The sequence below is a fragment of the Dipodomys spectabilis genome, unplaced genomic scaffold (genome assembly GCF_019054845.1).
Source record: "Dipodomys spectabilis isolate Male_0828 unplaced genomic scaffold, ASM1905484v1 ptg000365l, whole genome shotgun sequence".
NCBI classification, from domain to species: domain Eukaryota; kingdom Metazoa; phylum Chordata; class Mammalia; order Rodentia; family Heteromyidae; genus Dipodomys; species Dipodomys spectabilis.
In genome coordinates, this window is record NW_024871042.1 from 13,515,916 (window position 1) to 13,622,500 (window position 106,585).

The following is a 106,585-nucleotide window of genomic DNA, read 5'->3' on the forward strand; positions in this document are numbered from 1 at the left end:
GTCTGCTGGCCATCCAGGAGTGGACCTTACAATCCTAAACCAGGTAGGCAGCCGATGCCTGTACATGATTTGATGGTATGGCAGATGGCCTACCTTTATATACTCTTCAGCTTATAATAATACATGTTATCATCTTCTTTGATAACTTACTGTTTCACAGTGTTCTCTTTACAATGCACCATTGGCAGGTTGAGGGCTATTATTATTATTATTATTTTGGTGCTGGTACTGGGCCTTGAACTCAGGGCTTGGTGTTCTTGCTTGCTTGCTTGCTTGGCTTTTGGCTCAAGGCTAGTGATGTTCTATGTGAGCCACACTCTCCTTCTGGCTTTTTGCTGGTTAATTGGAGATAAGAGTCTCAGGGACTTTCCTGACCAGGTTGGCTTTGAATGATAATCCTCAGATTTCAGCCTCCTGCCAGCAAGGACATTTATTTAAGGCTAAGCCAGCTCCCTCCAGGGGGCATGTGTGTGTAAGCATACATGCTTACATTGTAGCAGTATACAATCTTTGACAATCCATCTTTTCCATTAAATTTCAATAACCCCATGTCTTCTATGAAAATCCATCTTGTTAATTAAAACGATAATTGTCTAGGGAACAAAAACACAGATTTTAAGTTGATTTTTCTACCTAGAGGTGCATTCAGTTAGCATTTCCAAGTCTCTAAGCTCTACCCAAATCGTTTAGTTGTAAAATCTTTTATATGTTAACACCCTGAAGGGATTTTCCCATGAAGGGAGCAATTTACAAATCTGAAAATAAATGATTGATATTGAATGTTCAGGTCTCTACATTTTCTTATAGTTTTCAAACATTGGCTATGCATTTATCTTTTGGGGGTATGAGCTTAAAATAGCAATGGAAAGTGATTAGTTACCTAAAATATTTTATTGATTTCTCAGGAGTGGGTAAATATATCAAACTAATACCACCTCCCTCCCCTCCCCCCAGCTACATCTAAAAGGCCATGAGAGGCTTAGAGGTGAACACAGATGTTCAGATGTTGATATATTGTAAGTATTCCAGTACTAAAACTTTTCAATCCCCCAGAAACCTTTTCTTAATGTTGGCTGTATTTTGTGAGGTTTTTGTTTTCTTTTTTCCTTCCTTGCTCTTTTTCTTTCTTTCCTCTCCCTCCCCCCTCCCTCCCTCTCTTCTTTTTTTTTTTTGGTCCATTATAGGGCTTGAATTCAGGGCCTGGGTGCTATCCCTGAGGTTTTTTCACTCAGGGATAGTGATCTATCATTTTGAACTCAGTGTCACTTCTAGTTTCCTGGTGACTAATTGGAGATGAGTCTCAGGAAGGGCTGGGAGTGCGTGCTTGGCATGAAATGAAGCCCTAGGTTTGATCAGTACCACATAAATAGAAAAAGCTGGAAGTGGTGCTGTGGCTCAAGTGGTAGAGTGCTACCCTTGAGCAAAAGAAGCTCAGGAACAGTGCCCAGGCCCTGAGTTCAAGCCCCAAGACTAGAAAAAGAGTCTTAGGAACTTTCCTACCTGGGGCTGGATTTGAACTGTGATCCTCAGATCTCAGCCTCCTGAGTAGCTAGGATTACAGGTATGAGCTGGTGGTGCCTGGCCTGCCTTACCTTCCTTCTCTTTTTTCTTCTTCCTTCCTTCCTTCCCTTCTTCCTTCCTTCCTTCCTTTCTCTCTCTCTCTCTTCTTTCTTTCTTCCTTCTTTCAACTCAGGGCTTCCCATTTGTTAGACAGGTGCATTACTACCTGAGCCACAACCCCAGCTCTTCTGTTTATTTTTCAGTTAGGGTCTCATGTTTTTCCCTGGGGGCAGCCTTGGACCATGATCCTCCTACCTATGCCTCCTAGTAGCTGGAATGACAGGTGTATGCCACCAAACCTAACTTGTTGTTTGAGATGGGGTCTTTCTGCCTGGGCTGGTCTCAGATCTCAATCCTCTCAATACATGTTTTCTGAGTAGTTGGGATTACAAATGTGAGCCACTGTGTTGGGAATCCATTTTCTTGAGGAAAAAAAAAAAATCAATAAAACCAGTTCAAAACATACAGCTTCATCTCTAACAATAGAGAAACACTTTGTTGTCTTAAAACCCCAAACATAGAAACTCAAGACCAAAAGAGGAACTAACAATTGTTTTCTGGTCAAAAACAGATGCTTATTGTTGTTTTGGTGAAATCTCAGGGTAGCTTGAAGAGTCATGCTCCTGAAAAACCGCAAATAAACACAACACAGCAAGTGCCTCTGGTTGAATGTACTTTATCCTGGGCTTTAGAAATCAGTCTCTTCAGTGCTATGTGTTCAAGAAAGGTATAAAATTATAGTGAACTTAGAGGTCACACACGCATGTGCCTGCCCTGGGATTGAACTCTGGGCCTGGGCGCTGCCCCTCAGCCTTTCAGCTCAAGGCTAGCGCTCTACCACTTGAGCCATGGCGTCACTTCCGGTTTTCTGGTGGTTACTTGGGAGATTAGTCTCATGGACTTTTCTGCCTGGGCTGACTTTGAACTTTGATCTCAGATCTCAGCCTCCTGAGGAGCTAGAATGACAGGCGTGAGGCGGCAGTACCCAGCTTTTCTCTGGTGTTGAATCCAGCCACAGCTCCCCACTGCTGTGTCTCCAGCTTGGACACCTGCCCTGGAGGCTTCTGCTCAGGCTGTGGCTGAGACCACAGGAATGCCAGCCCCACCCATCCTTCAGGCACTTGATCTTCTAGAAATTCTATTCTGAGCTGGGCAGAGCAGCACACACCTGCAGTTCCAGAACTCAGAAGTCAGAAGATCTCAAGTCCCAGGCCAACCTGGGCTAATATGAGACTGTGGCTCAAACAAACAAACAAAAAATATCAAAGTCTGCTATGGAAAAACTTTTAAACATGCACACAAGCAGCCGAGGTATTGAGAAATTCATCCAGCCTAGCTCCCACCCACTTGAGAAAAAATAGCACTCTATCTCTTGAGCCATAGCTCCATATCTGGCTTTCTGGTGATAAGAGTCTCAAGGACTTTTCCTGTCCAGGTTGGCTTTGAATCTTGACCCTCAGATCTCAGCTTCCTGAGTAACTAGGATTATAGGTGTGAGCCCTGGCACCCAGCATTGGGGGACACTTTCTACTCCCCGTTACCTTGTATACATCTGGCCATGTTTACAGAGGTGACATTCTCCCACGGCACATAGAAAAGGTCATTTTTTTAACCATTTCAAAAATCGTCCACGGGTTACTGCCTGGGTGCTGTCCCGTGCTCCTTTTGCTCAAGGCTAATGCTCTATGACTTTCTAGCCACAGTGTCACTTCTGGTTTTCTGACGGTTAATTGGAGCTGTCTCATGGACTTTCCAGCCAGGGCTGGTTTCAAACTGCAATCTTCAGATCTCAGCCTCCTGAGTAGCTAGGATTATAGAGAGCCCGGCTTCATGTTGGTTTTTGTGCAAAGTCAGCAGGCGCCGCTGCTCCTGGGATGACAGAGTCAGCTCCACAGACTGCATGGAGCTGCAGGTTGCCATGAGAAACTGACCTTGCTAACTGCTGGCTCAGCTTTTCCCTGTGTGACACTTCCCTCACCCCATACTCTACATCCACTTCTCATTTTTGGAGTGCTCTCCCCACAACCTAAAAGCATCCTTCACTGGCACTTTTGAAGGTCTTGGGGTGCTCTTCCAATTATCTTACAAAGGGGTAACTAGAGCTTGGAGAAGAAGCTAGAACCAGATAAAGAGGAGGATCCATCCAAACAGCCCCCAACAGGAAGAACTGGCACTACTCTGCGCATGTGTGCGCAGGTGCACACACATACATATGTGCATGCTGGTCCTGGGGTGTAAACTCAAGGCTTTTTTTGCTCAAAGCTAGTGTTCTACCACTTGAGCCACATTTCCATTTCTGGATTTTTGATAGTCAAGTGGAATTGAGTATCAACTGGGCTGGCTTTGAACTGTGATCCTCAGATGTCAACTTCTCGAGTAGTTAGGATTACAGATGTGAGTCACCAACATCCAGGTAAAATAGCACTACTAAAAGTGAGAGCCCAAGAGAAATCTGAGAGAGCACAGGGCATGGTTTCAACTCTCTTTATTCCATCAATGGAAACTTTTTTTTTTTTGTCGGTGGTGGGGCTTGAACTCTGGGACTTTCCTGCTCGGGCTGGTTTTGAACCGTGATCCTCAGATCTTAGCCTCTTGAGTAGTTAGGATTACAGGTATGAGCCACCAGCATCTGGCTTCTGTTTTGTTTTTTTTAAAGTTTATGTTGAAGTCAGGTGCTGGTGGCTCATACCTGTAATCCTAGCTGTGTAGGAGGCTAAGCTCTGAGGACCGTGGTTCAAAGCCAGTCAGGCAGGAAAGTCCATAAGATGCTTATCTCCAATTAACCATAAATACTGGAAGTGGAGTTGTGACTCAAGTGATGGAGTGCCAGCCTTAAGCAAAAGAGCTCAGGGACAGTGCCCAGGCCCTGAGTTCAAGCCCTAGGACCAGCACACATACACCCACACCCACACTCACGCCCCCCCCCACCCCACACACACAAAAGGTTCATGTTGAAAATCACCCAAGATACCTGCTATGCCAGCAAGAACCTTCGGCCTAAAATCACCTCCTATAAGTGCACACCTGCCTGCCTGTTTTGCCTTCTCCCCACTATTCAGTAACAACCTTACAATATATTTATGCAAAAGATTTGAGATGTTGGAACTTTTTGGTCCAGAAGTTTCCACAAAATATGGTACATATGTATCATCTCTAGGGTCAGCAAGATAATTTCAAGGTAGATGAACACATTTAACCTTTTTATGGCTGTATACTCATTTTAACTTGTATTAGAACCCCATTAAGCAGAAGCTCATTAGCTGAAGGCAAAGTCTCATTGCATGCTTTCTGGATCACTTGCAGGGATGGTGAGTCATGGGCACTGAGATCCCCAGAGCTGAGGAGATCAGTCTCTCCTGCCACCCTGCCCTGGTGACTGTGGACAAGTGTCCCTGGACAATAGCGCCCCTGGGCATGCTGTGAGAGTTGGAGTTTTCCCATGGCACCTGGCCTCAGCTCCTGTTTCTGTCTCCTTTTTCAAGTAGACAACCTTGGTTGAGGTTTCCCCACATTTAATCATGAAAGAATCTGTAATTTTAAAAGTCAGGTTTATAAATTTGATACCTTTTTTGGGGGTGTGTGGGTGGGTATACCAGTAGTGGGGTTTGAACTCCAGACTTCATGCCCTTATTTAATTGGTGGCTCTACTACTTGAGCCACAGCTCTCATAAACTTGTCTGTCTGGGCTGGCTTTGAACCTTGATCCTCAGATCTCAGTCTCCTGAGTTAGGAGGATTATAGCCATGAGATATCAGCACTTAGTCCCTGACACACTCTTAGTATTAGCAATTTTATTTTTGTATTATTTATGAAGACACCAACAAAATACTTAAGAGTTCATTATAAGCTACAGCACTTTGCAAATAAGTATCCAGTTTAATTGTAACAAACCACTGCCAGCAGATTTAACTAAGTATATAAAAACATTAGTTAAATACAATTTTGTGGAAATATACATTATACCTACAGCTGTTTTTACAGTGAAATTCTTCTGGGCTTTCCCCCCCCTTTTAATTATCAAAATGGTAAATCACTGAACAGTTCTGGATCTCCATGCTATAAAACTGAAATAGGTGTTTCCGGCGTAGCAGATGGTAACCAGGAAGGCAAAGAACTAGAGAAAACAAAGCATAATAGAAATGGAATCAGAGCACATTCTTATTAGAATGAGTTTCATTTGATCTCCACTAAATCACTCATTTACAACATGCCAGATTTCTCAGATAAAATTACTTTATTATCTTCCTTTTCAAATGATTTCTGACTTTCTCAAATTTTTATTTATTTATTTTTTAAATGAATCTGAAATGGAATTTTACGTAAATAACCTTGGAGAAGTGAATGTGAATCCAGGTGTGGTGGTTCACACCTGTAATCCTAGCTACTCAAAAGGCTGAGATCTGTGGATCAAGGTTTGAAACCAGCTCAAGCAGGAAAGTCCATGAGATTTAATCTCCAATTAACCTTTACCAAAAGTAAAGGTATGGCTCAAGTGGTAGAATACCAGCCTTGAGCATAAAAACTAAGGGACAGTGCCCAGACCGAATTCAAACCTCAGAACTGTTGTATGTGTGCATGCATACATGCACACACACACAAGGACTGGTGGCTGTGCATCTGAGAAAAGAAAGAATATCACTTCTAATTTAGTTCAGACAGTTGCAGACTAGGGTCCAAATTCAGAGAGTTACAGTCAGCTCTAGAAATGAGCAGACCAGCCAGGTGCTCGTGTTCACACCTGCAATCCTAGCCACTCAGGTGCCTGAGATCTGAGGATATTGGTTTGAAGCCAGCCCGAGCAGAAAAAAGTCCAAGAGATTCTTTTTTTTTGTCGGTCTTGGGGTTTGAACTCTGGGATTGGGCGCTGTTCCTGAGCTCTTCAGCTCAAGGCTAGTGCTCTACCGCTTAAGCTACAGCGCCACTTCTGGTTTTCTAGTGGTTTATTGGAGATAAGAGTCTCATTGACTTTCCTACCTAGGCTGGCCGCCATCTTCATGTCTCAGCCTCCTGATTAGCCAAGACATGAGCCCCTGGTGCCCTGCTAAAACTAGTTCTTTAAATTGGCGAAATTATACATAGTTATGGTTTAAAAAACAGTATACCGCCAAGTGCTGATGGCTCACGGCTATAATTACGCTCACTTCTTGTGAGCTCCCACACTTTGTAACTCCCAACAGCTCTTCCCCTTCCATTCCTTGATCTGGCATTTGGCTCTCACTTGCCAGCGTGGCTTTCAGCCTTGTGAGCCTGGCAGACCACCAAGAAGTCCCAACAATTTTTTATCTTTTCCAACTAATCAGCTAATTGCCCATTGGCACTACTGCAAGTGGCACTCTGTCCTACAGGTAACTTGACTCTCTCCCTGATGCCCAGAAGGCCATGGGGAAGGAGATGGAGGACTGAGGGGGATGGGTAGAGAGCTCACTCACAGAGGAGGCTGCCCAGCTGTTGAAGTTGTGACTGTCCTTCTCTGGGGAGACAGAAGATGCGTCCACCACAGCAGCTGAGAGGTACAGGACAAAGGCACTGCCATTAAAGCACAGGCCCTAGGGAAGGCGGAGAGATAGTATGAGGGAAGGGCCACTTCACAAGTGGTCAGAACTGCACCCAGGTGTGGTAAGGGTTGGGCCAAGTACACAGCTGGGAAAAAGCAGGGACCAGAGCCTCACACATGGTAAACAAGTGTTCTTCTCTGCCTCACTCCAGCACCTGGCCTATTAGTTTAAGTAGTATTGTTATTTTCCAGCCTTTGTGTTCACAGATAGTATTCCTCAACACCCAAGAGCTTGGCATACAATCGGTTAAAGCGAGATTTGAAGCCAGGCCTCAGTGGCTCCTGCCTATAATCTTCGCTACTCAGGAGGCTGATATATAAGGATCATGGTTCAAAGCCAGCCCACACAGGAAAGTCTTGGAGACTCTTATCTCCAATTAACTACCAAAAAAGCCAAAAGTGGAGGTGTGGCTCAAGTGGCAGAGTACCAGCCTTCAGTGGAAAAATGTAATGACCAGATCCAGATCTTAATTTGAGCCCCAAGACTTGTTACTCCCTCTGCCCCCCAAAAAAAGTTTGAAGGATCCTGTGTGGGATGGTGTCAGATACACTTGTTTCTAGGTGGTACAATTTACAGAAAATTAATTTTTAAAATGTCTATATAATAGAGAACCCAGATGATCTTGAATCTTGAGAACTGGTTTGCTATTGGGCCTAAAAGGAATTCTAGTTCTTCCAATGTGCCTGTTTTCACACTCAAATAACACATGCAGAGACCATCGAATAACATGGAGATTACTTGCTGACCAGTGTCTTCAGATTTGGTCCCTGTGAGGGCTGAGTGGTGATCTTGAATTGACAATTGGACATGTGGCCCAGCTCCTGGGCATAGGGCAGGGCTGTAGCCCTGGGCTTCCTTACCACCATTGTCCAGGGCACTTGGGGAATCCGGGTGTAGGTCATGGTGATGTAGATGATGAGGAAGAAGACAGTGAGGACCCAGTAAAAGACAGCCACAAACATGACCCAGCCAAACGCAGGGACCCGGAAGTACTCCGTTCCAGCAATCATTGTCCATACCAGTAGACCCAGGACCTGTGGAATGGCAGAGGCAGTAGAAAACAAAGGAGGACATGAAGAGAAAGAAGCAGAAACAGAGAAAAACGTAAATCATTCAGGGTGACAATGAAAACTTTCTTGAACACGTATACAACTTACAAATAGGGGCTGTAACTCACTTCTGTAATTATAGCTGCTTGGGAGAGTGAGGCCAGCTGGGCAAAAAAAAAAAGTGCCCCTGATCCCTTCTCAACCCATAACTGGGATGGGGACATGTGCCTCTCAGTCTAGACATGTGGGAGGCTGAGATTACAAGGATCACACTTGGAGGCCAGCCTGGGAAATCTGTCACACTATCTCTATGGAAAACACTGGAATGGTGGTGGCATGCTGGTCATCCCAGCTATGATGGGATGCCTGAAATAGGTGAATCAGAGTCCAGACATATGCTTAGCAGGAAGCATGGCCTAAGCACAAAACAACTAGTGCCTAAAAGAGCTGGAGGCATAGCTCAGCCATAGTGCTTGCCTAGGAAGGGCAAGGCCCTGAGTTTAAAGCCCAGTACTGCCAAAATACAAATAAATAGGGGCTGTAAACTCATGTGCCCACAAAGGCCAGGAGGGTGAGATGAATGTGTTTGGGGACTCTGTGTAGCTCTGGCCAATTTCTGTGGACTAGTGCCAAGTTTTCCTCCCTCCTTCTACCCCCCCCCCCCCGCCCCTCCCCACCTAGATACATAGGGGCTGGGCTGTAGTGGCTCATGACTATAATTCTAGCCATTCAGGAGGCTGAGATCTGAGGATGGCAGTCAAAGCCAGCCTGAGTAGTAAAGTCTATGAGACTCTTATCTCCAATAAACCACCGGAAAACTGGAAGTGGCACTGTGGCTCCAGTGGTAGAGCACTAGCCTTGAGCTGAAGAGCTGAGGGTCACTGCCCAAGCCCAGAGTTCAAACCTCACAGCCCCCACCCAAAAAAAAAAAAAAAAAAGCCAGAAGTAAATCAGGTGCCTGTGGCTCACACCTGTAATCCTAGCCACACAGGAGGCTGAGATTCAAAACCAACCTGGGCAAGAAAGTCTGTGAAACTCTTATCTCCTGTGGCTCAAGTGGTAGTGTGTTACCCTTGAACAACCTTGACTAGCAATAACAACAGAAAAAGACAGAAATGGAGTGCTAGCCTTGAGGAAAAACGAAAAGCCAAAGGACAGCACACACACGCGCACATACACATACACCCCCAGAACAACAACAACAAACACTTCAGTTTGTCCAAGCTACCTGTGTTTCAAATATTCTCACAATTAAGTCTTAAAACACTATGTGGGCTGGCTGCTGCTGGCTCACACCTATAATCCTAGCTACTCAGGAGGCTGAGATCTGAGGATCATGGTTCAAAGCCAGATTGGGTAGGAAAGTCTGTGAGACTCTTATCTCCAAATAACTATCAGAAAACTGGAAGTAAGTTCAGAGTGGCAGAGTGCTAACCTTGAGCAAAAAAGCCTAGGCATACACCCAGGCCCTGAGTTCAAGCCCCATGACCACTACTACTACCACCACCACCAACATCAGAGAAAATGAAGATACACAAAGTGAATGTGACTGCAGAGGCAGTGGGCCTCACATCAATGGGGTTTTTGAATGTGAGCTGATGCTAACAGACAGGTGATCGATACACATTGCCACGCATCAGTAGGACTGACTAGTAATGGAGGTGATCGAGCAGAGTGGTGTCTGAAATAATCCTGGGACTTCTAAATTCAAACGGAAAGGGTCAGAGCCCTTTGTTTATGAACACAGTAAAGGTGTTTTTGGGGTGTCTTCCAGAGACAGAGGGTATAGTTGCTTGCACAAGATTGAGTCTAGCTAAACAGGTTCACGTAATAGCTCTCAGCTATGAACATAATAAGCCGGCAGAACCTACTGCTGGTGGCTCACACCTGTAATCCTAGCTACTCAGGAGGCTGAGATCTGAGAATCACGATTCAAAGCCAGCCTGGGCAGGAAAGTTCGTGAGACTTTTATTACCAATTGACTACTAAAAAACTGGAAGTGGAGCTGTGGCTCAAAGTGGTAGTGTGCTACCCTTGAGCAATAAGAGCTCAGGGACAGCACCTAGGCTGCAAGTTCAAGACCCACAACTGACAAAACAAAAACAGAAACAACAAAAAAACAAAACAACAACAAAAACCCCCCAAATCTGACAAAAAAAAAAAAAAAGAGGGGCTAGGAATGTGGCTTACTGGTAGAGTGCTTGCCATGAAGCCCTGGGTATAATTCCTCAGTACCACAAAAACAGAAAAACAGAAAAACAGAAAAAGCCCAAAGTGGGGCTGTGGCTCAAGTAGTAAAGTGCTAACCTTGAGCAAAAGAGGCTCAGAGACAGCACCCAGACCCTGAGTTCATGCCCCAAGTCTGGCACAAAAAAAAGGAAAAAAAAAGAGCAGGAATACTTGGCCCATGACCTCACAGGCAAGAGCAGTATAAAGAATACCCTGTAGAAAAGGGAATTGAAGGCAAACCTTTTATCTCCCACCATAACTAATACCATGAAAATTGCTCTAAAAATGTTACCTGTCTCCTGCTTTTTTTTGGGGGGGGGGGGTCAGTTGTGGGGCTTGAACTCTGGGCATGGGCACTGTCTCTGAGCTCTTCAGCTCAAGGCAAGCGCTCTACAACTTGAGCCACAGCGCTTCCAGTTTTCTGGTGGTTAACTGGAGATCAGAGTCTCATGGACTTTCCTGCCCAGTATGGCTTTGACAGCAATCCTCAGATCTCTGAGTAGCTAGGATTACAGGTGTGAGCCATTGGCGCCCACCCCCCCCCCCACCTTCTAGTTTTAAGGCATGTGTCTGTAATTGTGTGGCTGATCATCTAGATTAAAATGACATTTTTGTTGGTGGTGGTGGTGGTCGTGTGGCTTGAACTCTGGTCCTTCAGCTCTTCAACTCAGGGTGAGCACTCTACCACTTGAGCCACAGCACCCCTTCCAGTTTTCTGGTGATTAATTGGAGATAAGAGTCTCATGGACTTTCCTGTCTGGGCTGGCTTTGAACCATGATCCTCAAATCTCAGCCTCCCAAGTAGCTAGGATTATAGGTGTGAGCCACTGGCGCCCAGCACATTTAAAATTTTGTCTTTCTCCTAGCAATGTTTATTTTGTAACTTGCCTATTTGTGGTCATATGATTCAGTCATTTGATCTAGTGAGTGTGGCACTACTCTGGAAGTCCCACTTCTTCATTTGTTTAGCCTAGGCTGCATTACCCATGCCATTCGTTTTTCATCCCTATGGACATAAGTGGACACCCAGTATGGACTGTACATGCAGCCATGTAAAGATATTTAGAATCTTCTTAGCATCAGTTAAGATTTCATTCAGTCACACAGACAAATTAGCGTATATAACATACATGGAATTTTACTACTCACAATTTTCAACTCTTCCACACTGAAATAAGCATTTTATTTGGAAAGAATCAGATTGGTTCGTTCTTTGTTAAAAAAAAAAGTGTGTGTGCACATGCACGATTGGTCTTCGTTGAAGACGCCCTAACTAAGCCCTAACGTCTACCATTTCTAAATCATTCCTCAACTTCTCTCAAATATATGTGAAAGAGATAGGCAAATTCCAAAACAAACAAACAAAAAAAGAAATAAAAAAAAAAACTAATAAAAAAAGAGTAAGCAAAACCAAAGAAAAAGTAGAGAGGAGTGAGGTGTCCGTGGCTCCTAGCTGGAGGCCCAGCTACTCCGGAGGCTGAGCAGGAGGCTGACAGCCCAGGCAGGAAGATCTATGGCACCCTCATTTCCAATAACCACCCCCAAACCATTAGTAGAGTTGTGGCTCAAGTGGTAGAGCCAGCCTTGAGTGAAAAAGCTAAGGGACACTGCACAGGGACAAAGGGACACTGAGTTCAAGCTCCAGTATCAGATCAAAAAAAGTACAGGACAGTGAAGGGCTTGGTGTTTTGTTTTTTTTTTAATCATGAACAAACTTGTGTCATGAGCATCTCCATGGAGATAGGGCAAGGCCATCACTTGGTAGACTTCCACCCCTTCTTCTAAGGGTGACGGATGTCCTGACTTCTTACCCCAGGCCCATGTGGCATACGGTGTGGTGGATGTGAAGCCAGCAATGGGAAAGGTAAGAAGTCCGAGGGGGAGTTCCTCTGGCTTTTGGCAGTTCGGAAGCTTTCCCGTAAGGAGACTGCCATGTGGTTCAGGCAGAAAAGACACTCTCTTTGATTTAATTTGCCAAATCTCGAGATATTGTGGGGCAAAAGTGCTGTACTCAGGTCTGTAGAACACAGCTCTGGCATACCCCAGGCTGCAAAGCCACAGCGCTCAGGTGTGACTGCTGCTGGGATCCCCAAAGGGATTCTTCATGTGGGTCTGGGCCACTCCTAGAGTGGCGATGACATCTGGGGTAGAGTCTGAGCATCTGTGTTTCTAGGGGTGCTGCTGCTGGAGCCAAGACTGCTCATGAGATCTATCGGTAGCCAGATGCTGGTGGCTCATGCTTGTAATCCTAGCTTTTCAGGAGGCTGAGAGCTGACGATCATGGTTGAAAACCAGCCTAGGCAGGAAAGTCTGTGAAACTCTTACCTCCACTAAGCTTACCAACAAATCTAGAAGTGAAGTTGTGGCTTAAGTGGTAGAGTGTTAGCCTTGAGCAAAAGAAGCTCAGGGACAGTGCCCAGGCCTTGAGTTCAAGCTCCAAAACTCACACACACACACACACACACACACGTGTGTGTGTGTGTGTGTGTGTGTGTGTGTGTGTGTGGTATAGTATGTTCTGGTTTCTGTCTCTGTCTCTGTCTCCCCTTCCCAGGTTTGAACTCAGGGTCTCAAACCCTTTCAAGTACAGTGAATGTTTATCATTTGAGCCATGTCCACCTTGGCTTTTTGCTGGTTATCTTGGAGATGGACTCTCTTAAACTTTTCTGCCTGGCCTGACTTCAAACCAAGATCCTCTCAGTCTCAGTCTCTTCAGTAGCTAGGACCCTCTTACTCTGTTTAGGAAGATCTTCTCAGCACATTATACAAATACCTTCAATTCCTCTTGTAGCTTTGTGTGCATATTTCTATCTCAAAGGCAGCTAGAGTAAGTAAGAAAAGGTCCATTTTATTTATTTTTTCTCAGCAAACTGACCCGATGTCACCTATTGGTATTTTCTCGCAGGCTGGGCACAGGGGTGGCTCTGGAACCTTTTATCTACTCTACTGGTCCGTGTGCACACTACTGCACACCACTGCAACTCACCTGTGATGTTGTGTATTTTAAGCCTTCTAGGTTAAGAAGTCAGACTGGACACATGGATGTAATTTTGCTTCCTCCCCAAATGCTTCCAAAATGATAAAGAGGATTAACAGGAAAAGAGACAAATGACCTATTTTTGGAAGTAACACATATGGACAAGGGATGATGATGGACTTGGCTGCTCTAGAAACCTGGATTCTAAGCTGCTTTATCAGTTAAGAAAGAATCAAACCAAACTCACTGCAAAGTCTGAAAGACCTAGTCTCCCTGGGGTAGGAATAAAGGCCTGAGATAGGTAGAGAGACATTCAAAGGCAAAAATCACCTCAATGAAGAAGGTAAAACAAGAGTCTCTGGATTGAAAGACAAAACTGAAGGTCTGAGCATCATTCTGAAAACCAGAGGCTTAAATTCAATGGAAGACTTCCTTTTCTTCTTTCCTTCCTTCCTTCCTCCCTTCGATACTTTTTTTTGGGGAGGGGCTCAGTCGTGGGGCTTGAACTCTGGGCCTGGGCATTTGTCCCTCAGCTCTTCAGCTCAAGGCAAGCATGCCATCACTTGAGCCACAGCACCTCATCTGGTTTTCTGGTGGTTTATTGGAGATAAGAGTTTCACTGACTTTCCTGCCTGGGCTGGCTTTGAAGCGCAATCCTCAGATCTCAGCCTTCTGAGTAGCTAGGATTACAGTAGTGAGCCACCAGTGCCCGGCTTTCTGAGATACTTTAATGGATTTAATTTGCATTACCTCATCAGTTCCTTACAATGGAGTAGCGTTGGAAATCAGCTGTTAATGACTTTTCTTTTATGTGCTTTGCTATGAGATCCAACCAGCCTTGCTATCTGACATGTGTCTGATATGGCACAGCTATAGTACCCTTTGTTCACTTGAAGATGGCACTGAGTTCTCATAGGCAGCTCAAGGATGAGAAAAAAGAGATCTGGCCACCATCCCCAGACAAGCTACAACAACCAGTATTGAATTATAAACCTTGATGAGTCCTATGAAAACAAACAATGTAAAGGTCAAGGACCCAACAAAGTTTGGATGGTTGGAGGAGTGTGAGATTTACACAGAAATAGCCCGGTGGGATGCCAAGCTCCTCACCCCAGCTTACCAGAAGTGTGCATCTCCTTTAAATCCTAACCTAATGCAAGAGGCTCTATGGAAGTCCAATTTCAAAGGCTGCCCTATGTCTGGCATCTGACTGTGGCCTCTGAGGATAGCATCTTTTCCTGAAGATTTAGTCCATAAATGGTTTGAAGGCCAAAGAATGTCGGCACTGAAAATGAGTAAGTCTCATTTATTGTGTGTGTGTGTGTGTGTGTGTGTGTGTGTGTGTGTCTGTCTGTCTGTCTGTCTGTCTGTCTGTCATGGGGCTTGAACTCAGGGCTTGGGCACTGTCCCTGAGTTCTTTTGCTAGTGCTCTATCACTTTGAGCCACAGCTCCACTTCTGGTTTTCTGGGGGGCTAAATGGAGATAAGAACCTTACAAACTTTCCTGCTTGGGCTGGCTTTGAACCCCTATCCTCAGATCTTGGCCTAGGATTGAGTAGCTAGGATTATGGGTGTGAGTCACCTGTGCCTGGCTCATTTATCTTTGTGTGCTGGTATTGGAGCACAGTAACTCAAGACCTGGTGCTACTGCTTAACTTTTTCCACTTGAGGCTGATGCTTTACCACTTGAGTCATAGCATCTTTCTAACTTTTTGCGGTTTAACTGGGGATAAGAGTCTCAGACTTTTCTGCCTGGGTTGACTTTGATCTTAGATCCTTAGATCTCAGCCTCCTAAGATTCCTGGAGCCCATGAATCTCAACTATTTCTAGTTGCTGATATATAGGTTCAACACAGGACTCCCTTACAGCTCTCCTTACATCTGCATAGTTCTTTGTTCAGAGTTAACAGGAGTCACCCCCACTGCCTAACAGGATAGTAGCTCTCTGCTCAGCAAGCATGGTGCATGTCTCCACTTATCCATTAGAGGGCACCCTAACACTGCTGATGAAGGACCACGCAGGCCCTGCTCAACAGAGGTCTGAGCTGGCAGGGATCTGGATGTATTCTACAAGGAAGGGGCATGGCACAGAGGTGCAGATCTGGAACAGTAAACGTATTTTCACCCACTAGAACCAGACATTGCCTAGAATCACACAAACTAAGTCCTCACCTTCATATAAGCCTCTTCCTTGTGCCTGGAGCTTTTGGGTTTTTTTGGTTGTCATGGGGCTTGAACTCAGGATCTGGGCTTTGCCCCTGAGCTTTTTCACTCCAGGCTAGCATTAAGTCTCAAGTACTTTCCTGCCCAGGCTGGCTTCAAACCATGATCCTTAGATCTTAGCCTTCTGAGTAGCTAGGATTACAGGTGTGAGCCACTGGTGCCCAGCTTGGGGCCTTTCTTTGGTCTCTGCTTTTCCAATCTGGGAAATGAGAGTGGGGAGCCAGCACCTAGGAGAGCAAACCTACATTACCCGGGGGGGATTTCAAACCATCGTTCAAATTTCAAACATGCATGTTGGGCGTCTCTACTTGGCCATCCCAGGTCCTTTCTCAGTTGCCACTGTGAAGTCCCTCAGGTGTTCCAGAGCAGGAAGAATTTGTAACTTGACTTTACTCTTCCTAGGACTTCAGCCTAACATTCTGATCAACTAAGGGCCCACACTGAGCCTATACCGTAGGACCTGGTCATTGCAATGAACAAGTCAACAGGAATTTGCAGAGCAGGTAGGTTTGAACTATCAATTCTTCTTTTTCTTTCTCTCTTTTGTGGTGGTCTGGGATTGAACTCAAACTCTCACATGCTACGTAAGAACTCTACTTAAACCTACTCCCAAGTGTTTTGTTTTTGAGATAGAGGTTGACTCCTTTTGTAGTTTTCTCCCCTGGTACTGGAGCTTCAACTCAGGGCTTTTTGTGTTCTGGTTAGGCTTTTTCATCCATGTCTGCTGGCATTCTACCACTTGAACCATACTTCCACTTCTCCTTTTCTATGGAGCTAGTTCTGGGTCTTGAACTCAGAGCCTGAGCACTGTCCTGGAGCTATTTTTGCTCAAGGCTCTACCATTTGAGCCACAGTTCCATTTCTGGCTTTTTGATGGTTAATTGGAGCTAAGTCTCACACACTTTCCTGCCTGGGCTGGCTTTGAAACTCAGTCCTCAGATCTCAGCCTTCTGAGTAGCTAGGATTGTAGGTGCGAGCCACCAGCACCTGGCTGCTTATTTCTTTTCTTTACTATATTTTTCTTCTTTTACCTCTGTTCCTTCTTGGCTGCTTTCCTTCCTTCCCTCCCTCCCTCCCCTCTTTCCTTCCTTCCTTCCCTCAGACCTTAGCCTATTGTAACTAGGATTATAGGCCTCAGCCTAGCTAGATGATTATTTCTTGCAGGAAGCATGGTTAGATGCTTAGGAGAGTTAGATCTTGGGAGTAACCATCTTAGAAGACTGGACATGAGAGGAAGTGAGGCCTGGCTCCTGTGGCTGTCATTAGAACCAATGAGCTGGGGGCAGGGTGGGGTGAGGAACTTCCATAGCAGATGTTGACAAAGGTTTTTGGTAAAAGGCCAAGTAGTAAAATCTCTGGCATTGTGGGCCATATGGTCCCTGTCCCAGCTATTTATTCTGCCATTAGGGTCTGGCAGCAGCCATTGACAATAATGGAGAGCTTGGGACTACCCTGCCCGGGTGCCTCTAAAGCCTTGTTTACAAACAGGTAGCAGGCTGCAATTAGCTTTGCTTCTCCATGTACGTGGTCCAAGCCCAGGGAAGGAATCAGCTTTACTCATAGGCTGTTAGAAACACAGGCCTAGCGGGTGCTGGTGGCTTATGCTTGTAATCCGAGCTATCAAGAGGCTGAGATCTGAGGATCACAGCTCCAAGTTCATGAGACTCATACCGCCAATGAGCCACCAGAAGTGGTGCTGTGGCCCAAAGTGGTAGGGCACTAGTCTTGAGCAAAAAGCCCAGGGACAGCACCCAGGCCTCAAGTTCAAGTCCATGACTGACCAAAAATAAATACAAATAAAAATAAACACATAAAACTTCAAAAGGAGATTATTTAACTGTATTTTTTTTTGTCTTTTCTTTTTTGGTACTAGGGATCGAACCCAGGACGTTGCACTTGCTAGGCAAGTGCTTTGCCACTGAGCTACATCCCAGCCCTCAAAAGGAGATTATTAGCATGGACAGCCACTCCACCCTACCCTCATTCTTGAGAGAATGAGTTCACTCAGATTGGAGCTATTTCACTAGAAAACTCTGTAAGCTTAGGTTTTATAGAAAAGAGACTTGTTAATTTAGACACCCACTGTGACATTTCCCTTCTAATACATCTTTTAAAAAAGAGACAGAGAGAAGTCCTCTGCTGGCTGTGGGTGGCTTAGGTCTCAGCCAACTACTCAAGAGGTTGAGATATGATGATACCACGGTTCAAAGCCAGCCAAGGCAGGAATTAACTATCAAAAAAGCCAGAAGCCGGGTGCCGGTGGCTCACGCCTGTAATCCTAGCTACTCAGGAGGCTGAGATATGAGAATCGCGGTTCAAAGCCAGCCCGGGCAGGAAAGACCATGAGACTCCTATCTCCAATAAACCACTAGAAAACCGGAAGTGGCGCTGTAGCTCAAGTGGTAGAGCGCTCGCCTTGAGCTGAAGAGCTGAGGGACAGTGCCCAGGCCTAGAGTTCAAGCCCCATGACCGACAAAAAAAAAAAAAAAAAAAAGAAAGAAAGAAAAAAGCCAGAAATGGAGCTGTGGCCCAAGTGGTAGGGCACTAGCCTTGAGCAAAAGAAGTTCAAGGACAGTGTCCAGGCCCTGAGTTTAAACTTCAGGACTGACCAACACACAGACACAGACACACAGACACAGACACACACACACACAGAATCCCTTCTCTTAGTCTAGGAGCAAGAAATGGCTATGCATGGCCTTTGATCAAAGAATAGACGCATTATAGAGGGTTTGCAGCTGCCAGTGCCGCTGTCCAAGCCTGCACCAACCCACTGGGGCGCATGGTCCAGGGTCTCGCTAAAACACAAGGAAGAGACTACTGCAAAGGAGCAAAACTGTGAACAGCTCACTGAAGGGGGGCAGGCTAGGCTATCCCCAAATACTCTATTTTAGCATAAAGACCTGAATGAAAGGCATCTGAAAAAACACCCAGTGTGAGGAAAGTTTCCTTCTTTTCTTCCTGAAGACAGAAAAACCCACTTATGGGAAATGCTTTTCCTGTATCAGAAGATACACTGTGTGTACAAGGAGGCGCTCTAGGTGTATTTCTGCATCAGGAGATATACTGTATCACAGATTCCCTCCCCTGCCACATCAGGAAAGCAGAAACACTGCTATCACCCAACACCAGATGAGGTCTGAACAAAACTTGCTGTGGCAGCTCTTCCTCCATCTCCTAACATATTTTAGATACCTTTTCACAGCTGTCTCCTTGTGCAGTCCAGTTTATAAACACGTAGACTTCATTTTCTTGTATGGGTTCTACTATCTATCTATCTATCTATCTATCTATTCACCTATATCTTGGTGTGCTTTTTTCCTGTCTCATCCAGCTTAAACCAGTCTCAAAGGGAGGATTGTTGCCTTGCAATATTACCAAGCTTCTTCTCAATAAATGATGCAGCTGGTGAGGACGTTGAGTGGTGAAATGTTCCCAAATGTGGAAGACAGCGCTGTCTACTTCCTTTCCACCCTCCAGAGCCGATCAGTGTTATATGGAGCAGCAGGAGCCCCCCCTCTCCCCCCCCTCCAGACTTGGTGAGCCTGTGTGGATTACTACACTTCACCAGTATCCAGCCCCTGCCCACCAGACTTCCTGCTCTCTCTCTCTCTCTCTCTCTCTCTCTCTCTCACACACACACACACACACACACAATTTGGTGCTGGTACCGGGGCTTGAATTTAGGTGCTCAATGCTGCTCAAGGCTGGTTGCTTTGCCACTTGAGCCAAGCCTCCATTTCTGGCTTTTTGTGCAAGTGTGTGTGATTAATTAAAAATAAAAGTCTCAACAGGACTTAAGAAACAAAGAACTCCCGCTCATCTGGTTGAACCACTACTAAATATCCTCATGCTGCTGATCACAAATATGGTATATAACATGTGAACACTGTTATATATTACAGACTGTGGTAGACAATTTGCTCCAGGGAAGTTAGAATGAACTTGTGACTTTGAAATTATGTAATCATTTAATCACAATCAAAAAAAAAAAAAAAAAGAACCTCGGGGAAGGGAGGGAGGGAGGGGATGGTAGGGGGAAAACAATGGAGGGGGTAACAATGTTCAAGAGGAAGTGTACTCATAACCTCACTCATGTAACTGTAACCCTCTGTATAGTAGCTTTACAATAAAAAAAAAAAAAAAAAGCCTCATGAACTTTCCTGCTTTGGCTTTGAATCAGAAATCCTCAGATCTCAGCCTCCTGAGGTGGCTAGGATTACAGGCATGAACCAGTGACATCTGACTTTGCCTGTTCAGTGTACAGGGAAGAAGAGGAGAAACAGTCAGCGTTTCTTGAGTCCTGGGCTGGCTAAGCACCACCAACCTCTGCCACTACTTCATGCACCTTTGCAAAGTGGAACAACAGAGGCAAAGCCAGGCATTCAGGGACTACAGGGCCCGTCAGAACTACCACAGTACTAAAACCAGCAATATTTTCTGAGACAGGGCCAGACACTGGCCTGAAAATGGCCACCATCAAAACCAGGGGGCACAACTGTATTGGAATGAAGATTACCGAGAGGTAGCAGAAGGCTGGGTGGTGGCTCACACCTGGAATCTTAGCTCCTTAGGAGGCTGAGATCTGAGGATTGAGGCTGGAAGCCAGATATAGGAAAATCCACAAAACTCTTAACTCCATTAATCCACCCCAAAAAGCTGCAACTGGAGCTTTGGTTCAAGTAGTAGAGTACTACCCTTGAGCAAAATGAAGTCAGGGACAGAGCTCAGGCCCTGAGTTCAAGCCCCAGGACTGGGGGGGGGGGGGGGGGGGGGGAAGAGGAGGGGGAAGCCTGGGTGCCCCTGGGGAACAGAAACGTGTCCTTCAGCAAAGCACAGCACTGCAGAGCCCAGGACCTCCCTCATCTTTTGCATACACAAAGTTTCATGAGTTCATTCCCACTAGTGTGATCACACACACACACACACACACACACACACACACACACACACACTGCTGGTTGCGTGTTGTGCCCCTCCCCCTACCACAGTTTCTTGATTCAGCAGCTTTCATATAAAGGAGTCTGTGGTGTGTGACCTGAGCCTCCTCCAGATCCCCAGGGAGAGGGGACAGTGCCCTGTTTACATAGTGCCTTGTTTCCCTGGGAATGGCGCTTGTCCAGCTGTTTCACCAGTAGACTTGGATGTTATTTTTAAACTCTGTCTGTTTGTTGTCATACAAATAAAAGGGTCTGTCGTTAGCTGATACTAACACAGTTTTTGTTGTTTTTTTTTTTTTTGAAGACCAAAGCAATCAGGATTACAGGAGAAGTCCAGAAAAGGAAGCTATTGACTGCCATCCAAGAATCACAAAAATGCCACACACACACACACACAGGTTAAAAGGGAGTCATCTCACATGGTCTCCCTGATATGCAGATCTAAAGCCAAAATGCAAGGAGATATAACAAAGTAAACAGGACTCAAGAAACAAAGGACTGTCACTCATTGCTAAATGACTGCATGTTATTGACCATATATAAGGTATATATATATGGAGGGAAGCTAGGAGGAGGACACAGAGTCAGTGGGAAATGGGAAAACATACAACAAAGGGACCTATCAGCTGCAATGGACATTGATGAAAATGAACTAAGCAACCCAAAGACAGCGATGGGAAGGGAGGAATGAGAGGGAAAGAGGGAACAGCCTACACTATGCAAAAGGAAAGAAATGTAAATATCACCTGATGTGGAAGACATAATTGTATTGTCAAAGCTCATAGGATTCACAAACTTTATAGACCATGATAATGACACTTTGCCTTGTGAAGGTTAAAATGTGTTTGTGACCTTAAGTATCACTTAAGTAATACTGTGAAATATGTGCAATTTATGTAATCACCTAATCTCAATTAAAAAAAAAGAAGAAAAGGAAAGGGAGAGAAGGGGTGGGTTAGGAGGATGGGTGACAATGTTATCAGACACTTCGTACTCATACACTGTTTTGTAGAATGGGAACTTCTTTGTACAACCACTTAAAGATAATAATTTTTTGGGGGGGGTCCGGTCGTGGGGCCTGAACTCTGGGCCTGGGTGCTGTCCCTCAGCTCTTCAGCTCAGGGCTAGCACTCTACCACTTGAGCCACAGCACCACTTCTGGCTTTTTTCTTTTTGTTTATATGGTGCTGAGGAATCGAACCCAGAGCCTCAGGCATGAAAGGCAAGTGCTCTACCACTGAGCCACCTTCCCAACCCCAATAATTTTTTTTTAAGGGAGCCATCTCCTCTCCTCCCTCACATTACTGAGCACCTGTTCCCAAGTTGTACTGCACCAGAACTCCAAAATAAATATAAATGCCAATGAAGACACACTGGCCTATCTGGAGGCACCATAAGTAAATCAATTCTGGTTTAATTTTGTTTTCTTTTTAGAGACAGAGTCTTGCTGCTTTGTTTATACTGGCCTTGAACTCCTGAACTCAAGCTTTCCTCTTGTATCATGTTCCCAAATAGCTGGGACTATAAGCATGCACAATACAGCCAGATCAAATCCTGTTTTTCAGATGGAAATATAAAAGCATGTCACAGATTCAATCATTTACAGGTAGAGTTTAGTGCATCTTAGTATATCCACAGTGTTGTGCAACAATTATCGTCTCATTTTTATTGTGTCATTTTTGGGGTGTGTCAGTAATGAAGGCTTGAACTCAGGACCTGGCAGCAGTGTTCTTTAGCTTTTTCACTCAAGGCTGGTGCTCTACTATTTGAGTCACAGCTCCATTTCCAGCATTTTGGTAGTTAACTGGAGGTAAGAGACACATGGACTTCCCTGCCTGAGCCCGCATGGCATTTGGATGCTCAGATCTCAGCCTCCTGAGTAGCCAGGATTACAGGTATGGTCACTGGTGCTGTTTTCATTTCCTCTTAATGCACTGGAGCTTTCAGACTAAGGGACAGGCTTTGTAGCTGTGCTCCATTAACACCTCAATCCTAGGTGAGGACTGAGCACAGGCAGGAGTGACTGACAGTGGATGTCAGGCGCTGGTGCCGCAGAGCCCTCCTGAGGGCTGGACGACGTATCCTGAGGAGATGTTAAGCCTTCTTCCAATACTCCTCCTCTCTTCTCTTCTCTTTCCTTTCTTTTTTCTTTTTCCTTCCTTCCTTCCCCCCCTCCCCCTGTCTGTCTGTCTGTTTCTCTGTCTCTCTCTCTCTTTCTCTTGTCACGGGGCTTGAACTCTGGGCCTGGATGCTGTCCCTGAGCTCTTCAGCTCAAGGCTCTACCACTTGAACCACTTCTGGTTTTTGGTGGTTTATTGGGGATAAAAGTCTCATGGACTTTCCTGCCCAGGTTGGCTTTGAACCACTCTCCTCAGATCCTAGCCTCCTGAGTAACTAGTATTACAGATGTGAGCAACCAGTGCCTGGCTCCTTTTTTTTCTGTCAGTCATGGGGCTTGAACTCTGGGCTTGGGCGCTGTCCCTCAGCTCTTCAGCTCAAGGCCAGTGCTCTACCACTTGAGCCACAGTGCCACTTCCAGTTTTCTGGTGGTTAATTGGAGATAAGGGTCTCATGGACTTTCCTGCTCAGGCTGGCTTTGAACCACGATCCTCAGATCTCAGCCTCCTGCACTACTACGATTACAGGCAAGAGCACCCAACTCCTTTTTCTTTAGGCCCAAGACCAGAACTTGAACTTGGTACCTGCTGCTTTTGCTCATAGGCTAGGGCTCTATCGACCGAGCCATGCCTCCAACCCCACTATTCAGTTCTTTTACAGTAATCTGTAAATCTGGGGCTCTATGTTCACACATTAGCTTATCCTGAATTTTTATTCATCATTAACATTAACACTAACATCTTTCCATTACAAGAGAATATCGACCATACTGACAAAATGGTTTTCCCATCGAGACTCACTAACAAAGATTTGATCTAAACATTGAGCCTTGACATGTTTATAATATTTGTAATATTACAGTAAAATACTATATTACAATATTGTAATATTTTCAATATTACTTGTCATACTAAAAAAAGCCCAATAGTTCAAAAATTTTATGCCTGGGGTGGAGAGGACTTAAGCTAATTAATAAGGATTTTCTAGCCATGGAAAAACTGATCTCTGAAAACGTGACTGGGCAGGGTGCCAGTGGCTCATACCTGTAATCCTAGCTACTCAGGAGGCTGAGATCTGAGGGTCACAGTTTGAAGCCAGCCAGGGAAGGAAAGTCTGTGAAACTCTTATCTCCACAAACAAATGAACAAAAAACTAGAAGTAAAGCCATGGCTCAAGTAGTAGAGTGCTAGCCTCATGCAAAAAAGCAGCTCAGAGACAGAGTCCAGGCTCTGAGTTCAAGCCCCAGAACCAGACACAGCACACAGACACACAGACACACACACACAGATACACACACAGACACACACACACACATACACACACACAAAACACTAGAAAATTTGGCTTCTTAAGTTATTTACTTTGCTTTCCCATTTCATGCCAAATATAGAATATCATTTCTTTGGAAGAAATCTTTTTTTTTTTTTTTTTTTTGGGGGTCCGGTCGTGGGGCCTGAACTCTGGGCCTGGGCACTGTCCCTCAGCTCTTCAGCTCAAGGCTAGTGCTCTGCCACTTGAGCCACAGCGCCAATTCCGGCTTTTTCTTTTTGCTTATGTGGTGCTGAGGAATCGAACCCAGGGCCTTATGCATGCAAGGCAAGCACTCTACCACTGAGCCACCTTCTCAGCCCTTTGGAAGAAATCTTGAGTCTCAATTGATACCACTGCTCTCTTGGAAAAAAGTAGTTCCCAACAAGCTCGTGTTACCTTCAATGCTATCTTCTGTTCAGGAATAGATTCAACAGCTCCATAAGGCCCTGCCTGTGGAGCCACAAACCTTGCAACAAGAAAGCTAACCTTCCCATCATGCCTCAGCCAGCCTTCTAAGCCACTCTGAAAAAGCTGCCATTTGTCTGGGGACCTAATCTAGAAAAGTCTGAGGTAATCTCATTATTTTCATTATAAGACAATAGCCAGGCCAAAACTTCATCTAACTTGCTGAACCTATGGATAGACCCAACCAAGGAATATGTAGAATCATTGGAAAGTTTCAGTAACCTTTTATTCCATTTCAGTCATTCTCTTCCATAACCTCCTAGAGGATGCCTGGTTACTTCAAGGAAGGGTACAAGTTTCTTATAATAGCTATCATTTATGAAAAGGGAAAGAGGGGCTTGATTGGTGTTCATTAACATGTACAAGACCCTGGGTAACCCCAGCACTGGGGCAGGGGAGAGAGAGAGGCATTTGGATAGTATGTAGGTATATATGTATGTCTGCATGTATGTATATACCGCTACAGGCACTTGAACGCAGTCTGGAGCCACATCTCCATTTATAGCTTTTTGCTGGTTAATTGGAAATAAGAGTCACATGGACATTCCTGCCTGTGCTGGCTTCAAATCATAACCTTCATACTCAGCCTCCTGAGTAGCTAGGATTAAGACTTGCACTATAAGTGCCTGGCACATTTGGATTTCTTTTTTTTCTCTTTCTTTTTTTTTTTTTTTTTTGTCGGTTGTTGGGCTTGAACTCTGGGCCTGGGTGCTGTCCCTCAGCTCTTCAGTTCAAGGTGGGCGCTCTACCATTTGAGCCACAGCACCACTTCCGGTTTTTTGAGTGGTTTATTGGAGATAAAAGTCTCACCGACTTTCCTGCCCAGGCTGGCTTTGATCCTCATATCTCAGCCTCCTGACTAGCTAGGATTACAGGCGTGAGCCACCAGCTATCACATTTGGCTTTCTTAAAATGTATAAAGTAGCCAGGTGCTGGTGGCTTGGGTCTATAATCCTAGCTACTCAAGAAAGCTGAGATCTGAGGACTGAGGTTCGAAGCTAGCAGGGGCAGGAAAGTCTGTGAGACTCTTATCTCCAATTAATCAGCAAAAGCTGGAAGTAGAGCTGTGGTTCAAAGTGGTAGAGTGCTAGCCTTGAGTGGAAAAGCACAAGAACAGTGCCCAGACTTCAAGTTCAAGCCTCATGACTGACCCCTCCCCTCTAACCCCCAAAAAGATATAAAGTGTCAACTCCAGTTCAGTTGAGAATTCATATGTAATATCACAAGCCAACCACAAATACACCACTAATTCTCTGTCACCTTTTTCTTTTTTTGGTCAGTTGTGGGGATTGAACTCTGGGTCTAGGCACTGTCCCTCAGCTCTTCAGCTCAGGGCTAGCGCTCTACCACTTGAGCCACAGAGCCTCTTATGGTTTATTGGAGTTAAGAGTCTCATAGACTTTCCTGCCCGGACTGGTTTTGAACCACAATCCTCAGATCTCAGCCTCCTGAGTAGCTAGGATTACAGGCATGAGCTACTGATGTCTGGCTTTTTTTTTTCTTCTTCTTCTGCTTATATGGTGCTGAGGAATTGAACCCAGGGCGTCAGGCATGCAAGGCAAGCACTCTACCACTGAGCCACCTTCCCAGCCCACCTGTCACCTTTTTCAAAGCACAATCTCAGAAAAATCCTGTAAAAGGCTTGCTATGGTCCAATTAATTTGGGAATCTAACCATATTTTGGAAAAGTGGCATAGTACAGCTTCTGAAGACCATGAAGTAATAAAAATAACCTAGTGCAGCACAGCCTTTTCTAAACGCACTTGGTCATAGCACCCCTCTGTCTTTTATATAGCATGCTGGGGGTCCACTGGAAACCTCTGCTAGCACCTGGCCTATAGTGCCTGACATTCAGCAACTGGCTCACTCTAGCCCTGACTCCTAGCTCCAAATCCACATTGCTTCTTTCCTGGGTACAAAGCCTTTGAAGATAGAGACTGTGGCTTAGTTACATCTGTTTCCCCACAGGACTCACTCCACTTGGAAGCCATACCAGGAAGTAGAACAGAAGTAGGACCAGGAAGTAGAACAGAAGTAGGCAGGGGTGATAGAAATTACCTATCAGTGATTGCTGAAGCATTCACCTATGTTCATTGGGATATACAATTCAAGACCAGCAAAGCCACCTGGGCACCGGCAGCTCACATTGGTAATCCTAGCTACAGGGGGCTGAGATTTGAGGTCATGGTTCAAAGCCATCTCAGGCAGGAAAATCCATGAGATTCGTACCTCTGATGAACCACCAGAAAACTGAAAGTGGATTTGTGGCCCAAAGTGGTAGAGTACTAGCCTTGAGCAAAAAACTCAGGCCCTGAGTTCAAGCCCCATGACCAGGAGAAAAAAAAAAAAAAATCAGCAAAGCCTCAAGTGGGCCTTCCTTGACTTACTCTATAAAATACTCTCTTATCAGGAAAAGTAAGAAAAGAGGTTTTAAAAAAAGTGGCAAGAAAAGGGTTAAATTGACACATTTCTGTCTTGCCTGCAGATACTCCTCTATTTCTGTCTCTGTGTTTCTCTCTCTTTCTCTTCCTCTCTCCCTCTTTCTCTGTGGCATTTGTCCTCATACTCACAACTCCTCAAGGGCTGGCTCCTCCAGAGTAGATTCTAAAGAGAGAACTCAAAATTCAGAAAACCTAGATAACCATGAAAAGAAGGAGGTCAGACTTGATTTTCCCCCCCAGAACTTGAATGAAATGTCATGTGTCCATAATAAATTACATTCATACAAAATAGACTTTCATGAGTGTTGACATATCCATGGAACCACCATAACCACAAATACAAAAATTTTCACCTCTCAAACTTGTACCAAGTTCCTTTGAGCTGTCTTGCATTAACTCTGCCATGCCCACCCCTTGGCAACTAGCCATCTGTTTCCTGTCACTGTGGAAGGATCTGCATGCCGTGTCATATGGATAGTCATAGAGCACAGAGGCCAGCAGACAGTAAATATTTAGGCTTTATAGGCCCCATTGTCTCTGTCACAGCTTCCCAGCTGTGGCCCTGGGAGCATAAAGGCTGTGGGAGACAGCTCATAAATGAATGGCCCTGTGTTAATAGAGCACTATTTGGTGACACTTGTGATGGAATTTCATGTAAGTTTTACATTCTGCAAAACAGAGTTACTTCAAATTCTTCCCAACCTTGTATATAACATAAAGTCATCTAATCTTATGGGCCTTCCAGAAACACATCCAAGCCCGATGTAGCTTTCTAGCTAAGGTTCATTGTCTGGACATAGTATGTACTCTTGTATTTGGTTCTGCTTACGCAACATGGTGTCTGTAATTCACCTTGCAGTTATGTACATCAGTAATTTACATTGCTGAAGCCTTCCATTGTACGCATGCTTGTTCATCCACTTGGTATTTACAATTTGTTATGAATATTAAATATTAAACACACATTCTATACAGGTCCAAAATGAAAAGCAACAGGTAGTTTTACATTTTTCCAACTTTCTTTTGTTCTTTTTTTTTGGGAGGGGGGGGGCTGGTCCTGGGAGCTATCCCTGAGCCTCTTTGTGCTCAAGGCTAGAGCTCTACCCCTTGAACTCAGGGTCTAGGTGCTGCCATTTAACTTTTTCACTCAAAGCAGGAGTTCTACCACTAGAATTACAATGCCATTTCCAGCTTTTGGTGGTTCATTGGAGCTAAGGGTGTCATGGATTTTCCTGCCTGGGCTGGCTTTGAACTTCAATTCTCAGATCTCAGCCTCCTGAATTGCTGGGATTACAGGATTAAGTCAGCTGCACCTGACTTCTGCCAAGGACGAGACTACCTTACCCATTGTTACTGTAGTTTGAACTCTGGCTGCCACCACATCAACTCTAGCACTCATTTTAGATTGCTCGTTTTTTTTTAGAGATTACATTGTCATTGCCAGCACATATTCTATCTGTTAGGAAAATGGAGGAGAAAGGAAAAAGGAATAGGAATAGGCCAGACTTGATTCTCAATAGGCTAGGACTGTTTTTTTGAGGCAACGAACCTTCCCATGGGAATGGAGGTTATGCAAGGAGGTGGAGTTGGAGTTGGGCTTTTATGAGGTCTGAGCCAGGAGACAGAGGTTATCAGAAAGGCTATTAGGGCTGGAGGAGGTGGGGACTCTCAGTTAGGGCCACAATGGAATGTTGATGGCCAGGCTTAGGGGGATTGCCCTGCCTGCACGCCAAGCACATCTGTGCATACCTGGCACTGCATGCACCTGGGATAATGGGGGGGGGGTCAATCCTTCATACTCCATCTTTAGATATATAAGATTGGGCCAAGAGGGGAGAGGTAAGTCCTTCACTTACAACTTCTTGGTTTCCATTTTGAATGGCCTTTCCAAGAGGAAAAAGACACTCTCCACATTCAGTGTTGTGGGGGGAATGACATCCAAGGCAGGCGCATGGGTTAGATGAGATGGCATGCAGAACACTATCTGCTATGTGTAGCCCCATGTGTGGATTTACAATCCCCCCACTTCTTCTCAACCCTATTCTCTTGTCTGCCAGAAGTCTAAAATTTTCCTGGTATCTCTGCTGACTTGTTTTCCTTGGTCCACTTCTTGAACATAGTTCTACAGGATATTCTCCATTTGTACTGATTCCCAGACTGTTTTTCAAAGTGTGATCCCAAACCAGGAGCAAAAGTGTAACTGGGAGTTTGCCAGAAATGCAAACTCACTGGGTGCCAATGGCTCATGCCTATAATCCTAGCTACTCAGGTGGCTGAGATCTAAGGATCATAGTTTAAAGCCAGCCCAGCCAGGCAAATTGAAGAGACTGTTATCTCCAATTAATTAGCAAAAAGTCAGAAGTAGAAATGTGGCTCAAGTGACAGAGTACCAGCCTTAAGTGAAAAAGCTAAGGAACATAGCTCAGGCCCAGAGTTCAAGCCCCAGTACCAGAAAAAAAAAAAAAGGTGTGTGTGTGTGTGTGTGTGTGTGTGTGTGTATGACTATAGGGCTGGGCAGAGTGGGTCACATTTGCTGCAATCTCAGTACTCTGGAGATAAGAGATCTAGAGGATTAGCCCAGTCACAAAGTTAAGTGAGATCTCAACTCAACTAATAAAAGCTGGATGTGGTGCTACATGCCTCCCCTCCAAGCTACTCATGAGGCAGAGATAGGAGGGTGTTGATCAGAAGCCAGCCATGGGCAAAAACCATGAGAAGGAAATAAAATAAGGAAAAAAAAGGGGGGGCTAAAGGGGGGCTTAAGTGGTGGAGTACCTGCCAAGCAAAGTCAGGGCCCTGTGTTCAATCCCTATGTCCAACCCCTCACACACACACACACACACAAGTGAGTGGCTATTGTTTTAAGTCACTAAGGTTTGGAATGCTCTAGCAAAAGCATACTAACCAATCTGTAACCTAAGGAATACCAGGAAGCAAACAGAAGCAATAGACGGTAAGTCCAAGGCAATATGATTTGATTTGCACAACACAGGAAGAGAAATAGATGGGAACAGGATTGTTTTGAAACATCTATACAACTAATCATACAGGTTATGTGTGTGTGTGTGTGTGTATACACACATGTCTGCTGTTCTTGGTGCTTAAACTCAGAGCCTAGGCACTGTCCCTTAGATTTCTTCCCAAGACTAGACTAGTGCTCTACCCCTTCAATCACAGCTCCAGTTCTGGCTTTTTTTTTTGGTCGGTCATGGGGCTTGAACCCCATGGGTTCTGGGCCTGGGTGCTGTCCCTCAGCTCTTCAGCTCAATTCAAGTGCTCTACCACTTGAGCCAAAGGGCCACTTCTGGTTTTCTGAGTGGTTTATTGGAGATAAGAATCTCATGGACCTTCCAGCCTCAGCTGCTTTGAGCGGATCTCAGGTGCCTGAGTAGCTATGATTACAGGCGTAAGCCACCGGCACTCAGTCATTTCTGGCTTTTTTTGAGTAGTTTATTGGAGATAAGAGTTTCACAGACTTTCCTGCCCAGGCTGGCTTTGAACCGTAGTCATCAGATCTCAGCCTCCTGGGTAGCTAGGTTTATAGGTTTGAGTCACTGGCAACCAGTTAAGCAGGTTATTTAAAACAAACAAACAAACCCAACATTGAATGTCCAACATTTACACTTAACACCTGACTCTGGTTACCATGGTAGAAGACTGAGTGTAGAAGACTGAGTGGGGAGGCCTCCAGAGCTCAAGGCCAATCTATGAACAGAAGGGCCATTTCTCAGTCACGTCTGCTTACGCTACAAGCTACAACCCAGAAACTTTTGTTTATGGCCCCATATTCTCTGAGTTAAGAAGGCTTTTAATAGAGGGTTTTTACCATAGTTAGTGATTACCTACTTATTGTCCTCACAAGACTTGGTTTTCTTGGAACACATAACACTTTATACACTACTATTATTTGTCAATAAAAGAACCACTCCATAAAGCAGAGTTTTATGAACTTTAGCACTAGTGGCATTTTATTCGTGATATTTCATTGCTGAGCAGGGAGGACAGCAGAAGGAAATTTTAGGAGAGCATTGTAGGAAATTTTTGCAGCATATCTAGCCAATGTTATCAAACAGCAATCCCAGCCTCACACTTGTGACAATAAAAAGATCTTTAGCCAGGCACTTGTGGCTCATGCTTGTAATCATACTCAGGAGGCTGAAATCTGAAGGTTGCAGTTCAAAGCCAGCCCAGCTATGAAAGTCTGAGAGATTCTAATCTCCAATTCAGTATCAAAAAGTTGGGAGTGGAGGTGTAGCTCAAATGATAGAGCACTAGCCTTATGCAAAAAAGCTCAGGGACAGTACCCAGGCCCTGAGTTCAAGCCCCAAGACTGGCATAAAACAAATGAACATCTTCATCTGGGCATCAGTGGTTCACGTCTAAAATCCTAGCTACTCAGGAGACTGGGATATGAGAATTGGGGTTTAAGCCAGCACTGGTAGACAAATCCAAGAGAATCTTTTTTTTTTTTTTTTGGGTCCAGTCGTGGGGCCTGAACGTTGTCCCTCAGCTCTTCAGCTCAAGGCTAGCGCTCTACCACTTGAGCCACAGCGCCACTTCCGGCTTTTTTCTTTTTGCTTATGTGGTGCTGAGGAATCGAACCCAGGGCCTCAGGCATGCAAGGCAAGCGCTCTACCACTGAGCCACCTTCCCAATCCTCCAAGAGAATCTTATATTCAATTAATCAGCAAAAAAATGGAAGCAGAAGTATAGCTCACGTGGTAGAGCTCCAGCCTTGAGTGAAAAAGTTAACCAAGAGCACAAGGTCCTGAGTTCAAGCCCCAATACAAGCACAAACAAGAACAAAAAACTCCACATCTTCAGACACTGCCAAATGTTTCCTGGGGGGACAACACTGTACTCTGCCTAAGAACGCTTACTGTTAAGTGATGAGGCTCCACAAAGCTACAATTCTAAGATGGCTGTGTAAGAAACCTTTACTGTGTCTGACACAAATCATGCTTGAGATTGTTAAATGACATCATCCTCTATCTAGTTGTGCTCAGAGTGGATTTAGATTGCCAACATTTTTCCTTCTTAGATACTTCTCACCCATCAGCCCAAAGCTAATGTGTTAGTTCGCAATCCTATGGGGAAAGATTAACTGCAAAATGCACTGGAGCTTTTGTGTCTGTGAAGTATTTTTTCTTATAAGCTTCAGTGAAACTTTTCATTTACGAAGTTTAAATCTGTCTCCTTAAGTCAATAGTTTGTATCTGCTGCTGGTTTGTCTCTATTACTCTGTGGAGGCTGTTTATCTAGTGGAGCTGCTGAAGCCATTCCTGTTCTGTACTATTAACTAAAACATGAAAAGACAACATGCAACTGGGCTACAGGAATCCGGCCTCATTTATCTTGTGACTAGCACCAGGGCAAACACCAGGCTTTTAATAACCTCTTCCTGACCTTCAGCAATCACTGGAAGCTCCTGACAAGTATTTGTCATATAGGTTTCTCTATGGAGAGACAAGAAGTAAGCTAAGCTTCTTTGGTTCATATAGATTAACAATTTAGAAAAGCTGGACACCAATGCTCATGCCTGTAATCCTAGCTATTCAGGAGGCTGATATCTGAGGATCACAGTTCAAAGCCAGCCTGGGCAGGAAAGTCTGTGAAACTCTTAGCTTCAATTAGCCACCAGAAAATAGATCTCAGCTTCCTGAGTAGCTAGGATTACAGGCGTGAGCCACGGGTACCCGGTTGGGGTTCCTTTATATAACGTAAAAAGTAGTCTGTTCCAACAGTCCCCAAGTTCCAGGCAACACTTGGGGAATCTCAGTTCTCCTCCATCTCTAGATGAGGACCAATATCTTGTACTATCTACTGTAATCTCTATTTTGGGCTTGAACCACCCACGTACCCAAAGAATTTCAAGCACCACAAGTATACTTCTAAACTCTAATTCCACCTGTCTCCCCACAAATGTGGCCTGGCTGAATGCCAAGTGCCTTTCAGGAACTTGGTTTCTCTCATGCTTGCTTAGCCAAAGAAAACTTTGCTCTCAAGCTTAAAACTAACACAGAACAGGGAAGAGGCCTAAGGGATTGGACATAAAAAGATCCTGTTAAAGGCACTGCGTGCTGTAAGTTAAATAGTAAGTAAAGGAAGGTAATTCTGCATTTTATTATATATGTGTGTGTGTGTATATTTGTTTGTACATATTTGCCATAGCTATTGTTCCATACAGAAAATCAATGCAAAAGTAGTTACTTAATTTTTTGTATATTATTTCATCACATATGATGTGTGTGTGTGTGTGTGTGTGTGTGTGTGTGTGTGTGTGTGTGTGTGTGTGTGTGTGTGTGTGTGTGAGACTACTGTGGCATGAATTTAGGGACTTACACTCATTTGACTTCTACCTCAAAGCTGGCACTCTACCACTTGAGCCATACTTCCACTTTCAACTTTTTGCTGGTTAATTGGAGAGTCTTTCAGATTTTTTTGCCCATGCTGGCTTTGAATTTCAGATCTCAGCCTTCTATGTAGTTAGGATTGCGTCACTGGCACCCAGCACTTTACCTTTTATATAGGAAGTCAAAACTGGAGCTCTACAGGAGGGGACCTTTAGATTATCAATACAGATAATGATATAAATATATTTTTTGGAGGGTGGGGGGGTGAGGGGTGCCAGTCCTAGGGCATGAACTCAGGACCTGGGCCCTGTCCCTGAGGTTTTGTTTTTGTTTTTTGAGTCTGGTCATGGGGCCTGAACTCTGGGCCTGGGCGCTGTCCCTCAGCCCTTCAGCTCAAGGCTAGCGCTTTACCACTTGAGCCACAGTGCCACTTCTGGCTTTTTCTGCTTATGTGGTACTAAGGAATTGAACCCAGGGCCTCATGCATGCAAGACAAGCACCCTACCACTGAGCTACCTTCCCAGCCCATGTCCCTGAGGATTTTTGGCTAGTGCTCTACCACTTGAGCCATAGCTCCACTTCTGGCTTTCTGGTAGCTCACTGAAGATGAGAGTCCCATGGACTTTCTTGCTTAGGCTGGCTTCAAACTACAGTCCTCAACCAATATACAAGGACACGTGCACCTCCATGTTTATTGCAGCACTGTTCACAATAGCTAGGATATGGAAACAACCCAGATGCCCCACCACAGATGAATGGATCCAAAAATTGTGGTATCTATACACAATGGAATATTATGCAGCCATTAGAAATGACAAAATAATGGCATTTGCAGGGAAATGGATGGAGCTAGAAGGAATCATGTTGAATGAGGTAAGCCAAGAGCAAAGAGACAAACGGTACATGGTCTCCGTGATAAGTGGATGTTAAATCCAAAATGTTAAGTGATACGACAAAATTAACAGGACTTCAGAAACAAAGAACTCCCACTCATCTGGTTGAACCACTACTAAATATCCCCATGCTGCTGATCACATGTATGGTGTATATGTGTACACCATTATATGTTATAGACCATGATAGACAATTTGCTCCAGGAAAGTTAGAATGAACTTGTGACTTTAAATGAGCATCATTATTCCACAATACTGTGAAATTTGGGAAACTATGTAATCAATCACAATTAAAAAAAAAAAAAAGAACCTCGGGGAAGGTAGGGAGGAAAGGGATGGTAGGGGGAAAACAATGGAGGGGGTAACAATGCTCAATAGGAAGTGTACTCATTATCTTGCTCATGTAACTGTAACCCTCTGTATGGTATCTTTACAATAAAAATTAAAAAAAAACTACAGTCCTCAAATCTCAGCCTTGTGAACAGCTAGGATTACAAGTGTGAGCTACTGGTACCTGGCAAAATGCTATTCTTACTTAAAAAAAAAAAAATCCTAACTGCTCTTAGTTCTACCAAAAAGCATTTGAGTCAACTTCTGCTACCAAAATTTCAGCACTAGAAGAAATACTAGCACTATAATATTTAAGCATTCCTTACTTTATATTTGCAAAACCAAATATTTCCCAAACTAGGAAGCTCTTGATGATCACCCAGGGTTCTCTGGAGATCACCCAGCTTCTCCACATGAATTCCTCTTGAGAAACAAAACACAAAACCAACAAACCATGATTTTCTTCTTTTCTTGGCTAAAATACTATCAATGATAAGAACTACTAGACAGAAAAGAAAATTACTTGGGCAAAAAAAACAACAACGAACAAACAAAAAAAAACTGTTAGCTTTAAGAATCCCCTTCTCCCAACGAAAAAAGCACCAGTGGCTCATGCTTGCAATCCTAGTTTCTCAGGAGACTGAGATCTGAGAATGGTGATTCAAAGCCAGCCAGGGCAAGAAAGTCCATGAGACACTTATCTCCAATTAATCCAGCATCTTGTTAATTAAAGAAACAGCAGTGAGGCACCAGTGGCTCACACCTGTAATCCTAGCTACTCAGGAGACTGAGATCTGAGAATGGTGATTCAAAACCAACCCAGGCAACAAAGCCCATGAGACTCTTATGTCTAATTAACAACCTAAAGAGCAGAAAGTGAAGCTGTGGGCAAGTAGTAGAGCATTAGCCTTGAGCAAGAATGCTCAGGAACAGAGCCTAGGCCCTGAGTTGAAGCGTAAGCCGAAGGACTGGTGTGCACACCCACACGCGCACACACACACACAAATCCCCATTACAATAGCATTTCCTGATGCCGGGAATAGCCATATTGGAATCACTAGGGCCAACTGAGTCCAGGTAGGCATGGGAAGACCCTGTTCATTAACCCACAATCTCCCTTGACTATCTTCTGTTAAATCCCCTGCATTGTTTTAGATAAATCAATCAATCTATCTATCTATCTATGACTGTCAAACTATAATTTTTGAAAGTTACATGCTCAAGCCACATAAATACAGAGTGCTCTATCTATCTATCTATCTATCTATCTATCTATCTATCTATCTATCTATGACTGTCAAACTATAATTTTTGAAAGTTACATGCTCAACCCACATAAATACAGAGTGCTCACATGCCAACAGTTTCTGTAATCATTCATGAGGAAACGAGCAGAATGACAGGGTTGCCTCATGGGAGGGTACAAAACCTGAGTAGAGAGAAATCTATGGGGAAATGAATGCTGCAACAGAAATAGAAACAAGCCCAGAGTTGACCTGGCACCAGCGGCTCATACCTGTAATCCTAGCTATTCAGGAGGCTGAATCAGAGGACTAAGTTCAAAAACCAGCTCAGGCAGAAAAGCCTGCGAGACTCTTATCTCCAATTAACTAGCAAAATACTAGGAGTAGAAGTATGGCTCAAGTGGTAGAGTCTAGCTTTGAACAAAAAAGCTAAAGGGCCCTAGAACAAGGAAGGAAAGAAGGAAGGAAGGAAGGAAGGAAGGAAGGAAGGAAGGAAGGAAGGAAGGAAGGAAGGAAGGAAGGAAGGAAGGAAGGAAGGAAGGGAGGGAGGGAGGGAGGGAGGGAGGGAGGGAGGGAGGGGAGAAAAGAGAGAGAGAGAAAGAGAGAGAGAGAGAGAGAGAGAGATTCAAACTCAGAATTGATGCTAGTGTCCTGAATGTTAGAACAGGAAGTACCTTAGGCAGATCTTTGCTACCTGAAAAAATTGATATGCATCCTGACTGGACAAAATCATTTGCAAGTTTCTAATATCAGCCTTCTGTTTCGTAGGGCACATAAATATATAAATACAAAAGTAAAAATAATATTTCATACATATCAAATGATGTGAGATCTAGGTTTTGAGTTCGTAAGTTTTGCTAGAACCTGCATTCTAGTAAAAACCTGCATTCATTTTTCTGCATCTCTGCTGTTTTCACACTATGATGGCAGAGTAAAACAGCTACAGAGGAGGAAAATATTGACCTGCAAAATCTAAAACATTTTCTATCTGGAACTCTATGAAAAAAAGAAAATAATGCTGGCTTCTATAACACCAGGGAATCAGTGGTGTATTTGTTAGACAATGTTTTAGCAGGGAATGAAGGGCATTGTGTCATCCCTTTCTTTTCTTTGTTCTTTTCTTCCTTCCTTTCCTTTTCAATTTAAATTTAAGTTGTTTGGTTTGGTTTGGTTTTTGGTGCTGGTACTGGGGCTTGAGCTCAGGGCCTCAAGCTCTTGCTTAACTTTTCTGCTCAAGGTTGGCACTCTACCACTTGAGCCACATCTCCACTTCTAGCATTTTGTAGTTAATTGGAGATGGGTCTTTTGGATTTGTCTGCCTGGGCTGTCTTCAAACTATGATCTTCAAATCTCAGCTTCCTGAGTAGCTAGGACTAAAGGCATGAGTCACTGGCATCGGGCTTTTCTTTTTCTTTTGGTAGTCAGAGAGCTTGAATTCAGAGCCTGGACACTCTCCCTAAGCTTTTGTGCTCAAGACTAGTGCTTTATTACTTTGAGCCACAACTCCACTTCCAATTTTCTGGTGGTTAATTGGAGATAAGTCTCACAGATGTTCCTGCCTAGGCTGGCTTTGATCATCAGCTCTCAGCCTTCTGAGTAGTTAGGATTACAGGTGTGAGTCACTGGCACCTGGCTCTTTTTTGTTTTTGTTTTTGCTTTCTTTCCAAGTTTTGCATACATTTAAAAAAATGAATTCCTCTCAGTTTAGCATGCTTTTCCCATGCACCAATGACTCCCAGAAAAGAGAAGCCACATTCTGGTACAGAGAGTGCTGAGCTAGACAGAATCATGCATTCCTATGCGTTCACAAAACTCAGGGCAAACTAACCCAGCACTATCATTCACTCAAACTAAAGCTCCCTTTTAATATTCCTCTCCAAAAAGGGGTGAAAGGAAGAAACAATTGCACTTTGAAATATTGCCTTCACAGATGACATTGTCCAAAAAGAAAATTGTACTCATTACCTGACTTATGAAATAGTAACCTTTCTATACAACACCTTAATAATAAGAATAATATTATAAAATAATAAGAATAAAATTTAACAAAATACTACCTTCACAATGTCTCATCTCATACCGTACCTATGTAGGATCCAGGTCCATAGACTAATTCTCCATGGAAATACAGCTGGGCTTTTCAAGGTATGACTCCAAGAGGGACTTCAAGTAGCATTTGGGGGAGGGGGTGGATGTAAGGTAAGAAAAACACATAAAATATGAAGTACAGGAGTATGAGAGATTTTCGTTTTGTTTTGTTTGAGACATAGAACCTAATTATGTAGTCTAGGCTGGCTTTGAACCAGGATCCTTTTTGCCTAGGCTTCATGAGTGCTGGCATTGAGCTAAAATTGTTTAAATTTAATCAGCAGAGCTAAATGGAAGGAAAAAACCTAATTGGGCTATCCCTAAAAAGAAAACAAGCCTCATTCTAAATCCCCCCCATCCCCTCCCTTTGGTTGTAGGGCTTGAACTCTTGGCCTTGGCACTGTCCCTGAGCTCTTCAGCTCAAAGCAAGCAACTCTACCACTTGAACCACAGCGCCACTTCCGTTTTTCTGGTGGTCAGTTGAGGTAAGAGTCTCTTGGCCTTTTCTGCCCATTCTGGCTTTGAACCGTGATCTTCAGATCTCAGCCTCCTGAGTAGCTAGGATTATAGGCGTGAGCCACCGGTGTCTGGCCTCGTTCTATTATTTTTTTTAGAGGAGAAAGATTTCAAAAAGCCAAAAATTCATATGTGTTTATAGTATTTCTTTTTTTTTCTTTTGTTAGTCAAGGGGCTTGAACTCTGGGCTCAAGGCTAGTGCCACAATGCCACTTCTGGCTTTTTCTGTTTATGTGGTGCTAAGGAATTAAACCCAGGGCCTCGTGCATGCAAGGCAAGCACGCTACCACTGAACCACCTTCCTAGCCCTGTCTATAATAGTTTCTCTATGTTTCAGATACACAAGTATTTATAAAATGGTTTTAAACCAGGAGCTTGTGACTCAGGCCTATAATCTTAGCAACTCAGGAGCTGAGATCTGAAGATTATGGTTAGAAGACAGCCCCAGCAGGAAAGTAGTCCATGAGACTCTATAATCTCCAATTAACCAGGAAAAAGCTGAAAGTGAAGCTGTGGCTCAAGTGGTAGAGCGTTAGCCTTGAGCAAAAAAGCTCAAGGACAATGCCGAGGTTCTGAGTTCAAGCCCCAGTACCTGCATTTAAATAAATAAATAAATAAATAAAGATTGTAGAGCTTTTATTAGAATTCAACGAGTAATGAATGCTGCTGCTAAAATGCTGAAAAATATAAACCAAATCCTTTAACTTTTGCCCTTGATGGTTCAACTGTATTCTTACCCTGGGCTCCTTCATAAACACTTCAAGTCCTTAAATAAGCACCCAAACATTTCCCAAACCTTTCCTACGCACACACCCTACTTTCCCACGAGCAAGCTTTTATCTTAAACTGCCAATCCCTGAGTTTAAGAACTTTATTTTTCCCTAGATACCACAGCTGATAATTAAATGTTCCTCTAGACAGCACTGGTGAACAATAGAAGAAACTGTTCTCTCCCCGCCTCCCCCCGTCCCCACTCATGTCTGATGGCTCTCCTGGGATCCAGAAGACAGACTAGCCCAGAGTGCCCACCCCAGCAGCAAACGGGGTGGGTGCCAGCTGCCCAGAGGGAAGGGCCTTGTCAGGCGTGCAGGAATGAATTGTATACACCCAAGGGGAGAAAAATGGTGTGATTTTCCTTCAATCTAGAGGGTAATTTTCCCCAAATTATCTCTTTTCTTTTCGTATACTAATACAGTCTAAGGAGATTTATTCTTCCAATTCATTGGTTAGACTACAAGTCTTCCAGGAAAAACTCTCTCTCTCCCTCTCTCTCCTCTATGTGTCTCTCTTTGTCTGTCTCTGTCTCTCTCTCTTCCTTTCTTTCGTCAGTTGTGGGGCTTAAATTCAGGGCCTGGGCGCTGTCCCTGAGGTCTTTCGCTCAAGGCTAGCACTCTACCACTTTGAGCCACAGCACCACTTCTGGTTTTCTGGTGGTTAATTGGAGATAAAGTCTCATCGACTTTCCTGTCTAGGCTGGCTTTGAACTGCGATCCTCAGATCTCAGCCTCCTGAGTCGCTAGGATTTACAAGTGTGAGCCGAGCCACCAGCACTTGCCCACTTTTTTTTTTTTTTTTAGAGGCAACTCATAGGAGGAAAGAAGAAACCCATGAGTGGTAGATGGCTTATTAAAATAATTACAATGTGGACTCAATGGGGGGTAGTTCTGCTGCCCTCTGCTGTTTAGGCAAAACATGGTCTTCCTCAACTGCACACCCCACTTTATCTTTGGAATTGAAGTAGGCACTCTGCAGAGCCCCAACCTATCATACGGCACAGGCACACCACACAACGACAGGGGTGCCATTTTCACAGACTGCACAGTTTAGCAATCCTTCAGCCTTAGAGGGTCATTTAATAAATGCCCCAGAGGGCCAGGTGATCATTCCAGGGTCATCAGACCCGTGTTGGATTAGCCCGTGATCTGTCTCAAGGGAGTGGATAAAGGAAACTAGATTCCTAAATGTCAAACAGTAAGTAAAGTTCCTAAATGTCAAACAGTAAGTAAACTTGTCAGATGTGTTAGTTTTCCACTACTGTGACAACTACCCAAGATAATCAACTTAACAGAGTTTTATATGGCTTACAGTTTTAGAGGGTTCAACCCATGTTTGGGGGAACTGTGATGAGGCAAGGACATCATGGCAGATGTATGGGTTGGAACAAAACTGCTCACATCACGGCAGAGAGCAAAAAAGGGGAAGGAAGGGATCAGGGCTCCATATCTCCCTTCAAGGCTATACCACTAATGACTCAAAGACATCCCACTGGTGCCATTTTGTAAAGGCCCCACCTTCCAACAGCACCAAACTGAAGTGTCTTTACCTTTGGGCATCACTTCAGATGTAAGAAGTCAGGTGCTGGTGACTCTCACCTGTAATCCTAGCTACTCAGAAGGCTGAGATCTGAGGATTGTGGTTGGAAGCTAGCCTGGACAGGAAAGTCCTCAAGACTCTTCTCTCTGAGTATCACCCAGCCCCTTCCCAAGAAAAGAGCCAGAAGTGTAGCTGTGGCTCAAGAGGTAGAGTGCTAGCTCTGAGCTTAACGACAGTACACAGGCCCTGAGTTTAAGCCCTAGGACTGGCACACACACACACACAAAAGATCCATGTAAGAGAACATGTATACATAGCCTGTCCTATACCTTGACTCTCCATCTGTCCATCCATCCCTCACTGGGTCAGCATTCATTCCAGGCACACTACTAGATGAGAGAGATGTGCATACTGATAGGGGGCTTAGCCATCAAGGAAATGCAGACAAGTAAAACCAGCAATTACCATATACCTTGTTATAGAAGTCTCACAAGAAGGAAGCACTTGGGGTTCAAGGGTCCTTTTCTGAAAGGCAGTGACATACAAGACTGATTGAAAGGATACACAGACAGATATTGGTCAGATGATGCAAGCCCACACACTATCCCAGGCAAAGAGAATAGCAGATACAAAGAAGCAGAGATGAGAGAGAGCAAATAGAATGCAGAGGCAGAAGAGATGAAGTGTAGGGTGCAGGGCTGGGTAGGCAGTAGGCAACTGAAGAAAATGGAGAGAAAACAGGCCCAAGACAATAATGGGCCTTACAGTCAAGGAGTCTGGACCACACATCCTGAACATCATACTCTAAAGGTCACAAGGAGTAGCTCAGAGGTTCAAGCAGAGAAGAGACATCAATAGATTTAGGTTTGGGTTTCTTCCCTTGTACCAGGCCAAGGCTGTTCTACAAAGAACAATCATCAAGCTGCCTCATTCCTGTCATTTAACTACTCAGGAGGCTGAGTTCTGAGGATTCACAGTTTGAAGCTAACCTGGGCAGGAAAGTCCTTGAGATTCTTATCTCCAATAAACTATTCAGAAAAAGCTGCAAGTGGCACTGTGGCTTAAGTGGTACAGCGCTGGCCTTGAGTACAAAGAGGCTCATAGACAATGGCTTTTAGTTCAAGCCCGAGAACTGGCAAAAACAAAAAGCAAACAACAAACAAACAAACAAACATCATCACCCTCTCTTCCCTTTGCACAAGGGTACCACTTGAGCCACAGCTCCACTTCTGGCTTTTTGGTGGTTAATTGGTGATAAGAGTCTCATGGACCTTCCTGCCTGGGCTGGCTTTGAAGCACAATCTTCAGATCTCTACCTCCTGAGTTTCTAGGATCAGGTGTGAATCACCAGCTCCTGGCCAGTCATCACTCTTGATCCCAAGGAGCTTGCAGTATAAAAAGTCAGAAATATTTAATTTCTAAAATGATTAACTAGATGATGGTTGTTATGGTTTCAATCTTACATGTCTCCCACAGGCTTCCAGATGGAAGGCTTTGTGCCTATGGATGGTCCTGCTGGGAGGTGGTGGAACAAGTCAGTTAAATCATTGGGATGTGCACTTAAAGGGGACATTGGGACCCTGAGCCCCTCCCCCATACGCTCCTGCCACCATGATGGACATGAACATAAAGTGGTTCTTTTTTTTTTTTTTGGTCCGGTCGTGGGGCTTGAACTCTGGGCTGGCTGCTGTCCCTCAGCTCTTCAGCTCAAGACGAGTGCTCTACCACTTGAGCTACAGCGCCACTTCCAGTTTTCTGGTGGTTTATTGGAGATAAGAGTCTCAGGGACTTTCCTGTCCGGGCTGGCTTCAAACTGGAAATTTTAGATATCAGCCTCCAGAGTAGCTAGGATGATAGGCTTGAGCTACTGGCTCCTGGCCCAATTAATTTTTTTTTTTTTGGGTCCGGTCGTGTGGCCTGAACTCTGGGTCTGGGCGCTGTCCCTCAGCTCTTCAGCTCAAGGCTAGCGCCCTACCACTTGAGCCACAGCGCCACTTCCGGCTTTTTTCTTATGAGGTGCTGAGGAATCGAACCCAGGGCCTCAGGCATGCAAGGCAAACACTCTACCACTGAGCCACCTTCCCAGCCCCATAAAGTGGTTCTTAACTAGAGGTGAATTTGCCCCCAAGAGAGCCTCCATAGCAATGGCTCAAGATACTTTTGTCTTGACTCAAGCTGGGGGGCTGCAGAGACTAGGAATGTTACTAAACACCCACACAATGCAAAAGACAGTCCCCTAGGAACACACGCACAGCAGAGGTTATCCAGCTCCAATATGTGGGGAGGATCAACAAGAAACTTCAAGTTGTCATGTGAAAGAGACAGGGTTAATGGAGGTGGGAAGGGGGATAGCAAGATTTCTGTATAGAATTTCGCACATTTGAATCATGTGGACATAATGCCCTAGACTACATCATTTGACACTTGAGTGGGTTGGGAAACATGGGCTATGGGGAAGGTTCTGGGAAACTCAGGAGCCTGAACTATAGATCAAACTATTTCAGGAAGGCATTGTGTGTCCCTGTTCTCCAGGCTCCATTTCATCTTGAGAAATCTATGTGAGAGTTGCTCAAGATCTCTGAAATGTCTAGTTTCTTTTTTTTTTTGATCCGGTCATGGGGCCTGAACCCTGGGCCTGGGCGCTTTCCCTCAGCTCTTCAGCTCAAGGCTAGCGCTCTACCACTTGAGCCACAGCGCCACTTTTGGCTTTTTTCTTTTTGCTTATGTGGTGCTGAGGAATCGAACCCAGGGCCTCAGGCATGCAAGGCAAGCGCTCTACCATTGAGCCACCTTCCCAGCCCTGAAATGTCTAGTTTCTAAATCTCCAGCTTCCTGCTGCCTGCATAACAAAGGGATCAGCATCCAAGGTGCTGGCATTTGGTGGGGAGACAGGTATTCTTCCTACACACATATTCTAAACTCACAAATGCTCACATTCCCCTGCATCTTCTTACTAATATGTGACTCAAAAGACAGGAAACATTTTCTGTTTACAGATCAGGTTAAAACTCAAACCACAAAATAAACCTTGATAGACACGATAAGAACTGTAGATCCTTTAGAGGAGTTTAAGTACATACCATCAACTGACTGATGTGTGTGTATCTGCGTATGGCATGTGCACATGTGTGCCAGGTACTTAACTAGGGCCTGGCACTCCTGCTTAGCTTTTCTGCTCAAGGCTGAAGCTTTATCACTTGAGCCACACTTCTACTTCTGGCTTTTTGTAGTTCTAAAAACAAGCCTCAAAAGTCTTGTAAGGACAAAGTGAATTTAAAAACAAAAACAAAAACAATCAAAAGCTGGGCACCAGTAGCTCATGCCTATAATCCTAGCTACTCCGGAGGCTGAGATCTGAGGATCGTGGTTCAAAGCCAGCCTGGGCAGGAAAATCCGTGAGACTCTTATCTCCAATAAACCACTCAGAAAACTGAAGTGGCACTGTGGCTCAATGGTAGAGCTTGCCTTGAGCCAAAGAACTGAGGGACAGTGCCCAGAGTCCAAGCCCCATGACCAACAAAAAAAAAAAAAAAAAAAAAAAAATCAAATGTATTTTTTCTTACGGTTCTCTTACATTGAGAAAAATAAATTAAACCTGCAAATTAAATACAACAGAAAACCACAAGCCCAGTGAAATTCAGACCAACAACCTCATTGGTTTTATTAATGACACCGTAATTTACAACTTGAACAGAATACTGAGGTCAGCCAGGCACGTTCTTTTTGGGTTTGCCATGCTCATGTCATTTAACATGTCCTCTAGAACAATGACATGTCCTATGTAATTCTCTGACCTTTGTCAATGCTGCTGCAACCCCTTTCTGGTTCAGGTAATGACTTGTCCTACACTTGGTCTAACCAGATACTTACATAATCAGTCTGCTTTGTCCTTTGTCATCAACCCACGGCAAATTACTACAATTCAGTACCAAGGTGACTGTAAACACAAACACAGGTGTCTGTCCTAAAATAACCTGGCAGGAATTAGGCAAATCTAAGATTGCAGAATTTGCTTCTGTCATTAATATCAAAAACATTAAATACAAACATGGACCACAGGCTGAGAAACACCAAGATACTGGATCAGATCTAAATTCTGGTGCTAGTAATTAGCAAGATCCGCCACATTTGGCTTTACAAATACATGTACAACACATTTTAGAAACAGCCTACCCAGTAATGGAGGGACAAAGAGTGAACAAATGCAGCAGTGGACGCTGTTAAAAATGAACCACACAATTTGTGGGTGGGGTCGGGAGGGAAAAGTTGGGAAAGAGCAAGGGAAGGGGTGACATTGGCCAAAACGAAATGTACTCATGACTTGACTTATGTAACTTTAATGACAATAAAAAAATTTTTAAAGAGAAGCAACTTAACATACAGATATCAATACAAAATTGTTGTGATTGGGCTGGGAAGGTGGTTCAGTGGTAGAGTACTTGCCTTGCATGCTCGAGGCTCTGGGTTCGATTCCTCAGCACCACATAAGAAAAAGGCTGGAAGTGGCGCTGTGGCTCAAGTGGTAGAGTGCTAGCCTTGAGCTGAAGAGCTGAGGGACAGCGCCCAGGCCCAGAGTTCAGACCCCACGACCGGACCCAAACAAAACAAAACAAAATTGTTGTGATTATATTGGGCGTATCTGAAAATAACTGACCCTTTACAATACTGATATTTCTAATTCATGAACATAGTATGTAGCTTTCCATTTATTTACCTTTTAGATCTTCATCTTTCAATGAAGCTTCATGGTTTTTCTCCATAAGGGGGAGTGTATGTGTGTGTGTACATATACACATACATTTTTTTGAGATTATACTTTCAAACTGTTTAGGCTTATGTACCAGACTAATTGTTTATATTATGATCTTGCTAAACACTACAATTCTAATATTTGTAGACCATATAGACTATGAATAATGACAGTTTTGTTTTTTTTTTCTTTCCAATTCTTATATTTCCTATTTTTTTTTGTCTTACTATACTGGTGAGGGTTACTGGCGCTAGGATGAATATAAAGGGTGGTAGTAAGCATCTTTATTGTCCTGATTCTTAATGTTCCTCTCCTTTAGATAGGAAAGCTTCTCAAGTTATATTACTAAATATATAGTTTGCTGGAGGAATGGTAGCTGGTCTCACATTTCTTTCTTTCCTTTTTTCTTTCTTTTTTTTTTTTTTGGTTAGTCATGGGGCTTGAATTCTGGGCCTGGGCATTCTCCCTGAGCTCTTCAGTTCAAGGCAAGCACTCTATCACTTAAGCCACAGCGCCACTTCTGGTTTGCTGGTGGTTAATTGGGGACAAGAGTCTCCCAGATTTTCGTGCCTGGCTCACTTAGAACTGTGATCCTCGGACTCAGCCTCCTGAGTAGCTAGGATTACAGGTGCAAGCCAGTACTGCCCAGCTTGGTCTCACATTTCTTATGGACTGGTGTCACTGCTGGTATTAAGATGTTAGATAATATTTTCAGTGTGTCTCCCCACTTGCCCCTCCCTAAAACTTTTTTTTTCTGGTCCTGGGGCTTAAACTCAGGGCTTGGGCACGGTCCCTGAGGTTCTTTGGCTCAAGGTAGCACTCTGCCATTTGAGCCACAGCACCACTTCTGGCTTTTTCTGTTTATGTGGTAGTGAGGAATGGAATCCAGGGCTTCATGTATGCTAGGCAAGCACTCTACCACTAAGCTACCTTCCCATCCCATCCCCCCACACTTTGTGTGCTGGTACTGGGGCTAGAACTTGAGAGCTTGGGTGCTATCCCTTAGCTTTTTTGCTCGAGGCTGGCATTCCATCACCCGAGCCACACCTCCACATCAAAACTTTTCAGGTGGTTAATTGGAGATAAGAGTCTCACAGATTTTCTTGACTAAGTTGGCTTTGAACTACAGATCTCAGTTCTTTGTAGCTAGGATTACAGGTGTGAGCTACTGCTTATACATTCTCTCTAATATCGCTTCTCCCAGCCTGGAAGGTCTCTCTTTTCTTTTCTATTTATCATATCGTTAAGATATTCTGATCTTCACCTGGAAATCTTCTCTGACACAATGGCTTTATGAAACTCCCTGGCTTCCTACTCATTTGAAGGAAATGCCATCAGAGTTTGTCTTAGTGGCTACTGAGCTCATTGCCAAAACAGGCTCAAAGCCAGTAGGCACTGGTGGCTCAAGCCTGTAAATCCTAGCTACTCAGGAGGCAGAGATGTGAAGATATTGGTTCAAAGCCGGACAGAGCAGACAAATCCCAGAGATTCTTATCTCCAATTAGCTACCGAAGAGGGTGGCTCAAACAATAGAGTACCAGCCTGGAGCAAAAAGGCATGAGTGAGAGTCCCTGAGTTCAAGCCCTAGTACAGACATACAGATAGATACACACACACACACACACACACACACACACACAGACCTAAGAAAGAAGATTAAGAAGTTTTTAAATTAAAATTGAGATTTAATACTTCTCTGGACAATCAGATCTGCTACCATTGAGTCCTTCTCCATGGTGACATTCAGCATGTGGTAGCCAAGGATCAGGGCCTTCTTCAGACAGAAATGGCAATCTCAGGTTCATTAGGAACCCTTACTGCCTTGTAACTGGCAGCTGTGCTCATTTATGCTGACTGCCTGGCCACATAGCTGATTTTTGTGAAAGCTGGTATAAAAGAAACTTTACAAGACAAGATTGAGACTGGTTTTTAGCACTTGCTGGTATAACCTTAGGAACGTTCTTGGAGTCTTATTGAACTGATGGCTAATTCATAAATGAAGCAACTTCAAGTGAAACAACCTAAGTAATTCTGAAGTGCTTAAGAGATGAAAGCTGTATATTCACCTTGTTACTCTCATGTATAAAAGTCAATTCCTCACCCATGTTATAAACGTTAGGACAAAGATGATCATCCCAAACCCTGGGTGTACAGAGTCCTGGACACAAAGAACAAAATAATTCTCATAGTTCCATCATGAACAATCCAAGTTGAAATCAACATCTCTCATCATTTTTTTTTGGGAGGGGGGAGGCTAGGTTTAAGCTCAGAGTCTTGCAATGCCCAGCTTGCTTGCTCCTAGATGGTGCTTTGCCACTCAAGCCATGTCTCCAGCCCAGCTTTTTGCTGATTACTTGGAGATAATGTCCCCTGGACTTTTCTGTTCAAGCTGTGGTATGCTAATTCTGATAGACAAAAAAATAAGTTGATGCTGATGGCTCAAGCTTGATATTCAAGCTACTCAGGAGGCTGAGATCTGAGGACTATTGTTTGATGCTAGCCCAGGCAAACAAAGCCAAGAGACTTTTATCTTTAATTAACCAGCAAACAGTTGGAAGTGGGGCTGTGGCTCAAAAGGTAGAGCAAAAGGATTAAGGGACAGTGCCTAGGATCTGAGTTCAAGTGCCAGTACCGACATAAAAATCAATCAGTTGCTGGGAGCTGGTGACTCACACCTGTAATCCTAGCTACACAAGAGGCAGAGATGAGAGAATTGTGGTTCAAAATCAGCCCAGGCAAGAAAGTCCGTGAAACTCATTTCCAATTAAACACCAGAAAACCAGAAGTGGTGCTGTTGCTCAAAGTAGTAGAGCTCTAGCTTTGAACAAAAGAGCTCAGGGACAGTGCCCAGGCCCTGAGTTCAAGCCTCATGACAAAAAAGAAAATAAAAGAAAAATCAGTCAGCCAATCAACTGGTCAGTCTTGGAATCTAGAGAACTGAGAGGCTGTGTGCATGTTTGAAAAATGGACAATATCACCTCCTCTAGACTTAAGCATTACAGTCCAGGTGGAAGGTTCTAGGTCCCTTTATTTATTACTTCATTTAGTTCTCAAAGCCACTTCCCAATGTGTTGGATGAGGTGGAAAGGGCACCAAGCTTGCCAAAAGGAAGCTGGATCCAGGCGCTGGTGGCTCAGGCCTGTAATCCTAGCTACTCAAGAAGCAGGGGTCTGAGGATCACAGTTCAAAGCCAGCCCAGGCTCGCAAGTCTGTGAAACTCTTATCTCCAATTAACCACCAAAAAACTGGAGCTGTGGCACAAGTGGTAGAGCACTAGGCTAGAGAAAAAAAAGAGCTCAGGGACAGCTCCAAGGCCTTAAATTCAAACCCCAAGACTAGCACAAAGAGGGGAGAAGGGCAACGCGGACAGCCGGGACCGCCTGTGCATACCTCCATTTCCGAGTGGCTGACACCCAGTTTCTGAGACCTAAGAGCCCTGGCTGGAGGAGTGGGAGGCTAAGAGGGAGGCTCTGTGCCCCAACCAACCTGACCTCTCCACCACACAGAACCCTCCACAGCAACTAGAACTGAGAAAACCTCTGTGTAATTACACTGCCATAGGAAACAGGGCTTTCCAAGGAAAATCCAGGCGGGTTTTCTTAGGCCTCAGGGTGGCCTTCCTCCCAGCCCAGAGAAACCCAGGATGCAGCCCCACTTTGTGGGAGAGCTGGCATCTCCACCAAAGTCCAGTGTTCTTCACCCATGAGAGACACACTCCGGCACCCTGAGGATGCCGGAACTGTGCGCAATACCAAACCTCACCTAGCTAGGGCTTTGTCTATCCATACTAACTTAAAAGTTAGTCTCTGTAAGAGATGAACAACCATCAGTATTAAGATAGAAAAATCACCCCACGATACTCTAATGAAAGTTAAATAAACATCTACTTACTGCGCTACCCATGCTCACCTCAGATAACTGAAACAGGACAGGACAACAATAGAGGGGTGAAGCCATCTGTGCCTACAGTGACCCCCACATTCAAATATTGGGGTTCAACAACATGGGTGCCAGGCACTTATACTAGTTGCTGGAAATTCAAAATTAGAACCAAACAGACCCAGGCCTCTGCTTTCTAGGGATTTCTTTTCCCATGGGGGAATGAGGCCAAGTGCAAATATAATCATGTGCAGCATAATGATGTCTTAGTCAACAAAGGATAGCATATGCGAGACAGTGGTACCATCAGGTCATTCTATAGCTGAGATTCCTATTGCCTGGTGACATCAGAGTTGTCATAAGTCTAAGTGAGGGCATATTTTATGTGTTCATGGTGTCGCTGATACAAACCAACCAACTGCACTATAGTCATATAAAAGTGGAGTGCAGCGAGGGGCTGGTGACTCACGCCTATAATCCTGGCTACTCAGGAGGCTGAGATCTGCAAATTGTGGTTGGAAGCTAGCCTGGGCAGGGCAGTCTGTTAGACTCTGATCTCCAATTAATCACCCAAAAGCCAGAAGTGGAGATATAACTCAAGTGGTAGACCACTAGCCTTAAGCACAAAAGCACAAGGGAGCACCCAAGCCCTGAGTTCAAGTACAAGGAACAGCAAACACACACAAAAGTACAGTGCAGAGTTACAATGCATTACAATATTAATTGCAGATTTAGATATTTACTGTTCAATGGTTTTCATCATTATTTTACAACATACTTCTTATATTTAAAAACAAAGTATGGGCTGGGATGTGGCACTCTACGTGCTTGCCTAGTATGCATGAAGCCCTAGGTTTGATTCTTCAGTACCACATAAACAGAAAAAGCCGGAAGTGGTGCTGTGGCTCAAGTGGTAGAGTGCTAGCCTTGAGCCAAAGAAACTCAGGGACAGTGCCCAGCCCTGAGTTCAAGCCTCAGATTGGCAAAAAAAAAAAAAAAGTCCAGGGTATAAATAGCAAAAACCTACAATCCCAGCACTTAGGAAGTTGAGGAAGAAGTTACTCACTCATATTTGTGAACAGCATGGTTTGCATAATGAGTTTAATACCAGCCTGGGCAGGAAAGTCCATAAGCCCTCTACATCCAACTAAGCAGAGAAAAAAGCCAGAAATGGAGCTGTAGCTCAAGTGGTAGAGTAAAAAAGCTACAGACAGTGCCTGGGCCTTGCGCTCAAGCTCCAGTACCAACATAAAAACATTTAAAAAGTAACTATTCTAACATAAAACAGTATGCTGCTTATCCTGTCACTTATTATTTTTTTGTGCCTCACTTAATCTCATGTTTTTGTTATCATGGTTCTAACAGCCCTTACATATGTTCACATGCATGCATGTATGCACATGCACACACACACATCTCTGTCTGTCTATGCACCCTGCATTGCCACGATGTGTAGGCTGTACTACCTAGGTTTGTGCAGTACAATCCATGATATGACGAAATTGCCTAGGGATGCTTTTCAACAAATGGCCTCTGGGGTTGGCCTGCCCTCCCCGCTTCACAAGGAATAGGAGCAACAGTTCTGCCACTGAATTTCTCTCAAGTTTCCTTGAGAATAAGACACAGGACACATTCAAGATTCTTGATCTAATGGCTGATACCAGAAAAATCCCAAAATAGAGCCAGGAAAAACAAAAGCAAAAACCTTTCCCTCAAACAATTGTCTGTCTTCTTCCTTTCCAGCCAGAACAGAGATATCATGAATGAATTCAGTGACTTGCTCTTACTTCCAGGTGCCTCACGACAACAAACCTACACAGTTCAGGTCCCCTGGGGGCTATGATCACAGGCCAGAGGTGGAGACAGACAAGAATCACTTAGAATCACTACTCAAATCTACCTTAACACTGATGCTATATAATTATATGGATTTTAAAAATACAAACCACAACTTGTGGTTTGAGAAAAAAGTATGGATGGTAACAGAAAAATCAGCAAGGCTGGAGGCCTAAATAAGGCAGCCAGGCAGAGCCCCGCCCATTCCTCCCAGGTCTACATTTGGTTCTCTATCACAGCCCAGTCTATCCTCAGGGCTTTCCTACCTGTTTCCCCCAGAGTTCTTTACCCCTCTATTTAATTGAATTGAATCTTATTTTGTTTAATTTAATAGGGGGTGGAGAATATGTATACAAATAAAGTTATTTCCAAGCCAGGTACCAGTGGCTCACAGATCGTGGGTCAAAGCCAGCCTATGTAGGAAAGTCAGTGAGACACTTATCTCCAATAAATCACTAGAAAACTGGAAGTGGTGCTGTGGCTCAAAGTAGGGTGCCAGCCTTGAGCAGAAGAGCTCAGGGACAGTGCCCAGGCTCTGAGTCCAAGCCCCAGAACCAACCAAGAAAAAGAAAGAAAGAAAGAAAGAAAGAGAGAGAGAGAGAGGGAGGGAGGGAGGGAGGGAGGGAGGGAGGGAGGGAGGGAAGAAAAGAAGGAAGGAAGGAAGGAAGAGAAAGGAAGGAAGGAAGAAAGGAAGAAAGAAAGGAGGAAGGAAGAAAAAAGCAAGTTAATTCCATTCCTTTCTGAAAAGTGAGCTATAACTATTTACTAACTGGAGTTTTCCAGAAAAGATACCATAGTCACCTTCTTTTAAGCACATTTATGACCACATTCCAATAGACCTTTCTCAAAAAGGCTGATGCAATTTAACTTTTTTTTCTAAACATCAGTGTTAACGTTGAATTAACATAAGTAATCTGACCAACTTGTTGTTTGGTACTTCGAAATAAAATTACTGAAGTGCAAAACAATAAAAATAAATAAACCAATAATGTAAAGGTGCACACACCTATAATTCCAACAGTCAGGAGGCTGAGATGGGAGGATTCCAGAATCAAAGCCCACTTGTACTCTGTAGTAAAACCATCTCAAAACGAAACCAAAAAAAATAAAAATAAAAAAATAAAAAAAACCTACAGAGCATTTGAGTCCTCACCTCTCTTTCTCCCTCCCTCCCTCCCTCCCTCTCCCGTTCTCATTGAATACCAGTACTGGGGGGCTTGCTTAAATGCAAAGCCTGGGTACTGTCCCTTAGCTTTTGTGTTAAAGGCTAGCTCTCTACCGCTTTTGCCACAGCTCCACGTCTGGTTTTTGGTAGTTAATTAGAGATAAGAATCTCTCAGACTTTCCTGCCTGGACAGACCTTGAAACTGGATCCTCATATCTCAGTCTCCTTGAGTTAGAATTACAGAAGTGAGTCACTAGTACCTAGCAACAGTTTTTTTTTTTGTTGTTTGTTTGTTTTTGGTGGTTGTTGTTATTCCTGTTCAGAGCTTCCCTGACTCCTTACTTCTCAAACCGAGTGCGAGAAAGGTAGAAATCCTAAGAGCTGGAGAGGGCATACATCCAACCATGGCGGACAGTCCCACCCACAGGCGACTGCCCACTCTGAAGTGTCAAGGTATGATGCCTTTCCTGTTCTGCTCTGCAGGCTCTGGCTCAGGTGTGGGGAAGATGCTAAATGGCCTGAGATGTGCCTACAGCGGGTGACAGCTCCGCCTCCATCAGAGGACAGTATGCCATGTCTGCTGTAACTCGCCACAGGACCAGACTAGGAGAACCTAAGTTTCAAAGCACAAGCTCAAGACACAGGCCCACTGCCTGCAGTGAAGAACTCCGTAAGGTATTTCCTTCAATTAGAGCCAGTTCTGAAGTCTTGTTATCCTCCACATTGATGCTACAGTTAGAGCAGACTGCCCATAGGAAAAATGGAAAGAAAAATGCAAATAAGGCAGATGCAAAATGATCCCTTCACTTGGGTGGGATCATTAACTTTTTTATTTTATTTTAATTAATTAATTTTTGTCAGTTGTAGGGAATGAACTCTGAGCCTAGGTGCTGTCCCCAAGCTCTTCAGCTCAAGGGTAGTGCTCTTCTACTTGAGCTACAGCGCTCCTTCTGATTTTCTGGTGGTTTATTGGAGATAGGAGTCTCAAGGGCTTTTCGAGCTTGAGCTGGCTATCAACCATGACCCTCTGATCTCAGCCTCCTGAGTAGCTAGGATTATACAAGTGAGCCACTGGTGCCTGGCTAATTTTTATTTTTTTAATTGTTATTGTAAAAGTGATCTACAGAGGGCTTACATTTATCTAAGTCAGGTAATGAGTACATTTCATTTTGTACAATGTTACCCCTTCCCTCAATCTTTCCCAGTTTTTCCCTTCCAGCCCCACCCACAAGTTCATTTTCAACATAGTATCAAGTGAGTACCACTGCTGCATTTGTTCACCCTTTATCCCTTTATCTGTGCCCCCTTTACTCTCCTGAAGACAGATAAACAAACAAGATAAAAAGAGAAGAAAACAGGGCTGGGAAGGTGGCTCAGTGGTAGAGCGCTTGCCTTGCATGCATGAGGCCCTGGATTCGATTCCTCAGCACCACATAAGCAGGAAAAGAAAAAAACCCGGAAGTGGTGCTGTGGCTCAAGTGGTAGAGTGCTAGCCTTGAGCTGAAGAGCTGAGGGACAGCACCCAGGCCCAGAGTTCAGACCCAAGACAGGACCTAAAATAAATAAATAAATAAATAAAAAGAGAAAAAAACAAAAACAATGAAGAAAAAACTTCTTGTTTCCATTTCTTGAACATTTCTATTTTACATTATCACCCATGATGTCTTTTTTTCTTTTTAACACTGGTGGCTCATATCTGTGATCCTAGCTTTTCAAGTGGCTGAGACCTTAAGATTGAGGTTTGAAGCCAGCATGGTCAGAAAGTCCATGAGACTCTTTAATTAACCAGCAAAAAGCCAAAAGTGGCTGGACGCAGGAGGCTTATACCTGTTATCCTACCTATTCAAGAAGCTGAGATCTTGCTGGACGCTGGTGGCTCATGCCTGTAATCCTAGCTACTCAGAAGGCTGAGATCTGAGGATCTCAGTTCAAAGCCAGCCTGGGCAGGAAAGTCTGTGAGACTCTTACCTCCAATAAACCACTAGAAAACCGGAAGTGGCTCTATGGCTCAAGCAGTAGAGCGCTAGCCTTGAGCAGAAGAGCACAGGGACAGCGCCCAAGCCCAGAGTTCAAGCCCCCACGACTGACTTAAAAAAAAGAAGCTGAGATCTGCAGATTTGGGTTTGAAGCTAGCCCGGGAAGAAAAGTCCGTAAGATTCTTAGCTCCAATTAACCACCAAAGAGGTGGAAATGGAACTGTGGCTTAAGTGGCAGAGTGCCAGTCTTGAGCAGAAAAAGCCAAGAGAGAGTTGAGGCTCTAGGTTCAAGCCCTGGTACCAAGGATAGACAAATAGACGGATGGAAGAAAAGGAAGGAAGGAAGGAAGGAAGGAGGGAGGGAGGGAAAGAAAAAGAAAGAGAAAAAGAAAGAGAAAAAGAAAGAGAAAGAGAAAGAGAGAAAAAAGAAAGAAAGAAAAGAGAAAGAAAGGAAGGATGGAAGGGAGGGAAAGAGAAGAAAGAAAGAGAGAAAGAGAGAGAAAGAGAGAAAGAAGGAAAGCCAGGCGCCGATGGCTCATGCCTGTAATTCTAGCTACTCAGGAGGCTGAGATCTAAGGATCATGGTTCAAAGCCAGCCGGGGCAGGGAAGTCTGTGAGACTCTTATTTCCAATAAGCCACTAGAAAAGTGGAAGTGGCGCTGTGGCTCAAGTGGTAGAGCACTCACCTTGAGCTGAAGAGGTGAGGGACAGTGCCCAGGCCCACAGTTCAAGCCCTATGACCAACAACAACAACAACAACAAAAATAGAAAGAAGGAAGGAAGGAAAGGAAGACAAGAAGGAGGGAAGGAAGAGAGAAAGAAATAAAGAAAGAAGGAAAGGAAGAAAGGAAGGAGGGAAGGAAGAAGAAAGGAAGGGAGAAACAGGGAGGGGAAAGAAAGAGAGACAAAGAAAGAAAGAGAGGGAAGGAAGGAAGCAAGCAAGGAAGGAAGGAAAGGAGGGAAGGAGGAAAAGAAGGAAAGAAAGAAGAAACCTTTCTAAATATCTGTTGCCCAAAGAGTTCTGGGGGACCAGAAGGAAATGGACAGGAGGTCACAGAAGCTCCAGGAGTTTTGCAGTTTGAACAGACTTTGGTATTTTATGACATGTTTCTCCAGGATCACTTGGTTGTTGTGGCTTGGGAAGGGAGCTGGGCAGGGCTAGTGGTGTAGCTTAAGAGGTAGAGGACTAACTTTAAATCTCAGTACCACCAAAAGAGTGTTGGGGGGGGAGGGGTCCTGAAATTTTTTTCCCCACCAAGATAATCACATCACCACTATCAATGGTGAAAATAAAGCTGGGCGCCAATAGCTCAGGCCTGTAATCCTAGCTATTCAGGAGGCTGAGATCTGAGGATCGAAGTTCAAAGCCAGCCTGGGCAGGAAAGTCCATAAAAGTCTTATTCCAATAAACTACTCAGAAAACCAGAAGTGGTGCTGTGGCTCAAGTGGTAGAGCGCTCACCTTGAGCTAAAGAGCTCAGGGACAACGCCCAGGCCCAGAGTTCAAGCCCCATGACTGACAAAAAAAAAAAAAAGTGAAAATAATTAAAGTAATTATTTAATATAAAATATCAATCCAATAAAATATTCCTGATCATCTCATAATTATTTTATGTGCTTGCTGGAATCAAAACCCAAATAGAATGTATACACTGAGATATTTATCTCTGAGATCTCTTTTTAGCCTGTAGGATTCTCCTTTATTACTCTCCTCTTCTGTTTTTCCTTCTTTTTGTGTGTTCTGGGATCTTTTTCAAAAAATATGTTTGCTGTAGACACAGTCTGATTTTGCAAATGGTATCTTTACAAGTTCTTCTCACATTTTTTTCTGCTCTTTTGTCCAAAATTGGTCCTTAGTGTCAAGCTGCCCCTGAGATGATCCAGACAGTAAGGCTGGAGCTCAGGAGACAGGAATTGGAAGTCACAGGCATGCACAATTTAATAATATGAGGAAATGTAGTTTTATAAATAGTGATTTTAACAGTGATCCTGGAAGAACCCACCAAGGGACTTTAAGTAGACAAAGCCTGAGCCCTGGTACTTCTGTATTTAGGGCAGATAAGATACTAGGAGCAGGCCTTGGTGGCTCATGCCTGTAATTCTAGCTACTCAAGAGGTGGAGTTCTGAGAATCACAGTTCAAAGTCAGTCCAGGCAGGAAAGTCCATGAAACTTTACCTCTAATAAATTACCCCCCAAACCAGAAATGGAGCTGTGGGTTCAAGGGGTAGGGCCCTATCTTTGAGTCCAAACTCAGGGGGCGGGAGTGTGGCTTAGTGGTAGAGTTCTTGCCTAGCATGCATGAAGCACTGGGTTCAATTCCTCAGTACCACAGACACAGAAAAAGCCAGAAGTTGCTGTGGTTCAACTTGGTAGAACTCCAGACTTGAGCCAAAGAAGCTCAGGGACAGTACCCAGGCCCTGAGTTCAAGCCCAAGGACTGTTAAAAAAAAAAAAAAGTTACTAGGAAAGCACATATACAGAGATAGAAGAGACAGAACAAGTATGGGACAGTGACCTTGACCTCTAAGCCAGGAGGGAGTAGGAAGCACATGGACGTGTGCTCTTAGTAAGGTGAGGACTGAAACAGTTTACCTGGGTTTGGAGACAATGATGAGAGCAGCTGGATGGAGCAGTGACTGGCTGAGTGCAGGGAGTTCCAGAGTGGGAGGGATGTCAGGAATTAGAAAGCAGAGAAGAGAGCTGACAGCCAGCTAATGGTTCTGTGTTCCTGGCTCATGCCTGTAATCCTAGCTACTCAGGAGGCCGGGATCTGGGGACTATGGTTCAAAGCCAGCCCAGGCAGGAAAGTCTGTGAGAATCATCTCCAATGAGCCAGCAGAAAACTGGAAATGGCGCTGTGGCTCCAAGTGGTAGAGCACTAGCTTGAGCAGAAGAGCTCAGGACAGTGCCCAGGCCCTGAGTTCAAGCCCCACAACTGACCCCCTCCCCCCACCCTGCAAAAAAGAAGAAGAAAAAAAAGAAAGATCTGTTACATCCTGGTTGTCACCTAAGCCCACCACAAGTTCTTTTCAGCCTTACTTGTCTTATCTGGACATTTTCAAATATAGTTAGACAAGTCTGCCTGTTCCTAAGGAAAGATCTCCTTGTCCTTCCAGGTAAACTGAGTAGAGTTTACTCCACCTCCTGGCAGCAGAGGAGCTAGGAGTGGCCAGAACACTCTGACCTGGGCCAATGGGGACTAAGAACAGCCATGTGACCAAGCTGGTTTCCCTCACAGAACTCTTCCCATACTTGGTTTCTACCTTGCAGAAACAAACTCCAGTTCCTTTTCTCTGGAATCAGTAACTGTAAGGATAATGCAGACCATCATTACACACAGGACGCTTCATAGGTATGAAGTCCACATAGAAGAAAGTACTGCTAAGAGATGGTGAGACTTAGTCCTCAAGCATTTGGCTCTCAGATCCAGCCATGCTGAACCTAGATCCATGGCCGTATGGAGCCTAGATCTAGGCCTATACAAAACCTAGACTTATGCCAGAACTTAACCTATGCCTCTACTGAACCTAGATCCATACCTCACAGAGCTAGAACCATGCCTTTCTGGACCTAGACCCATTCCTGTACTGAACCTAGATCCATGCCCCAACTTGTCAGCTACATCAGTCTCCTTTTCGCTATTTAAACCAGTTTGGTCAAATTTGTATCATCCACATCATTGCACTGTTAAGTATTAAAAATAATACTGGTCTTCTAGGCATTAGTGGCTTACTTCTATAATCCTAGCTACTCAGGAGGCAAGAGAGCTGATAATCATGGCTTGAAGCCAGCCCAGGCAGGAAAGTCCATGAGACTCTTTATCTCCAATTAAGCATCACAAAATCTGTGGCTCAAGTGGTAGAGTGCTAACCCTAAGCAAAAAAACTAAAAGACAGTGCCTAGGCCCAGAGTTCAAGCCCCAGAACTGGCACACACAAAATAGTAACAATAATAACACTGGTCAAAGTCATAGGAAGTGTCTTTTTCTGAAGAAGTACTCAGCAAACAGTACTGACCACTGTTCTATTATGTACAAATGTTGTGCCAAACATAGAGTATATAAAGGGAAGAAAACCTAAAGTAAAATAAGCCTGGGTGCTGGTGGCTTATGCCTATAATCCTAGCTACTCAGGAGTGGTAGCCTTGAGCAAAAGAGTTCAGGGACAGCACCCAAGCCCTGAGTTCAAAACCCATGTCTGAAAAAAAAAAAGTAAAATAAGATGTGTCCGTTAGGACAGGATAAAGGAAGGCAACTCTAAACAGAACTAACTACATCTATAAAGCACAGAAATGCCTCAAGAGAGATTATTGGGATATATATATATATATATATATATATATATATATATATATATGAACACATGTTTATCAAGACCAAGCAGGCAACATACACAGTGAAACACATGAAGTAATGAAAGGCAATGACCCTTGGCCTCAGTCATGAGAGGCCTGGAGTAAGAGTCAAAGATAGCAGAAGAAAGAGAAGTATACAGCATATACTTGTCCACACTCTCTCACCTTCTCACTTTAGTAAGAAGTAGCTTTCAGCTATTCCCATGGTCACTTAGGTGAACTCATGTCCGAGATTCGTCTACAGCCAAATATGGCCATGCCAGTATGTTCTGACCAATAGGATAGGAAAGGAAATTATCCATGCTACTCCCAGCTGCAGTCTCAAAGAGGTGTACCGTCTACTTCCCCTTCCTTCTGTGGGCTGGAAAGAGGGACCCCAGGAGATGAAGCATCAGGGCCCAAAAAGAAGGACCTACTATAGAAAACAAGACACAGGCAGCTTGTGCTTCTACTTGAATGAAGTCATCTAATCTGCAACAAGTGCTTCGACTATCAAATGAGAGAAAAGCAGGTGTCTGCCACCAGCCACTTACCTGGTCTTAGTTTTAGCAACTTGTTCACATGCAGAAGGCAGCCACTTCTTGTCTCCATAAGGAGGAACTGTGAGATCAGGATGTACATTTGTTCCAGTTGCCTAAAGAACTAGACTGGTTTTTTTGTTGTTTTGTTTTTTGCTGCTACCGGGGCTTTAACTCAAGGCCTTGAGTTCTCCTTTGAGCTTCTGGCTTAAGGTTGGTGCTCTACCACTACAGCCACACCTCTACTGCTAGGTTTTTTGTTTTTTGTTTTGTTTACTTGTATAAGTATACTTGTATCAAGGGGCTGGGAAGGTGGCTCAGTGGTAGAGTGCTTGCCTTGCATGCCTGAGGCCCTGGGTTCGATTCCTCAGCACCACATAAGCAAAAAGAAAAAAGCCGGAAGTGGCGCTGTGGCTCAAGTGGTAGAGCGCTAGCCTTGAGCTGAAAAGCTGAGGAACAGCGCCCAGGCCCAGAATTCAGGCCCCACAACCGGACCCAAAAAAAAAAAAAAGTATACTTGTATCTGATCTGTTCCTAGCCCAACATTTGAATTAGTTTAGTTCTTCATCAACAGAATGGATTAAAAATAAACTAGGATGTCTGGGAATGTGGCTTAGTGGTAGAGTGCTTGCCTAGCATGCATGAAGCCCTGGGTTTGATTCCTCAGTACCACATAAACAGAATAAGCCAGAAGTGGCATTGTGGCTCAAGTAGTAGAGTGCTGGCCTTGAGCACAGAGACTCAGGGACTGTGCTCAGGCCCTGAGTTCAATCCCCCAGGACTGGAGAAGAAGAAGACGAAGAAAAAAAGATAATAGGCTAATCATAGCTGGGTACCAATGGCTCACACCTAACAATCCTACCTACTCAAGAAGCTGAGATCTCGGGCTGGGAAGATGGCTCAGTGGTAGAGCGCTTGCGTTGCATGCCTGAGGCCCTGGGTTTGATTCCTCAGCACCACATAAGCAAAATGAAAAAAATCCGGAAGTGGCACTGTGGCTCAAGTGGTAGAGCACTAGCCTTGAGCTGAAGAGCTGAGGGACAGTGCCCAGGCCCAGAGTTCAGGCCCCACAACCGACCCCCCCCCCCCAAAAAAAAAGAAGCTGAGATCTGAGGATCTTAGTTCAAGGCTAACTGAGGCAGAAAAGTCTCTGCTTATCTCCACTTATTTCCAATTAACTACCAGACAACTAGAAGTGGATCTGTGGCTCAAAGTGGTAGAGTGCTAGCCTTGAGCAAAAAGAGCTCAGGGACAGTGCCTAGGCCCTGAGTTCAAGCCCCACAACTGACAAAAGAAGAAAGGAAGATAGACTAGCTGCAATTTTTCTAAAGATGATTCTGAGGATTTTTCAAAGCAGATGAAATACTTAAGCCACGTAGTCACTTAATGCAATGAACTGCAATCAGGATAAATACAAAGGGAAACAAGAGATACATTCAGTTTAACTGTTGGAAACCAAGGCAGAAATCCAAATAAATTTAGTGAAACAACAATAAGATTGAGAGCTGACTTCTTTTTTTTATTTTTTTAAATTTTTTTTGGGGGGGGGGTCCAGTCATGGGGCCTGAACTCTGGGCCTGGGCGCTGTCCCTCAGCTCTTCAGCTCAAGGCTAGCACTCTACCACTTGAACCACAGCGCCACTTCTGGCTTTTTTTTGCTTATGTGGTGCTGAGGAATCGAACCCAGGGCCTCATGCATGCAAGGCAAGTGCTCTACCACTGAGCCACCTTCCCAGCCCCATAGAGAGCCAACTTCTTAACAGAAGCCAGAAGCCAATGGAATAATATTATGAACGTGATACACATGGATAGCGCTAGCATTTATTTGTGTGCCAGGCTCTGGGATAAACCTTTTACAATTTAGCTTTTTTTTTTTTTTCTGGTTAACTGGAAATAGAGTCTCACATATTTTTCTGGCTGGGCTATCTTGGAACCTCAATCCTCAAGTCTCAGTCTCCTGAATAGTCAGGATTACCGCCATGAGGCACCAGAGCCTGGCTTAGACATTCTTATAGATGAAGTTCTTTTATATAGTGGCAACGAATTCTGATTTTTTTCAACACTAAAGGTCTCTACTGGTCTGAGGGACAGCTCCACTTTGGCTCTATTAGAGTAAACAATATAGAAGAATAACACTGACAAGATAAAGTCCTGCCAGTCTGGGCAACATAGAACAGTTCCTGCAAGCTCTCATCACCCTAGAAAGTAGACCGGTCTCACTAGGTCCCTGAAGTCAGCAGCAGCAAGAACTGTGCAATAAATATTCCTGCCTGCAGTGTTCAGTCCTCTTGCAGGGGCTCCCTCAACACCTGTGGGCTTTGCCAGGGTGAACCATACTCCTTTCACTCACTCCTATCCTACCACCTTTCCAGAATAAAAAGTTCCCCCAGATGCGTACCAGTGGCTCAGATTGCAGTTCCGAGCCAGCTTAGGAAGGAAAGTCCATGAGACTCTTATCTACAGTCAACCAGCAAAAAAGCAAGAAGTAGAGGTGTAGCTCAAGGGGTAGAATACTAGCATTGAGCAGAAAAAGCTAAGGAACAGCACCCAGGCTCTGAGTTCAAACCCCAGTAGAGAGAGAGACACACACACACACACACACACACACACACACACACACACACACACACACACACACACACACACACACACACACACACACACACACACACACACACAGAGTTCCTCCAGAAACCAAGCTAGAAAATAATATATGAACATATTAACCACTTACGCAAAAACAGCGCCGTAGAAAAGGCAGCCCTGCTTCGCCTGGAAGTCTGGGAGCCTCACCAAACAAGTTCACCCAGACAAACAGCTCCTTGGAGAAGGAGTGGGAGGCGGGCAGAGGAACACATGTGCTCATGGAGTAGGAACGGATGGCAAGATGGGCTACCAGGGGACAGCCAAAGTGCCATGGCAGGATGCAAGTCAATGCTCTAAAGAGCAAAGATCTGGATGACCCCGCCTCAGCTGAGCCCTTTTCCTCTCCAGGATTCGGGTCCAACAGCTTAGCGAAGGTTCCTGGCTGGCCACAGACAAGTGCTGTAATTGGCAGTTGGGCAGGGACTCCATGAAGGAGTTGCCCAGGTGGGTCCAAACCACACACTAAACCCCGCAAGCCGATGAGAAGAAAAGAGAAAGGCCATAGCCTTGCAGCTGCACAATTAGCACAATGAGCCAATTTGGTGCTACACAAAACGACAGTCTGTTTAGAACAGCATCTGCCCCACAGAGAGCTGGGAGCTAGTTCGGTGAGAGCCTTTGCGCTGGGACTCCCTCCCTGGGTTAAATGTAAGTTTGCAGGGAAAAGCTGGTGTCTACAGTAGAAAGAGAGGAAGATGAGTAATGCAGAAGGGAGGATGACAAAAACAATATGAGCAAGAGCAAAACAGAGTGGAGAGTGGTGAGCACTCTCCAAGGGCCTCTTTCTCCAACCCTGGTCAGATACTGAAATCAGCCCACCCACTCAGCGTGTGTGGACCCCTGCGAACCCTAGAGATGGCCAACAAGGCCAACAAGGAAGAGGGCAGAAAATGCTAACACTGGTTCTCTGGAATTAACTAAAGGATGTGGAAGCCAGGTGCCAGTGGCTCACACCTGAAATCCTAACTTCCCAGGAGGCTGAGATCTGAGGATTATGCAGTTCAAATTTAGCCTGGGCAGGTAAATCCCTGAGGTTCTTATCTCCAATGAATCACCAAAAAGCTAAAAGAGGCCGGGTGCTGGTGGCTCATGCCTGTAATTCTGTCTACTCAGGGGTTCAAAGCCAGCCCAGGCAGAAAACTCTGTGAGACTCTTGTCTCTAATTCACCACCGAAAAACCAGATGTGGCGTTGGGACTCAAAGTGGTAAAGCACCAGCCTTGACCAAAAGAGCTCACTCAGAGACTTTGGACCGAAAAGAAAGAAAGAAAAAGCTGGAAGAAGAGGTGTGGCTCAAGTGGTAGAGGGCTAGCTTTGAGTGAAGAAACTGGGTCTAAAAAGAAAAGGGGAGGGATATGGGAGGACTTAGAGCTCCCAATACAGAGATACTGAGATCCTCAACCATCACACCAATACCCTTGGCATTACTCATGCCATTAGGTAATAGTGTCTCTTCCCATACAAGAGTTATGTGTCACGTACTGTGCTAAACAATCCGCAGGCATTCATACGGAATTCTTTCAAGCCACCATGCCAGCTTGACTTTTTTTTAAATTAAGAAATGAAAGGAAAGCTATTTCTAGGGTTACGACAGACTCCTCCCAAATTAAAAAAGTATCGATAAAAATGTTAAAAGATGTTGTTCAGGCTAGTATGGGAACTGTCAAGAGGCAAAAGAATGAAATAAATCAGGAACCCTAGGGAGGAGCTGCATGCCAAAGCCAGGTTCTACAGGACAGTTTGTTGGATCTTGGGGATCCTTCTCATTGTCCTTTTCCTAAACAGCTTGTTTCTCTGTGTGTGTGGTGGTTGGGGGAGGTATGCACGCATGTGCGCATGCAAGACAGAGAGCTAATAACAGGACTTAAACTTAGGGGTCTCTAGCTCTTCTTGATTTTTTCAATCAAAGCAGATGCTCCACCACTTGAGTAACATTTGGGTTGGGTCTGTGTCTGTGGACATTATGGAAAACATAGTAGATCTGAAAAAGTTAAGGAATTTTGAGAAATTAAAAATTCAATTGATGGATTCAATAACTATTTCAAAGAAAAAGTTATTAAAATAGAAGATATACTGAGATCTGAGGGTCACAGTTTGATGCCAGCCTCGGCAGGGAAGTCTGTGAGACTCTCATCTCCAATTAACCAGCAAAAAGCAGGAAGTGGAGCTATGGCTCAAACTGTTAAGAGTACCAGCTTGGAGTGGAAAAAGCTAAGAGAGAGAGCACCCAGGCCCTGAGTTCAAGTCCCAATACTGGTGAAAAAGAAAAAAAGATATAGCAACAATAACTTAGCCCAGAAAGCCAGACCTGGCCATTTCACAAACATGGCAGATAGAGCCTGATTATCTAACACATCTCAAAAGGAGTTGAAGTAAAACAGGAAAGGCACTACTTACAACATATCAGAAAGGTAATGGCTGTAACTTTTCTGGTTAGAAGGATTAATAATTCCAATCAAACCCAAAGAAAACCAAATAGAAATACTTAGCTATACTAGGTGCTGGTAGCTCATGCCTGCAATCCTAACTATTCAGGAGGCTAAGATCTGAGGATCATGGTTCAAAGACAGGCCACACAGAAAACTCTGTGAGACTCTAATCTCTAGACGACCACCAGAAAACCAGAAGTGGCACTATGGCTCTGTGGTAGAGTTCTAGGCTTTGAGCTGAAGAGCTGAGGGACAGTGCCCAGGCCCAGAGTTCAAGCTCCATGACCGATGAAAGAAGGAAAGAAAGAAAGCAAGAAAGAAAAAAGAAAGAAAGAAAGAGAGAAAGAAAGAAAGGCAGGCAAGCAGGCTCAGCTAGGTATAATGAGAGTACTAGATAAACAGATGAAGGAAAATTTTAAAACAAAATTAAATTAGAAAGAAATGGCAATGTACAATTTGACTGCTGATTTTGCTACCACGGAAACCAATGAGACAGAAGAATGATACCTGCAATGCACTGACACAAAAATAACTATCAACTTGGTATTCTGGAGCCTGTGTGATTATCTTTCAAGAACGAGGAAGAAAACAAAAAACAAGAACAGATGGGAGGTCTGAGATGCAAGAAGCAGCAGTGAGCAAAAAGCAAGCATGTGGGTTGTAGGGACAGCTAAATTGTTGACTGCATAGAACAATTGCAGTGCCTAACCTGATAGAATTAAACAACAGAAAATACTATAAATTGTGAGGGGTGTCATGCAAATTTGACTTTTGAGGTCTTCATTTAGTGTAGGAGCAGGGTACAAATACTGATTCATTTAACCTGAAAACTGACTTAGCTGTGCATGAGTGAATCCACTAAAAAGAATACATAGAATGACTTCCAAATGTATAGAAAAAGGGGAATGAGAAATAGAAAAGAACTTAATCAGAAAAATGGCAACCCAGGTGTTGGCAATACAGAAGGAACAAATTACGATAAATGCATAAAATAGAATATTACATAACATTAAAGTTAGTGAAGAACTACATATATTATCATGGAAAATACCCAGTGAAAAATGCACCGAACACATCATAGAAGAAAATACCCATTTGATTACATTCTGTAACATTCAGAATTGGTCAAGGCTTAGCAACACTGTAGACCTTTGGTGTCCCAGGTATGTAGTTCCAAGGAGACCCCTACTGAAGAAAACCCTCCCTATGCATAGTAAGCACTGTAGGGCGAATGCTCCATTCATTTTAGCCATAACACTACTCAACTTCTGCTGAAGATAAGCCATCTTTCAACAAATCTCCTACCTCCACTTCATCAAGCAGGCATTGGTGGTTCACCCTGTGATCCTAGCTACTCAGGAAGCTGAGTTCTGAGGATCACAGTCTAACACCAGCCTGGGTAGAAAAGTCCAGGAGATACTTATCTCCGCTTAACCAGCAAAAAGCTAGAAGTAGAGCATTGACTCAAGTGGTAGAGCATCCTGAACAAAAAAGCCAAACAAGGGCTCCAGAAATCGAGTTCAAGCTCCAAATTCTACTGGTTTATGCATGCACACACACACACAAACACACACACACACACACACACACACACACACACAGGTTCATGTTATCACTTCAAGTAAGCACATTCAACTTTACCTTGTTTTTGAGCACATTTGATTTTTCAGAGGCAGATTTTTACAAAATTAAGGGAAGGACTCAGCAGAGTGCACAACAGTTTAATCACAGCTGATAATAACATAGGATTGACTGAGAGTTTGTCTGAATCCACTAAGCTATATAATTCATTTGCAGCAACTTACAGTTTTTGTCTTGGGAATTTCTTTTAATTATAGAACACAGAGTACATATGCTTCTGTGTTCTATAATTAAAAGAAATTCCCAAGACAAAACTTTGTGTGTGTGTGTGTGTGTGTGTGTGTGTGAGAGAGAGAGAGAGAGAGAGAGAGAGAGAGAGAGAGAGAGAGAGAGAGAGAGAGAGAGAGAGAGAGAGAGAGAGAGAGAGAGAGAGAGAGAGAGAGAGAGAGAAGAGAGTGTCCTGGGGCTTGAACTCAGAGGACCTGTGTGCACTGTCCCTGAGCTATTTTTGCTCAAGGCTAGTGTTCTACCACTTGAACCACTGACCCACTTCTGGCTTTTGGTGGTTAATTAGAGATAAGAATCTTGTGGATTTTCCTGCCTGGGCTGGCTTTGAATCTAGATCCTTAGATCTCAGTCTCCTGAGTAGCTAGGATTACAGGCATGAGCCACTGGTACAGGACCCATGTTCTATTTCTTACACTTAGTGGTTGATGCTAATGTTTGAATATACCCGAAAGTTCACACTAGGAAATTTCGTCCCCAAGGTGGTTGTCTAGGCTCCACACTCACCTATAGATTCATGTTGTGATAAGATTTAACAAAGGGAGTTGGTCCTTTTCGATCTTCTACTTTCTGCCCTCAGGGCACTAAAATCTCTATAGTACTATAACCAGGCAGCAAGCAGGGACCAGACCCTCAGCAGACTGCTAACTTGGGGTCATTTTGACCTTGAACTTACTGGTCTCCAGAATTTGCGAGGATTCCTGTTAAGTCTCCAATATTTTGTAACCACAGCACAGACTAAGTTGGCATATTGTTGTCTTATTATTCTTTAAGTTATATGTGACTTTTAGTATTTTACAACATTGAAAAGAAAGGAACCCGTGGGACTCAGTGACACACATCTGTAATCCTAGCTAGTTAAGAGGCTGAGATCTGTGAATTATGGTTCAAAGTCAGCTAGGGCAAAAAATCCCTGAGAGTCTTATTTCCAATTAATCAGTAAAAATAGTGGAGCCCCAGCCTTGAATAAGAAAGCTAAGCAAGGGCTGGGAATGTGGCTTAGTGGTAGAGTGCTTGCCTAGCACACATGAGGCCCTGGGTTTGATTCCTCAACATCACATAAACAGAAAAAACCGGAAGTGCCACTGTGGCTCAAGTGGTAGTCTTAGCCTTGAACAAAAGAAGCTCAGGGACAGTGCCAGCACTGAGTTTAAACCCCAGAATTGGCAAAAAAAAAAAAAAAGCTAAGCTAGTATGCAATGCCATAAGTTTAAGCCTTAGTACCAGCACACACACACACACACACACACACACACACACACAAACCACTCATGAGTAATGTCACAGGCAAGCACTATTCTCACTCCTGTATTCCTAGCTACTCAGAGATCTGAGGATTGCAATTTGAGGCAGAAAATTCCATTAAACTCCAATTAACCAGCCAAAGCTAGAAGTAGCTCAAAATAGAGTGGCTCAAATAGAATGCCAGCCCTAAGCAGAAAATGCTAAATGAAAGTACAAGCTCTGAGTTCAAGCCCCAGTACCAACAGTGACACACACACACACACACACACACACACACACACACACGTGTACTTGTGCACATGTCATATGTCAGGTTCATGCTATAGTTAAAGAAACTTTAGGCAAATTTCCAGTGTATACGCTAATGGTATATTCAATACAAACCAATGTCAGGCATTTCCATCTGGAAACACAAGGCCAAAACCTCTAAGCACACAGACAACTCCCCACCCCCACCACTAAAGTAAACCTGGGCCGAGGAAGATTAGCTGACCTGTCCACAGCATTTTCTCCTCTGGACTTCTGTGCAGGTTGACAGCCAATACAACATTCTTCTGTCTTTGAAATATCTTATTCCATACTCTCCTTCAAACCCTGCTGGAGGATTAGTGCTTCCAACGAAGCCTTCATGTTTCTCAAGTATTCCAACGGGTTTTCAAGCCCTGACTGACAGAGATTTTTCACTGCAGCCTTTAAAGTCTCTGTCCTACCTCAAGACCATTTTGAAAACAAGGCAGGTTTTAAATAAGCACTAAAGTTGTCCTACTCTGACTTCTTTTCTACCCCTCTCTCACATAAGGAGAACCTCTTTTAATTAGAGTTTGGAGACATGAAGGAAAAGTCAAGGTGAGATAAGGAACAAAGTTTTAGCTGTGCAAGTTTTCCAACACACGTCATTAAACTTAGCTGGAAAATGAACCTCAACCCCTCCCACACCACTGGCTTTTAAGCTTCCAATCAAACCTATGGGAATAAAAGTTAATATAATCTATCTGCTGTACCTACAAAGCTGTGCAAGTCAGAATTGTGGCTAGATTGTTCTGTAAATCTTTTACAAAGCCTAAACGTACTCATCATACTAAAAAGCTAATAAGAAAAAACACCCAAAACACTAAAAACAACCAAGTTTTAACTAGGCTCCTCACACCATTAAACAGTCTTTTTAGATACAACATCAAAAGCATAGACAACAAAAGAAAAAAAAATACAATGCAGTTGTTGGTGGCTCACATCTATAATCCTAGCTACTAAGGAGATCTGAGGATTGCAGTTCAAAGCCAGCCCAGACAGGAAAGCCCAGTTAACCATCAAAAAAAGCTGCAGATGGAGCTGCAGCTCAAGTGGTAGAGCGCTGGCTTTGAGCAAAAACTCAGGGACAGTACCTTGGCCCCAGTTTAAGCCCCAGGATTGGCACAAAAAAGGAAAAAAAAGAAAAACAACACATACATTGGACTACATCAAAATTAAGAACCTTTGCACTTCAAAGGAGGAGGCTGCAATGCTTGGTAAGAAATGTACGCATTATCCTGCCCATGTAATTGTAACCCCTCTGTACAGTATGTTCACAAATAAAATAAAATAAAATTTAAAAAAAAAAGAACCTTTGCACTTCAAAGGGCACTATAAAAAAAAATGAATGGGGGAGGGGGGCTGGGAAGGAAAAAACGGAGAAAATGAGGGAAGAAGTGACACTGTTAAGAAAGAAATGTACTTGTTTCCTGATCCATATAACTATAACTCCTCTGTACATCATTTTTACAAGTAAAATAATTTAAAATGTTTAATGTATTCATTTTGTTTATGTGATACTGAGGAATTAAACCCAAGGCCTCATGCATGCTAGGTTAGTATGCTACCACTAAGCCACATTCCCAGCCCCTAACAATGCATTTTTTTAAAAAAAGAGTGAAAAAGACAACACACAGAATGGAAGCAAAATATTTTCAAATCATATATCTGATAAATTTGTACCAGAATAAAAAACTCTTGCAAGTCTACAATAAAAAGCAAAACAAAGCCAGGTGCCGGTGGCTCACACCTGTAATTCTAGCTACTCAAGAGGCTGAGATCTGAGGATCATGGTTCAAAGCCAGCCCAGGCAGGAAAGTCCTTGAGACTCTTATCTCCAATAAACCACTAGAAAACTGGAATTGGCGCTGTGGCTCAAGTGGTAGAGCGCAAGGACAGCGCCCAAGCCCAGAGTTCAAGCCCCATGACCAACAAGAAAAAAGAAAAAAGAAAAAAAAAAGAAAGCAAAACAAGCAGGACACCTGCCTGTAGTCCTAGCTACTCAGGAGGCTGAGATCTGAGGCTCTCAATTTGAGTACAGCCCTGGCAGGAAAGTCCATGAGATTCTTATCTCTAATTAACCACCAAAATGCCAGAAACAGAGCTATGGTTCAAGTGGTAGAGTGCTAGTCTTGAGCACAAAAGCTCAGGGACAGGACCAGGACCTGAGATCAAGCCCCAGGATTCATTCACACATACACACATACACACACACACACACACACACACACACACACACACACACACAAATTAGAGCAAAATAATCTAATTATTGACAGAGGACTCAAACAGACATTTCTGGAAAGAAAATATAGAGGGACCAACAAAACATGAAGATGCTCCACATCATTAATAATGATGGAAATAAACCAAAGCCATGGGAGAAGTCACTTCATGCCACCAGGATGGCTAACATCAGAGATGGAAGTAAATCTTGGTGGAGGTGTGGAGAAATGAGAACCCTTGTATTGCTGGTGGGATTGTAAAGTGGTAGAGGCTTTGGAAAGAGTCCAGCAGTGCCTTGAACTATTAAACAGGGTTACCATGTGACTCAGTAATTCCATTCCTAACTAAATGTCCAAGAGATGTGAAAATATGTCCACACAAAAGCTTACATAGAAAGTTTCATTGCAGTATTTATAGTTGCTCATGATAGCTAAAATATGGAAGCAACACAAATATCCACCAAGTGATGAGTGGATAAACAATGAGTTAAATTGATCATGGATAAACAATACATCAAATAATGTGTCCATCAGTACAATGGAATATTACTTGACAAGACTCAAAGATTGTACTACATGGACACTGAGTGACAGATGCCAGACAATAAGGGTCACATGGTGCTCCACTACTAAAAATTGTGTAAAACAGGCAAGTCCATCGATGGAAAGTGGATTAATGGCTATGGAGGGCTGAGAGAAGGGAGCAATGGAGAGCAATTTCTAAGTACCATGGGGGTCTTTCTACACTGAAGTTCTAAACTTAGATTGTGGCTGCAATGCTCTGTGATTATCCCAAAATCTCCTGAATTACAAACCTTAAGAAAGGTCCATTTATTTTTATTTTTTAATATTTTTTTTTGTTTTTTGTTGTTTTGTTTTTTTTTTGTCCAGTCGTGGGGCCTGAACTCTGGGTCTGGATGCTGTTCCTTAGCTCTTCAGCTCAAGGCTAGCGCTCTACCACTTGAGCCACAGCGCACTTCCGTTTTTTTTTCTTTTTTGCTTATGTGGTGCTGAGGAATCGAACCCAGGACCTCAGGCATGCAAGGCAAGCACTCTACCACTGAGCCACCTTCCCAGACCTTTTTAATATTTTTTTAGTGCTGGTACTGGAGTTAAAACACAAGACCTTCACAGTCTTCCTTAGTTTTTTGTTTGAGGCTGGAGCTCTACCACTTGAGCAACAATTCTACTTTCAGCTTTCTTCTGGCTAACTGGAGATAAGAGTCTCTCAATTTTGTCTGCCCAACTGGCTTTGCACGGGAATCCTAAGATCTCAGCCTCCTGAGTGGCTAAGATTACAGGTGTGAACTACCAGAGTCTAGCAAGAAATGTCAATTTCATATATGAATTATATCTCAATAAAACTTGGTGCCTCATGTCTATAATGCTAGCTACTCAGGAAGCTGAGATCTGAGGATTAAGTTCAAAGCCAGCCTGGGCACTAAAGATCATAAGACTCTATCTCCATTAAACCACAAAATGGGAAGTGGATTTGTGGCTCAAAGTGGTAGAGCACTAGCCTTCAATGAAAGAGCTCAAGGACAGCTCACAGACCCTAAGTTCAAGCCCTATAACCAACAAACAACAAAAAACTATATAAATGCACCACACACACACACACACACACACACATAGCCAAATTCATAGAACTTTACACTAAAAATAGGATTTACTCTATCTCTAATCAACTTAGCTTTTAATAAGATTCATTACTCTTTTTTAAAAAATCAGTTCACTTTAGAAAACGTTAAAGAATATCCAGACAGAATTGACTTAAAGATTGTCAGTTACGTCGGGCGCTGGTGGCTCATGCCTGTAATCCTAGCTACTCAGGAGGCTGAGATCTGAGGATCGTGGTTCAAAGCCAGCCCAGGCAGGAGAGACCGTGAGACTCCTATCTCCAATAAACCACCAGAAAACCGGAAGTGGCGCTGTAGCTCAAGTGGTAGAGCGCTCACCTTGAGCTGAAGAGCTGCGGGACAGTGCCCAGGCCCAGAGTTCAAGCCCCACGACTGACCAAAAAAAAACCAAAAACAAGAATGTTAGTTACTATAGTGTTACTATTCCATATATATATATATATATATATATATATATATATATATGTTTCTCTCTATATATGTTTCCACATATATATATTTCCATATATATACATATATATATGAAAAAGCCCAGAAATTTCTGGAACACTATGTGGACATTAAGAATGGGGGAAAAAATTAATCACTTGAGGAAAGATAGGGTGTTATTTTCAGCAGGAAACCAGGCAAGTTCAGATAATCTGAGTGGAACTGAATTAAGGCATTATTTGTAAAGCCAGGTGCAAGAAAACCACAGTGATAGTGCAATGATCAGAGCCAGAGAAAACAGTATGGAGAGGGGCTGCGGACAGCCTCCCTCCTGCCTTCCCAGGAGGGACAAGGTGTACTTCTGAGATGCAGCCGGGAGACATCCATAGAAAGGATCCCCAGAACCTGCCCCGCTCTTAGCTACAATCACCTGCTGGTGCCCCAGAGAGTGGAAGAGCCCACGGGAGTCCAGCAGGTGAGCCCAGGTGAGAGCAGGAAAAGAGTAGATCTGAGGAACAAAGAAAACATTCCAGCACTGATAGTCACAGCAAGAAATTTTAAAAGGTGTTTATGTTGGTAAAAATTAAATGTAAATAAAATATAACCACTTATATTCTGGGAACAAGCTGGGTTCACACTTGTAGTCCTAGTTATTCAGTAGACTGAGATCTGAGGATGATGGTTTAAAGCTAGCCCCAGCAGGAAAGTATGAGATTCATATCTCCAATTAGTCAACAGAAAGCCAGAAGTGGAGGTGTGCCTCAAGGCCCTGAGCAAAATAAGGGACAGTGCCTAGAGTTCAAGACCCAGTACACAGAGAGAGAGAAAAGTGTTTACAAGGGATTACATTTTTCCCCTGAAAATTACAAGTAATATATAACTACTTAAGAAATTCTGGGAATGGTTCCATTCAAGAGTTCCTCAAAACAATTAACAGTGAACCAACAGCTATTGGCAACTGGTGAACAATTCTTTGTTGTAGGAGACTACACCACACATTTCAGGACGGTTAACATTCCTGGCTCTCAGGGCACTAATCCCCAAGAGAAACCCCCAACATTATAATCACCCAGACAGCTTCCAAACTCTCTTCTGGACCTGGGATGGTAGGAGGAGCTGCTGTGGGGAAGAATTCATTTTTAGCATTTCTTTTTTCTTACCTGCATTTTCTGATTTTTCTACAGACTAGGAGGTATTTCTTCTTTTCTTTTTTAAACAATTAAAACACATTAGTTGTGGGGGTCCACTGTGACATTTCTACACACGTATACAATATATCCTGATGAAACTCACCTCCTCAATCACCCCATCTCACTCCCTTCTGAAAACTTCAGCCAGTGTCATTGTTCTATTTTCATACATGCAAATAAACTACTTCTACATAGTCATCCTTATTCATCTTCATTCACCTCTGTTAACCCCCTCCCTCCCACTGGATCCCCCCCTCCCCCATCCAAGCCTGTATTGCTTTTATGCATTCTTTTTCAAAGAAACAAGATAGTAATGTAGATTCTGGCTCTCAGTAAACCCTATTTGTCCTTCCCCAACTAAATTTGTTCATGTCAGTAAGTAAACACAAGGTGACCTAACATTATTACACTGGCGCTATAAATTCATTTTAAAGTCACCAGTAACAGAAAGGGCACAAATAGCTTCTTATAAGTCACTTTTATTCTTCAAGTGAATAATAATTATGAGGACATAGCATCCTACAATTCATACAAATACTGGTACTAGGGCTTGAACTCAGGGCCTCATGCTCTTGGTTAGTTTTTTCACTCAAGGCTGGCACTCTACTACTTGAGCCACACCTCTACTTCCAGCTTTTTAATTGGAGATAATGAGTCTCTAGGATTTGTCTGCCCAGGCTGGCTTTAGCTATGATCCTCAGATCTTAGCCTGTGACTAGCTAGGAGCCACTGGCAGCCTGCAGAAATCAGGATCCTAGAGTAGTTTGGCTGGGTGTTGTGGGGTTTTTGTTTGTTTGTTTTCTGAACTGAGCACTTTCTAGAAGCAGGTATATTTTAATTTCAGGGATGCAACAGAGAGCATTTAAAACATACCTACACCCTTCCATCTGCAGATAAAGAACCAGGGGTATTGTATATCTTGATGTCCAAGGAAACATTCTCGGTAAGTCATCCTGAACTAGATGTTAAGCCATAAACAAACAAACAAATAGGCCAGTGACTCCTGCCTGTAATCCTAGCTACTCAGGAGGCTGAGATCTGTTTGAATACAGAGTTTGAATCCAGTTTGAATCCAGAGTAGGCAGGAAAGTCTGTGAGACTCTCACCTTCAATTTATCACTAAAAAAAGCTGGAATTGGAGCTGTGGTAGAACACTAGCCTTGAACAAAAAAAAAGCTCAGGGACCCTGAGCCAAAAAAAAAGCTCAGGGACCCTGACCCAGACCCTGAGTCCAAGCCCAGGACTATGCATACATGCATGCAGGCAGGCACACGCACGCGCATACGTGTACACACACACACACACACACACACACACACACACACACATACACAAAACCTTAGGATTATAATAACACAGCATGTCATTTTAGGTGATGTTAAAATTTTGACTTTAAAGAGTTCCCCTAAGAAAAGCATATTGAGATCCATACTAGTGATGATAATTTAAATCAGCAGAATTTTAAGGAAAGAATTTCTAAATTACAGACTCTCTTAATAAGCATACTTTTTGGCCCAATAATTCTACTTTAAGGTACTTTTCCTCAAGAAAATCATTGGACATGTGTGGAAAGATGGACAAAGGATAACTGCTAGAGAACTGCTAATAAAAACTACAAATATATTAGTCTTAAAACTGAAGAGTGAGCCAGGCACTGATGGCTCACGCATGTAATCCTAGCTACTCAGGAGGCTGAAATCAGAGGATTGTGGTTCAAAGCCAACCCAGGCAAGTCCATGAGACTCTTTATCTATGATTAACCACCAGAAAACCAGAAGTGGCACGGTGGGTCAAGTGGTAGAGTACTAGCCTTGAGCTGAAGAGCTCAGGGAAAGAACCCAGGCCCACAGTTTAAGCCCCACGACTGACCCTCCACCCCAAAAAAAGGAAGAGTGAGTTCAAGTGCAATTTTCCATTTTTCCTTATAAAGGAAAAAGTGTGGTCATGTGAGAGATCCCCTGACAAACATTGATGGCATAATAAATGTGAATAGTGGGTCACAAAACATGAGGAAAACTGTGAGAAAATATTGCATGGGGCCAAGTACTAGTGGCTCACACCACTTGCCTACCTAGTAGCTAGTAATCCTAACTATTTAGGATGCTGAGATCTGAGGATTGTGCTTCATTCGAAGCCAGCCAGAGCAGACAAATCTGAGAGACTTTCATCTCCAATTAACCAGCAAAAACCAGAAGTGGAAGTGTGGCTCAAATAGCAGTGGACTAGCGTTGAGAGAAAAGCCAAGTGGGTGTGTGAGGTCCTGAGTTCAAGCCCCTGTATCATCACAAACGAAACAAAATTAAAAACCCTTAATAAAATCTAGAAATACAATGCCAACAGTTATTCATGTACATATCTTCTGCTTTTATATTTTTTGAAGAAAAACAAAAGAACAATAGAGAACATATTGATCTAAAATCAGAAAATAAGACCTCATGCCTGGTCCAAACCCACCCCCTCTGTCATCTTAGCTTGTTTGCTCTGCTGCAGCAAGTGAGCCTGCCAACTTCTTCACTCACATAGCAAATATTTGTTGAGTTCGTTAAAGCCAAGGCCTGCAAGGTGATTCCAATACTTTTGACTATGTATTGGGTCTCCCGATGTCCCCAGTATGGTTCAGGGAACCAGCTGGGAGAAAGGCTAAACCAATATTTTTCAAACCTTGGTTTGATTCAGTGGCTCCGGGGTTATCTGAAATTTCTCAGAAGGGCTGTGCAAGTCATGAGCCATTCATTCTCTAGCTCTCACCAATTCCACAAACATTCACACCCAAGTCTCAGAGATACAACAGACATTGGTTAGACAGCGGAAAGACATATCTCTCAACTGTAAACAGCAGAAAAAAAGGTGGGCCTAGTTTTGAATCCAAACTCCTCCATCTTCTCCAGTTCTAACTGAAGCTACCTTCACAGGGAGAGAGCGGTTTTTGTGTGAATGAGATGATAGACACCAGGAATCCCAAGGTCCTGGTCACAGGGCTCCCAACTTTTGTCACCCTGAGAGGCTGGAGCAGACTTCTAGAGATATCTAGTGACATCCCAAGAGTGTCAGCCTTGAGGTTCCCAAAGGGCACTGCACATGCCAGTCTCCTTCCTGGAAGGGACCTCTGGCTCTCAAAGACATTGAGACTCTCAGACTTCATTCAGTTAAGTTGACTGACTTCATTCTCACTGAGAGATAATTTAAAAGGAAAGGGTCATCTCCCAACTGACTGTGTGTGTGTGTGTGTGTGTGTGTGTGTGTGTGTGTGTGTGTGTATGCGAGCGCATGGGCCACTTCTAGCTTTTTTTTTTTTTCCTGCTGGGGCTGACTTTGAACCAAGATCCTCCTATCTCAGCCTCCGAAGCAGCTGATATTTTAGGCTTGAGCCACCTGCACTCAGGCCCCAACTGATCTAAGCACAAGTTTGCTTCAAGAAGTCACGCACGTGCAGATCGGGTGCGGCAGTCATTAGGTGTGTCTAAGTCAACACCAACTCCACGTCGGCCGAGCGTCCGGCTCCCAGCGTAGTCCGCCGCCACCGAGCCCCCTCCCCCCAGCCAGCTGCGTGACGGCCCCGACACAAGCCCGCGGGGCTCGACTCTGTCTCCCCGAGGAAGCCCCGTTGGTTGTGCACTCGGGCTTTGCCCGACGCCCGGCCGCGGAGGAGCGCGCGCCGCGAGCGGGGCGCGGAGGACCCTCTGCCTCCCCACCCTCGGGGCGCGAGACTCACGATCTCCGCCACGATGAGGAGCCCGGGCACCGTGCGGAGGAATTCGCGGTCGTAGGCGAAGCTGCTGCTGGTGGTGGAGAAGTTTTCGGCGAAGGAGCTGGCGGTAGTGGTGACGGTGTGCGAGCGGGCGCGCTGCGGCTCCTCCATCGTCTCCGGGGACCCCGGCGCGTCCTCCGCCGGACGCGCGGCCCTGGGGCCGGGGTCGCCGGCGAGCAAGCGCGGAGCGCGCCGAGGTGCCCTCCGGTGCCAGGCCGGATGGCACGCGTGTCCCGGGAGAGTCCGGCGAGCGCGCGGCGCCCCCGATCGTGGGCGCGCGGGCTGCGGGGCTGCGCTGGTTCCCGGGGGGGGAGGGGGGAAGGAGGAGGAGGAGGGCGCGAGGGGAGGCCGTGGGGCGGCCGGGAAGGCGGCGGAGGCCCGGGGGAGGGGACGGCGCGGGGGAGGGGCATGGAGAGGGACCGCCCCGACGAGGCGCTGAGCCTGGCGGCCCCGTCACCTGTTGCGGCAGTGGGAGGGCGGCGGCAGCCCGGAGGAGACCGCACCACCTCGCTTAGGCCCCGCCTCCCCCGGGCTCGCACCGCCGCCGGTCAGGCTCGGTCCACCTGCCGGCGCGGGACCGCGGGGGCCGCGGGCACCCGGCCTCTCGGGAGCTCCGGGCCTTGGAGGGGCGTCGCGGCGCCCGGACTCGGCCCTGGGGAGGTTGGGCGACGTCGGACTGGAGTGGTGGCTGGACCTTCGCCCCCAGATCGATATGGGGCTATCTGGACTGCGGGAGGCGCCTGTCCGCCTCCGGCCGCGGCCGCCACGGTGGCCCCGGGTTATTTCCTGCCCCTCCTGCTGGGAACAATTTGAGGAACAACTGAATCGCGGGGCTGCGAAGGCGAGACGCTTCCAGGCGTGGACTCCTGGTGCCTGGGCGACCCAGTCTGGGCCGGAGAGGAGGAGGGGGAGAGGGAGAGGGGAGGAGGAAGGAGGAGGAGGGGTGGGGGAGGAGGAGGGGTGGGGGAGGAGGAGGGGTGGGGGAGAAGGAGGAGGGGAAGGGGAGGGGGAGGGGAGAAAGAAAGGAGGAGGGGGAGGGGACGAGGGAAGGAGGAGGAGGGGGAGAGGGGAGGAGGAGAAGGCGACGACGACATTTTGGAGGTCCCCAGTCAAAGTGAATCAGAGTGACCCATGGGGAGAAAATGTTTCATAAAAGGCTGTGCCGTGTGAAGGTTAGGGTGCCTGGGCCGTACTTTCCTAGGTTCGAGGTTGGGGACATAAGGGTACCTTGTAAGTGGCAGGTAGTGGTCATCTCAGACCTGGGTTCAAGCTTGGGTACTTGCCCAAGTATTAACTTTGCTTCTTAAGTTCTATTTTTTTCTGGGCCTCTGAGGTTCTATCTCTTAAAATACCATGTACTGATGGATGAACATACAGCCAAACAAACAAACAAACAAACACCTTGTGCCCCTCCTGCTTTGTGAAAGGTAACAACAGATGTTTTATCTAGGAGTATCCAGGGGAAAAGGATCCCATCAAAGAAGATTCACAGTGAAGGCATTCCTGACCATCTGTTCCAGAGCAGGTTTTAAAAAGAGGGGGAGCCAAGCACCAATTACAGGCTCACACCTGACGATCATGGTTCAAAGCTGACTTGGAATAGCAGTACATGAGACTCTTATCTCCAGTAAACTACTCAGAAAAAGCCGGAAGTGGCACTGTGGCTCAAGTGGTAGAGTGCTAGCCTTGAGCAAGAGAAGCTCAGGGACAGAGCTCAGGCCCAGAGTTCGAACTCCAGGACAGGCAAAAAAAAAAAAAAAAGGTGGGATACTCATTGGACACTATGTTGAAAATGAACTATACAACTGGTGTGTGGAGATGGGTTCCACCTACTGGGAGAGAGCAAGGAAGTGGTGACGTCATCCAAAAAGAAATGTACTAATTACCTGACTTATGTTACTAACCCCTCTATATGTTACCTTTATAAAAACAATTTTAAAAAAATTTTGGGAGGTGGGAAAGGGCATTTTATCCCCAAAGTCTTATCAACTGAGATAAGAAGAAAACACTGGCAGCCAGACAAACTAATAAAACAAACCATTGTTTCTTTTAAGTCTAAGGTCTGCCCAGGAACGACCTAGGGGGATAAAGGGATTCCAAGGCACAGCAAAGATGAACCTTAGGGGTTCATCGCCTTAATTTGGTGGTAAAGACAATAGAAACTTCATTGTAGCATTCTTTCTTGCAGCCACAGTTCTCAGCGTGGTCCCTGGCCCAGCAGTGTCTGCATCTCCTGGGAACTGGCTGGAAATGCCCCACCTCAGTCCCCCAGAAGCTGAACTGCTGGGTGTGGCGCTCAGAACTTGTGAGGGAATAAATCCTTCAAAAGACAAGGTTTGAAGCTGAAACCTGGGAAGGGCTGGTTTAGAGAAGCTGCTAAGCTGCTGAAAAATAAGACATACACAGGAAAAACGGTAGAGCAGTCAGAGCAACATGCATGGATGACATTTAGCAAATGTCTAAGACTGGTAGGAAGTCTAGACAATTCTATTTACACAATACAAAGGTCAATCCCTTCTGAAAACCCTTAAGGCCAGATGGACTTTGACTCAGATTTTTCTTTAATTCAGAAAGGTAAACTGGATGCCAGTGGCTCACACCTGTAATCTGAGGTACTGTAGAGGCTGAGATCTGAGGAATGCGGTTTGAAGCCAGCTTGAGAAGTTACATCTGCAAGACTCACCTCTAATTAACCAGCAAGAAGCCCAGAGTAGAGGTGTGGCTCAAGTAGTAGATCACCAAACTTAAGCAGAAAAGCCAAAGGAGAGCATGAACTCCTGAATTCAAGCCCTAGTACTGGCACAAAGAAAGAGAGAGAGAGAGCGCCAGGAGGACAGTGGCTCATGCCTGTAATCGTAGCTATTCAGGAGGTTGAGATCTGAGGATTGTGGTAGCAAAGATCATGAAACTCTTCTCTCCAATTAACTACTGAAGTGTCACAAATGATCTCAAAGTGGTAGAACATTACTCTTGAGCACAAAAACTCAGGAAAAGTGTCCAGGCCCTGAGTTCAATCCCCAGGAAAACACAGAAAGAGAGAGTGAAAAGAGAGAGAACTACAGCTTACATTTATCATACAAAACATCATCCCCTGAGTGAGGTCTAGGTGACATTCTAATTAAGTCTGGTATTTGTGAGGAAAGGGGGACTGAGTGCTGTCACTGAGCTTTTTGGCTCAAGGTTGGCTCTCTACCACTTGAGCCACAACTTCACTTGTAGTTTTGTGGTGGATAATTGGAGATGAGTCTCACAGATTTTCTTGTTTAGGCTGGCCTTGGTCTATGATCCTCAGATCTAGGCCTCCTGAGTAGCTAGGATTATGGGCATGAACCATCTGTGCTTGTCTCCAATATGGTATTTACTGCATTGGAAGCATGAAAATAACTTAAGTCTGTATTTCAGCTATCTATTGTAATTTAACAAGTGTTCCCAAACAATGTCTTTACTTGCTTAGGAATCTGGGCCAGGAATTTGGGCAGGGCTTGGCTGGCAGGTTCTTCTGCTCCATTTTCTTGCAGGGCTGGGGATCAAACCAACCTTATGCAAATCAGACATGTGCTCTTGCCACTGAGCTCCATCCTCAGTGTAGTATTGATGGGAAGCAATCACCCAACTGCTTTCAGTTGGGGTCTAGGCAAAAATGTCCCAAAAGGCTTTCCTCCCATTTGGGCTTTTCTGGGATCTAGCCTCCCTATCCAAATCCCCATGAAGCTTGGCCTCCCACACAGCATGGTAGACTCAGAGTAGCTGGACTTCTATAGCAAGTGGCTACTACAGTAGACTTCCCAAAAGGGGCAAAGGAAACATTGCTATTGCTGTTTTCTTAAAGCCCAGCACCTCAAACTACATAACATCATTTCTCCTTCATTCTACTGCCATTCTGCGATAAAGCCAGCCAGATTCAAATAAATGATCAACAGATCATACCCATACCTGTGCCTGTGGGAGCAGGAAAGGGTTGTGACCTGCCAGGCACCAGTGGCTGACGCCTGTAATCCTAGCTACTTAGGAGGCTGAGATCTGAGGATTGTGGTTCAAAGCCAGCTCTGGCAGGAAAGTCCGTAAGATTCTTATCTCCAATTAACCACCAGAAAAATGCAAGTAGAACTGTGGCTCAGCATGGTAGAGCACCAGCCTTGAGCAAAAAAAACTCAGGGACGATGCCTAAGCCCCGAGTTCAAGCCCTATGACTGACATATAAGAAAAAAGAAGGGGCTGGGAAGGTGGCTCAGTGGTAGAGCGCTTGCCTTGTATGCCTGAGGCCCTGGGTTCGATTCCTCAGCACCACATAAGCAAAAAGAAAAAAGCTAGAAGTGGCGCTGTGGCTCAAGTGGTAGAGCGCTAGCCTTGAGCTGAAGAGCTGGGGACAGCACCCAGGCCCAGAGTTCAGGCCCCACAACTGGACCCAAAAAAAAAAAAAGAAAAATTGTGACCCTCTTCTAATTTGATGATAAATAGCATCACATCTGCTTCATTGACATTTTCTTTTCTTCTTCAGCAGTACTGAAGTTTTGAATTCAAGGCCTTATGCTTGCCAGGCAGGTGCTCTGCTACTTGAGCAATATTCTCAGCCTGTTTTTGCTTTACTCTTTGTTTTTTCCTTTGGATAGGATTTCCTGCTTTTTGCCTGTGCTGTCCTATTCATAAGTCCTGTGTAGTGGGATTACAAGCAAGTATTACCATGTCCAGTTTGTTAGTTAAAATGGGGTCTTTATAAACTTTTTGCCAGGGTATCCTTGGACTAAGATTTTCCTGATCGCCACTGGCTGAACAGAGGAGATTATAGGTGTGAGGCACCTTACCCAGCTTTGGATATTATTTCTGACAATTACATTTTTTGCAAATTTAAGAAAAAACTGTTGGTTTTCAGTCTTGAGGATTTCAGAATTGCAGAGATGTGATCATACCTGGTTGTTTGGAAGTTGGCTGCACCTTTCTAAAGCAATTCTGGTGCTCAGCCAGTAATCAGTAATTGAGTAGTGCCTAGCTACTCAGGAGGCCTGAGATCTGAGGATCTCGGTTCAAAAGTTTTCTAGTCTGGGCAGGAAAATCCATGAGCTTCTTACTTTCAATAAACTACTCAGAAAGATGTAAATGGTACAGTGGCTCAAGTGGAAGAGTGCTAACCTTGAACACAAAGAGACTCAGGGACAGCACCAAGGCCCTGAATTCAAGCCCCAGGACTGAAAAAAAAAAAAAATGATGGTACTCATCTGGCCCCTTGTGTGTTGGAGTCTATTCCTCAAAGAACTCTCTCATCTAGTCCACTCTCCATCATCCTATAAGAATTCCTATTCTCTGCCAGGCACTAGTAGCATATTCCTGAAATCCTATCTGCTCAAGAGGCTGAGATCTGAGGATCTTATCTTCAGTTAACCACCAAATAGCCAGAAGTGTTGCTGTGGCTCAAGGGATAGAGTGCCAGCCTTGAGCAGAGAAGCTAAGGGACAGTGACCAGGATCTGGGTTCAAGTCCCAGTACTGGCACAAAAATGAGTACATAAGAATAATTTTTAAAGGTATTATCCTGAAATCCTAGGCTAAGGTACCATTGTGCATGGGGTAGAAGCTCCTATGAGGTAGTTCAGCCTATCTTTTCCTGTCCCTTTCCCCAACTATTCTACAACAGTTCTGTTCTAGTTCAAATACATGTTTTCATGTAGACATGATGACTGTATGTCCACAAACAAGCTTTCCTCTGAGCCCAGAAAGCTCAGAAGGTAATGACTTTTGCACACTGATTAAAATCTGAACGCTTAGCCAAGTATTAGTGGTGCACTCAGGAAACTGAGGCCTGAGGACAGCTAGTTTTAGAAAAGCCCGGGATACACAGTGAGACCCTGTCTCAAGAGAGATTATTTTAAAGCCAGTGGTTCAACCTGTAATCCTAATTACTCAGGAAGCTAAGATCTGAGGATCATGGTTCAAAGCCAGCCTGGGCAGGAAAGTCCAGGAGACTTTTATCTCCAATTAACCACTAGAAAATTGGATTATTGAAAAAAAAAATAAAAACATCATCTTTTACAGTTCAATGCCATCTTTTTGTGTGTGTTTTCCTCTGAATTTCTATTCTTCTGTTTTGTAATTCATTAATTTTTTTTTTTTTTTTTTTTTTTTTTTTGGGTCCGGTTGTGGGGCCTGAACTCTGGGCCTGGGTGCTGTCCCTCAGCTCTTCAGCTCAAGGCTAGCGCTCTACCACTGAGCCACCTTCCCAGCCCCTGTAATTCATTAATTTTATATCCTCTTTATTCATGTGTGTGTGTGTGTGTGTGTGTGTGTGTGTGTGTGTGTGTGTGTGTGTATGTTAGTACTGTGGGCTAATCTGAGGGATACCACCCTTCCTTTTTTCTCTGAGGGCTGGTGCTCTACCACTTGAGACACACTTTCACTTCTGGCTTTTAGTTGGTTAGTTGAAGATAAGAGTATCAAGGACTTTCCTCCACTGGCTGATTTTGAACCATAGTCCTCAGATCTCAGCCTCCTGAATAGCTAGGATTCAGATGTAAGCCATGGACACCCAGCTTTTCTTTTCCCGTACTTTCCCCCAACCCAGCCACAGGAGTTACTACTACATGAATACTGAGTCTCATACTTTATACGTAAGTGCAGAAAAATATTAAAGGCTTCACCAAGAATAAATCTTAGAGCTGAAATTTGTGGGATATTTAATTATGAAAAAGGAAGCTGCAGATGGAGCGTCACCAGACCCCAGGACAGGCACAAAAAAGAAAAAAATAAAATCGGGGCCTAGGCACTGTCCCGGAGCTTTAGTGCTCAAGGCTAGTGCTTTATCACTTGAGCCACAGCTTCACTACCAGCTTTTTGGTGGTTAACTCATGGGCTTCTTTGCCTGGGTTGGGTTGGAACCATAATCCTCAGATCTCCCACGCCATGAGCCTCCGGGCTTCTTCCTGTTTTGAAATGAATGACTGAAGTGGAGCAACCTCTGGACCTCATTGGTTTTTGGGGTTTTTTTTGCCAGTCATGGTGCCTGCACTCGGCCTGGGCACTGTCCCTCAGCTCTTCAGCTCAAGGCTAGTGCTCTACCACTTGAGCCACAGCACCATTTCTAGCTTTTTCTGCTTATGTGGTGCTGAGGAATCGAACCCAGGGCCTCATGCATGCAAGGCAAGTGCTCTACCACTGAGCCACCTTCCCAGCCCCTGGACCTCATTGGATGTCCAGTACCTCCTGATATGAAGGACACCACACCACTTCCATAATGTTCTCCTTCCCAAGCACCACCTGTGATTAACCATGAGGAAATACCAAAATTGTGGGACATTTTATTAGGTGTAAAGCTTATGAAAGACAGACACTGAGGAAGATGCTCTGTACCTAAGCAGATCTGACAGCACAATGCACTGTGAAGTCCTAGATAGATTTTGTGGCCCTGAAAAAAAAGAACACTATGGCCATTTGGTGAAATCTGGATAATTTTAATAAATCAGAGAGCAGCACTGCATCTGTATTCACTGCATGATTTTGATTGCTGTACTCCAGTGAAGTAGGAGGTTTAACAAAGGATCAGAGTGAAAGTTTACAGGATACCTTTATTTTTTTTTAGCTTTAATTTTTTAAAATTTAATTGTAAATGTTATATACAAAGGTGTTACAGTTACATAAGTAAGGTCATGAGTACAATGGAATATATATATGTGTGTGTGTATATATACATATATATGTATATATATGTAAATATGTATATATATTATATATAATATATATACATATTTGGTCGTGGAGCTTGAACTCTGAACTTGAATGCTGTCCCTGTACTCTTCAGCTCAAGGATAGTGCTCTACCACTTGAGCCACAGTGCCACTTCTGGTTTTCTGGTGGTTAATTGGAGATAAGAGTCTCACGGGACTTTCCTGCCCAGGCTGGCTTTGAACTTTCGATCCTCAGATCTCAGCTTCCTGAGTAGCTAGGATTACAGGCGTGAGCCACCAGTGCCCCACTCAGTATAGTCTGGCATTCATTAGCCCTAAAAACTGAAAGGCTTGATCTTAATGAGCAAGATGGACCCCTTACAGTTCTTAGCTGTATTTGTTGGCTCATTACTGGTTTACCTACACTGTTCCATCTGGAATTCACAGTTTAGTAAAGCACTGTCCCTTAGTGAACTCCTCATTGAGAGGCTGGGATTCAGCAGCAGCTGGAGGGAGCCTATCCAGGCCAGCCCCACACAGGAGGAAGATAGGCAAGGTCAGCTTAGGGCTCAACCAGTTACTTCCAGCCTGTTCTCCAAGACCATTCAAAGCTAGCTAAGCAAAGAGGAGAGAAGGGGAAATTCCAGAGGGAATATAGCTCTCCCAGCAGGAAGTTCTGGATGGGGGGTTCTCTTTCTGCTATGCAGCTGGAGGGAGTTTCAACCCTCACACCTTCCAAGTGGAAGACAATGGGCCCTCCCCCCTGCTGCTGCATTCCTCCCATGAACACTCATCCAGCTGTGCATGGCAAAGAAGCAGGCTTAGAGCAATTCCATCTATAAGCATCTGTAAGTGAAGGTCTGCCCACACTCCACGCTGTTTGAGATAGGAGAGGCACCGATTATGTTATCATCTTTAGAAGGGTCCTGTACTTAAATATCTCTTGGTCTGTAGACTTGTTATTTTGGCAATTACTTTAATAAGCAAGAAGGAAACAAGGATCAAGCAGAGTAAGAAGGGTCCTGGTGATTTTCTCTTCCAGGGCAGGTTGCACAGCAGAAAATAAGAGAGATATGGAGCACATCTGGCAGAGAACTATTTATTGCATTTGCAGAGATAATAGAGCTGAGGAATTTAAAACAGCACAAAAAACATCAATAAGTTAGCTACCAGTAGTTCATACCTGTAATCCTAGCTACTCAGGAGGCTGAACTCTGAGGATCACAATTTGAAGCCAGCACAGGCAGGAAAATCCATGAGACTTTCATCTCCAATTAGCCACTAGAAGTGGAGCAGTGGATGAAGTAGTAGAGAGGCAGTCTTGAATGAAAAAGCTAAGGGACAGTGCCCAGGCCCTGAGTTCAAGCCCCAGTACTGGCACAAAATAAACAGAAAAAAAGGTATCAGTAAACCACCAAATTTGTACAAAAAATATATTTATGCATTCTTGAAGAATTGCTGTCAAATAAAAGGTAGGATGTATTATGGAATTGTTCTAGATATTCTATTGCTTGTTTATGCCAAGAATCACTTTGTGCTTTCTTTTGTATTTCATCTCCAGGGTGAGCCTCTTTTACTAGAGGGTAACTCTTCTTTTGGTCCTAGCCTGGACTTGCTTGGGAGCTGGGGGAGAGGCTCTGGGTCTGGTTGCAAGGCCCCAGTTGCATGGGCTGAAGTAATAGTACCATCAGGCTAATTACTGGATGACAAACTGTTCCTCCCCTCCTTTGACCCGAAGAATCTGTAACCAGAGAAGCCTGTTAGATCTCCTGGTGTAGTCAGAGTGTGGGGGTTGATGTGAGAAGCAGGGTAACCCCCTTCATGAGAGTACAGGATCCTGGGGCCTTGCCGAGGAGAGACTTAAGAAATATCAGAAACTGCCACAGAGCAGAGTCCACTGAAGACACTTAGCCCTTGTTACAGTCATGGGCAGATTGTAAGCATTCAACAAGACCCCAGGAGAGGGGGGAACAGAAATGATGCTTTGTGGGCACAGTTGGCTCATGCCAATAATCCTAGCCACTCAGGAAGCTGAGATCTGAGGATCATAGTTCTAACCTAACCAGTCCAGACAGTAAAGTTCCTAATTCTTTAATATTGGCTCATTATTGGTTTACCTACACTGTTCCATCTGGAATTCACAGTTTAGTAAAACACTGTCCCTTAGTGAATTCCTCATTGAGAGGCTGGGATTCAGCAGCAGCTGGAAGGAGCCCATCCAGGCCAGCCCCACACAGGAGGAAGATAGTCAAGGTCAACTTAGGGCTCAACCAGTTACCTCCAGCCCGTTCTCCAAGGCCATTCAAAGCTAGCTAAGCAAAGAGCAAGAGGTGGTACAGTGCTAGCCTTGAGCACAAAGGCTCAGAGACAGCATCTCAGGCCCTTAGTTTAAGCCCCAAGACCAGCACACACACACACACACACACACACACACACACACACACACACACACACACACACGAATTCTACAGTTTTTTTTTTGTCAGTTGTGGAGGCTGAACTCTGGGCCTGGGCACACTGTCCCTCAGCTCTTCAGCTCAAGGCTAGTGCCCTACCACTTGAGCCACAGTGCCACTTCGGCTTTTTTTTCTGCTTATGTGGTGCTGAGGAATCGAACCAAGGGCCTGCAAATACTCTAGCGTGCAAGGCAAGTACTCTCCCACTGAGCCAACTTCCCAGACCCAGAATTCTAAAGTTTTAGGTGAGTATAACATCATCTGGAAAAAGATATTTCTCAGACTCCTTTGGAGTTAGGTTTGATCATGTGGCTAAAGGAATAAAAATAATATAGCTACCCTTTCAGGGATGTACTAGGTAGCCATTCTAACCTATTTAATTTTGACCATAACTTCATGAAGTATTAGGAAACAGTGGAACAGAGACTTTAAGTAACTTGGTCAAGGCCACACAGCCAGAGATAGGGCTCAGATTCCAGAATGGAGGTTTTCCATATAGTTCTGCTTTAGCCCAATGAGGTGAGCGCTCCCAGGCTAGATTCTCGGGTTCAGGGTGGAGGGTGGGGGTGAAAGGGCTTACTATCCCCACTCTGTCCTTTGTGTAAGCTGGAAATCTTGAAATCTCAACTACAGTTTTAAGCTATAAAACAGAAGCCTAGACTTAAGGACAGCAGGACAAAAGGAAAGAAAGAGACTGGATGCCCAATGTAGCAAATATCTATTAGCTTTGTGATGCATGAGAAAGTTGTATCTGACTTTTATCATTGTTGTTTGGGGAGGAAGCAGTGTTTATTACTAAGATATAATAACAAAGAATATGGCCTAAGTAGTCTACCTTATATAAACTTCTGGGTCCGAAAGGGAAGGGAAACATAACTTTGAGCACCTATTTTAGCCCCAGAATCTCCATCTATTATCTCATTTAACTGTCAGTTCTGTAGCTGGGCACTAGTGGCTCACACCTGTAACCCTTAGCTATTCTGGAGGCTGAGATCTGAGGATCACAGTTCAAAGCCAGCCTGAAAGTCTGTGAGATTCTTAAATGCTTGCCTTTTTTTTTGGGGGGGGGGGGGAGGGGGTCGGTCATGGGGCCTGAACTCTGGGCCTGGGCACTACTGTCCCTCAGTTCTTCACCTCAAGGCTAGCGTTCTATCACTTGAGCCACAGCACCACTTCCAGCTTTATCTGCTTATCTGGTGCTGAGGAATTGAACCCAGTGCCTCATGCATGCTAGGCAAGCGCTCTACCACTGAGCCACCTTCTCAGCCCATGAAAACAGAAGTGAAGTGCTTATTTTTTTTTTTTTTTTGTCATGGGTCTTGAACTCTGGGTTTGGATGCTGTCCCTGAACCCTTCAGCTTACGGCAAGCGCTCTACCACTTGAGCCACAGCACCACTTCCTGTGAGATTCTTATCTCCAATTAACCAGCAAAAAAGCCAGAAGTGGAGGTATGGGTCAAAAGGTAGAGCTCCAGGCTTCAAAGAAAAAGCCAAGATATGCTGTGGCTCAAGTGGTAGAGCGCTAGCCTTGAGCTGAAGAGCTAGGGACAGTGCCCAGGCCCAGAGTTCAGGCCCCACGACTGGACACCCCCCCCCCCAAAAAAAAGAAAAAGCCAAGATAGAGTGCAAGACCCTGAGTTCAAGCCCTAGTACTGGCACTAAAAAAAAAAAATCTAAGGATAGGAGGGGAGGTTAATAACTGGGGAGAACGATGGAACAAGTCACAAATCTAGATGCATGGTCCTCTCTGTACAACTACTTTGTAGAACTACTTAATATTTTTCTTTAAAGTTCTGCAATGCAGAAATTGTTAACCAGCATCTGCAGTGAACAGCAACCTAAGGCTCAGAGTAGTTGAGTAATTTGCTTCAGAACACATAGCTGGCTCAGCGGAGAGACTGGGATTTCAACACATTTCCAAAGGCCTCCTTTCATTCTACAGCAATGCCTCTTTCAGAAGGTGAGTCATTCCTAAGAGGCATTTCTACAACACCTGTATCATGATTAATCACCCTTTTATTTGCTACTTTTTGCAGCAGCCTGATCTGCTTGGTTCTCCTCGTTCCATTTTATAGGTGGGAAAACATGCCAGACAAGCAATTAAACACCCCAAGTCAGCAGAGGGCCTAGATGCAGAAATTCAAGGCTGGCAATTCCTCTTCAAGTAGAACCAGTCTGGATACCTTTCTCAAAGCTTGAAAAAGGCCTCTTCCCTTCTTCCCTCTCTCTCTTCTTTTTTGTAGTACCAGGGATTGAACTGAGAGCCTAGCTTGTGGCTAGACCACTTGAGCCACACCTCCAGCCTATACTTTTCATGCATTTCAAAGGAGGACAGGTGGGGCTGGAAAGGTGGCTCAGTGGTAGAGTGCTTGCCTTGCATACCTGAGGCCCTGGGTTCCATTCCTCAGCACCACATAAGCAAAAAGAAAAAAGCCGGAAGTGGCGCTGTGGCTCACGTGGTAGAGCACTAGCCTTGAGCTGAAGAGCTGAGGGACAGCACCCAGGCCCAGAGTTCAGGCCCCACGACTGGACCCAAAAAAACAAAAAAAAAAAAAACAAAGGAGGACAGGTAGCCACTGCTGATGGCACAGTATGTTGAGTTTGATTGCGTTTAAAAGAGCTTTCCTAAGCCTGGTGCTGGTGGTACATGCCTGTAATACTAGCTCCTTAAGAGGCTGAGATCTGAGGATCCAAGTTTGAAGCCAGTCCCAGGAGATAAATTTGAGAGTCTCTTATCTCTTCTTAACTAGCAAAATGCCAGAAATGGAGGTGTAGTTCAACTGGTAGAGCACCAGCCTTGAATAGAAAAAGCCAAGCCAGAGAATAGTCCCAGTCCCAGGACCTCTCCTTCTACCCAATAAAAAAGTTTTGTTAATCAGTTGTTGTTGTTGTCAGTTGTGGGGCTTGAACTCTGGGCCTGGAAGCTGCCCTTGAGCCTTTTGCTCAAGGCTAGTGCTCTACCACTTTTGAACCATAGCACCACTTCCAGTTTTCTGGTAGATAATTGGAGATTAGAGTCTCAGGGACTTTCCTGCTTGATCTCAGCCTCCTAAGTAGCTGAATTACAGTCATGAGCTACCAGTACCCAGCTTTCTTAATGAGTTTTAAAAAAATTTTTAAGGGGCTGGGAAGGTGGCTCAGTGGTAGAGCGCTTGCCTTGCATGCCTGAGGCCCTGGCTTCGATTCCTCAGCACCATATAAGCAAAAAGAAAAAAGCCGGAAGTGGCACTGTGGCTCAAGTGGTAGAGCGCTAGCCTTGAGCTGAAGAGCTGAAGGACAGTGCCCAGGCCCAGAGTTCAGGTTCCACAACCGGACCCCCCCCACCAAAATTTTTTTTAATGATTATAAAGGTGATGTAGAGAGGGGTTACAGTTACACAAGTTAGGTATAGAGTACATTGCTCTTGGACAATGTCACCTCAGTCCTTGTTCTCTTAGTGAAAGTTTAAGGCTTTAAGGCATGTTGATCACACTGGGCCTTCCTGGTTGCAGAGACAGTCACGTGAGGCCCTCAGCCAGGAAGCTGCCCCTCTGCTAGGGACTACAGCTTTGGCAACTGGAGTGCATGGCTCACTCTGCCATGCATGGATTCAAAATCCTAAGGACTTTCTCTGCTGCTTCATGGGTTTCCTGTAGGAAACTAGCTATCTCTGCTTCAGGACTACGAGGGGGAAGTGATGCTCAACAGTTTCAAGGACCCATTTCCTGGGTTAACAAGGTCAGCCTGACTGATCCCCATTCCTCAGAGAGGGGCCCCAATTTTGTGTCCTAAACTCACTCCCTGCCTGTCCCCTATTCAAGCAACAGTGGTCAGTGTGCAGAGACCATGTTAGTGTAGGAGGCTGTTCCCATGGAAACAGCAGATGCCAGCTGACTTACACCTGGGCTCTTCAGCCTTGGCTAGACAGGAACATCCCCTGGGAAGGTTGAAAACCTCCCCAAGTCCAGACTCCACCCCAAGACAGTGACTGCTTGGTGTGTTACAAAAAGTGACTCAGGAGATGCTTTGTGCTTATGGGCCTTAGCAGCAAAGAGAAGCCTTTCCAGAACATTCTTATTAGGAGCTATGTGTTGCAAAGCCTTTTTTCCCCTCTCCTCTATGACTTATCAGTGGCCCCATTCACTTCTGTGGCTAAAGAAACATCTAAACACCTATTAACTAAGATCTATTATCTAAAGATCTATTAACTAAGCCAGCTCTGGGGTCTGGTGGCTCATGCCTATAATCTTAACTACTCAGGAGATCTGAAAGCTGAGGATGACTATTCAAAGCCAGCCTGGGCAGGAAAGTCCATGAGACTCTTACCTCCAATTAACCACCAGAAAAACTGGAAGTGGAACTGTGACTCAAAGTGGTAGAATACTAGCCTTGACCAAAAGAGCTCAAGGACAGTGTCCAGGCTTTGAGTTCAAGCCCTATGACTGACCAAAAAAAAATCTAGTCATTGAAGGAGTCCACAGACCAGCAACCTTGTTAGAGGTACAACTCCTCCACTCCAGACCAACTGAACTATTCTCAACTGTGTGTATGTGAGTGTATGTGTGTGCACTCATGATGTGCAGGCGTGCATGTACTGGGACTTGAACTCAGAGCCTTTGTATTTCATTTTTTTTTCTCTCTGCCACTGGAGCCATATCTCCACTTGAGATTCAGGGATTTTCTTTTTTTTCTTGAGCCACAGCGCCACTTCCAGCTTTTTTCTTTTTGCTTATGTGGTGCTGAGGAATGGAAGCCAGGGCCTCAGGCATGCAAGGCAAGCGCTCTACCACTGAGCCACCTTCCCAGCCCAAGTCTCAGGGATTTTCTTGCTCAGGATGGCTTTGAAACTGGATCCTCAGATCTTAGCCTCTTGAGTAGCTGGGAATACACGCTTCAGCCACCTGGGGTTAGTATCTGCATTTGAACAAGAGCCCTGTAAGCACGTCAGAATTTGAGAAGCAGTGCTTCAAGACCCTCATTCTCAACTTTCGTTGTGTATCACAGTTGCTTAGAGACATTTTTAGCACACTGAGTCCATGTCTTTCCTCCAGGGCCTCTCACTGAATTGGTGAGATGCAAAGTCTTGGCACTAGGCTTCCTAGGAACATTCTGGGTGGCTGTAATAGACAAGAAATAGGCAGCAAACTTGAAAGGTCTTCCCTTCCCTCATTCCCACCTCCAAAAGTACAAGTCCATACTGAAAACCCCATTTCTTTTTTTTTCTTTCTTCCCTTTTTTTTTTTTTTTTTGTCAGTCCTGGGGCTTGAACTCTGGACCTGGGCTCTGGACCTGAGCTTCTATTGCTCAAAGCTAACACTCTACCACTGGAGACACTGCTCCAGTTCTAGCCTTTTCTGTGTATGTGGTATTGAGGAATCAAACCCAGGGCTTCATGCATACTAGGCAAGCACTGTAACATTAAGCACATTCCCAGCCCTGAAAACTCCATTTCTAATAGCATAGAGTTCCAAGAAAATAATTACACTCTTGTGCAATTTGATTTAAACTGAAGGAACATAAATAGCACCAAGCAAAAATATAGCCCTAAAGATCCCCTAGAGTCTACAAGAATTGATAGGAAAAATTCTGCCTCCTTCTGTCCCCTACCTCTTTGTAGTTGCTCACACCCCTTAGGGGTCAGATGTACTTCGCATTCACACCACTTTTTGAAGGTGTGGAGAAAAAAAAAATGCCAAGCTTTTTGTTTACCTCCTGTTCATTTGTTATTGACTTGATATCTTCACCTGGAGAAGCTTTTGATTTTTGCTTAAAGTCTCAGCCATTTGAGCTGCTCAATTTATATTTCACCTGCTGTGAACAGCTAGACTGAAAAGTCCTCCAGAGCCCATTAGTCTGATCCTGATTTTCTCTAGGAGGGTAACATTGGGAGGGTAGAGCTGAAAGCTACTGGGACAATCATTCTTCTATGGGAGGTGGTCCTCAAGGGGCCATATGTAGGGCTGAGAGTAGCTTTCTACTCAACAAGGAGGGTAGGAGGTCCTCTCATACCTGTATTCCTAAATGACTCAGGAGGCTGAGATCTGAGGATCAAGCTCAGGCTTAGAGACCCTTATCTCCAAGTAACCAGCAAAAAGATGGAAGTAGAGCTGTGGCTCAAGTGGTAGAATGTTAGCCTTCCACAAAAAGCTAAGGGACAGTGCAGTGTCCAGGCCCTAAGTTCAAAGCCTAGTATTATTCATTACCCACCCTTATACAAGGAAAGATTAGCTTCTTATAGAAGGGTCAGTGCTCTCCCCATAATGTCCATCATTAATTGCCCAAGTCCTAGCTCCTTCCTTCTTTCCTTTTTTTTTGTCGGTCATGGGGCTTGAACTCTGGGCCTGGCCACTGTCCCTCAGCTCTTCAGCTCAAGGCTAGCACTCTACCACTTGAGCCACAGTGGAACTTCTGGTTTTCTAGTGGTTTATTGGAGATAAGAGTTTCATGGCTTTTCCTGCCTGGACAGACTTTGAACAGTGATCCTCAGATCTCAGCCTCTTGAGTAACTAGGATTATAGGCATGAGCCACTGGCACCCCCCCATGTCTATTTTTTTCCATGAGTTCTTCTTAGACTCACCTATAACAGTCATAAGCTAAGTGCAGTGGCTCACACCTATAACCCTAGATGCTCAGGAATGGAGATTAAAAAGAATTATGGTTGCAGGCCAGTGTGTAGGGAGAGTTTGAGACTTCATCTTGACAGAAGAAGCCAGGTATGGTGGCCTATGACAATCATACAAGTACATGGAAAGAAAATAGATTTCAGTCCAGGATGGCCCCAGGCAGATGGTAAGACCCTTCAATAATGAGAGCAGGCTGGGAATCTGGCTCAATGGTAGAGTGCTTGCCTAGCATGCATGAAGCCCTGGGTCCAATTCTTCAGTACCACATACATAGAAAAAGCCAGAAGTGGCATTGCACTGTGGCTCAAGAAGTAGAGTGTTAGCCTTGAGCAAAAGAAGCTCATACCTATAATCTTACCTACTCAGGAGGTTAAGATCTAAGGATTGCAGTTCAAAGCCAGCCCAGACAAGAAAAATCTGTGAGACTCTTATCTCCACCAAAAAATCTATAAGTAGGGCTGGGAAGGTGGCTCAGTGGTAGAGCACTTGTCTTGCATGCCTGAGGCCCTGAGTTCGATTCCTCAGCACCACATAAACAAAAAGAAAAAAGCCGGAAGTGGTGCTGTGGCTCAAGTGGTAGAGTGCTAGCCTTGAGCTGAAGAGCTGAGGGACAGCTCCCAGGCCCAGAGTTCAGGCCCCACGACTGGACCAAAAAAAAAAAAACAACAACAAAAAAAAAAATCTATAAGTATAGCTGTGGCTCAAGTGGTAGAGTACTAGCCTTGAGGAAAAAGAAGCTCAGGAACAGAGCCCAGGCCTTGATTTCAAGTCCCAGAACTAACACAAAAAAAGGGGGACTGGGACATGGCTCAAGTGAGAGAGTTCCTGCCTAGCAAGTACAAGGCCCTGAGTTCAAACCCTAATACCATCAACAAATTGGTCATGGCAATAACCTTTAGGCTATTATTAGACCATGAATAACCCTGTAGTTTTGAAATGATTTTCTTTTTTTTTTTTTGGGTCCAGTAGTGGGCCTGAACTCTGGGCCTGGGCACTGTCCCTCAGGTCTTCAGCTCAAGGCTAGCACTCTACCACCTGAGCCACAGCGCCACTTCTGGCTTTTTTCTTCTTGCTTATGTGGTGCTGGGGAATCGAACCCAGGGCCTCAAGCATGCAAGGCAAGCGCTCTACCACTGAGCCACCTTCCCAGTCCCTGAAATGATTTTCATAGAGCTAGGCAACTGGTGGTCTTTCCTATGTGGGGAGAGGTTAGGTAGGGGCAGATGCTTCTGTTCCTCTAGTGATGAATGTAGAGCTGACGCACAGCTGGTCCTCAATGCCTGTGGGTTGGGTGGCTGTATGGATGCTGGAACTGGTGATTGGAGCTCAACTAAAACCTAGAGACAAACATCCAGTTCTGTAGGGTTTTCTGGTTTTGATGCTAGCCCTTCAACACACACATTCTTTTAGTGGGGCTAGTACTAGGGCTTGAACTCAGGGCCTAGGTGCTATCCCTGAGCTTTTTTGAGCTCAAGGCTAGCTCTTTATCACTTTGAGACATAGCTCTACTTCCGGCTTTTTTTTTTTTTTAGTGGAGAAAAGAGTTCTCACAGACTTTCCTGCCTGGGCTGGCTTGGAACCACAATCCTCAGATCTCAGCCTCCTCAGTGGCTAGATTTACAGGCATGAGTCACCAGTGCTCAGCTTAACATACATACATTCTTTTTTGTGTGTGTGTGTCAGTTGAGGGGCCTGAACTCTGGGCCTGGGCGCTGTCCCTCAGCTCTTCAGCTCAAGGCTAGCGCTCTACCACTTGAGCCACAACACTACTTCTGGCTTTTTCTGCTTATGTGGTGCTGAGGAATCAAACCCAGGGCCTCATGCTTGCAAGACAAGCGCTCTACCACTGAGCCACCTCCCCAGCCCCTATACATACATTCTTAACCAGCATGGATACTGGAGGCCTGGGAATTGTCTGTAAGACTCTACATGTGCAGGTATTTATCTGAGCAGAGGATCTTTGTTGTCATCTGATTTTTTTTTTGTCCTGGGACTCGAACTCAAGTCCCTGAGCTGTCCCTGAGCTATTTTGCTCAAAGCTAGTGCTCTAATATCTTGAGACACAGAGCCACTTCCAGTTTTCTGGTAGTTAATTGGAGATAAGAGTTTCAAACCTTTCCTGCCTGGGTTAGCTTCTAACTCCAATTCTCAAATCTCAGCCTCTGAGTAGCTAGGATGTCAGGCGTGAGCCATCGGGGCCCAGCCAAAGAAGGGAAACGTTTAAAGGTAGGCTTTGTCCTGCTCTGTGACTAAATCAAGGGGCAGGAAGCAAAGAGACCGGAAAGGAGGTGACTGTTCTATTCCAGGGAGTGGCAATGGCAGCTTGATCCCGAGAGTCAGAGTTGAGTTGGCAAGAATGGAATAATTACATTCTGCAGATATTTTCCAGAGAGAATCCACAGGATTTATAGATGGATTGCATGGGATGTGGAAGAAGAATTGACAATGGCTCAGAGGTTTCCGGGCTGGGCCTCAGGAAGGATGGAATTGCCATTAGGGGGAAATGGGAAGCCCATCTGTGCTAGGACAGTGAAGGGGACTTTGCGCTGTCCTGGAGTGACAACACTGCTGGGGACTCTAAATCGCTCGCTTTTCCCAGTTCTTTTCTTGTCATCTCTGACATCCAGGGAAGTATAACAAACAAGTCAAAAGCAGACAGGGTTCCCCCCCACCCCCAGGACCTTTTGGAGGCCATAGCCATAGTGGTGGCTGTTAGAATGTGGCCCAAGAGCCTGGAAAAGAATTTGTCTTTGTAATGGAATATCTTGGAAACCAGGTACTGTTGGCTCACTCCTGTTATCCTATCTACTCAGGAGGCTGAGATCTGAGGATTGTGGTTCAAAGCCAGCCTCAGCGGAAAAGTGTGTGAGACTCTTATCTCCAATTAACCAGCAAAAAGCTGGCAGTTGAGCTGTGGCTGAAGTGGCAGAGCATCAGCCATGAGTGAAAAAGCAAAATTAGAGCATGAGGCCCTGAATTCAAGTGCTAGTACTGGCATGTGCGTGTGTACACACACACACACACACACACACAGAGTCTTGCAGCTGGTGTGAAGGCACAGGCCTACAATCCCAGTGCTCGGGAAGCTGATCCAGGCATCTGGGCACTGGTGACTCTTGCCTCTAATCCTAGTTACTCAGGAGGCTGAGATCTGAGGATTGCGGTTCCAAGACAGCCCAGGCAGGAAAGTCTATGAGAAGTCTTTTCTCCAATTCACACAGAAAAGCCAAAAGTGGAGTTGTGGCTCAAGAAGTAGAGTAATAGAGTGCTAGCCTTGAGCATAAAAGCTTAGGAACAGTGCCCAGTCCCTGAGTTCAAGCCTCAGTACGGCACACACACACACACACACACACACAGACACACAGACACACACACACAGACACAGACACACACACACACACACACACACACACACACACACACACACACACACACAAACATCAGACAAGAAAAAAGTTCTAAGCCAGCCTGGGTTACATAGCAAAATCTTGGAATCAGCCTGGTACATATAAAGCATGAGGAAGCTATTGCTTCTTCTTACCATTCTGCAGACTTCTCATCCAGATTTCTTCTTGCCCTCAGAAGATGTCATGCCAGGAGTCAGAGCAGCAATTGCTCAGAAAAACCTGGGCTATAACCTCATCAGCTGAGTATGCTAGGAAGGTTATTTAAGTTTTCCTTCCCTGGTTTCCTAGTCCAGAAATAATGATGGTTGTCATAGGATTATAGGAAATAAAGGTGAATGTTCTCACTATTGCTGCATAACTTGCTCCCTGACATGCATGGCTAGAATAACCACCATTTAATTGTGTCTCCAATTCAGGGGGTCAAGAAGGTGAGGTGGGACCTGACCCTTGTGCTGGTAGTTGAAGCTGCCCAGTTGGCACATGACTGATCTGGAGGGTTACATTGTCCTCACTCAAGTCTAGTGCTCTAGTGTGGGTGCCAGAGGCTGGTTGTGCTGGGCCTCTGCAGTAGGGCACAGTGTGTGGCAATCCTGGGGGAGCTGGACTTTTAATCTAGCATCTGGCTAAGCCAGAACAAGCATCCCAGAAGAAACAAGTAGCAGCTGGATGGCCCTTTCTGTTCTAGCCTGGAAGTTCCTTAGCACTGGTGTGTGTGTGTGTGTGTGTGTGTGTGTGTGTGTGTGTGTGTGTGTGTGTACACTGGTGTGTGTACACTGGTATGTACACTGGTGTGTGTACACTGGTGTGGTGTGTACACTGGTGTGTGTACACTGGTGTGTGTGTGTGTGTACGCGCGCCGCGTGCTGGTCCTGGGGCTTGGATCTAGTGCCTAGGCTCTGTACTGGGCTCTGTACTTGAGCTTCTTTTGCTCAAGGCTAATGCTCTACCACTTCAGCCAGAGCTCTACTTCCAGCTTCTGGAGAATAGTTTATTTGAGAGGTGAGAGTCTCCCAGACTTCCCTCCCAGGCTGGCTTTGAACCACAATCCCAGATCTCATCCTGCTGAGTAGCCGCTGAGGCCTCCTCCTCCTCCTCCTCCTCCTCCTCCTCCTCCTCCTCCTCCTCCTCCTCCTCCTCTTCCTCCTCTATTTCACTTTCTTTTGGTTGCAAGTGAATACTAAGTCTAGACGGGAATTCAAAAATATAGGAATCAGACTTAAGATGGAAGAGTGTAAATGACAAATCATAGAACAGAATGTAGGAGACAGTGTTGTTTTATCTTTAATTAAAAAAAATAAGGTGATCTGGGTGACAGTGGTTGATACCTATAATCCTTAGCTACTCAAAGGCTGAGATCTGAGGAATGAGGTTTGAAGCCAGCCTGAGCAGGAAAGTCTGTGAGACTCTTATCTCTAATTAACTAGCAAAAAAACTAGACATGGAAGTGTGACTCAAGTGGTAGATGCTAACCTTGAGCAAAAAAGCTCAGGGACAGCACCCAAGCCCTGAGTTCATTCCACAAGACAGGCACAGGAAAAAAAAAAAAAAAAAGAGCCCGACTAGAGCTGGCCTGGTGGCAAATGCTTGTAAACCTAGCTGCTGAGGAAGTGAAGATGGGAGGATTGGAATCTGAGGCCACCCAGGGCAAATTTAAAAGCAAGAAGACTGGAGCGTGGCCTAAATCGTAGAGTAGTGGAGTCCTCAGTATCACACACAAAAAAGAAAAGCATGCTGGAAGTGGAGTTGTGGCTTAAAGCGGTAGTAGTTTTTCACTCTGGTAGTAGTTTGAAAACATGGCCTCTCGTGTGTGCTGTAGACTTGAATGTGGGTGTCTTATTGGAATGCTCACTCCAAAGTCTTGAACTACCATGTCGGAAGTTTGACTCTCCTCAGGTCTCCATGTAAAGAAATACAACCCACACGAAGAGGCTATGAAAATGAAGGTATCTGAGACAACTGACTTACTGAAAGGAAAGCTGTATTTATTTATTTATTCATTTATATATTTATTTGTGTATATATGCCAATACTAGGCTTAAACTTAGGGCCTGGACACTATCTCTTAGCTTTTTCCAGCCAAAGTTGGCACTCTGCCACTTGAGCCACACTTCTACATCTATCTTTTTGGTTGGACAGTTGGAGATAGGAGTTCACTGACTTTCTTGCCTCAGCTGGCTTCAAATCAATATCCTTAGATCTCAATCTCCTGAGTAGCTAAGATTACAGGTGTGAGCTACCAATTCCCAGACAAAGATTTATTCTGACTCATGGTTTAATTCCATGCTTGCTTTGGCCCCATTGCATCTGGGCTTATGGCAAGGAGGGATAGTATGGTGGGTAATACATGAGGGAGGAAAACTGCATGGGTGACCCACCATTCCTGAGGACACAGCTCCAATGACCTAAACGCTCTCATTAGGCCCCACCCTTCTATTAACAGAAAGCTGAGGGAAGCCTAAGTATACAGGCTATCAGCAGACAGTCAAGAGCCAGATAATAGTAAGGGCCGTGTGAAGGCAGTCTGGTTGGCTGTCCTAGCTAAGTCCTGTGGTCATATCATGTCAGTCCAAGTAGCAGGTGTGCATGAGCCTGGTTCTAGTTATCTAATCTACCCAGGCAGTACATAATAAAGGTGAGCCAGCCCTGTGGTACCCTGTCTGAATCTTCGAGTACAATAATATGGTAGTGGCCTCCACTACCACCAAGTTTTAGGGTAGTTTGCTTACACAGCAGTGAATCCAGTTGGCTATGATTTGTTTGTTTTTGTTTTTTTGTGTGTGTGTGTGTTTTGCCTTGTTTATTCTACCTATACCCTCATCCCCTTCGCTGAAGATACAGATCAGAACAGTATACCCATTGTCTAACTGGGATTTTGTGAACACCAAATGAAGACTTGTATCTGATGTGTACCAAGTGCCCAAGAGCTACTTTCACCTCTATTTGTGTGTGGGGGGTGGGGGTGGGGGTGGGGGGTAGGAGGGTGAATCTGTATTGGCCCTTGAACTCAGGGCATCTTGCTCTTGCTTGACTTTTTGCTCAAGGCTGGTCTTCTACCACTTGAGCCACTGCTCACTTCCAGATAAGAGTCTCACAGACCTTTCTGCCCATGCTGGCTTCAAACCACGATCCTCGGAACTCAGCCTCTTGAGTAGTTAGTAATACAGGTATGAACCACCAGTGCCTGGCTCTACAACAGTTCTTACTAGTGCAGTTCTCAGGACTGTGATCTTCTAGAGTGGTTTTGTAACTAACGCTATCGGTTTCATTGGGCCTGAGAGGTCTTTTTAAGTAGTCTCCATTTTAACATCAAGCCACTTCCTGTTTCCACACCTGCCACAGGTGTGTTGCTGCTGCTGGCTGCTGTGATGGTATTTCAGGAAATCTGGGCTCACTGTGGTTTGTGCAGCTCAGATGGTTACTTGAGCTGTCAGTGGGACAATAGCACCTCTAATTCTCCCAACATCTGGGTCAGTGAGCAAGCCTAGTGCAGTGACCCAGGGCTGGAGCTGGTCCTGCCTTTGGACCTGGCGGGGGGGGGGGGGGGGGGGGGGGGAGAGGCTGGGTGGGTGTGGTGTAGGGGTAACCTCCAAAGGCAGAAGCATCTGCTTTCAAAGAAGAAGTTGGCAAAATAACTTTAATAAAGGATATCCAGCTCCTTTAGGGCCTTCAACTTCAGGCTGTTCAGGGGGCCAGGCTGCCTTCTAGCTAAGAGGGAATTAGGAAGGCAAAGGGACTTTCTCAAGAATATAGACACCTGCCACGGTGATGGGCCCTCATTCATTGACTCCAAGTTCCTTGGTATTGTTCGAGGAAGATTTCTTTGTTTTAGGGGAGTGGTGTGATAGGAGTGGAGTATGAGCAGAATACAATCCAAACCTATTTGGATTGGATTTAAAATTTCACTTTTGACAAGCAGCTTCATGGGGAAGATTCATCTCTGATGCCAGAGTTAGTGGCAGGGAATGGGATTGAGAGAGACCTGTGATGAACAGTGATAGAGGTAACCCCTCCCTCCCAACATTTTTTTTTTGGGGGGGGATAGGGGTCAGTTGTGGGGTTTGAACTCCTGGCCTGGACACTGTCCTTGAGCTCTTTTTTTGCTCAAAGCTAGTGCTGTCACTATGAGCCACAGCACCAGCTTTGGTTTTCTGGTGGTTCATTGTAGATAAGAGTCTCACAGACTTTCCTGTCCAGGCTGGCTTTGAACTGTGACCCTCAGATCTCAGCCTCCTGAGTAGCATGACAGGCATGAGCCTGGCTCCAAAACACAGTGTATTCTGTTGTTGTTGTTGTTTCTATTTTTCCAAGTAGATTTTCAGAGCGACTTCAACTTAGTTCTTGCTTTTTTATTTCATCTGGGTTCTGATAAGACAGGATGGAGAAACGTTTGTCTGCAGCTAATAAAGAGACAGCATAGTACCTAAGGAATTTACCACAGACTAATGCCAGAGGTGTTCCAGCTGGCTTCAGGTCTAAGTTGACTTATTGTAAAATAAGTCAAGTCTCTGAGTCTTATCAGAGATAGTAGTGACCAGCTGTGTAGATGCTTTTGAAACCAACCTACCTGGCTTTGAATGCCAGCTGTACTACTTTTAGCTGTGTGATCATCAGCAACTGACTTAGTCTCTCTGTGCCTTGAATTTCTCAGCGGGAAACTAAAGATTTTTGTTGTTGTTGGTGGTGATGGTTGTGGGGCTTGAACAGGACATTGGTGCTGTCCCTGAGCTCTTTTTCTCAAGGCTAACACTCTACTACTTTGAACCACAGCTCCACTTTTCTGATTTTCTCGTGGTTTATTGGAGATAAAAGTCTCATGGACTTTCCTGACCAGTCAGGCTTTGAACTGCCATCCTCAGATTTCAGTCTTTTGAGTAGCTAGGATTACAGGCATGAACCACCACACTCAGCTACCTTGAATCTTTATAGGTATCCCCAAAAGTCCAGCCTAGGGGCTCCAGTATCATGTAGGGGTATGTCACATCTACCTGTCCTCTTTGATGAGTCCTGTCCCTTGTTAAGCCTGACAGTTCATTGGTAAAGAAAACAGCTTGTATAGCTGCTTCTAAGTGATGAATTACCTCCAGGGGGTGGGATGGACTAGGATTTTGGATTTTTAGACTTTATGCTCAAAGTCCAGGAGTCCCAAGTTAGGTCCAACCACTCCCTTGCAGATGCCAAGTTACATGGTAGCCACAGGAAGACAACATTTCAGTACATCTTCAACAATACAGACATTGGCTTCAAGTTAAATAGAGAAAAATGAGGGCGGGGTGGAAGAAGGTTTGCAAAATTAAAACAGTCCCATCAGACAGGTGTGGTGGGGTTGACCATTATCTCAGTCTTTGTTTCTTCCCTGCAGAATTGTTACCATTTTAGTCCTGGAATGGTCTTGGAACAAACTGCCTGGCAAACAAGCAATCTCTTGAGCTTTTGGCTGCTTGCTTTAAGATAATAAGAAGGCATTGGCTGTTTGAGGGACAGTTTGCCTTTCACACGAGGTGCTTACCAGTGAGTCTTCTCTTTTCTGGAGCCCAACATGATTGCAAAGGGGCTGCAACAGAGAATAGTTTGGATCAAAGGGCACAGGTACAAAGTTAGGGGACTTTTAGTTAATCACAACACCAACAAATAACATCTTTTAGGTTGCCTTTTACAGATGGAGCCCAAATCTTCCACAAACACCCTGAAAGGCTTGTCCTTGAAGTTAGTTTATGAGCCAAGTACTCCTTCCCCAACAGCAGATTGGATCCAGCATCCAGACCACGGGCAGCTATGTTTGTCAAAATTCTTGTCTGAGCTGGACACTGGTGGCTCATGAAATCCTAGCTACTCAGGAGGCTGAGATCTGAGGATCATGATTCAAAGCCAGCCTGGGCAGGAAAGTTCGTGAGACTCTTTGAAAGATTAAATGAAAGATGAGACTTTGCCAGAGAACCATGCAGACATCTAGGTACAGAGAACAAAGAAAGGTTTATTGCTGGGAAAGGGGGCTGGCAAGACTCCTTCTCACAAGGGAGAAGGGAGAAGAAGCTCTGGCTACTGTCTGGGGTGGCCTATAGAACCTACAAGGCTTAGGAGAGGCTAGAAGAGGCTAGGAGGCGGAGACCCTGGTGTGGACGTGGGGGCCAGAGGCTTCATCATGGTGGACTAGGATTTATGGCTGCTATCCAAATAGTAGATAAGGGGGTCCTGCAGCTGTCCAGTCCTGAAAGTCACTCTAAGGGCCTCTTGTTGCCTTATATGGTGGTAGCTGCCCCAGAGAAGTGCCATCCCAAGGTAAAGGGGTTTGGAAGTTGATTATTTACTGCCTTTACTACATGGGCCTCATGCTGCCTAGGAAGGGAGCATGCTAAGCTGTGGAGAAGGGAAGGAGTGGACTAAGCTATAGGAAGGGAGCTCAATTCACTAACACTCTTATCTCCAATAAACCACCAGAAAACCAGAAGTGGTGCTGTGGCTCAAGTGGTAGAGTGCTAGCCTTGAACTGAAGAGCTGAGGGACAGTGCCCAGGCCCAGAGTTCAAGCCCCATGACTGAAAAAAAGAAAGAAAGAAAAGAAACTCTTATCTCCAATTAACCACAAAAAGCCAGAAAAGCCAGAAGTGAAGCTGTGGCTCAAGTGGTAGAGAGTCCACATTGACCAACACAGTTAAGGGATAGTGCCCAGGGCCCGTTTAAGCCCCAGAACCAGCACTCTCCTCTCTCTCTCTCTCTCTCTCTCGTCTGAGTATTTGCTCACAATGTACACAGAGCTCACATCTTGCTACATGCATGCAAATGTAATTCCATAACTCCAGATCTGTGACCTGTTTGAATAGCAAAGAGGCCTTTCTTCCCTCTAAAAGCCACTGCCCATGTAATGTGGGTGCCCACCTGACCTCCCACAGCTCACTTAGAAAACAAAAGTGTCAACAGCCCAGCCAGTAAGTATGAGCATTTGTCTCATGGGCTTCTATGTTCCTCTAGAAAAGCCTTTGTTCTTTGGACTGGAAATACCTATAAGTGAGTAAACGTACTGTAGCTTGACATTTTACACCACAGCAAGGTGTGGTTTCATAGCTATCTTAGCTATTTATTGCCATTCAAAAGTGTACAATGGAATTGCTTGTCATATAGATCTTTGCAAGGATTTGCATGCAAATTTAATTTATTCCTTAAGCCAGACAAGCATATATAATTATCTGCTGTGACTAGCATTACAGTTTTGAACAGTGCTGTGACTAGCAATGGGTGAAAAAGGAGAGATTCAGATGGGAGCTTTTAAACAATTACTCCATTAGAGCTGCTGAACGAACTTCATGTTGTTTTGTGTCAGTGCTGGAGCTTGAACTTAGGGTTTGGGCACTGTCCATTAGCTATTTGGCTCAAGGCTAACGCTCTTCCCACTCAAATAACAGATCCATTTTGAGCCTTTCAGTGGTTAATTGCAGCTAGACTTTCTCAGATTTGTCTGCCTAGGCTGGCTTTCAATTTTGGTCTTCAGACCTCAGCCTCCTGAGTAGCTAGGACTACAGGTGTGAGCCACCAGCACCTAGTCAGTGAATGTATCAGAACAAATTACATTACCCAGAGCTTCCATACAACTGGCACAAATTATATGGGCAATCTTGATTTTTTTTTTTTTTTGAAACAGTCTCACTATGGAGCCTAGGCTGGCTTTGAAATTCCCTGCTGAGATGGAGAGTTTTGGGATTTCAGGCATGTGCCCAGTTTGCAACCTTCCCTTCCCTTCCCTTCCCTTCCCTTCCCTTCCCTTCCCTTCCCTTCCCTTCCCTTCCCTCCCCTTCCCTTCCCTCCCCTCCCCTCCCCTCCCCTCCCTCCCCTCCCCTCCCCTCCCCTCCCCCCCCTCCCCTCCCCCCCTCCCCCTCCCCTCCCCTCCCCTCCCCTCCCCCCCCCTCCCCTCCCCCTCCCCTCCCCCTCCCCTCCCCTCCCCCTCCCTCATTCCTTTCTTCCTTTTATAAAAAATTTGTTGCTACTCTTGGGGCTTGAACTTAGAGCCTAGGTGTTATCCCTGAGCATTTTGGCTAGCACTGTGCCACTTGAGCCACAGTTCTACTTTTGGCATTTTTGATAGTTAATTGGAGATAAGAGTCTCGTGAACTTTCCTGCTTGGGCTGGTTTTGAACCTGGATCCTCAGATCTCAGTAGTTGGATTATAGGTGTGAGCTACTGGCACCTAGCTTACAACCTTGCTTCTTAAAAAAATGCCTTCCAGGGGCTGGGAAGTTGGCTCAGTGATAAAGCGCTTGCCTTGCATGCCTGAGGCCCTGGGTTCGATTCCTCAGCACCACATAAGCAAAAAGAAAAAAGCCGGAAGTGGTGCTGTGGCTCAAGTGGTAGAGCGCTAGCCTTGAGCTAAAGAGCTGAGGGACAGCGCCCAGGCCCAGAGTTCAGGCCCCACGACTGGACCCCCCCAAAAAAATGCCTTCCAGCTAGGTGCCAATGGCTCATGCCTGTAATCCTAGCTATTCAAGAGACTGAGATCTGAGGGTTGAGGTTTAAAGCCAGCCTAGGCAGATAAATTCAACAGACTCTTATTTTCAATTAACTAGAAAAAAACACAGAAGTGGAAGTATGGCCCAAGTAGTAGAGCACCAGCCTTGATCAGGGGTGCTGAGTACCAGCCCCAGCCCCAGTACACAGAAAAAGAAATGCCTTTCATACAATGGGCACCTTTTAAATCCTCCTTGACAAGTGAACTGACTTAATTGTATTTGATTTTTAGGTGCACGGTGCTTAAAGTACTAGCAGATCTAAAAAGAGTGATCTATTTTTATTTTTTTGGTGGTCATGGGACTGAACTCAGGGCCTGGTGGCTGTGTCTGAGTTCTTTTGCGCAAAGCTAGTGCTCTACCACTTTGAGCCACGAGTCCACTTCTGGTTTTCGGATGGTTAATCAGAGATGTGTCTCGTGGACTTTCCTGCTTGGGCTGGCTTTGAACTGCAATCCTCAGATCTCAGCATCCCATGTAGCTAAGATTACAGGTGTGTGCCAAATAGGAGTGATGATTTTTTTTTTTTTTTTTTATCAGTCGTAGGGCTTGGACTCTTGGCCTAGGTGCTGTCCCTCAGCTCTTCAGCTCAAGGCTAGTGCTCTACCACTTGAGCCACAGCACTGCTTCTAGTTTTCTGATGGTTTGTTGGAAATTAAGAGTCTCACAGACTTTCCTACCTGGGCTGGCTTTGAACCATGATCCTCAGATCTCAGCTTCCTGAGTAGCTAGGATTACACATGTGAGCCACAAGTGCCTGGCAGGAGTGATGATTTTTTATCTCAGTTATTTTATGTGCTCCACTAACTCCTCCCTTCTTGTTCCTGTAATACATCATATAACCTTTCATTAGAGCCAGGCATGGTCTGAGCTTATGAGTCTTGTCTCCATGTCATATCAATAATATCCCTTAGCTAGGCATAATGGCTCACACCTATAATCCCAGCTACCCAGGAGGATGAGATCTGGCAGACTGAAGTTTGAAGCCAAGCTACAGAGAAAAGTCTGAGAGACTTCATTTCCAAAATAAGCAGCAGAAAGTCAGATGGAGGTGTGGCTCCACAATGCCAAAGAAAATAAACTGAGCGAAGCACCAGAGCTTGAGTTCAAGCCCTAGTAATAGAATAAAATGAACAAAATCTCTCCATCTTGGGCATAAATTACCTGGGGCTCCCTACTCATATTACAA

General features: G+C 44.7%; 1 protein-coding gene across 1 annotated transcript; it reads right to left on the bottom strand.

Moving 5' to 3' along the window:
- Nucleotides 1–5,340: 5,340 nt before the first annotated feature.
- Cmtm8 (CKLF like MARVEL transmembrane domain containing 8) lies at nucleotides 5,341–77,045 on the bottom strand. The gene is made up of 4 exons (XM_042666483.1): nucleotides 76,753–77,045; nucleotides 7,976–8,149; nucleotides 6,990–7,106; nucleotides 5,341–5,674 (listed from the first exon to the last, which is right to left on the bottom strand). Exons 1-4 carry the CDS (start codon nucleotides 76,897–76,899, stop codon nucleotides 5,591–5,593), a joined length of 522 nt encoding a protein of 173 aa, XP_042522417.1. The 5' UTR covers nucleotides 76,900–77,045; the 3' UTR covers nucleotides 5,341–5,590.
- Between the last annotated feature and the right edge of the window lie 29,540 nt (nucleotides 77,046–106,585).

Coding starts and splice junctions, on each gene's coding strand:
- Cmtm8 (XM_042666483.1), bottom strand. CDS start 76,899: ATGGAGGAGCCGCAGCGCGCCCGCTCGCACACCGTCACCACTACCGCC. Junction 8,150..76,752: donor TCCTCATCGTGGCGGAGATC/GTGAGTCTCGCG, acceptor GCCATTCCACAG/GTCCTGGGTCTACTGGTATG. Junction 5,675..6,989: donor ACAGCTGGGCAGCCTCCTCT/GTGAGTGAGCTC, acceptor TGTTTTCTCTAG/TTCTTTGCCTTCCTGGTTAC.